This window comes from Cyprinodon tularosa, unplaced genomic scaffold (assembly GCF_016077235.1).
Source record: "Cyprinodon tularosa strain WSP-4 unplaced genomic scaffold, ASM1607723v1 ctg90, whole genome shotgun sequence".
In the NCBI taxonomy this organism is placed as follows: Eukaryota; Metazoa; Chordata; class Actinopteri; order Cyprinodontiformes; family Cyprinodontidae; genus Cyprinodon; species Cyprinodon tularosa.
In genome coordinates, this window is record NW_024039674.1 from 2,895,001 (window position 1) to 3,032,500 (window position 137,500).

General features: G+C 39.7%; 8 protein-coding genes across 11 annotated transcripts in view; 3 read left to right on the plus strand and 5 right to left on the minus strand.

Moving 5' to 3' along the window:
* grid2ipb (glutamate receptor, ionotropic, delta 2 (Grid2) interacting protein, b) overlaps positions 1–28,002 on the minus strand; it is a 42,259-nt gene extending 14,257 nt beyond the window's left edge. The window contains exons 1-7 of one of the 2 annotated variants that reach the window (XM_038274139.1): positions 27,349–28,002; positions 26,448–26,701; positions 25,980–26,309; positions 25,216–25,370; positions 14,850–15,113; positions 10,362–10,447; positions 7,917–7,986 (exon numbers count right to left, since the gene is read on the minus strand). In XM_038274139.1, the coding sequence (XP_038130067.1) occupies positions 7,917–7,986; positions 10,362–10,447; positions 14,850–15,113; positions 25,216–25,370; positions 25,980–26,309; positions 26,448–26,701; positions 27,349–27,433 (1,244 nt within the window). In that variant the 5' untranslated portion in view covers positions 27,434–28,002. Of the gene's footprint in view, positions 1–7,916; positions 7,987–10,361; positions 10,448–14,849; positions 15,565–25,215; positions 25,371–25,979; positions 26,310–26,447; positions 26,702–27,348 lie in introns of those variants that run through there. The other variant, XM_038274140.1, reaches the window with a different exon arrangement.
* Positions 28,003–36,442: 8,440 nt separating this feature from the next.
* On the plus strand, positions 36,443–39,496 carry zdhhc4 (zinc finger DHHC-type palmitoyltransferase 4). The gene is made up of 6 exons (XM_038274141.1): positions 36,443–36,599; positions 36,694–36,767; positions 36,845–37,023; positions 37,199–37,324; positions 38,662–38,906; positions 39,002–39,496. Exons 1-6 carry the CDS (start codon positions 36,474–36,476, stop codon positions 39,299–39,301), a joined length of 1,050 nt encoding a protein of 349 aa, XP_038130069.1. The 5' UTR covers positions 36,443–36,473; the 3' UTR covers positions 39,302–39,496.
* A 2,245-nt stretch (positions 39,497–41,741) lies between these two features.
* Positions 41,742–47,806, plus strand: LOC119776023 (phosphoglycolate phosphatase). The gene is made up of 2 exons (XM_038274226.1): positions 41,742–42,538; positions 47,025–47,806. Exons 1-2 carry the CDS (start codon positions 41,944–41,946, stop codon positions 47,348–47,350), a joined length of 921 nt encoding a protein of 306 aa, XP_038130154.1. The 5' UTR covers positions 41,742–41,943; the 3' UTR covers positions 47,351–47,806.
* A 339-nt stretch (positions 47,807–48,145) lies between these two features.
* bricd5 (BRICHOS domain containing 5) lies at positions 48,146–52,721 on the plus strand. The gene is made up of 6 exons (XM_038274045.1): positions 48,146–48,301; positions 48,976–49,104; positions 49,180–49,317; positions 49,393–49,500; positions 50,232–50,382; positions 52,323–52,721. The coding sequence occupies exons 1-6, from the start codon at positions 48,263–48,265 to the stop codon at positions 52,415–52,417; spliced, it is 660 nt and encodes a 219-aa protein (XP_038129973.1). The 5' UTR covers positions 48,146–48,262; the 3' UTR covers positions 52,418–52,721.
* Positions 52,722–56,882, minus strand: mlst8 (MTOR associated protein, LST8 homolog (S. cerevisiae)). 2 transcript variants are annotated; one of them, XM_038274043.1, is made up of 9 exons: positions 56,801–56,882; positions 56,487–56,650; positions 56,313–56,364; positions 54,905–55,067; positions 54,756–54,831; positions 54,457–54,609; positions 54,251–54,375; positions 54,010–54,173; positions 52,722–53,241 (listed from the first exon to the last, which is right to left on the minus strand). In XM_038274043.1, exons 2-9 carry the CDS (start codon positions 56,613–56,615, stop codon positions 53,123–53,125), a joined length of 981 nt encoding a protein of 326 aa, XP_038129971.1. In that variant the 5' UTR covers positions 56,616–56,650; positions 56,801–56,882; the 3' UTR covers positions 52,722–53,122. The 2 variants fall into 2 exon arrangements, with proteins under 2 accessions (XP_038129971.1, XP_038129972.1); XM_038274044.1 differs by having other exon boundaries at positions 56,805–56,828.
* A 281-nt stretch (positions 56,883–57,163) lies between these two features.
* Positions 57,164–85,375, minus strand: meiob (meiosis specific with OB-fold). Its single transcript, XM_038274199.1, has 14 exons — positions 85,269–85,375; positions 76,732–76,816; positions 63,229–63,286; positions 62,955–63,086; positions 62,130–62,202; positions 61,858–62,053; positions 58,754–58,854; positions 58,595–58,647; positions 58,416–58,511; positions 58,197–58,289; positions 57,917–58,061; positions 57,631–57,817; positions 57,472–57,558; positions 57,164–57,392 (listed from the first exon to the last, which is right to left on the minus strand). Exons 1-14 carry the CDS (start codon positions 85,373–85,375, stop codon positions 57,279–57,281), a joined length of 1,527 nt encoding a protein of 508 aa, XP_038130127.1. The 3' UTR covers positions 57,164–57,278.
* Positions 85,376–86,919: 1,544 nt separating this feature from the next.
* LOC119775997 (heparan sulfate glucosamine 3-O-sulfotransferase 6-like) lies at positions 86,920–109,675 on the minus strand. The gene is made up of 2 exons (XM_038274186.1): positions 108,950–109,675; positions 86,920–88,367 (listed from the first exon to the last, which is right to left on the minus strand). Exons 1-2 carry the CDS (start codon positions 109,453–109,455, stop codon positions 87,749–87,751), a joined length of 1,125 nt encoding a protein of 374 aa, XP_038130114.1. The 5' UTR covers positions 109,456–109,675; the 3' UTR covers positions 86,920–87,748.
* A 23,286-nt stretch (positions 109,676–132,961) lies between these two features.
* msrb1b (methionine sulfoxide reductase B1b) overlaps positions 132,962–137,500 on the minus strand; it is a 10,107-nt gene continuing 5,568 nt past the window's right edge. Inside the window, exons 2-4 of one of the 2 annotated variants that reach the window (XM_038274095.1) lie at positions 135,603–135,745; positions 135,406–135,523; positions 132,962–133,541 (exon numbers count right to left, since the gene is read on the minus strand). In XM_038274095.1, coding sequence (XP_038130023.1) covers positions 133,525–133,541; positions 135,406–135,523; positions 135,603–135,745 — 278 coding nt within the window. In that variant the 3' untranslated portion in view covers positions 132,962–133,524. Of the gene's footprint in view, positions 133,542–134,379; positions 134,485–135,405; positions 135,524–135,602; positions 135,746–137,500 lie in introns of those variants that run through there. The other variant, XM_038274096.1, reaches the window with a different exon arrangement.

The following is a 137,500-nucleotide window of genomic DNA, read 5'->3' on the forward strand; positions in this document are numbered from 1 at the left end:
GACTCTATATAGTCACGTGGCACCCGGCAATCAATCCCTTTTGTTCTTCTCGCGCGCAGGTGTGTTGAGTACAGGAGTGTGGTCGTGTGAAGCTGCTTGCTTCTGTGTATACCACTAGTTTCCTGGCTGCTTGTTGCTGGTAGCCCCGTGACCGGGTTTGGTCGGAGCTGCGGGTAAGTCTCGCCCTCCAGGGGCTGCACAAGCTGCTTTCACCTTACCAGATCTGCGGTGACTGGTAAGTTTTCGTTCTTTTCTCAGCAGTGGTTTACTGTTCGCTTTGATTTGCCACGTTAATTTTGTGGCTCTTTTGACTCACGGTAGCGTTTCTGCTCGCGCTGAGTTGTTTTCAGTTTGTTTGCCTAAGCCCACCGGTAGCGTTTCTGCTCGCGTTGGGTTCTTCTATAGTTTGTTTATCTACACTCACCAGTGGCGTTTCTGCTCGCGCTGAGTTGTTTTCAGTTTGTTTGCCTAAGCCCACCAGTAGCGTTTCTGCTCGCGTTGGGTTCTTCTATAGTTTGTTTATCTACACTCACCAGTGGCGTTTCTGCTCGCGCTGAGTTGTTTTCAGTTTGTTTAAGCCCACCAGTAGCGTTTCTGCTCGCGTTGGGTTCTTCTATAGTTTGTTTATCTACACTCACCAGTGGTGTTTCTGCTCGCGCTGAGTTGTTTTCAGTTTATTTGCCTGAGCCCACCAGTAGCGTTTCCGCTCGCGTTGGGTTCTTTTTTGGTTTGTTTGCCTAAACTCACCAGTGGCGTCTCTGCTCGTGCTGAGTTCATCCTTAGTCAATAATCGAGTCGCCAGTAGCGTTTCCTGCTCATGTTGACTTGTCCTTGGTAGCGGGCTGATCACGCCTTTCAGCAGTATGATGCTGGATAGTTTATGTTGCTCGACCTGTCTGGCTCCACTTCAGCCCGATGACGGGCATGACTTGTGTCCCTCCTGCCTCGGTGTGGAACATCTCCGGGAGGCGCTGTCAGATGACGCTTGCCCCAACTGTCGCGTCATGCCCCGGTCGGTCAGACTGGATCGGTTGGCTGCACTGGAGCAGCCTACCGACTGGGCGGGCGCTTCGCCGCGTGCTCGTTTGCCGATGGAGAAAGCGGTGTGCAAACGTTCTACTGGGGCTGCACCTTCGGTACCGACAAAGCGTGCTAGACGGACCGATGCAGGGAGGTTGTCCACGAAAGTGGATCATCTCACTGCTGAGCTGGCCCAAATGAAAGCCCTCCTCCAGTCCTTTCAGACTGCTGGTGATCGTGGCACGGCTCTCCCTACCGAGCAGGATGAAACGTCAGTCAATGACGACGATGCTGTTTCCGTGGCGGCCTCTGGCACCCATTTCTGTGAGGACCTTCCGGAGCTGGGCTCCGGGGCCTCTGGGTCGGACTCCATTGCCTCTCAGGAGGATACGGGGGAGTCTGTGACATCCGCTATTCGAACGGCTCTTGCCCGTTTACAAATTAGTGTTCCTCAGGCCCAGCCTGCGGCCTCCAGCGCCTTCTTTAGGCGCAGTAGGTCAGAGACTGCCTTTGTGGTTCCTCCCTCGGCGGAGTATGTGCGGGAACTGCATGCTTGCTGGTCAGATACCAAGGCGTTTTCACGTCTGACGACGGATGGCAGGGTCCTGGCAGCTATGCAGGAGGCACCCAAGGTTGGCTTGGGGCAGATGCCAGCGGTGGAACCGGGCATTGCCTCTCTTATAATCCCGCCTGATGAGGCCTTGCGGCCCAATGCCCGTTGTCCGCGTCCTCAGTGCCGTATTACCGACGACCTTCTCTGCAAGGCCTATGACTCTGGGGCCCGCATGGGCCGGATTGGGAACTCTCTCTCCCATCTTATGCTGGCCCTGTCTTCCTCCTTGGAATCTGTTCCGCTGGATCATGCCACGCAAGGCCTGGTTGATGCATCTCTGCAGGCCTTTGCTCTTATGACGAGGGAACTTGGACGCACACTCTCCACACTGGTTCATGCTCGCCGCCAGGTCTGGTTGGCGCAGTCACCACTAACTGAGCCTTGTAGGAGGACCCTCCGGGCCCTGCCTGTGGTCCCGGGGGAGCTTTTTGGTTCTGCGGCACTGGACGCCTTGGACCGTACGGCTCAGGCCTCTAGAACGAGGCAACAGCTGGCAGGGCTTCACAGACGTGATCGCCAGCCAGTAAGCACCTGGGCAGCTGCGGGTCCTTCACGGAGGTCCTTAGTGCCTTCTCCTTCTCCCACTGAGCCCCAGGGTCTGTTACCAGGTCAGAGATTGGTCCAGAGACCTGCTCTAGATCGGAGGAACAGAGCTCGAGACCAGGCTGGAACAAGGTCCTTTCATCCCTTTCGGGCCGCGCAGTCTGGCCGGCGCCCTCCCGGGCCTTCGAAGGGCCGGGGGACCCGCAGATGATGCCTTAGGGCCGGCGGTCGGTTATTTTTCCCCGGAACAGCTCAGCTTCTGGGCTGCCCACACCCCGGACTTGTGGGTGTTGTCCACCCTGTCCCGGGGGTACCGTCTTCAATTCCGCCGCCGGCCACCTATCCCTGGCCGGGTCAGGATGACTGTGATCCACGACCCAGTGAAGGCACAGGCACTGAACCAAGAAATCTGAACCTTGCTGGCCAAGGGTGCTATAGTGCCTGTGGACCCCCTGCTGGATCCAGGGGGCTTTTATTCCACGTATTTTCTGGTTCCGAAGAAGACCGGGGGCCTGCGTCCAGTCTTGGACCTCAGGGGCCTGAATGTGTACTTGAAGGCCATGCCCTTTCATATGCTGACCACCAGGGAAGTGTTGCAGGCGATTTCCCCGGGCGATTGGTTCACTTCCATAGATCTCAGGGATGCTTATTTTCACGTTCCGATCGCTCCGCCCCATTGGCGGTTTCTTCGTTTTGCTTTTCAAGGGAGACATTTCCAGTTCAGGGTCCTCCCGTTCGGACTTTCACTGTCCCCCAGGGTGTTCACCCGATGTGTTGCAGCGGCTCTCTCTCCTCTGCAGGCACAGGGATTGAGGATCCTCCCATATCTGGACGACTGGCTCATTTGTGCTGCGACGTGGGACCAGGCGGTTCGAGATACTCGGTTAGTGCTCCATCATGTGGGATGCTTGGGCTTGCAGGTGAACATGGAGAAAAACAGTCTGACTCCCTCACAGGAGACTGTCTTCCTGGGCATTGCCATGGATTCCATCTCAATGACTGCTTGCCCGTCACCCCAGCGGGTGGACGGTATATTGAGCGTGCTCCCGGAATTCAGGCGCGGCATGGCACTGCCTCTTGTGCGGTATCTTCGACTCTTGGGCATGCTTACAGCTGCGTCCGCCGTAGTGCCCTTAGGGCTGCTGTCATTGCGGCCCCTCCAGATGTGGTTGAACAGCTTGAATCTGGATCCCACACGGAACACTCATCGTCTCCGAAGACTTCGGGTGGGGCCTCAGTGTCTTCAGTCTCTGTCCCAATGGAGGGTGAGGTTGTTTATGACCACAGGGGTCCCGCTCGGTTCCCTCCCGTGTCGTCGGGAAGTTGTGTTTACAGATGCATCCTCCACGGGCTGGGGTGCAACCTGGCGGGGTCAAATGGCACAGGGGACATGGTCCCAGCGGCAGGGCAGGGAACACATCAATGTCCTGGAGTTACAGGCTGTACTTCTGGCTCTTCAGAGCTTTCTTCCGGGCTTGCGGGGGAAGCACGTGCTGGTGAGGTCAGACAACACCACAGTGGTCTTTCACATCAACCACCAGGGGGGAACGAGGTCAAGGAAACTGTTGTGCTTGACTCGACGGCTTCTGACCTGGGCAGCTCCACGCATAGCCAGCCTCAGAGCAGCCTACATCCCAGGGCCGGAGAACGTGCCAGCAGATTTTCTATCCCGTCAGAAGCTGCTTCCAGGGGAGTGGAAGCTTCACCAAGAGGTGGTGGAGTGCATCTGGAAGGTCTTTGGCAGGGCGGACGTGGACCTCTTTGCCTCAAGGGACGCATTTCATTGTCCCCTTTGGTTCTCGTTGGACAACAGCAGCCCTCTGGGCCACGATGCTCTGGCACACGACTGGCCCCGGACCCTCCTTTATGCCTTTCCGCCATTCAGCCTACTTTTTCAGACTCTCCTCAGGGTACGTCAGGAGGGGCACAGGGTCCTGCTGGTGGCCCCCTACTGGCCAGCGAGGACTTGGTTTCCTCTACTGTGCGAGCTCATTTCCGGCTCGCCAATGCGTCTCCCCTCCAGGAGAGATCTTCTTTCCCAGATGGGGGGTCAGATCTTGCACCCCGAACCGGACCGGCTTCAGCTCTGGATTTGGCCCCTGCAAGGCCGGGGTCCACCTTCTCGAGATACACTGGGTCCATAGGGCATACAATGGCTAATGCATGGGCGCCGTCCACGCGAGCTGTCTATGCTAACAAGTGGACGGTCTTTGCCACCTGGTGCCGTGATAGAGGGCAGGACCCGGTTCAGTGTTCAGTTTCTGACATACTGACCTTCCTGCAGGCATTGCTGGACCAAGGACGGTCTCCATCTACCTTAAAGGTGTATGTGGCTGCCATTTCCTGTTGGCATGTTGGGCTGAATGGTTGTTGGCCGAGACAAGGATGTTGTACTGTTTTTAAGAGGTGCTCGGCGTTTGCACCCACCCAACCGCCCTGTGGCACCGGCGTGGGACCTTTCTCTTGTGCTTGAGGCTCTTCGGTCCCTCCCATTTGAGCCCCTGGCGTCGGCGGACCTCAAATGGCTCTCACTGAAGACTGCGTTCCTTTTAGCTATGGTTTCCGCAAAACGTGTAGGGGAGTTACAGGCTCTCTCGATAGCCGAACCCTGCTGCCGGTGGAATCCTGATGGCTCAGGCGTTACACTGTGGGCTGACGTAGCGTTTATTCCTAAGGTATCACTGCCAGCAGGCAGCACCCAGCCTCTCCATCTTGCCCGGTTTGACTCCGGAAGTCCCTCTGAACCACTGTGTCCTGTTCGTGCCCTTGAGACATACATCAATGCCACGGCATCCTTCCGAAAGACAAATAGCCTTTTTGTTTGCTACGCTGGCTCACGGAAGGGTCAGGCACTTTCTAAGCAGCGACTTGCACACTGGGTTGTGGATTTGATCTCCAAGGCTTATGCCTTGCAGGACCGGCCACTGCCGGCGGGAGTGAAATGCCACTCTACAAGGGGCATGTCGACATCGTTTGCTGCTATGACTGGGGTGCCATTGGATGTTATATGCCGTGCGGCCTCCTGGAAATCACCTAGTACCTTTACTCGGTTCTACAGGGTGAATGTGGCTGCGCCCCATCCGCTTCAGGGAATCCTCGAGCAGCATGCCTCTACATCACATTAGGTGGGTGGTGTAGTCGTTGTTCCTTGAATGTTGCTGATTCCTCGTGACCTTGTTGATATGAGTCATCCAGTGCTTGAAGCACCGCCTCTGGCGGTCAGTAGGGATGAAATAGAACGAAAGTTACTACCGTAACTACGGTTCTATGAATCCCGGATGACCGCCAGAGTGCTTGGTCCCTCGGAATCTCTGCTTTCACGAGAAGATTGAGGGATTGATTGCCGGGTGCCACGTGACTATATAGAGTCACGTGGGTCCCCGGCAGGTCACAGCTGACTTTGTTGTCATTAATACTCGACCTGCGCATGCGCATGAATGATCATTCAGTGCTTGAAGCACCGCCTCTGGCGGTCATCCGGGATTCATAGAACCGTAGTTACGGTAGTAACTTTCGTTCTGGAAATAATGACAAATTGGAGGCTTTGGTTTGAAAAAAATATTTCTACAGCCCAACGGTCTGCTGTTACTGCAATGAATGGATGAAAAATCATCCTAAAGGACAACCTTCTGTGGAACTAGAAATCAGATTTCTGTTCTAAAAACAATAGAATAAATTCTGTGGATTCATATTCTGTTAGACCAGGGTTCGGTTTGTCCAGAACATCTTGGTCCCGCTGCTGTTTATGCTTCATTTCTTCTTCACTGACTCGCCTCATGTATCAGCTTTATAAGCTGTAGGACTGTTTCTTGTCTAAAGGGTATAAATGATGTCCTGATTCAAAACCACAATTAAGTTGTCAGTGTTTGAAAAGTGAGATTTGAACATGGAAAAAGTTTTTTTAGATTTAGATATGAAATCACTTAAAATATTATAAAATAGTTTAACATATTTATCTCTCCTATCAAACTAAAGCTATTTAACAGATTAATTACACATGGGTTGAAATATCTATAGCCTGTATTTCCTGCAATATTTATAAATATGGCTTAAGGAGAATAAAAATAATATTTTCCTCAGAATATTGAATAAAATAATTAAAAAATGTTTTATAGCATAAATGTCTAACGCTCACAAATCTTTGGGAAGAATTATAAATTTCCAGGGAGTTTTTTTTCACAGAGTGCTTTATGGCACATGATCATAGGAAGTTTAAAGGAAGGAAAAGATGCAACAGATGGAGCTGCAGCCTTGAGAGGATTAGCAAACAAATCCATCTAGGAAGCTTCCTAATGAGTAGAATGAGCAGTTTTTGTATTTAAAGTAATATTCTTATATACGGAAAAACTAATTTTCAGGTTTCTATTTTCTATAAACTGCAAACTTTAAATTAAAAGCAGTAAAGGCTTGAAATATTTCACTAGATGTGCAATAAAGCTTTATAAAATAAGAGGTACTCTTTCTGAAATAAGGGAGAAAAAAAAACATTAAAATTGTATATAATACGCTAAATTTGCAACGTGCTATCCCAAGCAAATAGTTAACACTGTTCATATAATTAAGGAAACATAGTTTAAGTGATTCAGAATCGGTTCTGCCTGTTTCATACAAGAGAGGTGGAATAGCAGAAGGCGGTAAATAACAATATTACATAACAGGTGTTACTGGTCCTCTGCTCCCGCCAACACTGACAGCAGAGTGGAGAACAAAGACAAATAAAAATATAAAAAGGTTCTGATCTGAAGACTTTTAAAAGTCTTAGAGATCATTAAAACCACTGGGAAGAAGGGATATGTGGGAATATAGAAAAACAAACAGCTGACCTCCTTAAATTAAGTTCACATGTACTGAGAACTGAGCTGCACTTCCAGGCAGCAGAAACAGTTTTTCCCACCAGAAGCTTTTAGTAGCAGTGAAATCTCTTTATATTTTCCTGCTAATTTGATCGTTCTATTGGCTTTTTTCACTGGATTCACCAACTAGAGCTGAACTGATATAAAAACTGGGGCCGATATTTACCGATATTTAATTCCTACCCTTTTGACACCATGAAAGGCGAAGTACAAAGCTGACTTTGCTGCAGTTAAAAACCCAAAAGCTGCATCACAATCAGTCACATGACCAAACATCCACCCCATGACCAGACCCCTCCCCTCTCCGCCTCTCAAAGAAAAACAGCAACTGCAGAAAAATTTATTTCAGCTCAGTTTTACTTATCAGACCGATTCTTATATTAATGTCGATATACGGTGCATCCCTACCATTTCTAGATCTATATTGGATTCTGCAGCTTGTATAAAATGGACAAAGATGCATAATTATAACTTATCTGTGCAACCAGCACAATGTTATGAGAAGAAGAAACCCTCACCCATGATTGCATCCTGTTGATTTTATTTGAAATAAAAAAGTATATATATTTTTTTTATTAAAGTTCTTTATCTCAGCTCCCTGTGTGTGCATGTCACCTATGTAATAGAGTTGAACTCTTTGTTAACCTCTCTATGTCAGGCATTCATTATATAAAATAATCTAAATTAAAAGCAACATGATTTTTTTTTTTTCTTTTCCTTACAATCAGTTTCCTGTAATACCAAGCATAAACTAAAATGTTTTAAGTCTCTTGGCTCTGTGGTTATGTTCCAGATCATGTGATCTGGAAAAATCTAAATATGCTTCAAAGTTTGCAAACCAAACCGAGTCTGAACACTGGATTGTTACCAGAGTTCTGAAGACAAACCTCATGTCCAGTCCGTTGAGGAACAGGATGCGGTCGCCTGGTTTCAGTCCACATTCCTCAGCAGGACTATCTGAGAGGGACATGGAGACAACAGAGAGGACAAACATCAATCCCTGGATGCAGGAAGAACCCGAACAAGGTGACTAATCTGATGCTGTCAGTCTCTGTCTCTCTGAGAGCAAACAAAGGCCATCAAACTGGAGCTCCATGTCAAACGGCGTTACATAAGGAAGCGGCTGCTGCCATCGCCTCCTCATCTGTCAGCTCTACCATCTCAGCAGACTGACATCTGTTTTCACATCAGCTTCACCGACTCTAATTTCAGCTTTAAGACTTCATAAGTTTTCATTCTTCTCTGTCTTTAATCACTGAAGGGAAGGATGTTCAGCTCACGATGATGAGACACGCCATCCACCCCCACCATCTCCATTTCAGCCTCCATAAGGCCCACTGAGTCAGCGCGCTCCGGCACATATCGGTGGGTGATGATGGTGGGCGAGCTCAGTGCCGTCATCGTCCAACACAAACACAGGAGATACAGAAGCCCCTCCCTCCATCCAGCAGATTCTCTCAATAGCAGCTTTATTTCTGCTGCTGTCATTTCAGAAATCAGTTCATTAAGAAGCTTTTAAAGTCGCAGGTTAGTTTAGGGATGGCAGCCTCTTACATAATGATATTAAATGTGACGCTTCCATGTGTTCGGCTCTCTGTGTCATATTTTCCTCTGCAGGGTTTGATTGAATTGATGAAAATTAAAAAGCTTAAACCCTGGAAACTACAGAATAATTTTTGTCATTTTAAAGTTCAGTGGAAGGGTTTAAACATCACAAACACATGGCAACAAACTAACACAAACTAGCTTGTTATCATAAGGAGGAAATTAAAACAAATATCCACGGACTGCAGCTTTTGCAGGTTTGTTTTAGTGAAACATCAGTTTTCAAGCCTTAGATGGATTTTGTTCTGGACTTTAACTAGACCATTCTGAGACGTCCAGGTCCTGGTAGGTCTGCAGGTGGTCTGTCCTCACTCCCTGTTCTGATTATTTGAAAGGAGCTCTGGACGTGGTTCAAAGCTTGAGATACTTTTGATTGCCCAAAAGTGGAACTCACAATAACCGATTATAAAACAAAACATATTTAACTTAATCTTTTAATCATTTAATTCTTAGGCATTTTATTTTTTCCATCTCAGATAAAAAAAACAAGAACACAAATTTGTTGCCTGGATGTAAGTAAGGAATTGAAATAAACACAGAATAAAATCATATTATAAACCTGTATTTATAAAACTGGAGCTCCTATAGTATGTCCCTTATAATAACATTTGAACTTGATCAACTGGGAACAAAATACAGGACAAAATTTATAGTCAGACTGACTGAATTAGTTTTACTTTGTTTTTATCAAAACATCTGAGCTGCTTTAATGAGCTCCGATAGATCAGTGTGAAAAACAGGTTGTTCTCCGCAGAACAGGAAAAACTACTCATAAAAGAAAACAGATCCCAGCCCTATTTTATTTTACAACCTAAGAATTTATGCACCCTCTGCAATGCACTTGCGGACCACTAGGTGTAAACGTACCCCTGGTTCACTGTTCTAAAGAACCTCTGAGGACAGACCTTGAACAGCTGCTGTTGGACGCACACCTGGACTAAATATTTAACTAATTTCTGAAGTTAGGTAAGAGTGGATTTATGTAAATCCCTTTATTTTCCCACAATGGGGGACAATAAACCCATCCCCTTGGGGAGCAGTGGGCTGCCATTGTGTGGCGCCTGGCGAGCAGTGTGGGGTTAAGGGTCTTGCTCAGGGACCTATAGTGGCAGTCTGCTGTAATGAGTGGGATTTTAACTTCCATTTTAACCTCCAGGACCCAAGCGACTCCCATTTATGTAAGGGAACATGGGAAATGGGCTGAATTCAAATATAGGCCACACTTTTCAGATTTTTATCTGTAAGATTATTAAAATCTGATTACTCAGATTAAATGAAACCCAGGCAGCCATTATCCTTCCACTCTTTATCGACTCACACTGTTTTGGTCGATCACATAAAATGACTAAATGAGAAAAGTTCAAAGTGTTCAAGGTGAATACATTAAGAAGGAACTGCAAATGGGAAAATGTCTCCAAAATCCCTTAATGCAATTGTGTGGCATTTACCAACAGCCAGCATTGATGGAAACAGCTGCTGCTGCACAGCCTGTTCCCAGTGTGTTCCCCTGAACATTTCACTGGCTGACTCAGACTAGTTCACCTCCTGGAACGCTCACAGGAACACCCCCCTGTTCCTCTTTGAATGCTTTCTGCCTAAAACCACAACAGAATCAGCCTCCTCCCTCTTCAGCCCACACACTGGAGCGTTTGGGTCAAAGCCGCTCGTGGAAAAGGGAACGGCTCGTGAGGTTCTTACGGCGGCGTGTTCTGAAACAGAAGCAGTACCTGGGATGACGGAGTCGATGCAGACGGGAGCGTGACCTCGCAGCGTGAAGCCGAAGCTCTTTTTCCCTCTGTAGACACGGATAACCCTATAAAAACAATCCAGACAGAGATGAAGAGAAATCCTTCCGATATGAGAATTTACTTCGTTAAAGGTTTCATTTCTATTCAGCAGTTTATAATAACCACTACAGAACAGCACTGCTGCTCACATTATTCCGGTACACATGAACCTTAATATTAAATACTGCAGACTACAGCATCTCCATCTACTCATGAATAATGCAGGTATGAAGCTAATACAATATGAGAACCTTAGGTAAAAAAATAAATAAAACAGACATCTAGAAAATAAACTGAACAACTTCATAAAAAACAGAAAATATACACTATATTGCCAAAAGTATTTGCTCACCCATCCAAATTATTGGAATCAGGTGCTCCAATCACTTCCATGGCCACAGGTGTATAAATTCAAGCACCTAGGCATGCAGACTGTTTTTACAAACATTTGTGAAAGAATGGGTCGCTCTCAGGAGCTCAGTGAATTCCAGCGTGGAACTGTGATAGGATGCCACCTGTGCAACAAATCCAGTCGTGAAATTTCCTCGCTCCTAAATATTCCACAGTCAACTGTCAGCTGTATTATAAGAAAATGGAAGTGTTTGGGAACGACAGCAACTCAGCCACGAAGTGGTAGGCCACGTAAACTGACGGAGCGGGGTCAGCGGATGCTGACGCGCATAGTGCGAAGAGGTCGCCAACTTTCTGCAGAGTCAATCACTACAGACCTCCAAACTTCATGTGGCCTTCAGATTAGCTCAAGAACAGTGCGCAGAGAGCTTCATGGAATGGGTTTCCATGGTCGAGCAGCTGCATCCAAGCCATACATCACCAAGTGCAATGCAAAGCGTCGGATGCGGTGGTGTAAAGCACGCCGCCACTGGACTCTAGAGCAGTGGAGACGCGTTCTCTGGAGTGACGAATCGCGCTTCTCCATCTGGCAATCTGATGGACGGGTCTGGGTTTGGCGGTTGCCAGGAGAACGGTACTTGTCTGACTGCATTGTGCCAAGTGTAAAGTTTGGTGGAGGGGGGATTATGGTGTGGGGTTGTTTTTCAGGAGCTGGGCTTGGCCCCTTAGTTCCAGTGAAAGGAACTCTGAATGCTTCAGCATACCAAGACATTTTGGACAATTCCATGCTCCCAACTTTGTGGGAACAGTTTGGAGCTGGCCCCTTCCTCTTCCAACATGACTGTGCACCAGTGCACAAAGCAAGGTCCATAAAGACATGGATGACAGAGTCTGGTGTGGATGAACTTGACTGGCCTGCACAGAGTCCTGACCTCAACCCGATAGAACACCTTTGGGATGAATTAGAGCGGAGACTGAGAGCCAGGCCTTCTCGTCCAACATCAGTGTGCGACCTCACAAATGCGCTTCTGGAAGAATGGTCAAAAATTCCCATAAACACACTCCTAAACCTTGTGGACAGCCTTCCCAGAAGAGTTGAAGCTGTTCTAGCTGCAAAGGGTGGACCGACGTCATATTGAACCCTATGGATTAGGAACGGGATGTCACTTAAGCTCATATGTGAGTCAAGGCAGGTGAGCAAATACTTTTGGCAATATAGTGTATATCCTCAAATACTTTAAATATAAGCTAATATTTGGCTTATTTAGACCTTAGTTTAGGCCCTAAACTTTAGGGACTCAAGCCATCATACAGAATAAAAACCAGATTATATTGACATTATTGATTAATTACATTAGCTTAAAGCTGTTCCTAACGTAACACTGATCATAAAATAAATGATATTAGAAGGTTAAGTGGTCAGGTCTGTGTCTAGCCTATAGCGGACTGCTTGACACCTGTTGTTGCCATGGTGATGTGGAGGTTAGTACTCTTAGTCTCCACTCTGTGCTTGTAGAGTAGAGATTTTTACAAACAGATTTGTCTTTTCTTTTTAACAAATAAAAAGTGCAGCAGTCTTTATTCAGCCAGCTAACTGACAGTGTGCAGGAATAGGTGGGGGAGGGGAAAACACTGCCTCATTCTGTTCTCGGTATAACAGAAGTAAAATATCTTCTCGTTCCTGCAGGTTTTCATTTAAAGGATTTGATCCCTTAACGGTACGGTGGAAACAGCTCCAAACCTGGAGAGCCAGTTTGGTTTGGTCCCCTTTAGACCTCTAAATCAGAGGTTCCTGAATGTTTTAAAATGTTTTCTTATAGAGTATGATGAACTTTGGCCAGCTTTTTGTGTTCAGGCTGGGAAGAATTGGTCAGAAGATAAATATTAATGATAATTTTTTATCCCACGTTGAATCCATTTTAGAGTTTCAAGCAGGATAAATGAATAAAGAGAATTGGGTGAGTTTATAACCAAACTTAAGCCTAAAAATCCTACATGGCTGTTTTAATATTAATTAAATATTAATTAAATCTAATCTAATATTTTTTTCTCTTACATACAGTCTCTTGTATATAATTTCTAAAGCATAAAATGACAATTAGCTGTAAATGGTAACTGAAATTAGCAGGTTACACTTCATATCAATTAGCCAAACCAAATAGTTATAGATAAATAAAACATAATAAATAATTAAGAATAGGGGTGGGTATTGCCAAAGAAGTCACAATTCAATTCGAATCACGATTCACAGGCCACGATGCGATTCTATCACGATGCATCACGATACTTGAATTATTGCGAAGCATTGCAATATTTTCTCCTCCATGTTTTGTTTTTGAATGACTCGGCACAGTATCCCGCGGCCGGAAATGCTTGTGACACAAGGCAGCGTGCGTCAACACATCCGCAGCAACATCTACTGGACTGGAAGTTGTATTACACTTGTTTTTGGCTGATGTTCGCCAACCATTCATGCAATTTTGTTTATTAATTTTTTAAAATTAATAATCGATACTTGGCATCAAGAATCGATGCAGTAGATCACAAAAATTAGAATCACGATGCATCATCATGACGATTATTTTGCGCACCCCTAATTAAGAAGTGGTTGAACAGGGGGACCAGCAGCCTCATTGCTGCTTACAGGCCTCCTATTGCATCTTCTTTGTTTTCTTTTGTCACTTCCTGTCAGTGGGAGTCAGAACAAGTGGAGGAATGACGCTGTGTTTGTTGACAGATCAGGCTCAGAGTTCAGTTTCTGGTCCAAGATAAAACTGATTCTTGATATCTCATGGTGCTGATGGTGTTGCCGAATTTCACAACACGTTGCCATGGAAACAGTTTAAGGCAACATAGCCTGAGCGTATATAAACAGAGGGAAACCTGTTCTCTGGCTACTGCAGCTCCAGGCTGTTATGTAAGACGAGCTGAGAGCAGAGAGGAGCCTGAAGACCTGCGTGTCTGAGACGCACCAGCTTTTCCTCTCTGCATTCACACCTTTTCATTAGGAAAAAAGAATCATCTGGAAAAAATCAACAGAGATATTTAGATATACTATATCATTAAATTCCAGATCAGACTTTTAACTCAAAGTTTCTCATTATTTCTGCCTTTCTTTCTCTCACACCTCTCTCTCTCTCTTTGCAACCCTGTTTCTAGATGGTTCCTAACTGCTGGGTTCTGAAGGGAGAGAGTCGTGTTAACCCAACACCATCATCTCCCTCCGATCTGCTGTGTGACATATGCAGCTACAAGAGTTCAGTCTTTCATGAATAGAGACCATTACCACGAGTGTGGGAGTTGCTGCGTTATTCATCGGACAGCCATGTAATCAGGGTGTTAGTGGGTGGAGGATGGGCAGGAGAAGATGTTCAGTGTTCCATGAGGATCAGCTTTTAGCAGCTTCCCTCCATCCTTTGATGCTTAGATCAAAAAATAGTTAAATGGGGAAGTCATTTAAAAAGTTGATTCCTTGCATGAAGAATTAACCAAATACACATAGAGCTTTGATTTTTTTATGCATAAGCATCATATAGATATAATATGTATCATATTGTAAACAGTTATTGATTTATCTGCTACTACTAAATACTAATAAACAAAATCATTTTTCTCTACTACTGTAAAAATCTAAAAAAGATCTTTGTTTTAGTTTTATCTTTTATGCATCTGGATTTTTGAGGTTTTTTTTGCACATTTAGAAGTAAACAAGCATTGTAATAGTGAGTAAAATATGCATTTCAATATGAATATATTATTAAACATATATTTAAGATTGGTTAATGTTAACATATTTTGATAATTTTTAAAAATTTCAGATTTATAAAAATGGAAAATTTAGCAAAATCCAGTTAAATGAATGAATCATTTGATTTATCTGTGTAGTTTTCCAGCTAAAGCTGGATTATAAATAGTTTATAAACAATTGTTTTAATGAGAGGGAGCTGGCAGGAGAAGCAATAAACCCAAAGAAAGATTTCTGAGTTCTCCTCACAGACTAACTTGTTGCCACTCTGGACCAAAGTCTGTATAAAAAAAGCACCATTTCATTTCTATAATGAACCAGATTCTACCTACCTCTGATTGGGACCGAGTGGGGGGTGTGTGGGTACCCCAGACCCAGATTTTCTTACGCCCCTCTCCTTCTCTGGTTCGCCTCCATCCCTGGGCACAGAGCTTGCCCGCTTGGACCCGTGTCGGCGGTCGGAGTGGTCCTCGCTCCGACTGCGCCGGATCCTGCCCTGCGGCTCGCTGATGCTCTTGCTGCGACAGAGTCGGTTGATCACGTTTTGGGAGACGGCCTCGTCGAAGCGTTGCCGGTGCTTCTTGGGGACGAAGATTCTGGCGAACATAGCAGCATAAGAGGAAGACAAATCTGAGACTGTTTAGATGTTCTATCCACTGAAGGTAGCAGAGAACTGAAGGGAAATCCAAAGAACCAGTTCAGTCCATTCTGGAAACATGCATGAGAGGTGATTAGAAGAAGAAATAAAGATCAGCTGGAACTAATTCAACTCAACAGGCTTCCCCTTCATGTCTGAGAACAGGAGCTTCTGACTGGCAGGTGGGAAGCTGTTTTCCCTGGGGAGACACGCTGAATTTGAAGCCAGAGGGAAAGATGAAGAAAAAAAAAGGATGAGAAACTCTCTGCTTGCTGGAGTCAGACTGCTGCAGCATGAAGTACCACAGCAATAATACAGCAGGAGGAAAAAGGTGTGGGAGTGAGCAAGCTTGGGATTTCTCTTCCACTCTGCCTTTCTATCTCTCTCCAGCCTCCTCGACTCCTCCGCTTCCGCCTGCATCTCACCTTCCTGTAGCCGTCTGTGGGGGCACAGAGCGGGGAGCGCTCGACGACCATTTTGGCAAATAAAAATATTGCTCCATTGTTTTTATGGCTTCATGGTCTGAATATGTGGACGTTTCCAGTTTCAAAGAAATGAACCTGTCTGTATCCTTTGCATCAATGGTGAAAGGTTAACAAGAGTCTTTATGAACTAATGAATGAAGCCAAACACCAGTAACCATGTCAACCCCGTGAGGAGGAGGCTATTCTATCAGCATCTTGGCAGAAACATGATGTTAACCTCCACCTTCCAATTATAAGCACCTGTGCTCCATTGGAGCAGGCAGCTGTTTAAATGTTCAACCATCTAGACTGTTAACTTGTAGCCTTTCCTCCATCTTCCATATGCCACATCCTGCAACACATCAGTCTCTCAGGTAGCTGAACGACCCAAACAACTTTACCCTCCTCATGTCGAGGTTGAATGAGAGCAAAGTGTGAACAGCTCTCTGAACAAACAGGCCTTCTGTTTCCCTCCTACACCAGCCTGCTTTGTTCTGACTCCTGATTAGCTGTTGATCGGATGAATCAGCCGTAAACGCTCAGAGTGTGGGGTTTGAGAAAAACAACACCAGGCGAACAATTAGCAACGAAGCCGCCGTCGGATCAGAGGGAGAAGCTGCAGACAGCACCACACAGCTTGGCCAGCAGCTCGTTAAGCGCCGTCAACAGTTCCAGCTGCTAAATAAAGTAATTAGGACATTTTTTTTTTTAAAGAGCGTTAAGCTCAGAGCTTGCTAAGAGTGTAAATTTGTTTTATTGTTGAAACAGTTAAAGTTAAATGATACTTTCTTTGGATAGAAATTTCTAATTTACAAACTTCTGCAACTTCCTTACAGATTTTCTTTTTCTTCTTTATCACATTAAAAACCTTTTAACTAATGATTCAATTAATCAAGAGTCAAGAATATCCAAACCTACCAGGCCCCGTGTAATAAAGGGATCAACACCCTAAACCTCCGATCACTGCTACTGGCTATTTGACCCCATAATCCCTGCTTTTATCCCTCATCTGTGTTCTGGTTCTCAATCATACTTTAGATCTACTGATTGCTATTTATTTTAACATTACAGCTATAATCAGTATAGTTTTAAGTATGAATCTAATTTGCGACATTGGGCATCTGTGGAACAAACTACATTTTCAAACTAAACATGATGATTATCTTACATATTGCGAATGCTCAAAGAAGACTTACAGTGAACATTGTTTTCTTTTTCACAACAATACATTTTATTATCATAGCATTTCAAATAGAGCTAATTTGTGGGCAGTTACCTCACAACACAGTCTGAGCGACTCCTAATCTTTATGCTGATGAAGATTCTCAGTCATCCAGGTCATAGTCATTCCGTAAAAAATTAAAAACAATCCACTGGACTTGGTTTCCAAGGTTTCCAAGGTTTGAAACCTTGGAAATCAAGTCCAGTGGATTGTTTTTAAACTTCTACGGAACTCCTAACCTTTCTTTCCAATACTAGAATACTATTAGAAATAAAACATTATTAAATGTTAATCATGTGTTTTATCACTATTGCATTTTTATAGTAAAAATGTTTCAAATATTGCAAAATGACTTTGTTGCACTTTCCGTGAGCTGTTATATGATTCGTGCATTAGCAAAACAAATCAGTGTTAGCTATTGAATTCATTTTCTTTTTTTTAAATTATAAATAAATCACTTTACTGGATAGCCTAATGAGTTTTTATTGTTATAAATGAGTATTGTATTAGAGTATTTTTATACTTTGTAATTATTCATAATCGTTCATTTCTTTTCAGGTTTCTAACCAATCATTGATTTAATTTTGCATATTTAAAATACATGCATACACTAAAATTATATTCAAACTACACCTATTACTAATGTACATACATTTAAAACGTTTCCATTCCTTAATTGCCTAAAATAAGAGAGAACATTCATAATTGTTTTTAAAAATAGTGTCAATTCCTACATGAAAGCTTTAGAAGACATTAATAGGCCTATTTTTATTTTTATAATGCACAACCTGACTCAAATTCAAACCGTTTTTCAGGTTTAAATGGTCTATTGATGCATTTATTACATACTTGTAATTACTAGCTGATAGCAAAGCACATCTAAGGGCTGCAGTCTACCTGGTCTACAGTTAATCCTGCACCACCTCCTTTGTACTCACAATAGTATTCAATAAAGCCAATTCTCTTATGAAAAATAAAAATATGTAAATCATTAACTTTGCCTATTAAAAGACCTGTTAAAAGATTGATCATTTGAAATAACATTTCATGTCCTATAGATATTATTATATGGCAAACATCATATGTACTCACATTTATTGCATCTACTAAATACTGAGGTAAAGCAAAATGGTCGCCCCCTGCTGGTAGATCTTAAAAGTGCAGATAGATGATATCAGGAGCTCTCCATTCAGCACCATTATGCTACGTTCAGACCGCATGCAGCAGAAGCAGCAAAAACGTGTGTGCATCTTATTTTTGATGATGATTGCACAAGTTTCTTTCTGACGCGTGGCTGAAGCATCTTTTTGCTGCTCTAGCTGCGCGGTTGAAAAGTGGGTCTGATGCGCGTTGGGCGGAGCTACACTATCCTTTCTTTGTAAGAATGGCGGCTAAATTTGCTGTTATAAAAAAGTTCTTTTAATGTGCTTTTAAGTGAGAAACTCCACCTGAAAACTTCATCTGTTCAGTCACTTCATCAAGATTACGACCCTGCCTTCAAATATTAACTCGCTGTTGGAGCCGCTCAACCACACTGGCGGGGCTCTGTCCCTGGAAATCCCATTCAACAGCAGCCTCTGGCCCGGTCGCCTCTTTGCGGTTGTCCGCTACTGTTGTTGCCACCAGAATAATAAAAGTTAACATATTTTGCTGGCAGGTTTGAACATTTTAGGTTAATTTAGGTGTTGATAACATTTTTCAGAGGAGTAATCATAGCGGTCTGCATCCGCTGTGCTGTCTGTCTCCCTGCCAGGTCTCAGATCAGCATCTCTGATTGGTTGATGTGGCGCATCGAGCAGCAAAAGGGAAATTTTTCCAACTCTAGCATCTGCTGCTTCTGAACCGTATCACACGTGTCAGATGCTGATGCCCTTCAGATACTCAGAAGCTCATGAGGTGCTGCTTCGGCTGCTCAAAACGACCTTTTGCTGTGCCTTGATACACGTCAACCATTGACTTTGCATGTAAACTAGCTGCCTCTACTGCTTGCGGTCTGAACATAGCATAAGAGAAAATAAACCCAGAAGTTGTTGTGCTTGAAGAGAAAAAAAGAGTTGTACAAAATCATAGTGAGCTGAATGGGATTCTAGGTTGTGTAAAATGCCTTATTCTGACCCATCTGTAGCGACTTGGATGTCACCATGAGCTCACAGATAAAGCAGGTTTCTGCATCCCTGCTGTGACATACAGGTGCTGGTCATAAAATTAGAATATCATGAAAAAGTAGATTGATTTCAGTAATTCCATTTAAAAAGTGAAACTTGTATATTATATTCATACATTACATACAAACTCATATATTTCAGATGTTTATTTTGTTTAATTTTGATGATTACAAATGACAACAAATGAAAATCTCAAATTCATCATATCAGAAAATTAGAATATTGTGAAAAGGTTCAAAATTGATGGCCCCTGGTGCCACACTCTAATCAGCTAATTAACTCAAACCACCTGCAAAAGCCTTTAAATGGTCTTTCAGTCTAGTTCTATAGGCTACACAATCATGGGGAAGACTGCTGACTTGACAGTTGTCCAAAAGACGACCATCGACACCTTGCACAAGGAGGGCAAGACACAAAAGGTCATCGCTAAAGAGGCTGGCTGTTCACAGAGCTCAGTGTCCAAGCACATTAATAGAGAGGCGAAGGGAAGGAAAAGATGTGGTCGAAAAAAGTGTACAAGCAAGAGAGATAACCGCACCCTGGAGAGGATTGTGAAACAAAACCCATTCATAAATGTGGGGGAGATTCACAAAGAGTGGACTGCAGCTGGAGTGAGTGCTTCAAGAACCACCACACACAGACGTATGAAAGACATGGGTTTCTGCTGTCGCATTCCTTGTGTCAAGCCACTCTTGAACCACAGACAGCGTCAGAAGCGTCTTGCCTGGGCTAAAGAGAAACAGGACTGGACTGCTGGTGAGTGGTCCAAAGTCATGTTCTCTGATGAAAGTAAATTTTGCATTTCCTTTGGAAATCAAGGTCCCAGAGTCTGGAGGAAAAGAAGAGAGGCACTTCATCCACGTTGCTTGAAGTCCAGTGTAAAGTTTCCACAGTCAGTGATGGTTTGGGGTGCCATGTCATCTGCTGGTGTTGGTCCATTGTGTTTTCTGAGGTCCAGGGTCAACGCAGCCACATACCAGGAAGTTTTAGAGCACTTCATGCTTCCTGCAGCTGACCAACTTTTTGGAGATGCAGATTTCATTTTCCAACAGGACTTGGCACCTGCACACAGTGCCAAAGCTACCAGTACCTGGTTGAAGGACCATGGTATCCCTGTTCTTAATTGGCCAGCAAACTCTCCTGACCTTAACCCCATAGAAAATCTATGGGGTATTGTGAAGAAGAAGATGCAATACACCAGACCCAACAATTCAGAAGAGCTAAAAGCCACTATTAGAGCAACCTGGGCTATCATAACACCTGAGCAGTGCCACAGACTGATCGACTCCATGCCACGCCGCATTGCTGCAGTAATACAGGCCAAAGGAGGCCCAACTAAATACTGAGTGCTGTACATGCTCATACTTTTCATGTTCATACTTTTCAGTTGGCCAACATTTCTATTAATCCTTTGTTTTTATTGGTCTTCAGTAATATTCTAATTTTCTGATATGATGAATTTGAGATTTTCATTTGTTGTCATTTGTAATCATCAAAATTAAACAAAATAAACATCTGAAATATATGAGTTTGTATGTAATGTATGAATATAATATACAAGTTTCACTTTTTAAATGGAATTACTGAAATCAATCTACTTTTTCATGATATTCTAATTTTATGACCAGCACCTGTAAAGTGGAGAAGAAAAAGGGAGATATTTCTTGGGACATACTCTGCCGGTCAGACATCCATCTATCCATTTGAAGCTTTCACCAAATCACTTGAACAGGTTCATTTCCAAGGGGAAATAATACAAAATGTTTTAAAGATTTTTAGAGGCCAACAATGTGTCCACCAGTTTCAATTTATGGGGTTTTTCTCTGATCTATTTGAAACAATCTGACTTATTTGCAGCTGCTCATACAAACAACCAAAATCTGATAGAGAAATGTTTTATGCTTAGATCAAACCAGAACTGTGTGTAAAGTTTCAAAACTATAATAATGATGTTTTGCTTCTAAATGTATTGACCTCCCCTCCCCATAAATGGGATATTTACACCTATCATAAAGTGTATTGTTTCTTAATAAAGTACATAATCCAGCTACAGTTATTTTAGCAGATTTATTGCAGATTTAGCTGCAGTGTTAACATGCATTAAAAAGAGGCGCTGTACCTTTAAGTTATTTGTGATTCTGGATCAAGTCAGCATTTTCTCACCCTTTTTATGGCCCGGCTTTAATGAAGCTGTCATATTATACATTTTGTGTCTTTTTTTGGAACAAATCTGTTCAGATTAAGATGTAGGCCACGTGTTATTAGGCTGCTGTCAGTGTGTCTACAGGCTTTGATCAGTTTGAATCTGCAGTTCGAGCGCAGCCTACTGGCTGCAGGAGGCAGACTCCTGAGATATAAATAAATGTTCTTGGTTCTATAAAACCAGCAGCCCACTCACTCCCCCTCTGCCTGCTATCTGAGCTGCTGCTGGGCTTTTGTTAGTACCTGGATGCCACTGGGTCTTAGACAGACATATGTCTCTATGTTAGGAGGATTTGTTTGTATGTGCAGTGGTTTCAAAAAACATTATTTAAGCACATCTGTTGAAACAGACTCTTCATCACAAAAAGTTCCCTGCATCAACTTGTGGAAACTTATATGTTCTGATTTGACCTGGTTTGAAAAGAACAGAGATCTATAATTGTCTGGAGGAGGATTATGGAGGAGGAAGCAAGCAGGGGACGGATTTCTCAAAAGGGAGGAATGACAAGCAAAATCTGTAAAAAGTAGACCTAATTTCCGTCAGCAGTCCAGATCAGAGGCTCTGATGCCGAGAATGGGGGTTTGGTGGACCAGGTGACACGTCCAGAAATAGATGGTTTTAGAAACCTCCTGATTTGTCTGTTCCTCTGCAGGACTGATTAAAAAAAACAACCTCAGGGGGATTTGTTTCCCTTTAAAAAGCAAATCTACTCACTGAAAGATTCATGCGCAAACCTATTAGAGTGACAGATGAAGAGGGGAGTGTGCTGGTGGAGAATCAGACGCAATGGAGGCATATAGTGAAAATGTATCATTACAGATTTGTTCCTTTGCGTACTAAAAGGTTTAAGATCAAAAACAGATTGTAGAAACTCGCGACTTTAATTAGGCCACTTTAAAATCTCGGTTTAGTTGATTTTTCTTAGCCAATCAAATGTGAACCTGCAGTCGTTTTCTGGATAATTTCCTGCAGCTCAACCTGAATGAGCTTCAGCTTCAGGTCAAAACCTGATTGGATGTTGTCTTCCTCTGGGTCAGCAGTTCTGGAGTTATTCTGTTTGGCCAGTTCTTCCTGGGAAGGTTCTCTAATTGATTCTCTAATTTTCAGTGACTTTCTTTTAGGGCTGCAAATAACGATTATCTTACAAATTGATTAATCTGTCAATCTTTTTTTTTCGATTAATGGATTAATAATCGGATAAAAAAAGATTAAAGACTTTTTACAAAATTAAACCATATGAAACTCAAACATTTCAACTTGAGGAGTTCTTGATAGAGCATATGGATGGACGGATTTTTTTTTATTTTTTTTACAATCTTTATATAATAACTGCTCAAAGTGGGTCACTCTGTCAGCTAAAGGCATGTTTTACAGTTTCTATACTCTAGTAAACAATTGATCAATCTCTAATTTAGTTGACAATTATTTCAATAATTGATTAATCATTATTATCCGATTAATTGTTTCAGCCCTACTTTTTTTATCTTCTATTTTGCTGTTTCTGCTGATGGCATTTTGTTTTTTAAGATCTGATCACCTACTTCATGTCGTCAGACAGGTTCTGTTTTGGTGATTTATTGATTCAGGAATGTGGCTGGTGCAACTAAAGCAAATCAATTTGGTTCATGAAAAATAATTCACGATTAAACATAAAAGGGCAAATATTTGAATGAATATGGGAGGACGGTTCTAATAGCTTCTTTCTACTCCATAAAAGAAGCTGTTCTGCTTCTTATGTGTATTTAGTTTATCTTTGTCTAACAAAAACAGATACATTTCACAGAAAGGCAGAAACTTAAATATTTCCAAATAAAATAATTTCTCTCATGACGTCATCTAGTTCCTGAGGAGCTCTACTCCAACACAACATGATGCAGCCACCCCCGTGCTTCAGTGTTTCTCATTTACTAATGCATAACTCTTTAATCATCAAACACCAGTTGGGATTTCGTACAGATTCATCAAAATAAGTTTGATAAATGAATGATAAAAGAATAAAAATAGTCGATTCCAGGTCATAATAGTTGGTCCGGGTATTAATTTCATCATTGCAGGACGATCCTGTCTTAAAATAATGTGGGAAATCTTAAAGACCATAATGATTCGGATTCAATCGCCAGCGTCAAGTCTGCTCTCACAGAGAGTTTTAGAGGAAAGTAAAAAGCCTTGGAATCATATCATGAAGGCAAAATAAAAACCCTTAAACTGATGATTTTAATCAAGATGGTCAAATCTCATAACCATCCGTTATATAAAGTTAACCAAATCTGATAAACCACCAGCTTTCCTAACGGTTTCCAAGCCTGCTGACATCAGCAGACCTTCGCCACAGCTTTGTAAGAAACAGGCTTCATCTTCATCTTCTACAGAGCAAACATGTTCCACCCAATGTCCAAGAACAAAAAGGGGGACTGTAACTCACCCAAAACAGCTCATTGCTTAATCTGCCACCTAACGCTTCCAAATGATCTTATCCACCATTTCCCAAACAGGAGAACCTTCACGGTGCAGCAGGAACAGCAAGTGACAGAGAAGATTAACATGCAGAAAGTCCATCAGAGCAAAACCAGAGAAGTCCGCTGAAAGACTGAGAGAGGTAAGAAAGTCCTGGGAAAGGCGGTGGAAAGAAAGAGGACAGCGGGATTGTTTCACTGCTGCTGATGAAGAAAAACAGCCACCTCACACTGGTGGAAATCCTTCATTCGGGATATTAATAGGACCAAAAACAGCTGAAGGTAGACTCAGTAGTAGTAGTAGTAGAGGAAGCCATTTGGGAGAGATTAAAAGACTTGGTAAAGGAGGCAGAGAAAGAGCAAATCATCTGGGAATAAAAATAAATAAATAAATCCTGGTTATTTTAGGAACAACGGAACTGGTGACAGTTTCAGTATTTCATGCTTAGCTGCTTGGCTTCATTCGGTCCCATGGGACGACCCAACCCAGACCTACAAACAGAACCTGCTGGAGGGATTCGTTCATCCACCTGAGGGGTGTGCAAACACAGAGCAGCCTGGTCACGATGAGCTCTGACTGATGCCTCCATCAAACTGGCTCCTCGTCACAGACGGCTTCATGCTGGGAAGGCAGCTCTCTCTGCCAGCCTTCATTTCACTGCCCAAAACATAGAAGCTCTGCTCATAGTAACACAAAAATTTAAAAAACACCCTGCCTTGCAAAAGGATAGACACTTAGCTACTCATTTATAGTCTTCAGCTCGGCACACCGTGGTTCAGGCTCCAGAACCTCTGCTGCATGCTGCTTGTATTTAAACCACTAATATCTTAAATCCAGTGCAACATGTTTAGAAAGTCTCTGCACAGAATTTATCAGCCTATTTTCACTTAAAATTAGTAGGTCAAGGAGAAGATCTGCCAAGAGAATAAAATAAAATAATCACATAACATGAATAAGATAATTGAGGTGTTTTTTTTATTTTAAACGCAAATAATCATATTTCATTAGTAAATTGTCTAACCTATCTGCTCAAATCAAGGAAAAAATTACCTTTTTCAAGAAAAATTGTCTGTTATTTACATGTTTACAGTGTATGCTTTCTAGAACTCTACTTCAGTTTAAAACAGGGTGAGGTTCTCATCTCTGCTCCTAAATTACCACTTCCCTGCATGTTTTCAATGTCTCTCTGTTGCACCTTCTGCTCAGCAGCCATCAGGTGCTGCAGAGGCCAGTTATTCATTCATTCATTCATTCTTCAGGAAGAAGAGGGTGGGACAGGGGGAGCAGGATGGGGATCCACCAAATTGCTTAAACTTTAAACATTTCCCAGTGCTCTGATCAATCCATCATTGGAACATAGAGAGAGGACAACATTGATGTTTCTCCTGATTTCAGTTATTTCAAGCCTTTCCTTTGACAGACTGATTGACTGAAAACAAGCTGACAGATACATCTCATGTCAGGCTGGTGACGGTCAGTGATGCATCACTGGAAATAAACAGGGACAAAGGGTCTATCAGCTGAACGCAGAGGCGTAGAGGTCTGACTTGTACCTGATGCTGGAGATGAGCTGTCGGTGCTCATCGGTGGCGAGGATCTCTGGCAGCACCGAAGCTAACCACTCCACTCTCTTCTCTGCTGCGTATTGCTTCAGCACAGAGAAGAGCTTCTCTTTCACCTCTGGATCGTCTCCCAAAATCTGGTCGACCTGATGGAGATATCGTTGGAGCTTCAGGGCGGTGAAGGCTTAGCGTCTAAAACAGTTCATTTAACCTGCCCAGGAACCTGATGGGTGATTGTAGCTGATTTCCAGTGAACAGAATGTGCTGCTAAACAACAAAACACCAAACCAAAAATCAGGTTTTTCACTTCAAACCTCTAAGAAAAGAAAAAAACAAAATATACTGGGATTCTTAATGTAAAAACTCAGTTTGATGTGAAGCAAGAAGATCAAAATGTCTTTAAAAAAACGTCATAAGCGTTTGAAATGATTTTCTTGGACGACTCCATAAATATAGGGAGAACAACACAGACTATAATCCCTATACAACCACATATTATCTGTAAAGCACGGTGGTGGCAGTATTATGTTTTAGGCCTGCCCTATAGGGATGTTGTATGCCAAATGGAAACAAGAACTAAGGTCTGTTATAAGGTAAAATATCTAAACCATAAATTGGTTTATAAGGCCTAAAAACATCTGTAGACACTGAAACGGATGCTAATTATTGGTTTATAAATGGCTGTTTGACAAAACAAATCAGAAATCTAAGGAACAGTGGACGTATATCTCCCGTCTGTCAGTATATTTAGGCACCTTCTTGTTGAACTCCACAGCCTTGTGTTTGCGATCCAGCCTGGCCCACTCTCCTCCCATCTGGTTGTCCTCCAGGCTGGTGCTCTGCTTGTGCTTTTGACCCAGAGTCAGCACGCCCAAACGGAGCGTCCTCCCCTGGGAGGCCTTGATGAGTGTTGCGGCCATCTCATGGTGCCTGACGGGGATGCCGTTCACCTCCATGACGTAGTCCCCGGCCCTCAGACCGGCTCGACCAGCTGGCGAACACGGGGAGCAGTCCTCCACCAGCAGGGGGCAGTCTCCCACAATGGTGAAGCCAAACCGACCATCTGGACCTGGTATGATCTCCATCTGTAGAAGATAGAAAAGACTTTACAGAAAATCCATGAGGTTCTCGGCATGTCAGAGAAAAAGGCGAGCCGATCTATTTTGATACACATCTGAAGAAAAATAACAGCACATCTGTAATGAATTTAGTAGCTGTGAGACCTGCTGTATACGGGACACCACCCCAATACTGGGAGGGATGTTCTTCTGAGTCTGAGCGATGGCGATGACGGCTTGCGGAGCCAGAGTGGACACATTGTGGCCCTCGATCTCCAGCACCTGATCCCCGGCCTGCAGCCCTGCCAGGTGGGCACTGCTGCCTTCCTCCACTGACAGGATGTAACTGGGTCCATTACCGCCGAGCTGGAAGCCGAAGTCCTCTGGCCAGCCTTGGTTGGATGTTGGCATGCTGAGGACTTAATTGAGGAAAAGAAAGGAGAGGAAGAATGGCAGCTTATCATAAAAAAATACCTCTTCAGTAGAGAAATCTTCCTGAGTCAGTTTCACACATGCTTTCTGAAATGGAAATCTATAAGAACACAATCTAAAACTTACCCAAGGCAGCCCATAAATTCAACTCTAGTTCCATTCTAATGACTTATAAATAAAAATCTGCTATGTGTTTCCTGCCTCTGTCATCTCCTTTGTCTCCGACTGTAGTAAACGCCTTAGAACCCTTTACCCTGAACTGTGACACGCTCAGCAGAACCTGACCTGGTTCTAAAAGCCATTACAGCCAATCACATAAAGGCATGAACAGAGATTGTGACCTTAATTAGCTTGGAAGACACATGTTCCTGCAGAAATGAGCACAAATCCAAGACTTTTCTATTAAGCAGTAATTATGCCGTAGAAAAAAATCCAGAAGCCCCCAGGCTAATCTGGAGGTAGAGAAGTAATACATAAAAGCTTAAATCATAAAACAAATGATTTAACAGATTTAGAATTTTTCCCATCATGACAATAATGGAGCATTTGGTTGATCAGCCGATGCAAAAAAAGAAAATACAAATTAACATCACTATGGCAGGGTTTCCAGGGTGGAACTGATATAAAAACTTACAGAAATCTTTAGATGGACACCGAGGGCCACGTTTGCTTTGTCGAAACGAATATCTGCCCTTTTTATTTTGCAAAAACTTCTTCATCTTGCTTGTTCAGATTGCTGGATAACCTGCTGGCAGGCTGGGAACCAAAGTGTCTGCTCAAGAGCAGCAAAAAATTTCAAAAACATTTAAATCCCACAACCCTGAAGTCAGGCAGAAAAGGACACAGGTTGAAAATGCTGCCCCATTTCTCCACCCTAAAAGCCCATCAGCCTCGTCATGAGCGAAGGGTGAGGGAGCACTAAAAAGCCGGTGCAGTCTCTCTGTGAGTGTGTCAAGGAGTTAGTCCTGTGTCTCATCCCTGATTCATCCTAAGGCTAGCCAGCTTGCACACTGGTAATCAGAAAACTGGGACGCATGCACCCACGCACCTCAGTTCCTTAATAATTCGCTCTCCAAAAAAAGGCTGTTGTAAGGCCTCATTTTTTCTATAAATACACCACGGTGTCTTTCTCCTCCTCCTCCTCTTTTGGCTAAGTGGCTCTCTGAGGGACCGCTCCTGGCCCAGAATCACTCTGCGTCGTTGTGAGGAAGCCTGATGAGCACTAATTGGAGCATGTGCTGCCTGGAATTCTGCAGATCCGTGTGTGGGGACGCTCAAAATGTTCGCTCCATGGAGACAGAGTAGGGGCAATTTAAACCTTTAGCCTGTAGGATTAGTGGGATTATCAGCTGAATCTTTAGGCCTCCTCCAACCCCCCCTAGCTTTAATACAGCAGAAACATGCTCCCCTCAATGCACATCTTAACTCACTCAAGTGAAATCCAGTCATACTTATGAAAGTGTATTATGAACCTGGATTAATAGCAATAAACTCAAGTATGTATAGGATTAGTAGAACCAGAAACATTCTAAATGAAAATCAAAACTTGAAGTACATAATGCTCTTATTAATGCTTTGATCCAATATGAATTATACAAAAAAACAAGTAAAAGGTGCCACTGAAGAACCAAGCCCTTAGCAAAATGTAGTATACTTGAAGTAAATTCTATTACGAATACTTAAGTATAAGTTTAGAAAGTATACCGAACATTGTTCTTTGAAGTATTACTAAAGTAATACTTCTTCAAACTAAATTGGGACATTTTTAAGTTTACCAAAGTATACTTAAAGTATACTTTAGTAAAGAATAAAGTTACCGTAATAGTAAATAGTATAGTCAAGTACAGTTAACTATACTATTGTTAAATATATGAAATATAGTTTAGAATAAGTAAAGTCTAAGTGCACTGCCTGATTTTAGGTATGAAATTAGTGCACTTTTAGTAATAAACTACATTTTGCTAAGAGAGACTCTTAGTAAAACTTTTTTTACTTACTTGGAGATAAAAACTGAAGAAACACTTTACTAACATCAATCATGCATGCAGTAACAGTGGAGAAAAAAAAATCATTTTCAAAAGATGAAACTTCCAGCAGAACAAAATGGGCTTTCAGAGGGACACCCTAAAAAGGTCACCAGGATGTACCCCTCCTCGTCTCTGATTGTGTCTACTCCTGAGCTGGGACGAAATAAAATCCAGTACGGAGAAAATTCATGAGGTGTAGTAGAGCCAGGCCAAGTTGACTTGGTGAAAAAGGGGCAACTATGCAGCTCTGTTGGGGCTTAAAACTTAAAGCATGTAAAAAGTCTAAAAACATCTTACTAATTTTTTAAAATAGACAACCAGCTAGCGGCAAATAAAAGAGTCCCACAAATAAGTAACTAGCTAACAAACATAGCAACAGATATAGCTAAGATGATGTGGTAAATTTCACTTTATTTAATTTCTTTAAATAGAATACAAGGCAACAAGGTATCAATAAATAATATTTACAAGGATACAGCCACTAAACCATTAGCATAAAAAGGACTAAAACTGAAACGTTATCATTTAGTCTTTTTTACTATGATTAGCTGCTAGATTAGCAGCTAGCTAGCAAGTTATTACGACGGTTTCCCGTCTGATATCACTAGGACTGTGATATTTGCTAATATTATTTCTAACAAATTGATAAGACTATCGTGAGCAATGCTAAGATTACATCTTTTTTTACTAATTTGCATCCCCTTACTGCTAGGTGGAAATTTTCTTTTTCACTGCTAAGCTGTTGCTCACTGTCGGAAAGCTGTATGATCGAAATTTTGTTTTGTATACAGTCTAAGTCTAGGTGGTGGCTAGCTAAACTATTCAAACCAGTTTATTTATGTAGCGCCAATTCACAACAGACGTCGTCTCAAGGCACTTTGCAGATACAATTTAACTAGATCATACAGTTAGATTGGTTCAAAGTTTTCTAAGCAAAACCAGCTGATTACATCGACTCATGGCTACGTTTACATGGACACAACTAATCGGATTGAAGGCCTGATCAGATCAAAAATGTTTCATGTAAACATGTCAGACTGAAGATTCTAATCCGATTCGGTCCGATCGGATCTAAATTTAATTCCGAATGAGAGAGGTGGTTTTTGCCGATCGCCATTCCGATTGGCGTCCATGTAAACACCCATTCGGATCTAAAGAGTAAAATAATCTTCACTGCGCATGTGTGCGACGTCAGAGTGACGTTTTCCGCCTTGTCAACAACAGGAAATCACCGGTCTCTCTCGCTCTCGCTGTGAACAACATGGCGGGGGGAGTCTAGGAACGCCGACTTATAAGTTAATTTAAAGCTGCAGGAAGCAGGAATTTATCCTCCTCCTCTTCCTCTTCTTCCTCTCCACAGCCCACTCGCTCTCCCACGCCGGTTCAATCGCTGATTCTCTACATTTTCTCTCGGACATTCCGCTGCCAAGCGCTTTTTTCCTCCTCTCTCCTTTTTTCTTTCCGCTCGCTCCGAGCGCTTCGTTTGTCAGGCCTCCCAAAAACCAGACGCAGACAGAACTGCCAAGTTTGTCAGGAAGTTCTGCGCATGCTTAAAAGATTTAATCTGATCCAACGCTTGATACATGTATACACACGTCATGATCGGATCATTTCATTTAGTGTCCATGTAAACGGAGATTTTGAATTTCCGATCAACCAAGGTTTGGATCGGATCGGGGAAATTTTGCGCATGTAAACGTAGCTAGTGACTCGAATGCAATCCCTCACACCAAGCATGCTTGTAGCGACAGTGGAGAGGAAAAACTCCCTTTTAACAGGAAGAACCTTCCAGCAAAACAGGCTCAGTGTGAGCGGCCATCTGCCGAGGCCAACTGGGGTTCAAGGAGATAGAAGCAGGCATACAGAAAGAAGCTGATATACAAAAGACAGCTGTCAACCAGCTCCACAGGCGGCCTCATCCAGGAAATACAAAGCCAGGCAGACGAGCTCGGAGCCAGCTCCCATGTCAGAGAATAAAAAAGAGCACATATGGTTAGTCACAGTCAGAGAAACAGGAGCACACTGAAAAACAGGCCTAGCTCCAACATCTGTGATCAAAGGCATTGATGACAGCAGCACATCTGACACCAGGATGGGGTCACAAACAAATAGGAATAGACCAGATCTAAATGGGTTTCTACTAAAACAATTAACTTGTGAAGTATTTAAGTCTTAGTATAGGCTACTATGAAAATGTTTATTAAAGTACTGAGAATTTTTAAAATTTAACAGGACAATGCTAAATATGATCATAAAAAAACTGTAAATAGCTTGTCCACTTTAATCTAAAGAATAATAACATCTATTAAATGGAAATGACGGGAAATTTACAACAAAGGGTGTTTTCACATGTTTAGTATGGCTCAGTTAGCACTGTTGTTTTCGCTACACTTTTTTGTCACTCGGTACCAAACTTGGAGAGTGTCATGTCTCCATGACAACCGGCTGAAATGCAGAAGCGCTGCCTTTGATTCAGTTGCATCCAACCATTTTGAGAAAAATGGAAATAAGGTTGTAATTGTACAAGCTGTGACTCAAGTAATATTTTTTAGCTTCTTAACATTTTCCTGGGATTAAGTAAAAGATAGAAAGAAAGAAAAAATCGTATTAATATTAATAATTCCCTGCCGCATTTCACATCAGCCATTTGGTATCCATTGGTCTAACTTTAGCTCTAATAACATTTACTTACAACTAACCCTGTGCTTGAGATTAGGATTAATTTAAACACCTAGTTTGAAAATAGGTGGCTAAATTAAAACATTTTATTATATCAAAAACCCTCCATACAGGAGAAAAGAAAGTCCTGGGGAAGCCTTATACACTGAAAGGAGTGTAAACAGTTAGCGACAGACAAACCTACTGTGAAGCGGCGAGTGTTACACACTAAATAATTAAACATGGTTAACTTTATCAACAAACATTTGGGGTTCACTACAAACCAAACATTTTCAAACTCATACTGAAAAAAAAAATACTTTGTTTGTTCAATATAACAGCCATCAAACTGATACAGCGAGCTTTTTTAACCTCTTAGCCTACTTTTAAAACTGTAAAAACAGCATCAAGAGGGAAAAAAATACCAATATACAAAGGTAAAAATAAAAATGTTCCCTTTAGTGTTACCTGTGCACAACTAGTACCTTTTCAGAGAGCAGCCACAGATGTGCGAACAGCTCCTGAGTGCTGTTCTCCTGCCAGACCTGAGGGAGGAAACCTGAGCTGGCAGCCAAGTCCGCAACCAGATCCAACAGGTATCCTGTGATGCTTTCAGGCATTCTGAGCGACCCTGGATAAGAAGCACAGAAAAATGCAGAACTCTCACAGTTTCAGGATATTTCAAAGTAAACTTGTATGTGTTTTAACCTGCATGTGGTGCGAAAGTACTGTTGTACCTTATTATTAAAGTAAAACAGAACCAGCAACTCTTTTGTACATGCAATTAGGCTGAGAGAAGAACTGTTTTGGAAGACTATGGGCTGTTTTTATTATTTATTGCCATTCTCTCACACTATGTGCATTTTAGGGAGACTTATGATAATAACTGAACTTAACTAAATTCACATTGGAGAAATTTACCTCTGCATTTAACCCATCCCTTTGGGGAGCAGTGGGCTGCCATCGTGGGGCGCCCAGTGAGCAATCAGGGGTTAAGGGTCTTGCTCAGAGAGCCAGAGTGGCAGTCTGTGGGAGTGGGTTTCAAACTCACAACCTCAGGATTCCAAGCTCTATGCCCTAACCACTAGGCAGCCACTCCACCAAGCATAAGTTATGCTTAATGTTATGTTATGTATTTTAAGAAACTGAGATTATAAAGTAGAAATTCTTATGATAACATTAAGCAGAAACAGCAATATATTTTTTGCCATAAGGCTCTTTAAGAAAAACAAAAAACTGTATTAAGAAGGGAAAAAACTGCATTATCTTAACCATTAGTTTTCAAACCGAGTTTTTCCACAAGTGAAAATATTTTCTTAAGTTTATCAAATGTATATGTTGTGTATCAAAGGACAAATCCTAGTGCAGTGCACAGAAATGGGCGAGGGAGGGACCGGAAGTAAAAATAACAGCTAGTCTTTGGGATCAGCATTAAATGGCTTACAGTTTTTGTCTAAAATAAAAAAAGTTTTAATCGAAAATAATCCTTTAGACTTAATTAATTATATTTATTTCAGTTTGGACATTTACTTTCATCATGAAGCACATGATATACATATATACATGATATACATGAACATACATATATATATATATATATATGCATATATATACATACATATATACATACATATATATATGCATATATATATACATACATATATATATGCATATATATACATACATATATATATACATATATACATATATATATATACATATATATATATATATATATACATATATATATATATATATATATATATATATATATATATATACATATATATATATATATATATATATATATATACATATATACATATATATATATATATATATATATATATATATATATATATATACGCATATATATATATATATACATATACACTCACCGGCAACTTTTTTAGGTACACCTGTCCAACTGCACGTTAACACTTAATTTCTAAGCAGCCAATTACATGGCGGCAACTCAGTGCATTTAGGCATGTGGACATGGTCAAGACAATCTCCTGCAGTTCAAACCGAGCATCAGTATGGGGAAGAAAGGTGATTTGAGTGACTTTGAACGTGGCATGATTGTTGGTGCCAGAAGGGCTGGTCTGAGTATTTCAGAAACTGATGATCTACTGGGATTTTCACGAACAACCATCTCTAGGGTTTACAGAGAATGGTCAGAAAAAGAAAAAATATCCAGTGAGCGGCAGTTCTGTGGGCGGAAATGCCTTGTTGATGCCAGAGGTCAGAGGAGAATGGCCAGACTGGTTGGAGCTGATAGAAGGGCAACAGTGACTCAAATAACCACCCGTTACAACCAAGGTGGGCAGAAGAGCATCTCTGAACCCACAGTACGTCGAACTTTGAGGCAGATGGGCTACAGCAGCAGAAGACCACACCGGGTGCCACTCCTTTCAGCTAAGAACAGGAAACTGAGGCTACAATTTGCACAAGCTCATCGAAATTGGACAATAGAAGATTGGAAAAACGTTGCCTGGTCTGATGAGTCTTGATTTCTGCTGCGACATTCGGATGGTAGGGTCAGAATTTGGCGTCTATAACATGAAAGCATGGATCCATCCTGCCTTGTATCAACGGTTCAGGCTGGTGGTGGTGGTGTCATGGTGTGGGGAATATTTTCTTGGCACTCTTTGGGCCCCTTGGTACCAATTGAGCATTGTTGCAAAGCCACAGCCTACCTGAGTATTGTTGCTGACCATGTCCATCCCTTTATGACCACAATGTACCCAACTTCTGATGGCTACTTTCAGCAGGATAATGCGCCATGTCATAAAGCTGGAATCATCTCAGACTGGTTTCTTGAACATGACAATGAGTTCACTGTACTCAAATGGCCTCCACAGTCACCAGATCTCAATCCAATAGAGCATCTTTGGGATGTGGTGGAACGGGAGATTCGCATCATGGATGTGCAGCCGACAAATCTGCGGCAACTGTGTGATGCCATCATATCAATATGGACCAAACTCCCTGAGGAATGCTTCCAGCACCTTGTTGAATCTATGCCATGAAGAATTGAGGCAGTTCTGAAGGCAAAAGGCGTTCCAACCCGTTAATAGCATGGGGTACCTAATAAAGTGGCCGGTGAGTGTATATATATATATATATATATATATATATATATATATATATGCAAACAAAGAACGTACAAGGACAACATAGAACATTAATAATTACACACAGATACAACATCAAAAGGACTACAGAATATAAAGCAATTATTTTATAAAGTCAAAATCAAATCTGTGCTGGAGAGTTGCAATTCTTTAGTATAGATATTGATAGAATATAATAAAATCTGGAAATTTGGTTTTTGTTGTACATTTTTGGAGGAGTGAATATGATATTTACCTTAAATAATAAAAAAAAGTTAACAACATAAAAACAATTATGTTTTGACAAGTTTATATTTCTCCATCCCAAACAAAACAACCTTAAATTATATAATATTACTTTAATATAATTATATATTAAAGTAATATTAAGGTTTCTTTGATGAAAAAAATGACATATCTCTCCAGGAAATGTTGCTATAATTAGTGTTGCACCGATACCGATACCAGTATCGGACGGGGCCCCGATACTGCCCTAAAATGGTGGTATCGGTATCGGCGAGTACCAACAAATAAGGCACCGATACCATTTTGAGAGCCATACGTTTATTCAACTATTGTCACCCACTCCTGGTAGGCAATAAAAAAAGTTCTACTGGATTCACTTTGTATTAGATTTTTCCTGCTTCACAAAGGTAGGCAGCAGCTTGACAAAGCCATGATGGCTAATATTTAACATTATTATGGTATTGGTATCGGCCGATACTGCACAGCCAGGTATCGGGCATCGGTATCGGGGCCAAAAAATGGCATCGGTGCAACACTAGCTATAATTACAATCCCAAAAAAGATTAATAAGCTTTTCTTCATTATTACAAAAAGTAGACATTTACATATTTTAATCAAAAATACTTTAACAGGATAAACATTATGAATAACTTTCTAAGAAAATTTTCTTACTTTATTGTTTATTAAGGACCAACCAATTTATATTTTCAAAATTGCTGGACCAATAAAATATAACATCTCCTAATAAAATATTTCTTAACCTTCTGTTGGTTGTTTCCTTACAATCATAATAAATATAAATGGATTTTCGATCAACACTTGGCATTGAGTGAGCCCTTTATGTTTTGAAATCAAACAGTACTAAAGGTAAATAGTAAATTATTTAAAATGGGAAAACATCCAACAGGAAATTGTGATTTTTGTTTTCAAGAAGAGACAGTAAAACATGTTTTGTTAGTCTGTTCTAAATTTTCTGTTGAGAGAAGGGAATTAGTCGATTACAAGAAAATAAATAGCAATTAAATATACAAGATATTTTGGACAAACTTTCTACTTCTAAATGTTTTTTTTATTTACTGAATTACCTTAAGAAAACGAAATTGATAGAAAGAATGTAAGATTTATTAACTTAATTATAATAATTTTATTTAAAAAATGTTTTCTTTGTTTTGTTTAGTGGGAGAATTTATCTAAAGCGTCCAGAATCAAACTCCATTCCAGTAGATGGCGATAATGCACATTAATAAATTGCTTGCCAAACGGCATAAAAAGAAGAAGAAGAAGTAGTACTGAAGTTTACGCAGAAGCACGTGACCATGTTAGCATTAGGCTAAGGAAGTAGCTTCATTAACGGATGCAGGAGACATGGGAACGCTGGTAAAACCCAGGGTCTGAGGGTAAACACTGCCGAACATGTTGAAATAAGAACTAAGAAGCAACAACAACTGTAAGGTAAGAGGAAAAAATACAGAGCTGCCTCCTAGCTAGCAACCGGCTGCTGGGTTGTTAGTTAGCATGCTAGCGTTAATGATTCAATTGTGATTTTCAGATAACCTTACTTGAATATATTCGCTTTAAGTGTTGTGAATTTTTACAGAGACGTTTATAGACTGAAACAACAGTAAGCTAGACTGTATGTTTGCTCCGTCGCCGGTTTCGGGACTCATTTAATTCACCTGTTGGTTTCCTCTTGTTATCGTTGCCAGGGGGGGATGATGGATTTCCTCACCCTGTTTGGGATTTACGTGGCGGTGGTGCTAACCTGTATATTCCTAGTGTGCAAATACTCAGGCCAACAAAACAACCCCTTTAGGGCACTGCTGAGTTATGTTACACAGGTAAGTCATGTTCACTTTGTCAGTCCCTCAAACCAACACTTGGTGGCGCTGTTGGACCACATGTGCTGCATTCAGGTACATCTGTTTTCTATAGGTAGTGGCCCCTTTCACTCCTCAGTGGCTTCAGAGGTTTTCACACTGGATTTTCCACAAACTGTTTCATCAAAGGTTTGTTTTTGAATTATGATCAGTTTTGTTTATCATCTTGTTTTCGCCCTGGTTCATTTGCATTCTGTTCATTTCAGGAGCAACATTTTCATATATCTGCATATCTTACTAGAAGGCTCTGTGTATGCAGAGTTCACCTATGAGGTGTTTGGCTTCTGCCGGGAGATGGACACCAGTTTGACAAGTTTGTTGGTGCCTTACCTTCTACTGGTCATCAAGACCTTCTTCTTCTACCTCTGCATCAAAACAGATCCAGGTTCACATCTGTCTCATTGCCAAGTTATGAAAATAAACCTTGAACATTTAAATCTGTTTTAGAAAAATAATGAATGATTTAATTTTGCTTCTGGAAGGAGAAATGTAGTTTAATGTATTTTTTTTATCGATTGATGCTGTGTTGCAGTCTTAACACTCTCCTCTCCATCCATCAGGCACGGTGACAAAGAGAAAAGTCTCCAGCTTGATTCACATCTATCCATATGACAGGAGATTGTTTCACCCTGGTGTCTCCTGTGAAACATGCCAACTTGTCAAACCAGCCCGTTCCAAACATTGCAGTGAGTCCAGCCTTCTTTATGTAGTAACTTACAAAAATATATGTAATAGTGCATTGACACTGGTGCATTAGCTGTAGCAAATCCATGGATTAAGGTAGAATCCCTATACAGAAGGAGTCTATCCCTACTAGATAGAGCTGAGGTCTTGTCAAACAGCAGCACCGCATGGAGAGAGAGGAGCGGTGATCGCTGAAGTTGAAATGAGCTGAACGGTTCTATGAAATCGCGACACGGCAGCCAATCGGACTGGATGTAGGTTAAGCTTCTTTCAGTTTAAATTGAATACAGAGAAAATAAGGTTAAAGGAGGTAGAAATAAGGAATGCTGTCAAGAGGTCTTTGGGTGGCTTTAAAAAAAGGCCGTTTTAATTTAGTCCTAGTAGCCCTGCTCATCCTCCCTTACCTCCAGCACAGAGCCCGGTCTGTCTCTGCACACTCCCCAACATCGGTGCTTTCTGATCGGGTGGATTTCTGTCAAATCCAATTGAATCAGAGCTGCGACTAGAAGAACCTAAATGGACTTTTTATTTATTTTTTATTTTTTTTATTTTTATTTTTCAGAGCTTTTGGGGCTTTACCAAAAAATGAAAATTCAAAGTTTTATTTATTATTTTTTTTATGAGGAACTTATAGCATTAGTCAGTGATGTTAAGTTTCACCTGTGCTTTTATTGTGAAATGTCAACAGACAGCATATGACATTGGGTTGCCAGGGGTAACGGTATTGGTCCAAAGCAGAGGAAATGGGAGGATGGTGATTAACTAAATATTAAACAATCATTCGAGCCACTAAATAAGGTAAACATGTCCACTGTTATGTTCTATGTGAGCACAGGGATGACATGATGTTGGGCAATAACTTTATGTCAAGAAACGAACACAGTACTAAAGTCTGCTGGGATGGCGATGTCATCGGCCGTAATAAAAAAAAGTATTCCCTCTTAAAAACTAAATCAGCACAAGCGATGGTTTTACTTACACAAATGAAGTAGCACTTTAAAAAAAAAAAGGCTAGATAATTTTGAGTCAATTCTTAGCTTAATGACCTCTGGGTGACATAAAAGATTATCTTTAATATCTGTGAAACAACAGTAGCACATGTGATCTTTATTTATTTAAACAAAGTAAATCACTTGTTTAAGTGGGGTTTGATTTACCAGCTATCTACATAGACAGAACTTTTATCTGTACATTCATTTTAAACATTAATTTCTAGGATTTTATTTTATTTTTTTTACACGTCAATAATCCCTATTTTTTGGGGGAATGAACAGAGATTTAGGAAATTGTTCTAGAACCTAACCCCTGCTTTAAACTCAACCAGAACTTCTTATTTCAGGAGTGTGCAACAGGTGTGTAATGCGCTTTGACCACCACTGCGTCTGGGTGAACAACTGCGTCGGAGCTGGGAACACCCGTTACTTCCTGCTCTATCTGCTCAGTGTGTGCGCCATGGCCCTGGACATCTCCCTTCTAACAGGAGACATGCTGCTTCATGCTGTGCTGCGTTCAGGGCTTCTAAGAGCCAGTTACATTGAAGAGTCTGGCCAGCAGCAGCCGGCTGGGCCCCTGTTTGTTGTACAGGTAAGCACATATTCTATGTTTCACACATACTGCTGCTCTCAATTTTTTACTCATTACTGACCCTTTGATTAAAAAGAATTTCTATGTCTCCCCAGCACCTGTTTTTGACTTTTCCCCGCATTGTCTTCATGCTGGGTTTCGTGATCTTCGTCTTCTTCCTCCTTGCTGGTTACACCTTGTTTCATTCCTTCCTGGCTCTTGTCAACCAAACCTCCAATGAGTGGTACAAAAGTCGGGGCCTGGTTTGTCGGCACTGCCATCCAACGCCGACGGCCGATGACCTTTGTGGCCCCGTCCCAGATCATTCTAAGAGGTACTACTACAGCCGAGGGCTGCTTGGAAACCTGGGAGAGATTTTCTTCCCTCTGCAGGCCACCCAGAAGAAGGGTAACTGAACGACCCTGCCTTTGGTTTGACATTCACAGCTATTACCAACACTACTAGAGCTGAGAGGGAAAACTCTCACTATGTTCTGTATCTTAACTGATTCCTGCAACTTTACCAAGCTGTATTTTTATTAATAACCCGGCAGCTGAAATTTTGTGCCTCTGAGAATCAAATAACCAAAATAAATGTCACTTTTTTATATATGTTGTTGTGCTTTTGCTTTGTTTTTTAAATGGTATTTTACTGATTAATGTCCATAGTTCTAATTTCCCACTACAGCTGGTCATCTTCTACACAGCCTTCATTTAGTCTGTTCCATGTTTGTCCATTTATGTGTGATTTTGTTCATCGACAGAGCAGGTCTAGTCTGGCCAGTCGGATAGATACCAGTCTGATACTAAAAAATTACAAAAATAAATAGAATAACAGATTCTTTAGTTTTAAATTTATAGTAATCCATGTGTGTTTTCTTAAAAGTAGCCATTAAGTTAATTTGTCTTAAAGAACTAATGTTTTCAAAGGGGTACCTGTATCCTGTTCTTATTGCAGAGAGAAATCGACCATCCCAAAAGAAAAGAATATGTTTCTTTTCACAATTTTACAATTCATATCACTTTCTATGTTTTAGATTAAGTCATTTTCAGATCTGATATTAATTTGGACTCGTTTATTTTTCATCACTTTAGTTTAAAATATTGTGATAACTTTGTTCAAGTTAAAAGTAAAACAATTGCCTTTTTTTCCTCTAAGTTTAACTTCATTTTTTTATGGCTCACAAGTTGCCTTGTTTTAACTTTTTTAGCCCATGTAGCAAGATAATCGAGGGGAGTGGTGGCCTAGAGTTTAGGGCATTGCGCTTGGAATCCTGAGGTTCTGAGTTAAAGGCTCACTCCCACAGACTGCTACTGGGTCGCAGTAAGACCCTTAGCCCCACATTGATCCCCAGGCACCGCACAATAGCAGCCCACTACTCCCCAAGGGGATGGTTTAAATGCAGAGGGTGAATTTCGTTGCTCTGTACTTACAGAGCAAAAAATTATAGGATTAAACTTCTTTAGAGGATCCCAAAACCTCTGTAGCAGTAACAGGAGACATGTCTAGTGAGGCCCTTTAATCAGGTGTAACCAAATATCAGCTGTTTGGTTTACATACAAAGGCTGTGTTTGGTGAATTACTAACTTTGGAACTAATTGAAGATTATTATTAGAGTCCAGGAGATGATTCGCAGAGTGATGTATGACGTCAACCTGTTAGAAAAGAGGTTTTAGCAGGAAGAAAATTATATACAGCCATAGGTACAAGGGATGGCGTTTATATAAGCAGAGTGGGGTGTTAGGGCTGGCCCAGTCAAAATCATGACTTTAGAATGGGCTGGTCATCCATTCTAAAGAAGCTTGTGAAAAGATACCCTCAAACTGCTACTTATTTTCAATAGAGGTTCTATAAAGTACTGCTTTTAAGAATAAAATGTATTCTCCACCTTTCAGATTTTTACTTGAAGAAAACTGCAAACCATCAAATTCTTTATACTTCACAAACAAAATAGTTTGCATCACTCTGAGGTGTGAAAACTTTTCCAAGCCTATGGAACAATAAACAATTCTGACCAAATCAGCTAAATACAGAACAAGACTTTTACCTATTACTATTAATAATAACATCTGAAACAATATGATTATTGGAGCTTAATTGATAAAGTAATCCTCAACTAATTTGGTAATCAAATCAAATTGTTACAGTGACGATACACTCTAAAACAATTTAGAGCTGCAATTAAGACAGTTACAAAAGTGTAAACATTTCCCATTTAATAATAAAACTGTATTATATGTAATACATGTATACATTTTTTTTAACATGTTTTTGCCATTTACAATCCATATACATTTCTTTTTCTACGTTGCAAAAGTTTGTTTATTTAGAAAACCTCATTTACTGAAAGCATTTATTTTTAGATTAAAAAAAAAATCGATCACTGAAGGAATCGATAGCTCTGAGTGACCCTAGGCTCACACCGACTCCGGTCTTACCGGTGCGGTGGGTGCGGCGCCGCAGTGATTCCAAGTCATTAAAAAGACGTAAACCTCTCTCACCGGCTGCTGAGCTGTCCGGCTGCGGTTACCGAGACACTCCGGCGCTGCAGAAAATTCCGCAAGAAAGCTATCCTTGCGGCGTGCCGGAGAACCTCCGCAACAAGCTCTCGCAAATATCCTTATTTGGGCCATGTTATCGCGTGAAGTTACGTGAACTCAAGTGAACTTCTGTTAAATCTCCGGACCTGTTGCCGGAGCCGCAGAGCCGCACCGCACCGTAGTCAAAAGGGCGGTGTGAGAGGGGGTGTGCGGGAGTTGCGGTCTCCATCGGCTCGGTAACCGCACCGGAGCCAGTGTGAGCAAGGGGTGACAGTTCTTCCGCAAGTAGGCGGGCCCTATTAAATTGGGTTACTGTCCCTTTAAGCCGGTGCGGAAGTGTATCCGCTGGAGACGACAAAAGGTCAGTCCGGTGAATTTCCACAGTAAATATAACTAAACGTGACGTGGGTCGCGTATGGTGACACACCGTCTACCTCACGTCAGTTTGGTACGTTTTAATCGGGGAATGCTATATTAACCGCCGGGGTTGTCGGTCTTAACACCTCCAGAGCTGCCTAATGTCCGGCTCTAAGTGCACGCGGCTGGCTGGGCCGCTCGTGAAGCAGCTGCTGGAGTCCGTGGACACCGTCCTCTTCGACTGTGATGGGGTTATCTGGCGGGGGGACCAAGCCATCCCCGGGGCCTCTCAGGTCATAAACCTGCTGAAGGAGCGCGGTAAAAAGGTCTTCTTCGTCACTAACAACAGCACCAAGACCAGAAAGATGTACGCGGAGAAGATGTCCGCCATGGGCTTCAACGTGACAGAGAACGAGGTGTTCGGGACCGCCTACTGCTGCGCCGCGTACCTGAAGACCATCTGTAAGCTTGAGGGGAAGGTCTACCTGGTGGGGAGCCCGGCCATGAGGCAAGAGCTGGAAGCCGTGGGCATCCAGCAGACCGGCGTGGGACCCGATCACGTGTCCGGGAAGCCGATCGACTGGGCCAACGTGCCTCTGGACCCTGAAGTGAAGGCGGTGGTGGTCGGTTTCGACGAACACTTCAGCTACACGAAGCTGAACCGAGCCCTACAGTACCTGCTCCAGAAGGACTGCCTGTTTGTAGGAACCAACAGGGACACCAGGCTGCCTCTGGAGGGGGGGAAGGCTGTCCCAGGTAGAGCTAAACTCACCTATCTTCTGTCACTGTATAAAGAAAACTGGACTTTTTTAATTAATCACTACCAATCAATAACAAATCTGTTTACGATCTGGATCCAGGTCCACATATGTGGACATTAAAGGCCATAAAATAAATTTTATTGCATACTATTACTGCTCAGGAGTAGAGACATGATAAACTAAATATCAGACATTACCCCTGTATAAATGACCAATATGAGAGGCAAATAAGTCATGGTTGTTCCTGCAGGATCAGTGAATTACATGCACCCAAATGATGCATGAGGAGATATGCTGCATATTATCTAGGAAAGAAAATATATCAGCTATCATCCAGCTGGCTTGTAGATTATTAGAAATCTGCAGAGATGGCAAAAGTACTCACTTTCCGTACTTGAGTAAAAATACAGATACTTGTGTTAAAAAATACTCTGGTAAAAGTGGAAGTACTGATTAAACTTCTTTACTCAAGTAAAAGTAACAAAGTACAGGCTTGTAAATTTACTTAAAGTATAAAAGTAAAAGTAGAAACCACTTTTTTCATGCTGTTGCCTACATTTTAAATGGATGTCTGCCAATAGGACTACATCTCCGTTGTGTTCATTTTCAATCATCTCGTCGTCCATACTACTATGCTAACGCCACCGCCACCAAGCTGCAATGATTTGCCGCGAATGAATACCGCCGAATCTGTCGATTCATCTTGTAGTGGTGCGTCAAATGCAACGTAGATTCCCATCCAATTAGATTGAATTTGGTATTGATGACGTGAAAAATAATAACGGTAACTCCATTGAAATGATTCAAAACTAAAGTAACGAGACAATTTTTTAAAATGTAAGGAGTAGAAAGTACAGATATTTGTGTAAAAATGTAAAAAGGAGTAGAAGTAAAAAGTTGCCAAAAAAATAAGTAGTAAAGTAAAGTAAAAATATCAGAAAAATCTACTTGAGTAAAGTAACGAAGTATTTGTACTTCGTTACTTCCCATCTCTGGAAATCTGTCAAACATCCATCACTGTGCTTCCCTACAGAGGAGCATCAGTGTTATAGCCAGCTGAATCCATCCAAGCAGTCATGGGAAACATTATGGACATTTTATGCAGCTGCACACCTGAGGGAAAACATAAGAACATAACACAAAAGCTAATTTATGTACAGTAAAAATCAGCCTAAATTCTTTGCTCTGAAGCCTAAAAAGTTTGTTGGAAAAGGTTAATAAATAAGTAGAACCTTGTTCAGCTATTGCAGCATGTCCAGCATCAGCTCATATATATATATATATATATATATATATATAAAACTGCTCATAACCTCTGATTTTAGTATTGAATATTAATGAATCAGTGCAATGAAATCATGGTTATGCACAGATATCCAAATAAATAAAGCAAATAAATACAGATTACAAAATGAATGTGGACTGATCAACTCTTACTACATGAATTCTTATCCTTCTGAATGAGTCAGCAGTTTTTCTGTTGTTTTGTTTTCTCCATACAGTAAAGTTACCCCAGTAGGACAAAAGTATGGGGGCAGATAACTTCCAATAAAAATGTACAGGTGCTGGTCATAAAATTAGAATATCATGAAAAAGTAGATTGATTTCAGTAATTCCATTTAAAAAGTGAAACTTGTATATTATATTCATACATTACATACAAACTCATATATTTCAGATGTTTATTTTGTTTAATTTTGATGATTACAAATGACAACAAATGAAAATCTCAAATTCATCATATCAGAAAATTAGAATATTGTGAAAAGGTTCAAAATTGATGGCCCCTGGTGCCACACTCTAATCAGCTAATTAACTCAAACCACCTGCAAAAGCCTTTAAATGGTCTTTCAGTCTAGTTCTATAGGCTACACAATCATGGGGAAGACTGCTGACTTGACAGTTGTCCAAAAGACGACCATCGACACCTTGCACAAGGAGGGCAAGACACAAAAGGTCATCGCTAAAGAGGCTGGCTGTTCACAGAGCTCAGTGTCCAAGCATATTAATAGAGAGGCGAAGGGAAGGAAAAGATGTGGTCGAAAAAAGTGTACAAGCAAGAGAGATAACCGCACCCTGGAGAGGATTGTGAAACAAAACCCATTCAAAAATGTGGGGGAGATTCACAAAGAGTGGACTGCAGCTGGAGTGAGTGCTTCAAGAACCACCACACACAGACGTATGAAAGACATGGGTTTCTGCTGTCGCATTCCTTGTGTCAAGCCACTCTTGAACCACAGACAGCGTCAGAAGCGTCTTGCCTGGGCTAAAGAGAAACAGGACTGGACTGCTGGTGAGTGGTCCAAAGTCATGTTCTCTGATGAAAGTAAATTTTGCATTTCCTTTGGAAATCAAGGTCCCAGAGTCTGGAGGAAAAGAAGAGAGGCACTTCATCCACGTTGCTTGAAGTCCAGTGTAAAGTTTCCACAGTCAGTGATGGTTTGGGGTGCCATGTCATCTGCTGGTGTTGGTCCATTGTGTTTTCTGAGGTCCAGGGTCAACGCAGCCACATACCAGGAAGTTTTAGAGCACTTCATGCTTCCTGCAGCTGACCAACTTTTTGGAGATGCAGATTTCATTTTCCAACAGGACTTGGCACCTGCACACAGTGCCAAAGCTACCAGTACCTGGTTGAAGGACCATGGTATCCCTGTTCTTAATTGGCCAGCAAACTCTCCTGACCTTAACCCCATAGAAAATCTATGGGGTATTGTGAAGAAGAAGATGCAATACACCAGACCCAACAATTCAGAAGAGCTAAAAGCCACTATTAGAGCAACCTGGGCTATCATAACACCTGAGCAGTGCCACAGACTGATCGACTCCATGCCACGCCGCATTGCTGCAGTAATACAGGCCAAAGGAGGCCCAACTAAATACTGAGTGCTGTACATGCTCATACTTTTCATGTTCATACTTTTCAGTTGGCCAACATTTCTATAAATCCTTTGTTTTTATTGGTCTTCAGTAATATTCTAATTTTCTGATATGATGAATTTGAGATTTTCATTTGTTGTCATTTGTAATCATCAAAATTAAACAAAATAAACATCTGAAATATATGAGTTTGTATGTAATGTATGAATATAATATACAAGTTTCACTTTTTAAATGGAATTACTGAAATCAATCTACTTTTTCATGATATTCTAATTTTATGACCAGCACCTGTATGTGTCTGAATTTGTAGATTAAATAGGATTTCTATTTGTTTTATTGTCGCCAACTAACAGATACATGACTTCAGATCTTCCTCTGATTCAAATGTTAATGTTAGTTTGAAAGTTGCAGCTTTGCGGCGATACAAAGAATAAATTCACAAATGCGTGAAAACGAATCACGTGAACGAGTACATGTGATTTGTACTTGTAAATGTTTACTGGTACTAGCAGGGCTCTTAAATGTAATGAGAAGCTATGCTAAAAATCAGGCAGATACGCTTTTTTTTTTTTTTTTAATGAATGTAATGTTCTTTTGACTAACATCTGGGCTTCCTTCTCAGCGCATTTCAGCCCAGATTCTGGTGAAGCTGAAACAATTAAAAATACAACGGAATCAAGCTGATAACCTGACTGTTAACATAACGGCTGCAGAAAAACTGTTTTTAAATCTGATACTCATCAATCTGTGATACGTACACGTACATTTGCATTTGGTAGTTATAGATATGTTATTCTTACTCATAGAATTCTGATAAGCTCTCACAAAATTGTGTTTTGCACTAGAGCTGAAACAATCAGATTTATTGTGATTAATCGATTTTTGAAATAATCGTCAGCTAATATGTTGATCGATTAATCGTTATCTGGAGCATAGAGACTATAAAACAGGGGTGCTCAAGTCCAGTCCTCATGAGCTACTATCCTGCAACTTTTTGATGCACACCATTTTTAACACGTTTTTATTCAAAGGAGTGGCTTGTTTCCATGCCTCTGCTTCTGCTGGGCTAAATGAAGGGGTTAAGCCTTTTGATTCAGGTGTGTTTGAGAAGAGATGCATCTAAAAGTTACAGGATGGTAGCTCTAGAGGACTGGACTTGGGCAGCCCTGCTCTAAAACATGCCTTTACTGATAGAGCGACCCACTTAGAGCAGCAATTATACCTAAAATAGTTAAAAATCTATAAATATTTTGCATTTAAGATTAAAAAAATAATAATAAAAAATTTTCGTCTGTCAATATGCTCTACCCAGAACTCCTCAGGTGGAAAAGTTTTAGTTTCATCTGGTTTGATTTTGTTAAAAAGATCATACAGTTTTAGATGTTTTGATGTCCTAACACTGGATGTGCTGAAGGTGTGTAGAGGAAGCGCCACATGAATCGATCTGAGACCAAATTGGAGAGCTGAGGCTGATCATGAGAGGCTGATCATTCCCAAAGATGTCCTCTCTGGTTCACCAGGGGACAGATTAGCTCTGATGACACGGTTATCTGCTTCTTTATACAGGAAGTGACGTCTGCCCTCCCTCTCTACCTCTTCAGGTACAGGCTGCCTGCTGCAGGCTGTGGAGACGGCCGCCCAGCGTCAGGCCCAGACGGTGGGCAAACCCAACCACTTCATGTTCGACTGCTTGGCCGCTCAGTTCGGCGTGGAGCGGGAGCGATGCCTGATGGTTGGGGACCGCCTTGATACCGACATCATGCTGGGCTCCAACTGTGGCCTGAAGACCCTGCTGACCCTGACGGGGGTCAGCACCGTGGCCGAGGCCCAGAAGCATCAGGAGAGCGGCTGTGCGGAGAGGCAGGGGATGGTGCCAGATTATTATGTGGAGAGCATTGCAGACCTCCTTCCAGCTCTGCAGGGATGAGACTGAGGGATCATCTGTCTGGGTCCAGCCTCTATAAAAGAGAATCTTGTATTTAGTCTGATTAAATCATGTCCAAAAAGATATTTTTTGTGGCAAAAGAAATCCAGATCTTATTTAATATATGTGACTAATCCGTTCTTTTTAGGAGAGCGATTGTACGGTATGCAGTATTGTTTGAGTGTTAACAGCCTGATGCATATTTAAGGAAGCACTTGTTCTGCCTCTATTGTCAGTGGTGTAATCATCTCTTAAGCAACTCCATGTTAAACTGCAGCACTTCTTGTCTTTGCTCTGAGATCTTTTTAGAACAAATCGCATGATATTTACTTGGATTTAATGTCTTATGCAAAGGTTGTAAAAATCCATGTTTTGCATCAAATGGTTTGTATTTAAATTAGATTTAAAAAGTGCTTTGATCGAAATCCTCAATAAATTCATCTATTTTCACAAAAACCAGCCGCTTCTTGTCTGTGGTTTCGACTTTAAAGGGTGAAAGTCACCTTGTGCTGTCAGCGGCGGCTGTCCGAGACGCCGGATCGCCTGTCGCCCGGTGACTGAAGCTTTCCTCGCTGCGCCTGCCTCACTTCTTTGTCCATTGTCTGCGCAGAGCAGAGCAGCCGCTTTCCGGTGTTTTAAAGTATGAGCTCTGGAAGGATGGATCGGATTAAAGAGGCACAGCATGCAGTGCCAGGCGGAGGGTGAAAAGGATAATGCCCACAACAAAAAAATGAGTTTTTTTTTTTGGGGGGGGGGGGTCAGGTGTGAGTTGGGAGGGAAGTGCTGGGACCAGAGGAAGGAGGGGGAGGTGAGCAGGTGGACTGAGCCTCAGTCAGAGCTGGTCATGACTCTGAATTCATGCTGATAGAGACGAGAAGGAAGCCGACAGAGTGAGGAGCCATCAAGGGTTACAGGATGGTGAAGTGCTGGAAGCATTCAGAAGGACGGTGCTCGGTAAGAACCTGCTCCACACCCACAAGCAGAACTATTCAAGATCCGTACATTTTTACTAGAATAGGGACCAAAACCTAAATCTCCCTTCAACTTTTTTCATATTGTTGTGATGTGTGTATTTCTATCTTTTCCAGTAGTAACGCCTCTATCTCCGGTCTTCTGGGGTTCTTCTCTAGCAGCTTTGATCATCAACAACTTGAAAACTTTTCCCATTTCTCAACATAGATTAGCTCAAGTTGAGATGGACTGGAAGGAAAAATTATTTGAACCTGTTTTCAGGTCTAAATGCAGATTCTTAGTTAGGTTTAAGTGCAGACTTTAACTAGGCCGTTCTGACCCCTGGAAGGTAAACATCCATCCCAATCTCAAATTTTCTCTTTTTCATTTCTTGGTTTAGCCTTATCCTATCTCCGACTGCTCTCCTATGTCCCACAGCATGATGCTACCACCACCGTGTTTAAAGCTTTAGTGATGAATTCCCACCTGAACTGTGTTTCTTCTCCTCCCTGTCAGACTAGATGGTCATTCATATCTTGGTTGGTCTGCAGTTGTTTTCATTCCGTTTGAATAATGTCTATCCAGCTTCACAGGGACATGTTCCTTTTTATTTAATTAAGGGTATACTTTTTGTTAAAGTGCGTTGCAGTTTCTTATGCATGAAAACATCTTGTCAGGGTGGAGGTTTGGATTCGTCTCACTTCCCACACAAAGCCTTCTGGATTAGTCTCTCAGCACTCCTGCTCCTGGTCACTGTGGCTCTCGGACTGGCCGGCCACCTTGCGCTGACGGGGCCCCACTCCAAGGTATTGTACTCGGACCTCGTCCGCTGCAAACCCGCTCAGGTGTTCCTCTAAATCTGCCCGTTTCTACCGCACCAGTCTCTGCAGAGCGTGAGAATCACCTCACCAGATCAACTCAACCAGTCGGCTGTTGTGGACCTGCAGAACCGCCTGGTGACGTTTTCCGTCACCTCATCAGGAAACCGGACGTCCACGGTGCTATTTGATGTGAAACACGTACGTGAGAAACATTCAGAATAATAAAACTTCTGATGAGGACGATGAGAGACGTTTCTGCTGCTGTTGTTGCAGGGTTTGATTTGCTACAAACCTTTGGACCAGAACACCTGCTTCCTCCAAACAATGGAGCGGTCGGACTACGACCATGTGGGCGCCTTTCTCAATCAATCACAACACAAGGTAGCAGAACATCTCTGGCGGTAAAAGGTGTTAAAGTTACAGTCTTCAACCCTAAACCTGAAAAGGTGCATGAGCAGAGGAGCAAACCGGGCCTTAAGGTGCCTTTATTCTCCCTCTGTGGCCTCCGTGACTGAATTCCTCAGCACATCTGATCCTTCCAGCCCCCTCGGCGTGCTCGGGATCTTTTTACAGGAGGCTACAGCAGCAAACTTGACCAGGGCACAATGGTCACTCTGTGTGACGCCTCTCTTTGGATTCAAAGACTCTGAATGTTTCTGCTGTTGGTCCCAGAGCTTGATCTCTGATGCCGATTTAAACTCCCACTCTGTCCTGAAATCAGTCTGTTTGTGAATATGATTCATGCTCATTTATCTGATCTTTAAACCACATTTTGAGGACCTGAGAACGGTTAATTAGAGACCAGGTTCCTTATCGTCTCGGTGCTCCATTTCCTTCCATCAAAAGCTGCGTATTGGTTATTGTTATTTAATCTGTCTGAGATAGCAGCTCTGTTTTGTGCTGCTTATTTTTCACTTTCTACCGTTGAGGAGAAGGGAGCTGTAACAGGAGCTGATGTTTTCTATTGGAGCTGATTAGAGCAGTAATGGCTGTCATTACACACAGTCTTTGTGACAAATAGATTTAGTGCAGCTGGAGTTTCTGTGGGGTTTTTATTCGCCACAGCAGTTGATGGTTGTAGATGTTTGAAACGGTGATCCTCTCCTTGGCAGAGAAACGTTCAGCTGTCTGGGAATGAGACGCAGAGGAGGACGGAGTTCCTGGGAGTGCTGTCCGCCAGTCAGGTGAACGAGTCGGCGTTAGAGGAGCCTCTTGGGACTCTGTGTCGGGACAGATCTGTCCACTGGACACGGAGGACAGACGGTGAGAGCTTTTTGTACATAATTATGAAAATAATTCGGGTAGGGGCAACTATTTGATTCTAGAATAACACTTTTTCCTTCCACACAATTTTCCATTAACACACTTGTACAGGTGTTGACTGCCGGGCTACTAAATCAGAGGTTCCCAAACATTTCAAGCTGTGACTCACAAAATAACAATGCAGCAGATTAAAGATACATTTAAATGTTTTTTTTTTATATCTTTATATATATTATCATCCTAAAAAAAATCTAAAGTGAAGCAATTATATTCATTTTTAAATAAATGTTTTGCAATGTTCAAGTTAAAATTCTATAAAATGTTTGAATTATGTATTAGTTAAATAAATATTTGCAGCCCTTATTTAATTTATCATGCATTTTATTATATATTTTTGCCCATCATATACCTCAGTGATGACATCTGGTGAGCCCCAGTTTGGAAACCACTGTACTGAAACAAGCTGGGACAAATAAACTTTAACATTAGCACCGACCAGCAGCTTTCCTCTATGAGGGTCAGTCTGTAGGGAGGCTTTTCAACAAGCTTTCAGAGGAGAAATCGGAGCTGAAACACAAGTCCAAACCACGACATACTCTGACCTTTCAGCTGGATGAGAGGACGCTTTCATCCCTGTTTGCTCAACTAGCAGAAGCCATCATGTTGGAGGTACTTTCTAACCTCATGAAGGCGAAACGTCATCTGATTTTAAGGAAAATGGAGATAAAGCACCATCATATGAGGTGTGTTCGGTTTCAGAGGCTGCATCCTCCAAGGACCCGGTCTACCTGGTGCAGAGGTCTGGTCGGGTTCCAAGCTCATTATGTGTCCTACAAATGCATCCTTCTTTTTGCCCGATTTGAAGGACGGTTCCGATGTATCCTCTCTATCCTTGGGTATCCCAGGATTCATTGCGAGACCAAGCAAGCCGGCTACTCCGTGATCAGAGGAAAGGTTACTTGGAGCCGGACAGTGGTGAATATTGGAAGTAAAGTTTATTCTAATACAAGTATGTGAATAGTTCCGTCTGAAATGAATGAAAATAGTTGTTATCTAAAGGTTTTTATCTGTTACTGTGTAAATGTAAATGGGCTTGGCTCTAATTTAAGGACAGATTCTAATATATCAGCAGTGTGGGGACTATAAATCTGATAGGATTTTTATTTTTTTATTATTTTGCCAAATTTGCTTAACTATTTGTTGTTGTTTAATATAAGAGATTTTGCAGATATATTTTTATTCATACATTGTTTAGATTTACTTATATCTTTCTACCCCTTTTATAGAATAGAATAGAAAATCTCTGTATTGTTCCACAATGGGGAAATTTACAGCAGCATAAAGATTACTGAAAAAAATTGTCACATAAATGTGTACACATTTGTGTTCACTATACAATAAAAAATAAATAATAAAATAAAAAAAAAAATAAAAAAAAGAAACTGTTTGGAAACTGAAGACCTGTTTAAATTCACAGCCAAAGCTCTTCCGGTCTCCTTATTTTCACGGACTTCGAAGGATCCAGTCCAGGTAGACAGCATCCTTTGAAGACATAGCCCATAAATTCAAACAGAGCCAATAACCATTTAAAACAACTATTTTCATAATTTCAGACAGAATCTTTCACATACTGTATTATATTAAACTGCACTTCCAATATTCACCACTGTTCGGCATCATTTACGTTCTTGCTTGGTCTCGCAATGAATCCTGGGATACCCAGGGCTAGGTAGGATAAACCGAACCTGTCCTTTAAAGGAGAAGGCTGCATTTGTCGCCCACATAACGAGGAACCTTCCAATCCGAACAGGCTTCGCTGCCGTGCTATGACCGGCCCCTGAATTCAAACTCAGCAATGGATTGAGTATGCTTTCCAAAGCCTGCGATAAAACAGTCCAGTTTATGTTTTTAACCCTGTGGTGTGTGTGTGTGTTATCCAGGTCCAGGCAAACAGAGATTGGTTTACTTCTGCATCGACATCTGCTTCCCCAGCAACATCTGTGTGTCTGTGTGCTTCTACTACCTGCCAGAGTGACCTCAGAGGTCCCTCATTCACCAGCATGGTGGGGTGGGGGGGCAGGGGTCCTCCATCATCATAAACTAGTGAAGCTGCCAACTAATGAATTCCATCCTTTCAGAGACAGAAAACATGGGAGGCAGTCCTGGTTGTCTTTAAACTCTCATCACCCCATTTCATGTCTACTACGCCCTCTGCTGGCACAATCTGAAAACTCAAGACAAAAAGCCTCTTTTCTTTTTAATCACGACTGGAACGTAAATATTTACAATCATTGTTGTAGAAATGTTTTACTTGGCTAATAAAACACGCACTGCTGGTATTTGTTTGAGATTTTTTTTAATAACAAATAAGAGTCTTATAGAGGATTAAAATAATTTTACAGCATTTATAACTGAATGAGCAGTACAGAGTTATTAGATCTTAGCTGCACATAAAGAGCAGGAAATTAATTCCAATGTTCAACATTTTATTACCTTAGAGACAGACTTTAATTTACTATCTTGGGCTTAACTGTAAAATAAAATGATAAATAGTTTCAAATTTTTTACAAAAGCATCTAAAGGTTGTGTGTATTCAGCCCCTTTTAATCTAATGCTCCTCGGTAAAATGCTTCCTGCGCAGCTGACTGACTTGGCTGAGCTTGGAACGTTTGCACCTCGTCCTGCTGCAGGCGGAAACACCGTTTCCTTCATGGAAACCTTCAAATCATCCTCTTCCTCCTCAGCCCAGCACGCTGTCGTTGAAGGCCAGACACACCACGGCTTTCTGGTGGCCGCTGTACTCCCTCTTGATCTCGCCGGTCTCCACGCACCACAGCCGGGCCAGGTTGTCTGAAGACGCTGTGGGGAAAATCATCAAACAAACCCTCATTAAGGAACTTTCTATCTTAGGTTTTTATACACTCAAGATACTTTTTACATTTGAAACCTTTACAGACCCACAAACAGTCCTAATATTTGGAGAACGCTGCAGAGGAACCAACATGCCTTTAGAAGTCGTTTACAGGCTTCTAAATGCTCATTTTATAACCAAACAGAACTTTTTAGCTGCAGTGACAGGATGCATGTTTGCAAACATCAGGATGGAGATTTTAAAGCCAAGAACATTTCAGCTGCTGTAAAGCACGGCAGTGGCAGCATGCTGTGTGGATGCCACAGTGTTTAGCCCCACGATGGGTGGAATCACGGAGGAGTATGTATAATTTAAACATCATGTGGAATACAGAAAATCAACCAAATATTCAAACTTCTACACCTGATTACTGTGGTTATCTTGCACTACCATAAAAAAGATTAATTTAAATAAAGCACTTAAAATTCAGCATGAAAACAAAAATTAGGAATGGGGGATCTGTTCAGATTGTTAAGATTTATAATTAATTTGTTTCTATCGGATCTGAGCTCAAATTGGATCGCAGGTATTAGCTTAATCACATGGCTGTGTAGTCATGCAACAAATATTAACATTTAACAGGGAATCAGTTAAGTAATGGTAGTTGATAGCAGCTGTGATGACAGCTTACTGAGGAAAGGATATGTAGGAAGGGTATTTTCCAGATGAAAACAGTAAGAGATTAAACCCAGAATGAAAGAGGCTCATCTACAGACCGGTAACTATGTACTGGGAGTCTCCTGAGAAAGCACAATCCCACATCCAGCCCCTCGACGTCTCTCCTGGATTGTTGCTCTTGATGCTCAGCTCAGTCATGAGGGAGAAATTGGACGTCCTCCAGATCTTACAGGTCTGGTCTGCGGAGCAGGTAGCCAGCAGTCTGTAAGACAGAAGCTGATAACTCAGAGAAAAGAATTAGACAGCATGTAGATGTAAACACACAGGACGCGGACTCACGTGGAGTCAGGGCTGAATTTGCAGCGCAGCGAGTAACGCTTGTGTGCTGGGATTTTAGTCTTGGGAATAAGCTGGGTCACTTCATCTCCCATGCCTCCAGCGAGGTTCCAAACGTAACAGTTACCCTGTTGAGGAGAGGCAGGAGAAACATGAGTCTACGCTCTGTGACTCCAGCACCCTCTTACGGCCTGCGTGGGCCTACTGACCGAGCTGTTGACTGCAGCCATGTAACTGGCGTCCGGGTCAATGTGAACGGAGTTAACCGAAACCTCTGGTTCTGGAATCAGCTGCTCGTTGTGATCTGTTTTCAGATCCCAGACATGAATGACGCCACTTTGGTCTCCAACAATCAACTCAGCCTAAACAAACAAAAAAACCCACGGAACTATTAAAGCAAACAGAGATTTGCAACCAAGTGAAGAAACTCTACGTGACCTTTAACAATAACAGGACTGTCCGCCTATCTGGGAGTAAACTGTTGCACATCATGGCCTGAATGGCTCACCTGGTTGGGATGCAGACACACACAGTTGATCGGAGCGTTCACCTGAAAGATCCTTTGACACTGAAGATTTCTTGACCTAAACACAAACCAGAAGTTCAGCTTTTAAAAAAAAAAAAATTCTCAAACAGCTGAAAGTAAACTATCAGTACCTCAGGTCCCAAATGCGAGCCATGCAGTCCTCCCCTCCTGTGTACATCCACCGTCCGTCCTCATGAAAACCCACAGACGTTATGTTCTTGCTGACTCCGTCATAGTTGATCACTGGGTTCGGGTTGTTAGAGTTCAGGTCGTACATGCGGATATGCTGATAGCCTTTAAAACAAGGAGGTAAAAATATGAAGAGGGATTTTTATCCACGGAGATTTTGAGTGGAGCTAAATCCAAGCGGATTAACGGGGCTTGAACGGTCTAGTCAAAGTCCAGACCAAACTTTTTCATTCATAAGAGGTGGATAAGTAACCTAACTAAATTAAGATCTCTGTTGGATAATGTCTCCCTGCCCAATGCATGAAGCTGTTGCAGAATTGGACAGACTGCTGCACCCTAAATGCACCAGGGAGCATTATCACAGATCGTTCCTCCCAGCAGCTGTAAGACTTTATAACCACCACTGTTCCCAACAACCATAATAAGTTGTTACATTCATGCTGATTTTGGAGTTTCTGTCTTAGTCAGTTAAATAACATGCTGCTGTCATTTTGCACATCTCTGATGTTGCTGCTATTTTCATGGTCAACTCTGTTTACGGTGCTTCATTAAGGTTCATCTTAAACTGTAGAGCCACAACACATCACTGTGACCTGTACTCTCAGGTGGGATGGCCTTCCCTCTCTACGTGTCATTAGTACACTTTTATTTACAAGGCTCTTCTTGGATTACTGCCCTCTTCCATTTCTACCTTACTTACAAAAAAAAGCATGGCTTCTTATGCCCTGAGATCCAACAATCAGCTGTTGCTCACTGTTCCCTTTGCCCGCACAGAACTAGGAAAGAAAGCAGCTCCTTGTGCGTGGAAATTTTTATAAAGAAACTGGAAGTTGGCTTAGTTTTTATCTATAAATGCTTTTAAGTTGAAAGTGAAAGAATTTGAAGCAGCCTCAATGATCTGTAATTGTTTTACTTGATATGGTTTTTTTTATGTACCTGTCACTTAATTTAATATATCGCTGTTTCTTATGCAAGTTTGCTGCCTCTTGGCCAAGACTCCCTTGAAAAAGAGGTTTTTAATCTCAACGGGATTTTCCCCCCCTGGTTAAATAAATAAAATAAAAAAATCCATTTCTGTAAAAATGTCCATAGCTTATTGGATATTTATTCTCCAGGTGCAGATTTTTATATTGTCAAAACACTTTACAGTGCAGTATTTTATTGTTTATCTTTTAATTCTTCACTATTATGTTATTCTTATACATTTTTTTCTAAGATCCACATTTGCATGACATTTTTTTCTATAATCTTTCTGCTGCTGTAAACACCAGAATTTCCCCATTGTGGGACAATAAAGGGATTTTTTCTTTTCTATTCTATTCTGTTCTATAAAGGTGAGGTTGAACTCACCTGCAGCAGCAATCATACTTCGGTCTGGTGTGACTTCGAGAGAATTCACCTGCTGGATCGAAATGTTAAGGAATCCACCATCATCATCACATCATGGTTCTGTTTATTTTTTAACCAGAGCCCTAAAGGCATCTCTGCTGCACTGATCCAAGCAGGGTTCATAGGACAGGATACAGAGTCCTGGTGCTGGACGGTCCTGGTGCAGATCCCGCTGTGAGCCTGCCAGAACCGGACTGTGTGGTCGTATCCAGCCGTTGCCAGAATGACCGGGTCGCTGCCCACCGTCCCCTGGTTCACATTCATGTTTCTGCAGCTGGTTTGTAGAAAGACGTGAAAAACTGTGGAGATGAAAAGCAGAAACTGTATAAGACTTTTAGCATGACCGGCTAGCTGCACCGGTTACAATCTAGACGTTCTGATCTAGATTATATCAGATAAAACACACGTAAAAAAACATTTCGAATGAATGTAGAATTTGTTGACATTACCTACAGGTCTCTTTCCGTAAGAGGTCCGCCAGAAACGTGCAGCTTCAACTTTTAGTTCCGCCTGGAACACTACTGCCCCCTGCTGGTGTATCTACACATAACTACAGCTCCACATAAAAAATAAATAAAACTAAAAAAATAAAAACTTATCTGGCTTTTACATTTTTTACAAACAATAAACAAAATAGACAGTATCTATTGACAAATGGAAGGAATTAATAAAAAAAAAGCCAGCTAGTGCTAATATTCTCTATATAGAGACCTGAAAAATATGTCTAAAACTTTTAAGACTTTGAAGGAGCCCTGGAGTAACAGACAATAACTGAATGTTTTTAAATAGATTTTATTAAAGCCATATTTTAATACCACACCAACTGAATAAATACATTAAATATATAAATTAAATAAATATATAGAATTTGCTGAATTATCTCAGAACCAAACGAGCAGCAGAACATATGACAGAAACATTTGCTGATTAAAGTTCCTGAAGCAGCTTGGTCATATGCTGCTTCACCTCTCCTGGATCCGCCAGCGTACACGCCAGGATCATCCCCCTGAGTCCACTCTTCATCCTTGGAGACGGGAGGATCTACCACACATTATTTGATTTTATAAATGCATAATTAATCTTCATAGAAACAAATAGAGGCAAGCAAAGCCTTCAGTACCTTTATGTATATTTTGCACCGCCCCAATAGAAATTTCCACTTCAGTGACGTTCGTTGATCATCGGTCAAAGTAATGAACTCATCAGTCTGCAGCATGTCAGAGTATTGTTAGTTCAAAGTGGAACATGAAGATAATGGTATCTAGGAAGAGGGACTGACCGTGCAGCCGAGGGTCTGCTCTGCCACCAGTCCTCTGAGGCTGCAGGCCTGCAGAGTGCCGGTGTGGTCTGTGAAGTCCACCAATAAGTCGAAGCCGGTGGTGGTGGAGAGAGGCTGCTCCCTCCCAGGACAGAGCTGGTTGGTGCAGCTCTTCATGTCCTCCGTCACCAAAAACTTACATTTAGAACTAAAAAAAGGGGAATCAGATCAAAGCAGTGAGCGGAGCTCAGAGTCACTGAAATCATGACGCAGCTGGAAGGTCTGTTCCAGCTCTGTGTTTATTTACCAGCGGGTCTTGATGACCTTTGAGACGGACGAGTCGAGGTCGAACTTGGAGATGAAGCTGTAGGTGATGCCATAGAGAGGCTCTGACTGCTCTTTGGCCCTCTCCTTCAGCTGGTTCACAGTGTACACATCAGTGATGGACTCCACTGCACAGGCACACAGCTGCAGTTATTTAAAGACATTCCTCTGTGCTTTATAAAAAAAAGTATTCACACCAAAAAAGGATTGATCACATTTTGTCTCATCAAATAGGAAGGAGTGTAATTCTTTACAAAACCCACCGGTCGGATCTTCTGATGCCTCCTCTTGGTCTAAAACTCCAGACTCTGATAGTTTTTTAGCATAGCTGAACAAAAAACTGGCCTCTCTTGTGTCTGAGGAAAAATTGTAATAATAAAGTTAAAAACTGTTTTTGTTTTTGATGGTGGAAAGCTGACGCTGTTCATTCTGGCCGCGCTGCCAGATACTCTGATGGTGTGGATGTTGCAGTGTTATCTTACCGGGGTTGACGGTAATAATGGTCTTGGAGTTAACCGTCGCCACCATGCTGCTGCGAAAGCTGTCGAAGCTCATCTTTGCGTCAGCGATGAAGAGCACTTTCAGATAAAACCAAAGGTGACAGAAAGGTGAGTTCTCCGGGTGGGATGATGGCAGAGGAAAGGAGCAGCTGCTAGCCTACCCGTCTCTCTGGGGAGAAGGTTCTGCATCAGCTGAATGGCCTCCATGTCCCAGCTGAAAACAGAGAAGCCGGTAATTAAATAGAGGCAACAATAGGGAAGAAAGTTCAAAGGACAAACAGCTTTTCTCATTAGGCCACTGACGAATGAGGACGACCGACCAAATGAGAGGAAAAGAGGAGACGGAGTCGTCGAACAGCTTCACTTCCAGCCTCTGTCCTCTTCGTCCATCGGATGTTGTGAAATGCTTCGCTTCTCCGATCTGAAGATGGAAGGAAAACTTGTGTGGAGTTCATATTGCAGCATCTTCTGTTCAAAAGTAATACTCATTGAATTTATGTCGGATCTCATCACATCCTAAAGGCCAGAACACACCAGGTCAGACTGGCTGCATATAGGGAGGCTGAGACTATAGGCAGGGTGGGCAGATCTGCACAGATTTCTTTTTTTTCACGTCTGTCTCTGTGCTATACAGAAATGAAAACAATTTCCCACATTTGACTTGGAGAGATTATGAAAAGTTATAAAAAAAAACACAGGAACTGTTATAAAATAAAGCCCCAATTTAAGGGCACAGATGGAGAATTTTCATATATTAAAAACACAATAACATCTGCATCTAAAGAAAAGAAAAACACAGCAATAAACCCTGTGGGCTGAGGCAGAGAGAGGTGATTCTCAGAGAGTGATTGGGGAACTTTATCAAAGTTTTTCATTCTTTTTTTCATAAAGAGGTGAGAGATACACCACTCTTACCTGCTCTGTCTGCCCCACATCTTTTTTGTGAGGCTCAAAGAGGATCACTATTTTACTAAACATATTCTTCTCCTCCTAAAGTTTTTTTTTTTTTTAGGAGATTGATAAACTGCGCTTTCTGTACCTCATCATTTTTTGTGAGGCTTGATAAGGATCACTACTTTACCATTTTTCTGTCCTGCTAAATTCCCATCATGGGTAAAGTATTATTGTTTTAATGTTTAATTGATCCTTTTTGCACAGGTCTGTCCTGCTTGCTATATACGTGATGCGCGACTCTAAACCTGACTGGCTTCTCTTGTGATTAACAGACTTTATTTTGTATTTTACCCCAAAGCGGATGCCTTTTATTTTGTAACCACATCTCTCTTCCTGTCTCATGAACTTCTCGCTTAATCGCTGCGTAGTCCGAATAAAATTGTGTCAGGTGTGATCATCCACATTGACCTTCAACGAGCACTTAACGCCACGACCTCGTCCAACACGATTTTATCTCCGAATTTTATATCAAAATCAGATTCGGTGTGTTCTGGCCTAAACTGTCCTTGTAACATTGTTCTCTCACATATTTAACCAGAAACACACTTTAATTATTACTGATGGTATCTAAGCAACACACCTGTTTTTTATCAGTGCTATCTCTCCCTGAGTTTACATCATTCTGCTACAAATAAAATAAATGCATTTTCTAATCAATAATTGTTTCCACCTTAAAACCCTTTAATGATCTATATTGATAGAGGCTGGATATTATATCTGTTTTTCAATCTCATTTTAGGCTGCCTGTTTTGTGTTTTGTTGTTGATGGTTGATGATCAGAGAAGCTGAAGCTTGAACTTCTCTCAGCAACCTTCAAGCACGTCAGGAACTAAAACAGCTGAGATGAGTTTAATGAACAGAAATGAAGAGTGTGTTAACTAATAACCTTTTAATAATGAGGGTTCCTGTGCTAGAAAACTTTTGGGATCTGCTAGTCATTCAGAACATCATTGATTCTGCAGTAGTTTAGAGTCGGGCTGGGAGATACGGCTCAAAATTGTAAGCTCTACTTTTTTTAATCTACCAAATTCCGGTTAATCCGTTATTTTCCCTTTGGGATGGGACCTTCATTTAAAGACCAATGAAATCCAAGCTGTGAAAATCTAACAAACGTAATGTTTGCAGCTGCTGGAGTTACAACATTCAGCTAGTTTATCAGTTATCTAAGAATCAAAAGTGATGAAGTCACGTCACCCTGAGCTATGGATCGATTTTATCCATTGATCATCCAGACCTAGTTTAAAGGGTAAAAACATAAATCTAAATAGCTGGTTTATCCTTTCTGATTAATCCTTATTTCCTTTCTTGATGATGATACAATCCTTAAACTTAAATCATAAAACATTCAATAAACTGATTCAAACACCACTAAACCATGTCTGGAGCTGAAGCTCAGACATTATACTCAGACGCCTTGTTGGGCGCAGGTTCACATGTCGACGTCACCGCCATATTGAATGTGGCAGAAAGTAGGTAACGTCTGTTGTAGTGAACATCGATCGGCTGTGCAAGACCAATCTTTTTCAAGGTTTTTAGCTCGTACACAGTACAGACTGTTGTTTTTAGATGTAGATGTGCATATACAGAATTTAAAGTATAAATAAATAGGTATGTGATCATATATAACTATATGTCAAGATTATAAATGTGTATCTATCTATCTATCTATCTATCTATCTATCTATCTATCTATCTATCTATCTATCTATCTATCTATCTATCTATCTATCTATCTATCTATCTATCTATCCATCCATCCATCCATCCATCCATCCATCCATCCATCCATCCATCCATCCATCCATCCATCCATCCATAGAAATAAAGTCCTAGGACTATAAAGTAAACAAAAAAAGAAAAAAGTGTCGATATAAGAAAAAAAGTCATATTATGAGAAATAAGGGGAACATTTCCAGAATAACAACAGTTTGCAGAACTATTTCAGTGCTGAGTAATGGGGCCAGGTTCGATTCTTTTAATTATTTTTATTCGTTATGAGAATAAAGTAGGGAGAATGGAGATAAGGGGATATGAAAATAAACTCGTAATATTACAAAAATAAAGATATTATGAATATAAAGTATATTCTGAGATTAAAGTCCCTCTGATACTGTTTAAGTGTCTGAGTCTATCAGCAGATTTGCCACATTCAGCATGGCGGACGCTCTGACTCATCCGCAGCATAGACAGACCCAACGAGGGGTCTACATTTATAATGTCTATGCTTAGAAATTGGATGTGTGAAATTGGACTTCTGAGAGTGTTTATTACTTATTAAATTTTTTTCATAACTTCAAACTAGTTTTCAGTAAAAAAAATAAATAAATAAACAATTTTATGTGGATGCTTTGAGCTGATTAAGCTGCATGCAAAAATGTTTAGATCCAAACAGTACAAGTTTGATCTTTATCCTTTATTTAGCTGCATCCTTAGTTGATTTTATGGGGAGGGTGTGTTTGCTCTTCCTTACCCATTTCACCGCTGCCAGTATATTTATTACTGTGCCGTCCAGCCTCTGTCCGTTGGCCATAATATCTCCCAGGGAGTAGAAATCCCCAGGGTCTTTCACAGGGAGGTGAAGGAGAGGCAGGATCCCGTCGATGGTGTCGACATCGGCACACAGACACACCTGGGAGTGATTCTCTGTGACTAACAGCCTGTAGTGGCTAGGAGAGAAAAAACTGATTACACCCTGTATAGCAACAATGTGAATAACTCTCAGTTTAGTTTACAATTATTTACCTTGGTGTTTCAGGGCAGAACTTGTCTCCTTTCTCTGGATCTTTGGTGGAAACTAGAGGGTTTTCAATGATCACTGAGGAACAAGCATTTATATTGTCAAAAAAGCTCATTGCTCACTTATAAATAAACAACCCTGATAGTTTACTACAGAAAGACATATTTTGAGTTTAAGCCTTTAATATCAGTATTGCAAAAAAGTAAGAAAATAATCCACTGGACTTTTTTTCCAAGTTTGAAGACGTTTAAATTAAAAATTTTGGAAATGGCATTGAGTTTGAGGCTTTATAGAGCGGACCAAAAACAAAGCCTTGTTTTGGCTTAGAAGACATGCAAATTGAACTTTAATATCAGTAATCCACACAAAGCAAAGGAAGAAGGGATGGAGGAAAGGAAGGAGGGAGGAATGACAGGAAAAAATGAAGAAAGCATGGAACACTGGATCAGATATGAAATGACAAAGGAAGGTAAAAAGTAGAGGTAGGAAAAAAGATGAAAAAAGGAAAAAGGGGTGGGATTATAATAGAAAGTATGCACAATAAAAACCCACTAAAAACAACTGTTTTGTCTTATGCTTTTAATTAATTTCATACCTGAAAAATAACTCAATCAAATCCCAGTTTTCCAAACTGTATAGCCACCCTATAAAATACTATATAATGTTTGTTATAAACTTCTTTTTTAATGCGAACAGTCCATATTAACAATTTAGTCTAATATCTTTTATAGTTGAAAACATTCCTAATCATTCTTTAATCCCCACCTCTCATACAAACCCTGACATTTAAAGGGATGTTTCAGGCTGTTTTAAACTAAACATGTTCCCACCACAGTCTCCAATGCTGAAGCTGCTGGCCAGCCCGTTGACGTACGCCTCATTCCCCCAGGCGGTCACATTGATAAAGAAGTCAGGGGAGTCTTTCATGGTGAAACCAAAAGTGAATCGCTCAATCTCAGCATCTGAAATCAGGGAAGACACAGGCTTTTATTGCACAGATGGTTGCTAGAGAAAAGTAAACTGCATAACTAAGATTTTGACCGACAGATGGCGCTGATGCGCCAGAAATTGAGATATCTGAAACTTAGAGAAACTTGCACTGACTTCTCCTATCAGGGAAGCTCCTTACGTCGGTTTTTCCAATAATGACCCCCAAGACTTTCTGAAACAAATCAGGATAAACCAGATTTTTTCCCCCCTCTAAAGTAAATAAATACATCTCACAAATTTTTTAACAAACACAGAAGGAAAATCGCATTTGAAATTCTATATTTTACGGAAGAGGATTAGGGCCACTGAAACAAATAAAAAAGTTAACTGATTTTCAAATATTATTTCAGTTTAATATGGGAAAAAAAAAAAAGAATTCTGACTTTTTTCTCAGAATTCTTGACTCCAATCTCAGAATTCTGACTTTAATCTCAGATTATACTGAAATAAAATTTAAAAATCAGTTAACCTTTTTGTTTTTTCAGTGTTCCTAATCCTCTTCCGTAATATTTGGAATCATGAAACCTTAAAAAAAATGTATGTGGACTCACAGGATGAGAAAAGTTGGGATGAAGCTCAGAAATCGAAATATGGCTTTGAGTAGCCATCTTTGTTTAGCAAACGTTAGCTTTTCCTGTCTTTACACGATAAAAAAGAAAAAGAATTTCACAAACACGGAAAAGAACATGATACGAAAATAACTCTATTCGATATAGTTATTCATAATAAAATATTAAAAATATGACAGAACCTAACGTTTATTTGTAGCTTAAAAAACAACATTCACCTGCTAAACGAGAAGCCAAAACTGAAATGTTATTTATTTAGTAATATTCGACTGAAATAAAATTATCAGCTTTATACTAACTCATTTAGATATAAATGAGCACTTTACCTGCCAAAGTACCTTTTTTTTAAAAATCGAAATTGTATTTTCTCTCAAAAGTGTTGCACACGACCACAAATGCTGCGTTCAAGGTTTTCGGGAAAAATAAGTTTTACAGCTAGCTTAAAATGTAGACCGATATCATCGGTATAAATATAGAAAATCATAACGAGAGCATATTTCTTGTTACAAAATCAGTTAGAAAGAGCTATCTACAATTGATAGAGGCCCTAAAGTAGTTCTTGATGCTGTTTAGTCAGTCATCCACAGCTCATGGGTCAGAAGCTAAAAACCTTTTGAAGCCATTATTTCTTAAGTATAATTGGTTACCAAAAAAGATACAAAGTTAACTTTTATAAGCCTTAAAGCATGATTCCACAAATACATTTGAAGTTAATATTATTTGTGTTGTATAAAAAATTTATTAGAGATGGATGGTAGGGTATAAAACATTTTGTTTACATGCAGACCAGTTTTAGAAATTAGAAAAAAGTATGTAATTTCTGTAAATCACTGAGTGAAACATTTTATAGATTATATACATTGCTTATGTTTTTAACCCTTGGTTTGTTAATCATTTCATATTAGTACAGATTTACATGAGAGCAACAGAAAACATTTTACATAATACAGAAATATGGGTTTAATAACTTATTGAAGATTATTATCTCCCAAACAGTTAAATTTTAATCTGACAAATAAGTCCCTTCTAAACACAGATTCTTCTTTAACTAATGACTGCAGTTCTGTGATCAAATATATGTTTTTATGTATACAGTGTTTTATGTGCATGAATTCTGTATTAATTCTGTTTCTTTTTCAATGGAAACAAATCTAAAACGATTAGAAATGTCCCTAAATCAAACCACACTGTGATGAAAAATACAACTTTTCCTTTATTAATTTTATTTTTAATATAACTTTACTGTACTTACACTTGTATAATTATATGTAAATAGAGTGGGTTTCATGGAAAGTGTTTAAACAATGCCTTAAAAAGTATTTACCCCTCCTTTTGCTGTGTGGCTTTATGGGATTTAACCTGTGTCTAACTCCTGCTGTTCTGGTTCTCACCAGGGAGGAACATTTGAGAACAACAAGCATTATGAAGACCAAGGAATGCAGCAGAAAGGTCAACGAGTAGGTTCTGGTTCAGCTTTAGTTCTAAAAAAAAAAGGAAAAAAAAGCCCAAATTGAAAACACCTTCCAAAACTCTTCAAATCATTTTCTGAACCAACTGTGAAACATGGACATCCAAGAATGTCAGGATGGACAAGGAAAGCTTTAGGCAGCCAAGAAGTGACTCTGGAGGAGCTGCAGAGATTTGCTAAGCTATGTGTAAGCATGTTTGAATGTAGCTGATAGTGCATAAATACACAGTGTGATCAGGAAGACCATTTAAAACCCATCAGTGACAGAAGCTGCCCTGGAAACACCCTTAAGCTGATGGGTGACTGGTACTTTTCTTGTTTTGTTTAAAAACGCAAAACTGAACTGGAAGAGATTTGACTTCTACAGCTTTAAAGCACAGAAAACATTGGATATATTAAAAGAAAGTCAAGTAGTTGAAGTAATTGTGGTGTAATCTGATGGGTAATTGTCCAATAATATAGTGACTGCATCTAGTTAAAATGTTCTACTTGATCCAGTTTTATTTCAATAGAAATTTAAAATTATAATTTAATTACACGTGTCTGGCTGCTCTTTAAGTCCATTAATCACAGCAGCACATCGGAGATTCAGTGGATAAATCAAGTTAAACTTTCATTAGGTTCAATAATTTATTCATAATGAATTCATAGCTGACATGTGCACAGAGGCAGTGAGGCTTGTCACCCAGTGGAAACCTCTCTTCTCCTTCCAAACATGGACCTAGATGAAGCTTCATTTAAGGCTTGTAATTTGATCTACTGAGGCTTTCTTCCTGTGCTTGACACATTCACTGACAAACCATGAAAAAAGCCCTTAAGTCGGTCAGTGTTATCGCTTCCTGCAATTTTGAGAAAAAAGTCAACCTTTGATTTAAAAAGACGGTACTCAAGAAAAAAATCTAATAAACCTGCTCATAAAAATCTAAAGATATTTGACCCAAATCAAAAGTTATTTTTGAATTAATCTCTAATTATTTCAGCCTAATCTGAGTTCTTAGGGACTCCGCAGACCACAACTTTCTGTTTCTGTAGGGTAAAAATGTGACACAGCACACAGCCTCATTTGTCCTTGTCAGCAGAGAGCAAACCATTCAAGTTGGTCTTCATAAAAGAGCTTCTTGCCTTACCCTCTAACATACAAAGTTTAATTCACATCTGCAAAAAAAAAAGATATATATATATTTCTTTTTTTATATATATAATATATAAATACAGCTAGTACGTTCTTGGTCTTCTTGGTTTTACCTCTTGACTTTCATATAGCATCTGCATACTGAATTCATGATATAAACTTATCTTAATAATTGTCATATTTTGAGATAAATAGAACCAGTTGTCTTTTTTTAATTGTGTTTTTGAGTGTTTTCCTCATTTCTAAAAAAAAACTTTGAAACTTTTTGCACATCTGGGTTTTGGGCAGGTTGGAATTGGGCCCCAATGCCATAAGATTTCCAATTCGAATGTTCTTGAGATCATTACAGACCCTCCCTCTTTACAGTTTGTAGCCACAGAAAGGATTTCATGGTTCTAATCATGTAAAGCAGTTTGTCTAATTCCAAAAACAGCTAAGCAGTTGTAAGAAATTCACAATCACTATCATAACTTTAGCTAACTGGTTCTGTAACGCTGCCATGTCTAAGAGGACCAACACCTTCCTGAAAGGTTCGCTTGTGCCTCATTAGTAAACTATGTTACCTAAAGTCTCACCAAAGGTCATCAAGATGTTTTTGGTAAATGTGAAATGGATTTTAATATTCCTTCTGCTTAGCAGTGGTTCTGGGCTTGGATTCCTCCCATGGTGCCATATATCTCCAGTATTTTTCTTTTAATCATTGAATCTGGCCTTTGACCCTAATTGAATCATGACGCCTGCAGAGCTTTAAATAAAAAGTTACCAAGATAATAAAGTCATAAGGCATTGATGATTTTTTTAAATGCTATTTTTAAGCATCCAGTTATGTTGCAAATTTACATAAGTATTAGTAAGATGCGTTCAAAAATACCATCTCTATTTTTAGCAACAAGATGATTTACAGAATAAAAGCCCTCCTATCTAACTGCTTTTTTCTACATCTTTTAAAAAAAAGCCTATTTTTTTTAACTCTTAGATTTAGATTTGTCTTTGGCTGCTGTGTGCATATCCTGTTCTTCAAACATTAAATTCATGTTTTTGCAGAACATCCTGTATAAAATCTAAGACCAGGGGATGAAGGAAAGAAGCAGATGGTGAACGCATAGAAACTCAAGCACACATTTAAGCTCAGGGCATGTAAAAAGTGCTCAAACAGAGCATGTTTGAACTTTTTATTTGCTTTCCTGAGTTTCGTTTCTTGTCTGGTTCTAACTGTAAATCCAACGGTGGATCTTATGAGCACATGTGATCAGGAAGTGAAGGAGCTGTGGTTTATCCACACGATGAAGGATGTTCCCTGTGTTTTATTTGCTGCAACGGGAACGAGCTATGTATGCGGTTTAGTTTCTCACGCACATACGTTTGAATGCATGCATTAAAAAACAATTGACCTTTTGTTGAAAAATCCACAGCTTTTCATGCAAGGTTCTTTAAAAATCTAATGAAACCAATCTGCATTATTTAATTGAATCTGACCGATAAAACATACTGTACTGTCCTGTGCATGGTGAGCAATACCCTGGCACTGGCCACGATTTCACATCCAACTATAGCTTTTGCAGTCGTTGGCAGGAGAGCGTTCAGGCTTTATTGGCTTCCCCTGACATGGAGGAGGTCCAAACTAGCGCTGTGTGTACTCTGTAATTTCCCTGCCACCTGTGTGCCTGTCTGCTCTGTAGCTGCTGCAGCACTCAGCTGGCCTCCACAGGCACAATGCTCTGTCTTTTGTTAGGCATATACGGCTGCAAAGGAAACATTAAATGAATTTAATAACATGCTGTTGAAATATAAAAGAAGTCAGTGGCATGCATGCACGGAGTCAGTTCCCATCATTGTGCCAACATACAGGAGTATTGGGAGAACAAAAGTGGCGTCGGTTGACATTTTCTTCTCCTTTTGGAGCATTGTTTCTCTGCAGTCTGTCTACAGCCTCCTTAAAAGTGTATATTTGCAACTTAGGTAAGTTGACAATTCCCAGAGTTGTGGGTCCTTGGTTTCCCACAATGGAACATTCCTATCTTGTGTCAGATCTTACATACATCTGATACAAGCGCTATTTCACTCAGCTGTTTAGATTCAGGTGTTTGCCAAATAAACTTTAAAAAAGGGTGCAGTTTCCACCAAATCTATCTCCATATATACATTACATTGCTGTCTTACAATGTTATTATCATTATTACTGTTTCTGCATATAGCCTATCTTATTGTGGCTTCTTTGTTCTGTTTTTTTATTTTTTATTTTTTGGTTGTTTGTGGTTGTTTTTCTTTTACAGGTATCGAGACCAACCTCGATGGGTGCTAACCTGGTGATATATTGATGCCTCTTTCTCTTCTCAACTTCTATCTCCTCCCTTTTCTTTAAACCTTCTCCCTATCTTTCTCTCTCTTATTCTTTTTCTCTATTGTTCCGTGTCCACGATAAATGTAACAAACAACATTTTTAATAATAAAGTTGAAAACATACACATACATATAACAAGCGGAGGTCTAAGACAGAAGCTGTAGTACTTTGCTTGTGAAAGTAAATTTGCTGGGCCTCATAATGACACTGAGACTATAGCTTTGAGTGTCACACGGAAAGAACAGGACAAAAAACTTACAATAATAAGTAAGTTGATACTGACATTTGTTACTTAAGTAGAAGTATAGATCCTGCAGTTTAAAAACACTCTGGTAAAAGTTGAAGTATCAACTTGACCTCTTTACTCAAGTAAAAGTGAAAAAGTATGTGCTCCAAAAACTACTTAAAGTATAAAAGTATAAAGTAACCTTTTAAAAAACAGCCAGATGCTACTATATGAAGTGAAAGCTCAATTGTTCGACTATTTCAAAAAATTATTTGAGGGCCAAGTTAGTCTCTTGTTGGTCTCCGTCTCCCGATACGCTCTCGCCTGTGTCCGACCTTTCAGACATTTCGACATCTTTTTCTAAATCCAACATTGTAGCATGGCATAGACAATTCACGTTTACAGTTTGAAGAACACCTGCTTGCTTCTGATGATTTCCTTTGGCTAACCAATGAGTGTTTGCGTTATATGACTCATCCAGTTACACTAGTTTTCACTATATGTGGATGGCGCCAATAATCTGTATTGGATGGCACACATGTCGTGAAATAAATATTTATAAACATAAAACCGAATCCAAGAGTAACGAGTAATGTTTGTTTTAAAAAAGTAAGGAATAGAAAGTACAGATACTTGTGTGAAAATGTAATGAGTAGAAGTCAGAAGTAGGTAGAAAAATAAGTAATGGAGTAAAGTATAGATAAGTGTACTGAATTACAGTAACAAAGTATTTGTACTTCGTTACTTTACACCTCTGCATATATATATATATATATCTATATATATATATAGATATATATATATATATAGATATATATATCTATATATATATATATATATAGATATATATACAGGAAAGGGGGTATGAGAGAGGTGGAGAGACATGCAGCAAAGGACTCGAACCTGATTCGGCAGTGTCGAGGACTAAGGCCTCCGTACATGGGTCGTGTGCGTTAACCACTGTGCCACCAAAGCACGCCCGAGTCTTATATTTTACTATGGAGTATATTCATCCTATCCATGAATGTTTCAGCTTTGTCATCAGAATTAGTGTTTAGCTAAAAACTCTTCATATGTGTGCTGTATTCTGCACTATAATGTATTGCTTGGGCTCAGGCTGTGTTATCTCCTTGAGTTGTGTGGTTTTCCATCATCCTTCGAATGTGTGTGTGTGAACATGCATAGGATTTCTGTACTGTAGTTACACAGCACCACCCAGCTCAAAGGTTTTATCCTCCAGAGTAAAATATACAACCCCTGTTTTGATGTTTGTCATCTCATCCAGAGCCTCTAGTTGCCCTGAGCATCTCTGCTCCATTTAGAGTTTACATGCTCCGACAGGGACATCTCCTTCACATTTGACCTCTTTCGTCATTTGAAAAACAGCTTCTTTGACATTTTTTTACATGAGGTCAGAAACACATTTTTTCAGTTATTTCTGATTGACATAGAAAACAGAAGCTCTCAGATCTTTGTCACACTTGAACAATCAAATTTTTATATTTTTCTCAACGTCACCCCCCTGTGGACTGTACATATGAAAGATATTTGTGGGCTGACTGGAGAGGGAGTTCAGCGCTTCTTTGATTGGGTGCTGATTTTAAAGCATCTGGGACTGATGTTCTCTATAAAGCACAATCAGCATTGGGTCAACGTACTGGACGCATACCAATAGTTTAATAATGGAAAAGTACGCTAAATCTGTGCTCCAAAACACACTTCTGATAGATACAGATTATAGATCTCACAATACAAGTTAAACCTGAGAGGGTTTTTTTTTAGCATGAAAGAATTTGAAAATATTTTGGCCAAAAAAAAAAAAAATCTAAGTTTATCTCAGTTTCAGTGGTTCTAAAAGGTGCTGATTTGATGCACATTTGCTCATAGTTTGAATTTGTCTTCTCTATGTCAGGTTCCAGTTATGTAGTCTATGTCAGCATTCACCCCTGACTGCATGGGAGGTTTTTTTTTGTTGTTGTTTTCAAAGTTCCCTGGTTTTTATGTGTTGGCTGATATTTAAAAAAATGTTCAGAACAGGGAGTTTTTACTGCGACAGTCCATCAACATGTGTCGCTCGCTGTCTTTTCTCTCAGATGCTATTTAAAGCATAATTAGATCCATAAATTATAACGGACGCTGCAGCTTCCACAATATATCTATTCTATCAGTTTCCCTTTTTTCTATACTAGAACCTGTTGAGTTTGAAATCTTTGCAACATCAACATAGATGCAGACAACTAATTTTTTAGATATGTCAGTGACATGATAACCTAAATGGAGGCACAGTGTGAAGGCGTGGCGTTTTGCTTCATCTGTGTCACCTGACTTGATCTAGATTACCGTTATTATTAAAGAACAATGCATCCTGGGGTGTATTTTCAATAAAATTAAAGCAAGCAAGTTAGATTGCTAGCTTGGAAAGAACAGGGGTTTAGATAAGTAACATCTCTGTAATAACTTTAATAAAATAAATAAAACAAAAATAATTTTCTAACCCCTGTTTGTTAAGAAAAAATTGTACAAAATATTTTGGTATTTTTAATTAAAGTTTTCAACAAATTGCAGTATTGGTTATGCAAGCAGGACCCCTTTTAGTAGTTAATTACAATTATCTGTAAAAATAGAATTAATGAAGACACAGCAGATAAATAAAAAAAAACATCTCTGGACTTTTTTTTTAAAGTTTTAAATAAATTCTGAAATTTTCGCTAGGTTACTGCAGGGGTCTTCAGCTTTTTTCAGTCTAAGGACCCCCAAACTGATGGTGAGATGAAGCGGGAACCCCTAATTATACAGGTGCTGGTCATAAAATTAGAATATCATGAAAAAGTAGATTGATTTCAGTAATTCCATTTAAAAAGTGAAACTTGTATATTATATTCATACATTACATACAAACTCATATATTTCAGATGTTTATTTTGTTTAATTTTGATGATTACAAATGACAACAAATGAAAATCTCAAATTCATCATATCAGAAAATTAGAATATTACTGAAGACCAATAAAAACAAAGGATTTATAGAAATGTTGGCCAACTGAAAAGTATGAACATGAAAAGTATGAGCATGTACAGCACTCAGTATTTAGTTGGGCCTCCTTTGGCCTGTATTACTGCAGCAATGCGGCGTGGCATGGAGTCGATCAGTCTGTGGCACTGCTCAGGTGTTATGATAGCCCAGGTTGCTCTAATAGTGGCTTTTAGCTCTTCTGAATTGTTGGGTCTGGTGTATTGCATCTTCTTCTTCACAATACCCCATAGATTTTCTATGGGGTTAAGGTCAGGAGAGTTTGCTGGCCAATTAAGAACAGGGATACCATGGTCCTTCAACCAGGTACTGGTAGCTTTGGCACTGTGTGCAAGTGCCAAGTCCTGTTGGAAAATGAAATCTGCATCTCCAAAAAGTTGGTCAGCCGCAGGAAGCATGAAGTGCTCTAAAACTTCCTGGTATGTGGCTGCGTTGACCCTGGACCTCAGAAAACACAATGGACCAACACCAGCAGATGACATGGCACCCCAAACCATCACTGACTGTGGAAACTTTACACTGGACTTCAAGCAACGTGGATGAAGTGCCTCTCTTCTCTTCCTCCAGACTCTGGGACCTTGATTTCCAAAGGAAATGCAAAATTTATTTTCATCAGAGAACATGACTTTGGACCACTCACCAGCAGTCCAGTCCTGTTTCTCTTTAGCCCAGGCAAGACGCTTCTGACGCTGTCTGTGGTTCAAGAGTGGCTTGACACAAGGAATGCGACAGCAGAAACCCATGTCTTTCATACGTCTGTGTGTGGTGGTTCTTGAAGCACTCACTCCAGCTGCAGTCCACTCTTTGTGAATCTCCCCCACATTTTTGAATGGGTTTTGTTTCACAATCCTCTCCAGGGTGCGGTTATCTCTCTTGCTTGTACACTTTTTTCGACCACATCTTTTCCTTCCCTTCGCCTCTCTATTAATGTGCTTGGACACTGAGCTCTGTGAACAGCCAGCCTCTTTAGCGATGACCTTTTGTGTCTTGCCCTCCTTGTGCAAGGTGTCGATGGTCGTCTTTTGGACAACTGTCAAGTCAGCAGTCTTCCCCATGATTGTGTAGCCTATAGAACTAGACTGAAAGACAATTTAAAGGCTTTTGCAGGTGGTTTGAGTTAATTAGCTGATTAGAGTGTGGCACCAGGGGCCATCAATTTTGAACCTTTTCACAATATTCTAATTTTCTGATATGATGAATTTGAGATTTTCATTTGTTGTCATTTGTAATCATCAAAATTAAACAAAATAAACATCTGAAATATATGAGTTTGTATGTAATGTATGAATATAATATACAAGTTTCACTTTTTAAATGGAATTACTGAAATCAATCTACTTTTTCATGATATTCTAATTTTATGACCAGCACCTGTACATTTTGTATGAAATAATTTTATATCAAACTGGTCCTATAGTCACTCTATTACAGATGGAGTCATGTAACAAAAGTAATTTCTATTACTTTCTATTATTAAAGCATTTCTGATACCTCGTTGATGGGACAGGTGTTGTGAATAAAACGGTGCCCAGATTGAAAGAGCTCCTGTGTGTCGCTGAATGTGTGCATTGATGACTGAAAGACATCTCCATTTATCTGTCTACTACCATGGGTTTAATTCATGTTAAAGTGTATTTAAAGACATTTCAATTAGTGGAAAAATTGTAGGGGGGAATATAAAAAAAAGTCTAATCAACCAAAACTTTCACGACCCCCATGCAGTACCTCTGTGCACCCCCTAGGGGTCACGGACCCCTTGTTGAAGACCTCCAGGTTTCTTTAATATGGCTAATTTATCTAACATTAAACACAGAATATTGGCGTTATTAATATTAGACATTATCTGTGTAAAAGTACTCCATCACGAGAAAAGAAGGAATATTACTTTAAGTGAACATTTCTTATTATCTTCTTGTTTAGATAAAACATGTTTCCTTCTATCTTTTTTATGTTTTTCACCAATAGTAGATAAGTAGCTGATGTTTTGCTCAGAGAAGCATATCACTGAAATGCAAAAAAAATTTTTTTTTTAAATTGAATGTTTTTCACAGCACCACTAGGATTGCCAGGGCTGACATGTATTAGACGCGTGTGAAGGCAAACCATGCTGCTCTGATCCCATATCCAACTGGATGTCATTTAGGCCCTGCTTAAGCCAAGCTCTACAATTAGAGGGAAAATACTTTGCTTCATCTGTCTCTTTTAGTCTTAGGATGTATGCTTGGGCCTTCAGATGGCAGTAACATCACATATGGAAGATATCATGCTGTTACCGAACAGCTTCTCTCACCAGGCACTAATAACAGTGTGGCTATGAGTTTAATAAAAAGGAATGGAACGAATTATGGCCCCATACTAGTCAGGGCCATCATGTACTGCAGTGGAGAGCAGCAGAGACAGGGAGGAGGGAGCTGGGTTTAGTGCTGTGGCACTGAAGGAGGGAACACACAGAGAGATCCGGAGCCTGTGGGAGGCCCAGATCAGGCTCTGTCTGATGTGTGGTAATGGGACAGTAACAGCAGTTTGACAAGGGGTTAAACTGGGTCGAAGAATGTCAAAACCAAACTGTAATGTTTTCCTAGAGGGAAGAACATATTGACAAGTTAAAGAAAATGGCTACATATTGTAGACTGAAGGCCTCAGATTTAGAGAGAGCTGCTCATTGATCAGTTCCTAACAGCACCTCTTTCCAAACCAGATCTCTCTCTGTATGTCATACTGACACCCTATCTGTGTTATCTTACACTTTAATGGATCTTTCAGGTCTTGCCTGATGATCTTTTGTAAATTTTGTAAAAAATGTATTGAATCAGAGGAAGCAGTCGTAAATCTACCAGAATGTATGGTTCAAATCAAATCAATACAACACAGATAAACATGAACTGTTTTTGATTAACTTATGTCTCAGTGTGACTGGATTTTTAATTTGTGACACTTTAATCCACAAAAATGCATGACCAATGTCTAGGAATGTCCCGTTGACTTTCCTTGTATTCTGCTAGAAAATTCTCTTTTAGTTGGAGAAAACACTAAACAGAGAACAAGTAAATAATGATATCTGTAAAGTCTATGAGTTGATGAAAATTTAATTCAGTTCAGGTAATTTATTTAGCTCCAATTAACAACACATGTCATGTCAAGGCATTTACAGAGACAAGTCAACCACATCATACAGACGGATTGGTTCAAACTTTTCTATCTAAGTAAAACCAGCTGATTGCATCGACTCATTGACCCCGAAAGCAATCCCTCGCACTAAGCATGTTTGTGTGACAGTGGAGAGAAATACTCCCTTTTATCAAGAAGAAACCTCCAGCAGAACCAGGCTCAGTCTAAGCGGCCATCTGCTGAGGCCGACTACATTCAGGGAGGTTCAAAGAAACAGAAGTGGACAAAGAAAAAGAAGCAACTGTTAAATACAGTAGCTCCACAGGCAGGCCCATCCAGGAAACACAGACAGACAAGCTCCAAGTCATCTCTCATGTCTGAGGATGAATGGAGAGCACATACAGTTAGTCACTGAAAAACAGGCCAAGCTCCAACATCTATAAACAAAGGCGTTGATGTCAGCACCACAGCTGATAATTCTCTCCAGGATGGTGTCACAGCCAAACAGTAACAGGCTAGATGAAGCTGCTATGATGAGAGAAGGCAGAGAGAGCAAAACAAGATTGAACTAACAAATACTGCAGAATGGGAAAATAGAGATGGAATGATGAAGAGGAATCCCTATGTTCTCCAGCAGTCTAAGCCTATAACAGCACAAATGCAGAAAATAGCTCAGCATAACCAAAGTATGCTGAGCACACTGTGGCCAAGGTAGAGCCAAGGAAAAAGGTATATCCAGAAAAATTGAAAATCAATCTTTTAATCTGGTTTGCTTATGTTTAGTAAACATAAGCAAACCAGATTGCAGATTATATTAATACCAGCAATAATCATATGTGTTTGGCTCTTTTTTTGTAGACTCTACTTAAGTTGGGATTGTCAATCTGATTAAGTGTTACTAAAATTCATATTTGACACAGGTCTGCATTGAATCCACTTGTTACCTGCTTTCTCTGTGATGGCTTTTCTTTTTCAATAGACACTGCAGAGCAAATGAAGTTCGAATCAGACGGCAGTGAAAGTGAGGTTTTTTCTTCTTGGGTGGGCAGACATGGTCCGAACCCCTCTCTCTGGATGTAGCGACATGTCTGTTCTTGGATCAGCTGTCCCTGCTGAATGTGACAGGTTAGTGCAGACCTACAGCATAGAGGGAATCCTAATCACTCCATCAGAACAAATGGACATTCTGCTGCAGGCTATATATCTTCCCCCTATTTGACCTTATTTGACCCCCTTCCAACTGTGTTTAAGTGAAAACTTCAGCTTGAGGCTCAAAATCAGCATAATTTTTTTTGTCTGATTGAATTATCACCTGGTAGTGATCTTTTATTCCTGGTAATAGTTGCATCAAGCTGGATGAAGAAAGTCTGTGAACATTAACTTTCAGGTCTTCACCTTTTATTTTTATTTTTTCCTGGATTTTGCTTAGACCATTCCAATCCATGAAGCTGCTTTGATCTAATCCACCTTTAACGCTGGCTGGATGTCTAGGGTGGTTTCCTGTTTGAGGGTGAACCCCCACCCTGGTGTCAGATCTTTTCTTCCAGCATTGTTCTGATTTATATCCATCCGTCCTCCCATTATGTTTGACATGCTTCCTTTTGGCCGTTTCTCTGACTAAATCTCCTCTTGTCCAGCCTGCCAGTCAAGGTAGACATTCATATTGTGTTAGGTCTTCAGGTAGTCCATCTTCTCTCCATGTTCTGATAACGGGATAACGGGATATTGTTGTAGAACCTAACCTTGTCATAAACGGGCCAAACTTCCTCCCTGACCTGTCTGTAGGGTTCCTTGGTCTCTATGAAGGTGCTGTCCTCTAAAGAACCTCTGAGGTCAGTAACGGCATTATCTGTGGGTCAATAAGGGAAAATCCATTGCTGTTGTGACAAACTGTGTAAAAGTTCAGTTTAGACCAATTAACCTCATCACTGCTAAAGATGATGCCATGCAGGTTACCTTGGGCCTTTGCTGTGGGTGATGCAGTGGATGGAACAGTTATGCAGTCTAGAAAGATTATTCCAAAAGTTGCTCCACGCTGACTGCATAATGTCTCATAACATTTTTTTAAATCAGAAATGATGTCTTAAATATTAGCAAAATGGAGGAAGCCAGACTAACAGCAGGCTCTGTTAAAGATGGAGGTTTTTGCTGCCTGTTTCTACCTCAGCTGTATTTGATAAATATGTCAATTGATAGCTGAGCTGCAGTCATAATATTAAGATCACAGTCAGTCTGTAATTGATTTTCTGTAGCCCTGCAGCCCTCATGCTGGCTGCTGCAAACATAAAGGGATGTAAACTGGTAAAATATACATTTGTGTTATGAAAAGATTGATTACAACAGGGTTGGGTTTGCATACAAGGCTGCACCTCACACACACGCACACACATCTGGACATAAAATCAAATACATCTGCTAAATATCTTGGTAATTGCAGGTCCATCAATATCATATTACCTGTTCCTTTCGCTGCTTATTGATCCCGGGGCTGTTCATGCACAGCTTTTAATGTGCTCTATTACCTGTCTGTTAGAGTCAGTGTCTCTGACAAAACGGGTTGGACGGACAATGCATCACAGCTGAGTTGAAGGGTGGGGGGATTACAGCCTGTCCATCGATCTCCAGGAAAGTGAAGTGGCTCGGTCTCAGATGGAGACACTGGGCCTGTTTTGGGATCCTGGCTGTAGGATGGAGGGCTTGGATTTTAAAACAGTATAGATTTCTAAAGGCTCATGGGAAAAGTGATGGACTCGTATTAATGAAGGCATTCAATTAGAGCATTCAGTGTCTTTTAAATTGGCTTTTACTGATGGCATAAAGAACATGCATGTCAACATGTGCAGGGAAGAGTAAAGCCTGAACTTTAGTCATTATTTGTTCTGACAAATGCAGTTTTGTGCAATGTGATGTTCATTTCTCTTTACAAGCACACGTCAATAAGCCTTGTAACTGGTCACAGGATGCACTGAACCACAGCAAGGCTTAGAGCCAAATGCTTCCATCGGCATGCTAATGTGCAATGATGATCCTAATATACTCACTTCTAGAGGCCCTCTGGAACCTGATCAATATCAAGCCTCTTTTGATATTCTACTATATCTCACGAAGCTTCAATTTCCCCCAATATTTCCATTGGCAGCAACACACAAAGCCTGGCTCAAAAGAAACTTTTACTTAATGATGTGTTTTAGTTTTGAGAAGGATCCTAATTCAAAAAAACTCCTCAATAACTAAACTAGAAGCTTAGAAAATGACATAAAACAGAGAAAACAATACATACGACAGCATAAAAACAGAAAAACTAGATGGAGAAATTGAGAGCATAGCTCTTGAAGCACAAACAGTATAATGAAGAGCTTGGGAGGAAGGAAAACAGACTGAAGAACAAGAACTAATTAGCATGAATTACATTCAAATGAGAATAAAGGAAACATCAAACAAGTCGTATATAATTACTACATAGAAAAGAAGATATTATTAACCAAGGATCTAAAACAAAGGGGAAAAAAACAACAATTTAACCATTTAAAGAACATAAACAAGAGAAAATAAAGACAATCAATACAAGGTAGACAGAAATATTATGCCTCACAATCTGAAACAAAACTGTTTAGCTAGGATTTTATGCAACAGAAAAACACCATGTGTTGCATAATGAGTGTTGAAAAGCTGAACACAACTGGCAAAAAGACTGGACTCCAGGTCCACTGTAATATCTAGAAAGAGAGGCTCTACAGATAGAACTCTACAGATAGAATGTAAGAGAATCCTTCTGCTCTGAGGTCATCAGCAAAAACGTTAACAATGTTTGTGCCTTATTTGCCCAGGTCAAAAGGTTAATAAACCCTCCTGTGAACGTAGTATCTGGACTCGACTCTACTAGGACCTGATCTTAACATTTATATAAAAAAAATGCCCAATTTAATCAAATAAACTACAATAACATAGAAGAAATAAAACAAAAACTAAGCTCTTCCTCCAGCTGTCTGATTTTTATTTTTATTTTTACCCATAATAAATCTCATAATGCCTTATTTAACTCAACTAACATGTTTTCCTCTGGGCCTTAAAACATCAACAACTGCCATTGGTAAAAAAAGAAAAGAATTTGGACAATCAAACAACTGCAGAATTACAGGCCCATTTCAAAGCTCCACTTCATCATTATGATTATTGAAAAAGCTTTCATCAGTTGAACACCTTCCTTACAATGACAAGCTACAAAACTGAAGTAGTACATTTTAAACCTCCTGTTGATGACTTAGCACTCACCATCAGTTAATACAGCTAGAAAGCACCAATCAGACTCAAAACCTGGGTGGAGTGACTCAGACCCGAACCTTCAAAAGCACTTAAAGACAATAACAAAGTCGACCCAAAGAACATCTCGAGGATTAAAGGACTTCTGTTTCAGTAGGATCTTGAACATCAAATTGGGGCTTTTATCTTTAGTTAGTAGAATTTATTACTTAAATAATACTACTTATACATCAGGGATAGTATCAAGGTGTTACTTTATTGTATCTCTTATATTTTATCTGTTGGTTGTGCTGTTCTTTTTAAATCTCTTTGCAGGTGAGGAAGCAGACTGAAGATGATTTATCTTTATCTCCCCTTTTATCTCCTCTTTCTGTCATCATTTCTCCTTTTTTCTGTTTTTCCTTTCCTGTTCTACTTACATTGCAGTGTCCATATAATTTGCAACACTTCCTGCATGATTTATAATAAAGCTATTTATATGCATCACAGAAAAAAATCCATCCTTTTTCTTTGTACTATTTTTTAAGGATGTACATATGAAAATAAAATTGTGATACTTAAAAAAAAAAGATAAATTCTTCTCTTATTGGTCTCTTATCTCTTAGTCTTTTATCTATCTCTATAGAAAAAAGGGCTGTAAATCCAAGGGGTCTTTGCATTCAGGTTTCCTCTAGACTCCGACTTTCCTCTTATTGACCATTAATCTCTGACCTCGCTGCAGCCAATGAGGAAAGCACTTGGTTATTAAATGATGAGACTCGTGGAGCTGATCGGCTTCTCTCAACCCCTGCAGGCAGGAAATCTGACATAATTCCCATTCTGCCTCCAAAGTTAGATTGAACTGCAGCTCAAGTCCAGCTCTCTCCAGAGCCTCTATCATGATAATCCCAGCGGAACATTATGTTTGATTATTCTATAATATCAATGGATAATTGCAAAGATTGTGAGAACACAGTGACCCAACATGGTATCTGCGTACCAGATAGTACTGCATGGGCCTAAATAACACAAGACATGCATTCTTTTGTTTCAGTCTCACTTTAGCAATATTAACTTGTTTTATGCTCTAATAAAAAAAAATCAAATAAATTGAATAAGGGTTCTAAATGTTATTAATTAAATTAATTAAATTCCAAAATGGTAATGAATTAAAAACAATGTATACTTTTTTTTCATTGCAAGAAAAATAGTTAAAAGTAAAACTTTTGATCTAAATGATTGATTTATCCTGTAATAATCATATTTTACACACAGTAAATAAAAATTAAGTAATAATACATTTCTTAAACACATATTTCATTCTTTGATTTCATTACATTACAACTGAATGTTTCTAAAACTACCTTGTCGAAAACCCTGCCTGCATTTGCATATTCAAACATGCATTATAAGAACCGTCGCTTAAAAGTAAAAATGCAAAATTGTTTTGACCCAGTAATGTTTTTAGTTTGAAACATTCAGGAACTGTTTTCATGCTGTATTTTTTCTTTCCATGATCTTTAGCTGAAGATGTGTTTTCTGCCTCCATTCAATCTTTCTCAGTTGAAAGGACAAAATCAGACTATTCAAGTCATCCTTCAAAAATCACCTTTAGGCAGCAATAATGGAACTTATTTTTTGTATTTCATTTGTTACAGCATACATTAAGACAGCAGCTCTTTTTTATATCAAGTTGTTTTATTTAGATGATCTGATTTTAAAGATCTCAGAAGCTGTTTAAAAAAAAATCCCGAAAAATATTTTTATATTATAAGAAATGGAACATATTGTTGTTAGATTTCTGTTTCAAACCCAGTCCTTTATAACAGGTTATGTTTTAAAGAGGCCAGACGATCCTGCTTGAATTTACTGGGCAGAACCAACACTAAACAAACCTGCCTCCTATGATTAATGGAATACTGAATATAATCCAGACATTTCAGTTTCGTTTTTCCAAGACTTAACTGAAAAAGTTCTTCACAACAAAAGGAAAAATAAAATCTTTCTATCCAAAGCAGAGTAAAAACTCCTCCATGCTGGATCTGGAGAACACAAGTTTTAATCGATCTTCTGTTATATGTTATATTCTCATCTTCATGGCAGTGGCGGCTGGTGAAGTTTTCTCCAGGGAAAGAACAAGATTCACCAAAGTATTTCTAATCCATAAACTGTTATAAATTAAATTATAAAGAACCATTTTTAAACTTCACTGCATTTGTGTGTGGATTTTTGAGAATGCCCTGACGTGCCTCGATACACAAATGTATTGTTTTAAGCAGTCAATAGTTTGCAACCAATCACAGAGGTCCCTTGTATAAGCGAATCACAGGAAATTACGCCACATGGGATGACTGTCCCTTGGATCCTACATCTTCCATCACCCCTCCATTTCGGCCCGGTAAAGCACGTCATGTGGAGTACTTGTCTGTCATGTTAATCAATGAGAACTGTTCTGTTCACCGTCTACGTATGTTTTCTCTGTCATCGTATGGACGTATGTCCATCACCGTCAAAATAGGGTGATGGACTGCTAATAAAATTTTTGAGGAGCTTCAACAGCTGCACTGTATCAGATTTATAGACCCCAACACTGCAGATATATTAGAATCTGTCCTTAAATATAAGCCAAACACATTTGTACAGGGTGAGATAAAAACCTTTCAATAAACCAAACATTACCCACCACATATGTGACTCAATAACCATTTAAAACAAATATTTTTATTAATTTCAGATGCAACTATTCACATACTTGGATTACATTAAACTGCACTTCCAATATTCACCACTTTTCAGCGCCAAGTACATTTTTCCTCTGAGCATGAAGCAGCCTGCTTGCTTGGACTTGCAATGAATCATGGGATAACCCAGGCTGGGATACACCGGACCCGACCTTTAAAACGGGCAAAAAGAAGGATACATTTGTCGGCAGCATAATTAGGAGTCTTGCAAACCAAACAGACGTCAGCTCTGCGTTATGAGGTAATCGGCCTACAAATCTGGGCTTCGGAGGACGCAGCCCGATTTAAAATTCAGCCAATGGGTAAACATTCTTGTGCCCCAGGGAGGAAATACGTCACCAATCCGACGAACAATGAAACAACACTTAATAGTCATTAAAGATTACATATTTATCTTAAACATCTAAAAAATACATATCAATATATTTTGAAATATTTTAAATTTAAATAAAATAAATTTTTTTTTTTATGTCTTAATCAGGGTCACGGAGTGGGTGGGGCGGCGCCCTAGTGCCCTCTATTGGCCAGCTGCTACTGCTTCATGGTGTAAAGATGAATTGCTTCTTTTATTAGTTAGTGCTTATTTGCAGCCAAAACCTCTTTATTTTGAAAATTGTCTGCATCTTTGGATGTATGGCTGGAATTAATACAAGTTTATATGATAAAACATAGCTGCAGGAATGAAGGATCTGAAAGAATCATTTTAATATATAAAGATCTGATTCCAAAAATGATTTATAGGATGACGCTGCTCTTTTTTTTTTTTTTTTTTTTATACTTACTGGCTTGGTTAACTTCAGTCTCTTTTTATCAATTTCCAAAAATGCCCTGCACATTTAAAATGTATTAGGGTTTCCCAGTCAACCTGAAGTAACCCTTAAGGTCTCCATCATAGTGATGCTTTGGGCGGGTTAGACAGAAAGATATTCACAGAGGGACTTCACGCTGAGAGCAATGAAGTGAAGGTGTCCGGTTCTGTTTGTCTGCCTGACAGCGGACTCCTTCATACCTTCAGGTCAAAGAGTAACAGATGACCTCTCTATCCAATGACCCCAAAAGAAACACACACAGCAGCCGTTTAATCTGATCCTTAATGTTTTATAATGTTGGAATGAAGGATTTCGTCCAATTTCACCTTTAGCTGTAATGACAGCTTTGGGTCAGTTTTTAAGAGGATATTAGCCTATTTCAAAAACTGATTAATCACTTTCCATTCACTGCTCTGAAAACAGCCCTCTGTCCACAGGGGGGTCAGAGGACCAAAGGTGACCTCTAGAAGGGAATACACTTTGAACTGTGACCCCCAAGTTGGGTAGAAATCCTCAGAGAGTTGTGGTTTGGATCAGAGCAGGGACCAGTTGCTTGACTCACTTCAGGAATGAGAGGAGATATTGTTAAGGATCATTAGAGCGGAATGTCGGGTGATTCTGTTTAACACCATGTATATTTTCCAGTAGTTCATGCTGTATTGCATGTAAAAAATGAAAGGTGAAATAAAGCAAACAACTTGGAACCTATTTAAAACATAGACCTCCATCTTTCAGTTTGCCAGATTTCATTTGCTAACAAACAAGTGGTTTATATTTATATTTATGCATGAGGCATTTTAAGAAATTACTTAAAATGGTTATTATTCAAAAGTATCAGGATGAAGAGGGGTGATGAATTTGGCTGGAAATTACAGCACTGCTGATGACTTGGGAAATTGGGTGCAGGTTTATGTATGTGTGTGTAAATATGTGTGGGTGTTAAAACAGGTATTTATCATTTATGCATACATATACAGGTAGATGCGTATGCATATATACATATGGGTGTAAGTATTATTTTCCTCTGGTTCAGGAAATATTGATATAGTTATTATTATTGTTGCAGAAGAGATTTTTAATCTCAATGGGGTATTACCTGGGTAAATAAAGGATAAATAAATAAAAAATAAATATATGTTTTTTCCTCCTTTTGGAAAGGATACTGGAAACAAGAAGACTATTCATGCTATGAATTAATGCATGGAAATGGGGTATGACAGAATTACCTCTGATGTCACATGCATTCAGGAGAACAACCATGCATACACAATTATACCTAAGTTAAGGTATCTGTAGTACACCTGAGGAGAACATCTAAAATCATAAAGAAATACCCTCAGCCAGGACTGGAACCCAGGACTTTTTTTCTTGCAAGGCAAAGCTCTGGTCTGAATCCCGTAGATACTTACCAAGTCAGTTTTACGTACATAGAGGGTACTCTACCTGAGGTTCTTTGTTCCCTTCTGTTTGAGTTAAGATGAAATGAGGACATTTCACCTACGTTTTTTGCTCCAGTGGGCTCTGCTCTGTGATTAACCTATAAGGAACCTGCCTCCTTGTCCAGGCTGCAACTTGCTTTTCCCCTCTAGACTGAAAAAGCCCAAATTGAAAATAGAATTAAGCAAGGACAGAAGATGGATGAATGAAAGAAGTATGTTTTACATCCAGCTGACCTGTGCTGTGCTTATTCTTGTTTATTATTCTTTATGTAGATTGGAAGGGAGACCTTAAGGAAGCACTTGACCTTCTCATTAAGGGTCAACAGTCTGGTCTTTTGGGATTGTAAAGCTCTGAAGCACCAATCTACCATTCTGTTGAAGGCAGAGCATGTTTGCTTCCACCGAAGCAGAACCAACATGGACCTCTGACCATTTGGGCCATTATTTGATTAAAATAGACAGTTTTAGCAAATAGAGGAAAATTTTAGGTCAAACTTTTGGCTGAACCCTCTGGTTTATATAGCAGAACCTCTGAGCTTGAATAGCCTCAGTCAGCTGATGAACATGAGATTTTCTGTTATCTGAGCTCGCAAGACTGCTGAGGGCAGAAACAGAGACATGACACTGTTTCCCTGGAAACCTGATGACATGGCTCCCTGCTTCTAATAACACTGATAAGCAAAAATATGATAGTCCCAGAAACAATAATCTAACTGCATAATTTTAAAACGAGAAAATCTGGTTCAATGGCCAGTCTGCTTCTTAGAGCTCTTGGATCGATTACATGCACAAGGAAGGTATATCAGGTATTAAATGAAATTTTACAAATATACGATGGCGACCCGCAGTTGACCTAAGCATTAAATCCAAATGACAGTGGGACACAGTACCTATAGGCTCATATCCCGACCACCTATAAACTAAACAGACAGTTATTGATTCCCACCTTCTCCCCACAGCGGAGCTTCGACCGGTTGAGATTGCAATATTAATGGATCAGGAGGGAGTTGTGCATGCCTGTGTGTGTGATCATTTGGGCCTGAGCTCGTACCTCATGACGGTGACTCCATTAACCAGCATGGCCGGAGCGGTCAGTGGTTTATTGCAGCCTGGTTCACAGGTCAAAGGATGGAACTGTGAGGTCAGGGAGGCTCCCATGAATTAAATGCTTCCTCCTGGTTAGGAAAGCTACAGTCTTACGTCAACTTTAAACCAACCTGCATTCAGCTTTGTGACCTCTTAACAGTAATCCTGTGAAAAATACATCCTGTTTAAGTAATCGAGGAGGTATGCACATTTATTAATTTTTTGTTTGATTTAGGCTATTTTAGCTCATCCATTAAAAGTGTATTAACATAGCCACGCCCCTTGATAAATGAAAAAAAAAAGTATACCACCAAAGGGGTCAGTATCAAGAGATTCTGAAGGACGGGGATAAGTGTGGAGACCAGGGGATGGATAAGGACATGGCGGCTAGCTCAGCTTAGCCATATTCAAGCTCATTCTGACTTTACAATGCCATTGTACTACAACCTGGTGTAATAACTCTGCAATAACTTATACTATTTATCTATTTAACAAACCATAAATTGCACTTTACCTGCCACCACTTTACTGTACATAAGATGCTGTGTATATATAAGTCACCTTAAATCTCTCCTTTGTTTTCCCCATCCACTGCATATATCTGGATGCACTAAATGCACCTTTTCCTCCTTTGTGCACCTCCTGTTGTTTATAAGGGATGATATCACCAAGTGGATTCCTCCATTGTGAGATCAATAAAGTTTTATTCTATTCTATTTTATTCTATTCTATTCCATTCATGGAGCAGAGGGATGCTGGTAGTTATGTCTTTTAAAATGGAAGATTTTTTTCATCCTCCATCACTGACTGAACAAATAGACATTAATCCATGAAATGTGTGCTGCTTGCTGAGCTTTAGCAAACTTCTACCCAAAGGGTACTATGAAAATATACAAAGTTTAAAAATTGAGTTATCTACTTAATAATCATCCATTATGGTATTTAGATTCATTTCCCCAGTTCATTATTTTTATAATGCTATTTTCACTATTTTCTATTTTCACTGCAGGTTATGTGACTCTTTAAAGGTAAGGGAGACATTACAGACAATAAATGCCTCAGAATGCTAGTAATGGACTTATAGTTATAGGTGAGGGTAAAGGTAACAGAGATATAAGCTTAGTACATTCACAAGTGCAATGTTCTTAAGAAATTTTCCTTATCTCTTAATTTCTTTTTAATTAATTACATTTTTTGTTGTTGCTTCAGTTTATAACAAATGCAGTCGTAAAAAAAAGGATAAGCCTGAAACCCAGGAAGACGCTCACATTTCTCTCAGAAAATTCAGCTAATGCAGGGTAAGAGATTGCATTAAGTTCCACAGGCTAATGGAAGGAAGGTCTGTGGCTGCTGCTCTCTGTCCTATAGAGGAGCTGAGCCCATTTCAGATTAACACGGTGCAGGAACTTTTCTGTCAACACCAATGTTGTCAACTCATATAAAAGTGATTAACTGCATATCCTGTGTCTGTTTCTCCTCTGGCAGAAGGACATCATCTGCACAACAGATGTACATCATGTTGTTGGCTGCAGAAATGTGGATTTGTCTGAAATCAATACAAGAAGGAAATCCTTGTTACTCAGGAAGTCGGTGGATAAATGATCCTAAAACATGTGTCAGAATAAGAACATTTTAGTCAGAATTTGACAAAAGAAAGAAAATCAGATACAAAAACGTCAGAGAAAAACATCTCTACATCAGTTGGTTTTATAATAAATTAGGTTTTACAAAAATACACAGCTGCATATATGGGAAGATAAGAGAGAGAGAGAAAAAAAGTTGGAAATATTTTCTTTCAGGTCTGTTAATATGCAAAGCATTACCCTGGAGACATAAAGAGCATTGATATGTGTTGCAGGCTACATGTTGCATGACTGGTTCTTCTTTAAACAAAAAAGTGAAAAGTTACAAATCCTAAAGAGAAATAAAAGCAAAACAGAACATCAAATGCTCTTATATTGACATGTAAAGCACAAAAATGCTCCATTAAAATGTAGACATGGTGAATTATTCACTCAGAGGTGAGCAGCCAACATGTTTGCATTTGTTATGACAGTACCATTAAAAAAAGAAAAAGTTCTTGGTTTGAATGAGCCTGTCAAAGTTATTCAGCCCTTTGACCTACAGATTAACTGTGGCATCAAAGCTTTCAATTGGAAACTATGCTGCTAAAGGATAGCTGGCACTTACACCTTTTCATACTTTGAGCTTTTAAAAGAAGCCAGCAGCTCCTCCATAAGCTTAGGGATTCCAGTCACAGTCAAAAAAGTTGTGTGCTTGTCTCAGTGGTTCTGTTTAGGACTTCAGTTTTGCTTAACGGCTCAAGAATTTTCAGAATAAAGTAAGTTTCTAAGCTTAGGACCTTAAAGACACAGGTTTCTTTGGAAAAGCCTCACAAAGCAGGAATTGCATTGGCAGGTTTTAGGACCTTTGGTGGGCAGCAGATCAGCTCCAGCCAAAATCATGGCCAGTCATCTGGTAGAACTTGAGGTTAAAGGGTCTGTAGAAGTCTCTGAGCCTGAGCAGGACCTCGTTTGATATCAGAGGATGGGCTCTGCCCTTTGACTTCCCCAGGCAGCGTGGCCTGCTGCTGCCCTCTGGCTTCTTCAGACACGGGAAACCTTTGGTTTGGTTAAAGTAGAAGTGCTTGTCTGTCACCACACGTTTCAGACCCAGAAAGTCTTGGACTCTGCCCATCTCCCCCGCCGGGTCCGTCACAAGACGTTCGCCGCTAACAAAGAGGAAACGTGACAGAGGAAAGTAACGCAGCCAGTTCTCCAGATGCTTGGCATATATGCCAATGCGTATGGCGCTCCAGGATGTGTCGATGAGCCCTGTGGTGGTGTTGCAGAAGGCCAGGCTCTGGAATGATGGGAGCCCGGGCGACTTGGACAGAGTCTGGGTGTAATCAGAAATAGCCCGGGTCACGGGGTCACGCACCACAACAATGAGTTTAGTATGGCGGCTCATGGAGTGGACACGCCGAGGAGCTTCTTTGGTTATGAAGTAGCTTGGAGTCTTTTCCATGGTGATCTGACCCTCCAGAGTACGAGGCATCAAGTTCCTGTATGAAAAACAAAACGGAAAAAAGCATCTTCAACAAATCTGCAGACAGTCAACATTTCAGCTATGACAGGAGGACTCTATTTTTTCTATTCTTAGCATATTATTTTCCTTTTTTCAAGTTTCCAGGTCCTTTTTACTCATCTTTATAGCTTGACAGAAAAATGTGTAAAATAAACTTCACAGAAACGTATTCAACCAAAGCATAATTCCATTTTGGTAATCAAATATTAGCACCGTGATCCATATCTATATAAACAGAAAAAAAGTTTCATTTCTATGTCAATCTTAATATTGACCAGTGTCTTCAGGAAATGTAGGAAAATAAAATGAGATGAAAGAAAGGGCTACTGTCTTTGCCCCAGTGCTGAGTGATTTTTAGCTGGGGTGAAGATACCTGTAGAAGGCGCTGTTTTAAACTGTTTTTGTCTTCTAAAACGATTCTTTAAGGACGAAGAACATTTTTTTGAGGACCAGAATGTTCACATTTTGGACAAAGAAGACGGTTGTTTTGAGAGGGGCGTGAAGGAAGAAATCTATGTTAGGAAAGAAAACCTTAAAAAGACTCAGATCTCAGCTTTCAAAAACCTACAATGCAGCGATAGAGTTTATTCCTTCCCGCTATCATCGCAACCCTCCTCCCATACCAGGGAACAAAACACCTGCTTGTTCAGCCAGACCAACAATTCCCCCTAACGACCCCCTTTCAGAGATATAGACAGGTATCGGGTATTGCAGGATAGCAAAGAAGCCAAACGACTGTCCATTCCTAAGGGGCTTTGTTTTTGGTCCAGTCTATAAAGCCTTGAACTCTGAACTATTTTTTGACATTTTGAATTGAAACAGCTTCCTGGATGGAAAGAGAAACATCTTCAAACTTGGAAACAATGTCCAGTGGATTGTTTTTTTAAACTTTTTTGGAATGACTATGACCAGGAAGACTGGAATCTGAAATTCACCATTTAATGGGAGCAGTGGGCTGCCATTGTGCGGCACCTGGGGAGCAGTGTGGCGTTAAGGGTTTTTGCTCAGGTACCCAGAGTGGCAGTTTGTGGGACTGGGGCTCGAACTCAGAACCTTAGAATTTCAAGTGTAAAGCCCTAATCACTACGCCGCCACTCCCCAAAGCAGACTTTAGCGTGAAGGGTCTTACCTAAGGACCCACACTGGCAGCTCATTCCCCCCAGCTGGGATACGAACCCAGGCCTCCTGTTTGCAGGACAGGTGACGGGCTAGCCAGCAGTCAAGTCATTATAATGGCCTCTGTTTATGACTCCACTACTTCCTGAAGCTCCTTTGGCAGCTTCTTTGTTTCCTGTCTTCCATTATTGGTTAAATTGATTAATCCAGGTGTGCCTGACCATTTTCGTCATGGTCACTGAGGTCAGGCGCACCTGGACAAATCATTTCATCCAGTAGAGAAAGTGAGTTAACTTAAATTCAGGAAGTAGTGTAGTTGGGCATAGAGCCCATGTTTGCATGATAAGTTAAACGTGTTTGTCGTTTTTAATTTAAACTTAACGTACAAAAAACTAGGTTCTCAATTACTATAATTAAATAATGTTGCTTTGAATTGCTAGCATGCAAACAGCTTGTTATAATAGCTATTGAGACTGAATGTGGTTTTTCAAAAGATAATGACCTCCTTATTAAACTGTCTGACGTTAGTCTGAAACTGCTTCGTCATACTCGGCGGAGGATGGTAATCCAGTTTTACTGCATTCCTATGAAAACCGAAAGATTTTAACAAGCTATTTGAACAAAGAAGGATGAAAGAAAGACAGTAAAGGGAAGCACTGACTGCTAACAGCAGTGACATGTTAATCTAGAGAGAGCTTGTAGCTAGCTGTACAGAAGAAAGAAACTTTCAGCCTAGGTGTGTCACTGTTGAATAGAGTGGCCATTTCTACTGCACCGAAACGGAGGACATTATGCAGCATAATAAATTACTAAGGTGCACATAAGGATCTGGTATACTCTCGTTTATAGTACAATTTCAAGGGGTTTAAAGAGGATGCTTGTGTAGCTGAGTAGGAAAAAAATATAAATGAAAAGTTAAAAATACAATGTGGTGGTCAAAAAGGATAAACTGAGATACATGCAGAAGGCCACTAAGCATAACCTGTGTGGACTTAAACGTTAAAAAAAAATCTTTTGCAAGTTACATTAATAATAAAAAAAGCCAAACATTTCATTTAAACAACAATAGTTTTTAAAAAACACATTCAACTGCTCAAAAAGTATAGCTTTTTTTTTTTTTTTTTTTTTTTACAGTGCTTCAGTCTTTTGGGAATTTGTCTTCAGTATCTGTGAGTGTGCAGCAAACCTGTTTTTATGGTCATCCCTTTAGCTGTGGGAGAGTCAAATAAATAAACCATTTGTGTTTGTGTCAGTGAATTCAAAATAAAAAAAATGGTGTATCAGTTTATTCTTCTTTATATTTAATGTTTTTAAACTAAATTATGGAGATAAATTTTAAATGCTGATCTCACCTCACTGACATCCTCCTGGTATATGGCATTTATAACAGTCACATAACTATGTTCCTTACAACATACAGGTTGGTTGGTTTAGATTATTAAGCAACAAATCATTACTTTATATATTGCAGAATTTTTGCGAATTTTTGAAAAGACTGCTCCACTTTAAAAAAAAATGCACATGCACGACCCTGTACCCGTTCCCGACAGGGAAGTACTATTAAACACATGCAAGAGCATGCATTAAACCATTTTTCCTCGTACACGCTTTGTTTAAATGTTGCAGTTTGCATGGCTCATACAAGTTTACTTTCCAAAAGAAGATTTGCAATTTTTCCACTACGTCAGACTCGTTCTGCAACATACAGCTTAATTTCATACCTGAAAAAGTCTATTATGAAATGACTAAATCTTGTGTAGAAACAGGAAATAAAGCTAATTCAGGGAAAGAAAACTTTTGCTAAGTTCAAAACCTAGCATAATATGAAAATGGAATATGATAATCTCCGTCTTTTTCTATTAAAACAACCAAAAATACAGCTCCTTCCACTGATTCGTGGCGCGATCCAAGCCATGGAGTAACTTGTAAGCAGTGAAGAATGCCAGAGCTGCAACTTTGAAGGATCCCTCAGCTAATTTCCATGCTTTCTCTTCTCTTCTCAGCAGGCATGTGGTGGCGGTTGGGTCAGAGACTTCGTGGTTGGTGAAGGTCTCATGAAGCTCCGCTTCTCTCTAGCTCTGGTCCAACTTTACAAACTGGCTCCAAGTCCTGCATGTCCTCTGGCATGCAACGCCAAATGCGCAGTCTTGGATGTCCATAAGAAATATTAGAGTAGCATTAGGGGGCTAGAGGGAAGCTAAACGGGGGGAACTGAGAATACCAAACAGGAAAGTTTTGGAAAACAAGAATGTTTCTATGGCTTCGTTCTCTTTAGGGATCTTTTAAAATGTCAGTTTGAGCCAGAGATTATACCTCAACCTGCTGCCCTAAAACCAGGGTTTGAGCTTGTGGATCATGGGCCAACCCTCTGGTTGTCACATGATGTAAGAGGTGATATAGTTTTAAGACATCTGGTTCCTGGAAGAAAGAAGCTTCATGTCTTATTTATGACCATGAAAGCTGCTTTGAAAATTAATTCCAGTCTTGGATCAAAACTCTTGAAGATATTAAGTGTTGAATTTTTTTTTAATCCTACTGCTCCCTCAGCTCTGGTGTTCACCTTGTCCTTATGTGTTTTCTGCATCTCTAAGGGCATTTTCCTAATATTTATTAGAGAACATGCTAAAGCAATTACATACTTCCAGTAAGGAAAACAGGAAAAGTTGCATTTTTAAACATATTCTTGGCTACAACACACTTGGAGCCCCTAATATTTGTGCCCCTGGAAGCAGCATCTTTCCTTTCAACAAGCATGGCGTGTTACTGTAAAAAATCAGCATTAGTCCTTCTGTTTATTTTAAGGAATGCAACGAAAATAAGAATAAAAATGAAGCAATATGTTAAAGATTGATTATTAAAGTTTCCTCTGAGAACTTCTGAGTTTTTCTGTGGCTGCAGGGAGTTTCTAGAGTGTGTTTCCAGCACAAAATCAGGGTTTAATTCCAAGCAGTGGGACTAATGAAAGCCATGGTGCCCTACTGGAGGCTTAGAGGGGTTTCTATTGACACAGTGTTTACATTTTGGACTGTATACTAGTCTATAATCTTGGGCCACACAGCAACAAAGACCAGCCGGGACACCGGGCTGTTCCATCAGAGAGAAGATGGGAGACACTGCAAACAGGAGTCCAGGGGGCAAGAGGTTACAAAAAAACTTAAACGGTTCTTAATATCTTTAGTTTATAAAGATAAAAAGCCATCAGTTTTTATTCTATGTTATCTAAATGTTATTCGACATGGTGCTTGTTTTCAACTCATCTTTTCATCTATAGCAGGAGTATTACTGGGATTTTACAGCACAGATGTCCCATTACCTGTGCAAATGTGTTTAAAGATCTCTGGTGTCTGAGGTTCATTAAGACCTGTTTGTGCTCATGGGCTTCTGTAAATCTGTCTGCTAAGAGGAGAGACATGAGTTGTTAAGGACAAGGCAAAAGGAGTGATGATTTGTGTTGATTAAAGCTCCACAAACTGAATTAATTTAACTAGACATTTAATGTAAATTGTATTAAGAACACAAGAATCTAATAAATGATGATTGAAATTAATTTTCTATAAAAGCATATTGCTATTAATTTATTTGGATTTTCAGAATCAAACCAGGTATTGATGAGATTAATTGTGAATGAAAGACAGCAGTTTAAATTAGATGAAATCATTCAAACCTTCTATTTCATATATATGTTTAAGACTTTAAAGTGCTGCTTATGTATGTGTGTGTATATTTATTTATATATATGTATTTATATACATATACATATATATATAAATAAATATACACACAGACACATATATATATATATATATATAATTTACGAGTTATCTGTTGTTTCTCTGAAGGTGTGTACGTTTAGTTGGACACCATATGCTAATTAAAGTGCATATGAAACTTATGTTAAAGTAAGAAAGGTAGTTCTTCAGGTGTTATCTAGAGTTTAAATATTCTGATTTAAAGATAGGTCATTTTAAAGAACATTGTAGAAAACTTTTAGCTGCTTTCTTACCCACGGGTCATCATAGCAACTCAGTACAACTTCAAACCAGGATTTAAATCTATTAACTCTGGTGCCAGACACTGGCTTACCACACTACATCGTACTGTAAAGGGACTGTGCATACAAATGACACACACTTAATGTTCATCTTTAACATGGTCATCATGTCCTTTTTTTTGGTTCTTTTTTATTATTTCAACAACCCTCCTATAGCAAATGTCATGATTTGCTGTGAAAAAAAGATCCTTTAGAAATCTTAATAGCTTGATAGATATGGATCTTAACTAGCGTTGCACCAATACCAGTATTTCGTGGCGCCCCGATCCAGCACTAAAATGGTATCGGTATCAGTGAGTACCAACAAATAGGGCACCGATACCATTTTGAGAGCCAAAAGTTTCTTCAACTATTGTCACCTATTCCAGATAGGCAATAAAAAGTTCTACTGAATTCACTTTGTATTAGTCTTTTTCCTGCTTCACAAAGGGAGGCAGCAGCTTGACAAAGTCATGATGGCAATTACTTTACATCCAAGTAGTAAGCAGTTCTGCTCTGTGATCCTTTCCTGCAGGTTGGTCTTTCTTAAACACAGATCTTGTTCTCACTAATGTTTAGTTTCTTTTATGTTTAAATCACATTCTTTAACATCGCGTTCAGAGCAAATTGGATAATAAAGATGCAGCTTTATTTCTGGTTAGACATTTGAACACGGGCACAGCACTAATGCTGCTGGCATCTCCAGAGCTGACCCAATCATATTTTGAGTAAATCCCCACAAAAACACATCAACTATGCTGACTAACTGACTTCCAAATGGCACAATTAAGCCAGCCATCATGTGCAGCTTGTTAAATGAGCTTAAATTATCCCTCCAGCATCATCTTTTTTTATTGCAGTTAGTCTAAAAAATCCTCCACAGGTAGAAAACTTATGGTTTGAAACTCTTTAAAGAACTTTAAGAGGAAATTGTAAAGGTCTTTTCCCACCAAGAACTGAATGTGTTCATGTCTCTATATGTCAAGTTCCCTTCTGGATATTGGTAGAAATGGAAAAGGTCTCCATAAATATCTTTTAGCTTCGTATTGGTTTTGGCCAAAGTAAACCAGCAGAGGTATGTTTGCAAACTCCGCTGCCACCTTCTGTCAAAGTGTCTGGCATTAACATTCAGTCAGACATCTCTGCCCTCATTCAGTCTACCTTTCCCAGATCCAATCCATGATGGTTTCCGTATGTGTAGCTTTTCTTTACTTTCTGCAACCATTTGTGCTCAGATTTATTTAGATTGTATCTTTAATTTTATTTTCCTTCGAGAAGATATATTACACTTGTCTTATATGTAGATCTGTGCGGTGCTGACCTGTTGGCAGTATATGAAATTAGCTAGGAAGTGCTCTACGTTTAAAAACAACTAACGTCACATTCTATTGCTGATACAAACAGGTTCTCAGTGGGTCTCTGAATAAAAGTTCAGATTTAGAGGAAAAACAGGACCTGTAATTGCTTTTTTGGTCTCATGAAAACTGTTCTTTTCATGTCTGTTTGTCCACAAAACCTTTTACTTTCTCTCATGACACATGTGCACAGAATTAAACTTTGCTGCTACACAATGGATTCACATCTGTGAGCAATGAAGCTCTTAGTGTTAGTGTGTGTGTGTTTCTGTGCTATGAAGTCTCTGGCCTCAAACTCTTAAAGTGGTGATCCGTACCGGTTCTGCTGGGCCTAAGGCCAGACCCCCAGACCCTCCTAATCCCCATCAGGCTGCGCTAGGCGGAAATGGACTCTTCCACCCTGAAGGTCAGCTACATGTGTTTGAGACCACCAGGGATCACAAAGATCAACTGCACCATATTATCATGTACAGATTCCTCTCCTAAACATGCTATATCCCCCATTTATATCCTTGCTTTTCCTCCCACCTTGCTCACCCTTCTGCTACTTTAAAGCCAGCTAAGTGTCTCATGCATCCTTTAGAGTGGGATTAAGCAACTGACATGGGCAGGACAATTTAAAACAGAATGAAATCCTCGAACCACCACAGAGCGACAGAAGGAGACGGATACTGTTGCCTGTGGTGCGCTTCAAGAACTGCTGCCTGTAGGGAGAAGTTTGTCATTACTGTCTGCAAATACAGGCTCCGAAGTTTCTGTGGGCTGATTATAAGTCAGCAGGGACTGGAGGCTACTCAATAAAAGGGAGCTAAGGTAGTGTTTGTCTTTGTGTCTGTTGATGTTAAACCAATACATGATGTGAGTGAGAGATGTGCTTTACTGCCATTTAAAAATACAGCAGACATTTCTACTCTCTTTGTATTTGTGTACTAAATTCAGGCTTAAATTATTCATAATACAATATGTCCCAGTTTCCTATCAGACGTGAGCTAGTTACTTAAAAGTATAATTATGAAATTTTTTTTATTGCTGCTTTGATTTTCCAACATTGACTTGGGTGAAATGAAAGAATATATTAAATATGAATATTCCTTATATCAATGTACCATTTTACAGTTCTGTTGTTTATAACAAGACATAGATTAGTCAGATCAGCCAGATTATCTTTCTGGTCAGAGTCTGTCATCTGCGGATTTGGAGTTGGTACTCCTTTAGTTTTCAGATCAGGAATACTTCCAACAAAAAAGTTATTTTGTTTTCCATTAAACAGCCATTACGATGTTTTCTAATGATAACGCCACCTGTGGCCAAAACACAGAACTGCTGTTTGTAGCTTGCACTCATACTTGACAAGGTTTATTTATTTATTTATTTTCACGTGAAGTTTTCATTTGTGTTTGAGTTGAGGCTGGAAGCTGGTCGCTTCTGCGCATCCACAAAATGCATCTTGAATACAATCGCTCAACTGTTAGCTATGTTGGCTCCATTAAAAAGGATGCACTTAACATCATATGCATATGCATCGGCGCTGAACTACTGAGGCGTCAATCTGCTCATTAAAAGAGGTTTTGGTTGTAAATAGAAGGCTATTTTAAAGATATTTTTCATAAAAAAGTACAAAATGTCTCTTTAAGTGATAGAAATGTGAAGCAGCTTTCTTTCAGCTTTCTTCATGGATCTAAAAAAAACTAATATTGCTTTAGACTGATAACAGTCTGTGCCATCAGTCTAAAGCTGGATTAATAACATCTGTGCATCTGTACATCTTATTGTACAGTTTATACAGGCTGCTTGGAAACTGTAAGGTTTATTTTGATGATGTATGATATATTTACATTAACTGGTGGCAATTTACGGACTATGCCTTTTCACGTTGGATATTTTTAGCAACAGGTCAAATAAATAAAACAAGAAGGTAAATTAACACAAAATGTAATGTCAGAATTTCAGAAGTATTAAATCTATCCTGTCCTTAATTGAAAGGTAGATCGTCACATTATTACTCTGTGTCTTGCATATTCTTGGTTTTCCAGCTCATCCCAGTGTCTCTGTGTGAGTGTGTGTGTGGCAGGCTATTAAACCCTCTGCAGACGCGCTCGGGTGGTGATGAGTATTTTTATTGAGAGTGTTTGCATCACTGGGGTAGGTCGATAGGAAAGAGCTGAAGAATGCGTCTAGCTGAGAGGAAAAATTGAGGCGTGACGGTTAATAGACACATCTGAAGGCCTGAGAGTGGTGGGTGAGTGAGAAGAGGTCAGTCAGAGTTTCCTCTAAGTAACCAGAACAGCCCAGTCACAGAGGAGGATCCATCAGCCTGACAGACGGAGAACAGCCAGCTGTAATGTATGAATCGTAAACTAATTCGATTTCCCTCATGTTGCAGATACGGCCGGAAATAAATGGACAGGTTGAAGATAAAAAATCTCAGTTACACAAAGATCATTGCATGACACACTACTGTACCATCGTATAAAAGGAAGGTTAACCCCTTTCAATTGTAAGAACTTTCAGCCAGAACCATGGCTTCAGAAAGTCAGAATAGTATGAGGATAAAGCTGTAACACTAGGAAAATAAAGCAATAACATTATTAGAATTAAGTTCTAATAATATTGAGGTTATAAAATATAAAAAAAGTAATTTTTATTAAGATGAAAGTCTGAGCCGAGTATTTTTATTCACTGTAAAAGGTTTCTGGAAAGATTTTACACTGTAGTAGGCTACTTTCTTTAATCTCACAATAAATGACATTATAATATAGTACAACTTCATGTTGATGAAGTTACAACTTAGTTGTCATAATTTACGACTTTAATTTTGCCGTATTACGATTTTATTGACGCAGATTTAACAGTAGGACGGCATCTTAATTTTATGACTTTGATGTCGTTCACCTAATATAATGACTTAGTCTCCATATATATATATATATATATATATATATATATATATATATATATATATATATATATATATATATATACATATTTCTATAAGTATATCGTCATATTTTAAAAAAAGTTAAACCTCCCTTGACTGGGGAAAGTCTTTCAGATTACCTCTGAACTGTTAAGGGCTGGATTAAAGGGTGCAGTTTAAAGGGAGGCAAAAAGGCTGAAAATAGTGCTATGGATCTCACGAAATATACCTTCAAGATGTTTTTAGGTTAGAATATAGCTGTGAAAACTCAAATATCTGGGTAAAAAAATCCTCGGTGCTTAAATCCTTGCACTACAAGGACCTACTGAGTCTCTGGCAAGGTCAAAAAGGTTTGAGAAAATGTATTTGTTTTTTTTAGACATTTTTGAAGAGGATGTAAGTATAACAACAACATCAAACAGTTTTCCATCTACCGTAATTTTATTATTCAGAAATCAAATCTATTCAGTACATCGTTTAATTTTTAAGTCCCTAAAAATATAAATTCACCACAAGGTATTCTAAACAAAGCAACCCACTGGCAAGATGTTTTGAGCCCTTGCAGGGGATCAAAAAACATCTTAAAAAAAACCCAACAATTCGTCTAAAAAAAATCTGATCAGCCAGGCCAACAATCCCCCCTAACGACCCCCTGTTTTTTACCCGATAGACCAGTATAGGGTAAAAAGAATTAAGAGTTACAGCAAGGGCCAAACTAATCCACAGTAGGCTTCCCAGGCAGGTAAAGCATCAAGGCATTTTGCTCTCCACAATATATTTTAAAAAACAAAATTTTAAGTTAGATTTATCACTAATTAACCTATATGGTTCTGGAGTTTTTTTATTTATTTATTTCAATTAAATATAAATATCAGAGAGTTAAAATATATTCAACATTAAAAAAAATACATATCTGTAGTAGTGTAAATCATACATAAGAAATCTCGATCAAAGCCTAATACCTCTTGATCTTTTGTGCTGTTTGTATCAGTATAGTTTCACTGTAAGTACAGTTTACTAAATATTTACCTAATTTCTTAACTTTAATCACAACGTTGTAAAAATTGATTGTTTAATTAAGTCTGAATTTGACTAATAAACAAAATAAATAAATCTGATAAATAAGTTTGAAATACAAAGTAAAATGATAATTGTGACAGTCAACAACAACAGTAAATGGCTAACAACAAAATAAAAAAGGCTGCTGATGTTCAGAGCCTCCTACAATTTTGAATTGGCTCTAGTTCCAATACAGAGACGAAATAAACCAATCGAATACATACATGTTTTAAACAAACCTAGTCATAAATAATAATAAGAAGAAAGGAGGAGTAAGAAACATGACAAACATACGGAATGTTTAAGTCATTCAGACACCGCAGACTAATGACACGATGGAACTAAGGCACAGAGAGTCTGGATGTTTCTGTCTGCATGAATGAGTATAAGTGTGTTGGTGTGTGGGGACATGTGTGTGTCACTGCCACTAATTGCTCCCTTCCCTCTAAGTTATCAGATGGGAAAATCAGAAGTTATGTTCCTGCCTGGCCCACAGTGGTCTCCTTGTGTAGCTTTATCTTTGAGCAGCCAGGGGCCACGGGGGCCACGGGGGCCACACCTTGCCTTCACAGGAGCTCTTGAGCACAGGATGGAGGGAGGGACTAATAGACTGCGTGAAGAGATAGGCAGATTATAGAGTGATACTTCCCGCATCCTCAGTGATGTCCTAGTGGCCTCATATGCTGAGATAACACATTTGAAGTAAAATAGACAGGTCATGCTGGAAAACCTTCTAATGTGTCTGAATTCCACAAAGCAGAGTGACCCTAAATTCCTGCCCAGTCGGGTGACCAGATTTTGGTTTCTGGAAAGGAAGGACACTTTTTTTTTTCTTTACATGTCAAACATTCCGCCTCATAGGGATCACGACCCTGGCGAAAGCACAGGATTTTTTTTCTTTAACTCCTCCGTAAACACACACTTTCGTTTAGGCATTGCCGTAAAACCGGCGGACACACATAGGCTATTGCCTGTCGCAATCAGGGGTCGACTAGCAGCAAGCAAACTCTTTTTGGTTTTCACACACTCACACACACACATTATGCAAAGTGAATGGATTTGGGGAGAAGGGCGTGACTAATTTGCCATACAGAGAAACCTTGAATGGAGTAGTGGAACGGAGTGGCTCCATCTAATCACACTGCACTGTAGGCCAAAGGTCTTCAACAGGGGGTCCGCGACCCCTAGGGGGTCCACGAAGGTACTGCTTGGGGGTCGCAAAAGTTTTAGCTGGTTAGACTTTCTTTTAATATTACCCCCTGCAAATTTTTTCCACATTAACATGAACTCAACACATTGTATTAAACAGATAAATGGAGGCAGAAGATGTCTTTCAGTCATCAATGCACACATTCAGCAACACACAGGAGCTCTTTCAAGCTGGGCACCGTTTCATTCACAACACCTGTCCCATCCACAAGGAATCAGAATCAGAAATACTTAAATAATCCCAGGGAAAAATAAATTTTGTTAAATGACTCCATTTATAATAGAATAACTATATGACCAGTTTGATATAACACAATTTCATACAATATATATAATGAGGGGGTCCCCGTTCCTTCTCGGCATCAGTTTGGGGGTCCTTGGCCTGGAAAATGTTGACCCCTGCTGTAGGCTATGTAATGTGTTTGAGGCGGTCAGTCAAAATCCCGGACGATTTTGAAATTCCCCCTGGACATTTTTCTAGGTCTGAAAAGCAGGACATGTCCGGGAAAAAGAGGACATCTGTTCACCCTACTCCACAGTAATGTTAGACTCATTTGACCAGTTATTGCCAGATGCTGTTGTTAGATCTTGAACAATTAGTAATTAGGTTTAGGAGTCATTTTCACCAAGAGTTAAAAGGCTTTGGATAGATTTATACCCTTTAGCAAACGAAGTCTTGATAAAAGAAAACATAAACTAAAAAAGAAATTAATAACTAGGTTTCTATATCTGATAGTAAAATTTGTTTGCACGGAAACATGCAAGTGTTATTGTCTGTAGGCGTTTTTCCAATTGTTAAATTTTGATAATTAGTCCATCCTCTTTAGTGTCTCTGCTTTCCTTCTGCCACAGCTGCTCCATAACATCTCCCAATGAACACACCTATATCTAATGTTTTTCTCCACTCATCCCTCAGCGTTTAATTTCACTGGTTCTTTCTTGTTTCATCTGTCCATTTGTATTTACTCCATTACTTGTTTTGTTACCATATTTGGGCCATGATCCCTGAACCTATTCCTCAGGGTTTACCCGCTATCCGCACTTACTAATAAAGTTCCGCTAGTACGCCGTCTTCTTTAAGTTCATTTTATAAAAATTAAACATGACAAAGAGAAAGAAGAATCTCTGTGGGGTAAATATTTTTATATCTCAATTGAACTTATTTGTTCATCTGGGTCATTCCATAAAAAAAAAACAAACAAAAAAAACACTTTATTTTGCTATCATCTATCTGGCTCTTTCTAGACACACATTAGAGTTTGGATGTACATGGGAGAGAGGCAGCGCGGGTTCCAGGTTTCCACCCATCACCAGGTCTTGTCCTGTCTTGTTTTGCTTGACTACAAATTGAGCTGCTGCTCTCTGTGCCAGAACTGGAGGCGTAATTAAACAGATTTCCTCTTGAAACCAGTACAGACATCATTACCAATAAACCAGTTATTCTAAGTTAGTAAATGTCCACTGGATGGAAGTTTCCTTTAAGACTTTTATAAAACTGTTCCTCTGTTTACGGGTTCTAATGACATCGTCTCACCTCTATCTCATCAGGCAGTCAGACTTTAAACCAGTCGCTGAAATTCTTCTGTTTCCTTTAGGTTTTCCGTTTTATGTAACATATTTTTAAAGGTTAATTTAGCTTAATTTGCTGCCACACTCTTATCAAATCCATATGACTGCTGGGAAATGAGCAAAGCATGAGAAAACAAAAGTGTTGAGGAAGGAAAGAAGGATGAGGATAATAACTTTGTTCTCCATCAGACACGGCAACTAATCAATCATGCTGATCTAGGAAAAATCCCCTTCAGCCTTTCTATCTTCTCTGTCTATTAAAAGTGAAAGAGACTTCATGGATTTTGTGATCATGTCTGATCTGTCTTAGTCACATGACGAAACTTGGAAGATCAGAAAAAATAAATCAATTTAAGTGATCCTAAACACGAACCTCTTCCTTTGCAATCTCTGGAGAACATGTGCGGTTCTCCCCTCCCCTCTCATCTCTTCAAATCTCATCAGTCATCTCATCCTCTTAAATGTTCCACAGCAACACAGGAAGTTAAAGATCGACCGATAAGAAGCTGTCATAAACACATGACTGAAAACGTCAGGCCTGATTATCCATACCTCTTCTCCAACAATCCATCAATCCCTTTCTGATCGTTTTGTTACTTTTCCAGCTCCATTTACAGAAGTTCAATATCTAATGAAATAGCACTACCTGTAATTTAAGCACGGTAATGTTCATTCAACACTATGTCAAATATCATAGTGAAGTGGAAGGAACACGGTGCACTGTTTGAAAAAACAATTGGTATGTGGTGTGCATAAATGTGTTTGCCCTCCATAAATTGTTGAATAAATTGACATTTCTACTTGTTTTACTAAACATAGCTGAAGGTGAATCTATAAATCAGTAGTCAAGTAGATGCAAGTCTTGAATTTGGTTATATTAACACAGGCATTCTTTGACCTAAACCAATGCAACCTTGTGTGTGTAAAGGTACCCTCATGGTGGATGATCTTCTGGTCTAGTCTCAAGCCTCTGCAGTTTCCAAAGGCCTGAACACACCAGACACTCTTTTAGTGCCCGATTTGACAGGAAATCAGGTCGTAAATGCATGGGGAAGATCAGACCGCACACAAATCTCTGCACCTGTACTTGCATATACTTTTTGGTCAGACCTACACAGCAATTGTAACGGTCAGACAGGAAGAGAGACAGGGTACACTGGAAAAACGATCTAGAAATAAGTAAAAATTTCCTAAACTAAGTGTATTTACTCTTAATTTGAGTAGGTAAATTAGATAGTTTGCCAAAGGAATTAGTATTTTTTGTCTTTTTAAAATAAGACAATGCAATTGTGTTTTCTTAATTTAAGTGTAAATTTTCTTTTTTCATTGGAAAAATGTCTCTTTTACCTCCTCAATCCAAGAACAAATGCACTTATTTTAAGAAAAAAATTACTTATCTAGATTTTTATTTTTTTTTTCCAGTGTAGCAAAGTAAAACAGATCAGTTTCTCGGAAAATCCAAGTAAAATCTCTGAATTGGAAGGTAAAACGACCGGGTTTACTCTATGCGGAAACAAATGACAAAAAGCAGGCCTCATCCAATATCAAACCACTCCACAATCTTTGTTGTAGCTGTGTTTTGCTTTCCTTAAATGTAGTTTTGTTTATATTTCTATCAAAATTCTTCACTTATATTTTGAGTGCAAGGTTGCAGGTTGAAAGGTGACACTGCTTTGTATTCTCGTTGACAACTGATGCCACTGTGATGGGGACCACACCTCTAAACAATTTTTTTTGTAAAGGCATATTGAAGGAAATTACCTTTTATACTTATTTAACGGGACAGTTAGATGTTACAAAATCAGATACAACCTATGAAATACTGTCTGATTGCAAAAACCAGATCATAGGGTGTGAATTCTTTTGCAATAGTCTGCATGGTGGGAGATGATGTTGTTTATAGATAATAAGCTTTGATCCAGATCTATACATTTCCTTTTTTTTCCCAGAATTCCTTATTTAGTGATCCTGATCGGTCCAAAAAGACCCCACAGCGACCTTCACCACCAGAGAGGGTAAGGAGAGAGGAATTCAGCAAGAGAATCCTCTGTGGTTCGAATACGAGTCTGACAGGAAATGAAAAACTGGACATTCCTGTCTGGCAGCAGTTGTCTGAATTTTACAACCTGTGTCTATAAGACATGGAACTGGATCAATAAGCAAATAAGAAGACAGACTCTACGGGGACATAAAGGAAAAGAAAATACATCAACTGGTTGTATTAGGCAGTTTGAGACCTGAGTGTAGATATTAATCCTCTTTAGTGACTCGTATATTTTCAACTATAAATGTCAGCATCAGTGAAACAGCTTCCTATAAATAAATCTACCTAATAGTCAACGGTCTCCTGCAGTGGTGGCAGAATCAAGACAAAGGAAATATGCTTCATGCAGTTTCACACACGTCACATATATAGGCTCCACCAAGGGGATAGGTAGTAAAATTCAACCCATATGATTTGGGACACCTCTTAAACATTTATTTGAACAGATTTAGCCAAAAATCTGGAGAAACCATGACATCTGCAGTTGCGGTGATCACTCTTACGTGGGCTTTTGGCATCATTTTACGTTATCTGCTGCTAAACTGAGGAATGTAAGAAGAATGGGACGTTTTCAACACCTGAGAATGCTGATGGATCAGTTTATGCTATGCAGGACGTACTGTACTGGCGTACTGAACTTTTGTGCACAATAATAATCATTGTGTTATTTTCAGTGTGGGAACAAGCCTTATTTTTCTCCACAACCTTTTTTTCTGTTCTCATGCCCTTAAAGAAAGCATGATATAGGAAGTTATCTAAACAAATTTTATAGTTAAGCCAAGCTACATAGATTACAAAAGTTACTGATTGTCTACATTGGTGGATCATGTCCAAAAACTTTATATTTAACTAATACTTGCATAAAAATTTGCTGTACACCTCTGTTTGAAGTGTTCTCTTAAAAAACACAGGTTCAGGAGAAGGGACCACAGGCAAAGGTCAACAGCCAAACACCAGGGAACAGGGGCCAACGCCCAGGTGAGAAGTAAGAGTGACCAGAGGCTGTGAAGCGGGGCCTAAGGGGCAAAGGAAGAGGACCAGAGATTAGGGGCAATAGACCATAGACAAAGGGCAGGGGACCTGGGGCAAGCATAAGAAGACCATAGGGAGAGGATCAGGAGCAGAATCCCAAATACCCTCCTAATCTTTGAAATTAAGAACTCCATCTGCCAAAAAAAAAATATTTAGGGATTTCCGTACAGTTCCCTGAATTGGTTTCAGATCATTTATCTCAAGTTAAGACTCAATAGACATTGGATTGGCCCTAAGGTTAAATAATTACTTGCCTAAATATTTGGAATATAAAATATATTTCGCACCCAAGGCAGCTTATATGGATACAAATAATTTAATCCGACAATCGGTTTAAAAAGATCTACCATATTTGAAAAATCACTTACTCGTACTGAATTTCTGAAGAACCCAAACCTGCTGCAGAGACTAAAAAAGTAAAAGTAATAATTGTGCAAGTCGGGTTTAAACTCTTTGGTCAAACTTTATAAGGTTCAGACTTCTGATGAATTATAAAACAAGGAGAGAAAAAAATGATCAGACTTTAAATGGTTTATCTAAATTGCCTTATTTATTAACTTCAATACTATTTAATCCAACTATTATGTTTCACCATTCATTACTTTAAGTAAAACATCAAACACACCAAATATTTATGATTCTACTTTATAGTTCTGCTCTTTTTTAGCTTTATTTAATTGAACCCAAATTTCTCTTTACTATTGTTGATGAAAATTGTTTTTTTTTACTTTTGTGTTTAATTTAGTTTACATTTTTGCTGTTTTTTTTTTAACGTTTTGCTGAAACAATATTTTAAATAATATGACCTCATAATTTTTTCTTGACACATAATTAATTTATCTGCTGAACATTAAATAAAAGAAACATTACCTGTATTTGTTACAAAATAAAAAATACATTTCTACCAAACTGTGACTGCATCCAGCTCGATAGATTATTAATTATTACAGTTTGTCTACTGATACCTAACTAGAGCCGGGAGGATCTGTTATCTAGATCTCACTACATGTACAAGTATAAGCCCATTATTAAAGCATTTATAATGAATTCCAAGCTTTACAAAATGTTATATAAAAGCTTTCATAAATAAATTGTCGACATCGCCCTTCTATATAGCTACACACTAGAAATGAACAACATATATGCATAGAAAAATCCAATTGTTATAAAAATAAAATAAAAGATTTCTGGATAAATCATGATAACTCCTCCTATTTATACTAGGGGTAGGAACCCAACATGAAGTTTTTATATAAACTTAAACTTGTGAGCTGATCTGCTCCATGGGTTCCTAAGCTGTCTGTTTAAGGTCTGCAATGCTGAATAACAAATCCAATTCACACAGAGATGACATGAGCCATCAGCAGATTAGTAAAAACACATATTTCATTATATACCTCCAACTAGACTCTGGTTGCATTTAAAAGAACATGTCAAAGTTAATTAACTCAAGGAGAATAAAGACTAATGGGAAGGCCACCCTTAAACCCTTTAAGGATTGATCAATCTCCTTACTAAACATGCTCCTAGAAGAGACTTTCAACAGCATGAAACATTTAAAAAGTAGTTACTAGAAGAAATATTTCAGTTTGGTAACTGGCTACTCGAGTGCATAAATTGCTCTCCTTATCTTCATTGTGGCCTGAATGTAACAGATAAGAGATTTCTTTAATTGGAAGCTGGGTAAAAATACAATAATCTGCCAGCACTTCATAAATTCTGCATGCAATTATGTTCCTATTCCATACATCAAAAATATAACCTGTGTCTTTTAATGTGATGATCCCCATTCTCCTTTTGGATGCTCTTTTTTTCCCAGTTTATTTTAGCAAAACGCTTTAATTTCTACTTTAATGTAAAATACTGTTTATTTTTTTAATTTCCTGTGACCAATATCTAGATCAGCCTCACATTACATCATCATCTCTCCCCCTTTCATCAAAATAGACACTTAGGAAGCAAAGTGTCAGCTCAATAAGCAGGTTATTGGCATGGGACAGAAGTCACAGCCATTCCTAGATGCTCTCAGCAAGCAGCTGATTGGTTCCAAGTGACATTAATGAGGAAGAGAAGGTGTTGATTAGAAGTGGAAGAGCAGGATGGAGGAGTTTATGATTGAATCTGTTGCTCTCTCGTGCACACAGATCACAATAAAATACAAATGTTAAAGACGAGAATCAGGAAATAAAAGGGTTCAGTTTCAGTTTTATGGAAAAAAAAAAGAGAGTTCAAGTTTAAACCTTTAGGAATGAAATTGATAAAAAAATTTTTACATATGTATGGAGGATATATTATTAAACTGAGCTAATTATAAGCTAATTATATGTTTGAGCATTTATGAAAATTAAATCTGAACCTATATTTTCACAGTCGCTTAAAAAAATGTTTTTGTACCACTTTTTATGTTTTACCACTTTTTATGTTACGTTTTTATGTTTTCCAAGTTGCTTTAATCTTAATATAGGTCCATTTGCATAGGTCAAGTAGTACATACATGTAAAGTGGAAAGGAAAATTATACACAGAAAATATAAAAGCTGACAAAGAAGGTGTGTATTTTCTGTTTCGCCTGTTTGAATCAGTAAAAGAGCCTTCAGTCAGTTTCACGCTGCAGATCGTTGAGGTTTACCTCAAGCAGCTTTGAACATATCTCTCCATCTTCTGTGCAGAATAACTTAAGATCAACCAAATGAGGAAGAGAAAATGTGGCTCATTCTGTAAAAGAAACTGAATTGCAGTTGTACATATAATAAGGGAAACCTTTGCTGCCTAAAAGTGAGATTAACAGACCTAAAATGAATCAAATATTATTTACAGTAGTCATTTGTTGTTTTTTATTATCTGACTCTAAAACTGTAATTGATTTGAAAACAATGTCTTGTTTCTTTGTTTTAATAAACTCATCTGTATCAGCAAAACCTCAAGGTTCACTGAAAAGAAAGAAAAAGTAGCAGAACTCAAAATTTTAAGGAAATGAAAATATGTAAAATGTTGACTACAGTCATTTTGCACTGTTAAAGTAACAATTTAACAGTGCTTTTGGTCCGACTCGGAATTAGTGTTATATTAGAACTCTGCATAGTGTATATCTTACTCCAGTTCTTACTGTAATAGTTTGCAAAACTTTGACCTCTATGTTATTGTAACTTTTTTTCCGACCTGAAAACGTGAAAGCAGCGGTGACTTATGTAATAAATAAACTACAAATCCTAAACTGCTTACTTAAAGCTTATTGGCCCTTAAAGAGAGAATTTGTCATCCCATTTTTTTAAACTCTTTTTTTCTTCCAGGGACAGTAGCAGTTTCAAACATCAGACCTTTGCGTTTTCTCCAAGAAGCAATTGCTCTCTAACCACAGGCAGTTCCAATCCCTGTCTACATGGTTACTTAACTATAAGTTGTGGTCATTATACACTTACCAAAAAAATAAAAAAGGAAGTTTTGTTGTTATTGTACAGAAACTATAATATGACTTTGCTTGGCAACATCTTCAACAGCAATTGGCACTGTTATAAAGGAACAATCTGCCTCTAACTCAAAAGCCACCTCCAAAGGTTGGTTTTACCAGACTTTAAAACAGCAATAAAAGAAAGTTTGCAAAACTTTCAACTGTTTAAATAATCTACAACTTAAAGTTTACAATTATTTTGGTTTTCTGAATTGAGTTTAATAGTTGTCTAATATTTAACACTGTTTTTTCAATTCTATACAATAGAATTCTATACAATAGAAATGTCTTTTTATATTATATTATATTAATAATAACAATGTTCCTGTGCAGCTTCATGCACTGCAAAAAAACTTAAATCTAATTAAGTATTTTTTTCTTAAAATAAGTAATTTTTTTCTTGAATTGATGAGGTAAGTGAGGCATTTTGCCTGTGGAACAAGACATATTACACTTAAAATAAGTAAAAAAAATAATAGCTGTTTCTTATTTCAAGAGCATATTATCTACTTATCATATTTTAAGAGTAAACAATCTTATTACATTGGCAGATGATTTTATTTAGCTACTCAAATTCAGTACAAATTCACTTAATATAAGACAATTTGCACTTATATCTAGACTGTTTTTGCAGTGTGCTCATTAAGGTTTCCTCCATATGGTCAGCATTTCAGATGAAGACTATTATAAACCGATGGGAAAGTTTAAAGGGAGTGAAAACCTTTTAAAGCAGTAATTATAAAGCAGTTTAAGATCAAATATGAATAATCATCAGTTTTACCTGTACCATTCCAGTCCCTTGTCGTAGAAGCGGTCGAAGAAGTGCGGCTCTGCGCCCACGGCTCTGACGTCCGGATGGACGCGCAGAAACTCCAGCAGAGCGCGAGTGCCACCCTTCTTCACCCCGATAATGATGGCCTGGGGAAGCGTCTTGCTGCCGAAATTATTGGCTATAGAGATGTTGTAGAAAGGCTGGATGCCGTTCGGGGAGTCCGACAGCTGCTTCCGGAGGAGCGACGCGGAAGACGCGCTGTGCGCATCGAGAGGCTGCGCTCCTTCTGGACCATCTCTGCTGGACACCGGTCCGTTTTCGTAAACGGGTCTTGGATGTGAGTCGCAGCATTCGTTGAGGCAGTAGAGGAGGTAAGTAAAGAGAACAATCATGGTGAAGAAGAGGGACCGTTTGGACTGCGCCTTCAGGTGTCCAAAGTTGAACGCAGCTCTCCATTTACTACATCCCATGGGTCGCGTTCCTGAGCAGGAGGACACAGCGGAAACATGGCACATCGAGGGACATCATACCACTGTGTTCTCCAGCTCCTCACATGATAACATAGATATTCCAGAGGCGCAAACTGAGCCAAACTTTCCCACTGCGCATCGAGGCAGAGCTCCAGATATCCATCGGTTTTCTTCAGCTCCCAGGAATGAAAGACAGCATCTTTAGAAAGTCCTCCACAGAGCCTGGAGCTCCACTGGCTGCGGCTCAGCGGGAAACCCACATCCACGCCCTGGTCATGAAACGCACGCCCCCTTTTTTTATTATCTCCAACCCATGCGACGCAAAAATAATAAGAGAATAATTATCACTGAAGGGATAATACGATCCCCTAAAGTGAACAGGCAGGGAAATTTCTCATATCAAATTATCATTAGAGCAATTTTAGAGGAATACGGTAGTTAGTGTAATTGTATTTAATGCGCTTTTAATGCGCTGGAAGGAGGAGAAGGTTTGGAGAATGATGGAGGAGGGATATTAGATGTTGGATCAGAGATGTTCCTGTTAAGCTTTAGGGATATTTCTGATTTATTTTATTCCTTCTCGCTTTCTGACCATCCAGAGTGCTGACATCTAACCAGCCAGACCACACAGCCTGCTGGTGCTGAAGATGACACCAATCAACCCCCCATCTGTCCTGACAACAGGGGCAACAGGTGTCACCTGGTTCCTCTCTTTTCCTACTTCCTTTTTTAGGGTGTTGTCGGCTGTTTCTGTTTATATAAAGGTTTTTATATAGGTCTCTTTAAAGCATCTTAAAGGAAAAAATTGATAATGTCAAAGTTGTAGAAGAAATGAACAGACTGTGATAAAAACACTTAAAATGTGTCTGATGATGCCTTGGTATAGCTTCTATGGAGCAAGATGGATCCTCCTCACTTTTTACTCCACAAGAGGTCAGCAGAAGGCCTTCACCCTGATTTGTATTTCTGATATCATTGCTCTAAGTTGCTGTGACCCCAAAGCCTCTTCTAATGAGAAGCATGTTTGCATCTGTCAACATTTCAAAGTACTTTTTAAAGTCGATGATCTAATCCTGCAGGCTTAGAACTCAGTTAAGCTAATTTATGATCAGTTGCAACCTTTAAAAGACCAGTCAGCTGCATCTTCTTCTCTTTCGTAATGTAAACAATACTGCTTGCAAGAAGAGGTCAAATCTTTTATTTTCTAATGCGATGTGGCTGCAAGATTTCCTAACATGCCTTGTGCCTGATGACATCACACAAGGGAACCTCTAGCAATTGAAAGGGAGACATGAATATCCGTTTTCCAAAAGCCTCACTGATCCGGCACTCTCTCTGCTCTACTTGGTGTGTTTCCATTGAATCACTGATGGCATCTCCAGTCTCCTGGGTCCTCATTCCGAGATCCTAGGAGACTGATCAGCTGATGTAGGTTGTTAAAAATAAGCCAGCCCCTGTGTATTCTGTGTGTAAATCAGAAAGAAGACATATTGCGTCAGAATTCTGCCAAAAGTCCACACGTGTAAAAATGCTCATATGAACAGTTTTTATTTAAAACACATGCATGTAAACTACTATCCATACACATTTTGAATGTTCTATGAGTGCAGATTTAATACTATGGGGCACCAAATATATCACAATCATGAGTGCATGTTCCTTTTCTGCATTTGTGGTTTGCTTTTTATGCGCCTATAGATTATATCCTACTCACATGTGGATCTGTTTCTCTCCACTCATCTAAACTTTGAAGGCTTTACCCTCTGGATAAAATAACTTGTATGTGATTGGCTTCTTTTCAGGAAATCCCGCCTCTCTAGGCTGTATCACTACCCTATCCGTACTGGTAGCACGATCCGTACAATCAGCACATTTGCACATTCGCAACCCGATATACATCAAGGGTCGCTCTCGATTTTACTTTATTACAGAGACCAAAACAAATTTTCTCTCCTCATAATTATGAGCGTACTAAGTAGACTGCGTAAAAGGTTAATAATTTATTTTCGGAGAAATTAAATGCATAATGTATCCTTGCCGTTTTATTACTCGTCTGTACCAGATCCATCCCGGAAATGGGATCCGTGACCTAGCTTTTTAGGCTTTGTATTTATACATACATCTAGTCTTTTTGAGTTTTACATTTTCTATTTGTTTTAACCTTATGATATATAATTCGTAACCTGAAGAAAGTTAACAACTAAATGCAGACACACACGGTGTAACCATATTTTGCCAGACTGCTCTGAGCATGTCAAATGATTATGCCAGGCAAGCAGTTTAAGGGAGAGAATGTAAAAAGATGACAGAAATTGCAAATCGCTTCAGTGCTCTGAAGGGGCATGTCTGCTGCTCTTCACAACCACTATTGAGCATTTTTCCTTTGGATAAACTTTACATGCACAAGTGCACTCTCACAAACAACTACAGGTGCTTGGCTCCAGGTACTTAGAGATTCACTTCCATACAGAAAGCCCATATTCTGATCTTCAGCCACCACAGTATACGTGTCTGATTAAATAATACTACTTATACTTCAGCAATAGTATCATGGTGTTACTTTATTGTATCTCTTATACTATAGCCATTGGTTGTGCTGTTCTTTTTATATCTCTTTGCAGGTGATGAAGCAGACTGAAGATGTTTTATCGTAATCTCCCTTTTATCTTCTCTTTCTCTCATCTTTTATCCTTTTTTTTCTGTTTTTCCTTTCCTGCTCTACTTGCATTGTAGTGTCCATATAATGGGTAAGACTCCCTGCATGATTTATAATAAAGCTGTTTATATGCATAAATCCAGCGGAAAACTATGGCGATAGGCGTACAGCTCCACTTGTAAAAGCAAAATCGTTTGGGCTCTCTTTTTGGCATCTAGGACAATTCTTCTTCTTGCCACATTCCCTGACAGGACACTGTTAAAAGATTGACTGTAGGGTTAAAAATGGTTATAGGCCATCTACAAAAAAAGAGGTCAAATACCCCGATAGTTTCTGATAGCCCGAACGTTAACTGGAAACAGGGAGACAGTTTATGCTGGTTACCTTGGCGGCACATCTCAAATCAAGAGGCAGGATTTCCTGGAAAGGAGCCAATTACAGGCGGGTTGTTTGTACGTTGAATAACACCTTTAAAGTGATAAAAGTTGACAGAAACAGAAGACATGCGAGAAGGGGGTAAACTTCACGCCTGGAAATCAAACCACATGCTTGGAAAAGCAACAAGCACTCATGTGAATGATATATTGGGGCCCTGTGGTACTCTATTTACACATGTAGCATGTTAAACATGTGCATGAGGGGTAGTTTCTGTGTGTCTGGATGAAGTAAAGCTGCTCGTAGGAGAATTTATTGCTTATGTGTACTTTTGGGAGAATCTTGACGCAATACAGACTTCTTCTTTCTCCATGCAGAGTTTATGAGTTCTACATAGAAAAATTATATATTTTTATCTTTTATTTGTTAACTGTCTTCTAAAGTAAACAATATCTTTCAGTTTGTCTGACTCTAGCCATTGTAATCATTATTTCCGCCATCGTTCTTGAGTGTGTTAAGCTTTTCCTGCACTGCGGTTTGTCGTAAACCCGTGACTCATCACTTTTTTATTCACTACCAACTCCTTTATTTTCTGGCTGATCACACCATAGGCATTAAATGTAGCACTCTTTGGCTATGTTCACACTGCAGCCTGAAGTGACCCAAATCCGATTTTGTGGCCCATATGCGACCTGGATCTGATCTTTTCATGGCTATCTGAACAACACAGATCCGATTTTTCCCAATGTGACCCAGACCGCTTGGCTATATGGTCCTGAATCCGATAACAATCTGATCTTTTCAAATGCGACCTATGTCTGAACGGCCAGGTTGGTTTCATCCGACCTGAAAATCATTAATACCAGACAAAGGTCACTGTTCTGCGTCTTGCTATGCAGAAGCGGCAAGAGAAACAACAACAATGGTGGATGATGATGCTTAGAGCAGTATTTATGTATAACCATATTGTAAAGATTGAGTTTTTATGGTTGGAAAAGACCTCTAGATGAGCACCGGCACTACCGTCCATGTTTTTTTACGTAAACATGGAGCACGCTGGCCTGTGACGTCATTGCGTCCTCTACTGCGCATGCGGGACACTTAAATTGTATGACTGCAGTTCTCACAGGAGATCACATACAAGTAACATATATTTGGAAATATGAATGACAACGCAAAAAAATCGGATTACACAAAAAAATCGGAATTGAACATCAAGGCCTGCAGTGTGAACGTAGCCTTTAATAAGGGTCTGGTATAGGAATGCTTGTTCCCGTCTGACTCAGTGTTGGACTCCCTCTAGTGGCTTGGAGCCATTCCCTTATTAAGCTTTAATTTGCAGCTTTTCTTAAAGCTACAGTGTGTAATTTTCAGCGACATCTAACGTCCAGACTGCAGACTGCAGCAACATGAACATCTCCCCCCCACCGCTTCTCCCCCCCAACAGTACGGCGAGCGTTACGGGACAAAATGTCTTCCACGACGTCGGAATCGCCTACCTTCTCAAGTGATGAGGTTTGTTTACATAGATAATTTTACAGATAGTATTTCATTAGTCTGTGTAGGGTATAGATTTCATGTAGACTTTAGATAATAAATATACCCGTTATTTTTTCTACATCGTTGTGACGTTTTGGTGAGCTGCTTTGCATGGTGATATAAACAAACGAAGTAATTGTAGTCATTAGTTTAACAGCGAGATTGTGTTCGCTGGAAGAATATATATTCCCCGTTTACAGAGTCCAAGTCTTGTTTGTGGCACGGGGGTTACAAGGCGAGGAAGAGGGAGAGGAAGAGGGCGAGGGCAGAGAGGCCGTGGTGGGCATGCAGCTAAGGCCAGGCGAGAGAGGGGTGCCAGCGGGGTGACTAGAGCAGAGGAGAAAAGGCTTGAAGATCTCCAAAGGAGCCGGAGAGAAGTAACCGAGGTATATATCCAGAAAATTATTTTACAGAAAATTACTGAATCATTACCTGTGAAACGTCAGGGACGTTGCTGAATAAGTATACTGGAGAGTAACAGCATCATCACGCAGCATGTTATTGTTTTAGACAGGTCTGAGCATCCTGTACTCCAAAAACTGCAGTGATATTAGACAATTGTGTGTGTAGGATTAATTACCTGTCCAAGAGAAAACTGGCAACTTGAGCGTCACTTTGAAAACCTTTTTCCTCCATCAGTGACTTCCATCGTGTAAATGCCGTGCCAATGTTGATCCGTGTTTTTTGTCGTTTCTTGTCACGCTTGTGTTTATTCTCGTTGTGTTTCCGCTTCTTAGATGACGGGGGTTCGGTGTCCGCCGCTTTTCGTTGTGATACAGAGTAGGCATGATCCTCCATTCGTCTGATGTTTGGCCACACAGTGCCAAACAGTTTGCCAAGTCACTCACGCCTGCCGCCTTGTTCACCTTTCTTGTTACTGAGGCGCAGTATACCTGCTTCTTCTTCTTCTTTGGTTTCAGGCAGACTAAACGCTTCTCAGGCATAATACTGCCATCTACTGTTCAGTACCGTCTCAGTTAATCTCTCTCAACTTGCCATAGTTATTTTCGAGCGTAATGGGAGATCTCGCAATCGCTAGTTTGTTGCCTCTGCGCTTGCCGTAGCGCAAAGATGTCTGCCTCCATGGCTGCGAGACCCGCTCCTATGTAATTATAAATAACGAATTCTAAGGCAACGCAAATATTATGGTTAAAAGGCTGAGCTCATAGGTGATGATAAATAACATAGTTATGTATAATATATAAAATTTCTGACTTTATATCCCTGTAATTATTACACACTGTAGCAGTTTTCTATTTGTAGCTTTTTTTCATGTCCATGTGATAAGTATACTTGTCTGATAATGTCATATTTGTGCTTGCATTTATTTTTTGTATTTCCAGCTATTTTAATGTATTTGCAGTGTGTTTGCATTTCTTGGCCACTACGCAAAATACTGCTTAGAAAAAGGATAGTGGCATTGAAAGAACAATGGAGAATACCAGCATCCACAAGTTGGAAAATTGAACACTATCGCCTCAGAGAAAAAGGTCATTCTTTGTGTCATGGTTGGGTTAAGGTTTTGAGCACCCAAATGCAGAGATTAGTAGACAGAGATGAGTTTAGCTAATTTAATGAAGTACTCGCTTGCTACTGAGGCAGAAATCCAAAATAACAAGAATAGAGAAAATAAACTGAATCTAGGAGATATCATTGAAAACATACTTGAAGAGCTAGGAAAAGACAAGAAACCAGCAGAGGGAGAGTATATACTGTATATAGGAGACAGAACAAAGTCTGGACTAATGAGCTGACAAGGAACAGGTGTGGATGGAAGCATCTAGAAGGAAGCCAAGGGGGAAAGGAAACAAACAAAAGGTGGCAGAGAGTAACTCAAGAACAAAACACTGCTAGAAAACAACTACAAATACAATTAAACTAAAAATAAGCTTAAATAGAGGCTAGAACCCTGACATTTCCTAGTTCCTAAATTGAACACAACATTAAAAAGCCAACATTGAGTCTGAAGAACCACCAACAGAAATGCAATAACTACAGACAAGAAAAAAATTTGTATTGGCACAAATGAATGAATGACTGAACACATTACTTGAGGAAGTAATTTTTGAACATTTATAATGACCGGGGTGGTGCGGTTTCCATGCTAGAGGTAAAGATACCTACAGAGGCTGAAGTTGAGTGTGTGATCCTGGCTATTTTTGGTCCTTTTTCTTTTTTGCACGGTAAGATAGAGATGTTAATAGACAAGTTGCAGCCAAAGGAGCTGCAATAATTTAAAGGTGAGCTTGTCAATGACCTCTCAGATTGAGGAGACTAAGGACTGGGATCAAGGACTAGAATGGGGACTGAAAACTGCTTTTCCTGAAAGGAGGTCAGGGTGTTAGCTTGGTACAGTAAAACCAACAGACTAGGATTCCTGAATTTCACATAAGAGCAATATGGCATCTACCCCAGGGAATTTGTACTTGCACACATTGCTACAAAGATACTGTTATCCCAGAATCAAAACAAACAAAGAAGACCTGGTATTATGGATACTGTCTTAAGCAACTGATGCTGTTTGAGAAATTTTCCAACCTCGGAGTTAAATAGCTTTAAATGTGGAGCACCCACCATGCTGCGCAGGATAGTTGCCTCAAAGAACCACCTCCTAGCCTCTGATAGGAGCAGATCTTTTTTTTTTGTTCCATCTCAGAAAGAGAGAGTAGGAATCATGGTAGAACCACAACCATTACAAAGCCAGCACCAGAACTAGTTTACAACCAGAACCAATGGAAAATGTGGAATGTTACTTTTAGTAACCAGTATTTAGAGGGCTTAGTCTGGGCTTATTAATGCAGTCCTGTCTACGGTGAATACTGTCCTCCCAGACAAGGATCGGTGGTTCTAAGTCCAATACAATAAGTTCTGGAGGATAAATCCTGCAATATTGGCACCTTGACCTCCTGTTAAAATACAAATGAAGCTCGACATGGCAGCAAGTTCATGAGGATGATGAATCTGAGAGATAGAACTATATCTATTGACCCCGGCCTCTTCAAGCATGGCAGTATGTCAATTGAGAGAGGCTGCAAACTGAGAAGACATCATCTTTCCTCTTCCACCACTCCCCAGCATTGATCTGTTGTGATGCTGAAAAACAATCAGAGACGTGCTGCTTTGCTGTCACCGTGGTCAATAGCTTTGCTTGGTGCTGTTTCTCTGTGCCATCCAGAGCAGAGATCTCCTTACAGCAGTTAGAAGACATCCTCCTACAACCAGTTTGCGTGTGGTAGGATGTCTGTCTAATCTTAATCTGATCCCTTTACTGGGTTTCAAACCTAAAATGACCAGATTTATGAAATCCAATCTGGGGATATTTCCAGTTCATAAATAAAAAGAAATACATGGCATCAAAATTATAATAGGAAACGGGGACAGTGATGCTTTCATCCATTTTTACATATTCATAAAAATTTATATACAAAAATCAAGTGTAAAATCCAGAAACATGCCGATAGTATTTCCTAAGATTAATAAAATGAATCAATCATAGTTTTTCTTGGTGCCATCTGGTCATTCAGTCTTTTCTGTCTTCTTCCCTCTCCGTCTTCTTTTCTTTCATGCATGCCTTCTCTCTGTTTTACTCTTCTAAGTGGATTTTTCTTCCTTCTCTTTTTCTTCCTTCTTCTTACAACTAACTATGTGAAGATATAAACTAAATGTCACCAATCAGTTCAAAAAAATTTTTTTTTAGAAGAACCCTTAATTTTATCTGAGTGTATTCACTCATGCCAGCTGCAGCCAATGGTCTGTCTTACTTTTTGTTGATTAGCTTGGTTTAAGATACATTTTCAGTTCATCATCTTTACTAACACAAAACACATCAAAGTCCTTTTTCTGTTAACCTGGGCACAAACCAAACATTTATCACAATGATCAGCCCAATTCAAATCAAATGAACTGATTAACTAATTCACCATAACACAGGGCAGCTGAGATCGGCTGTGATAAAGAACTTCCTCATCTGCTTAAAAAAAGAGGTGCGCTCTGCTCCTTGTCTATACGTTAACAGCTGCCAATCAGATCGCTAACAGCATGCTCACGCGCTCTTTCTACCATAACAGTCTACACACAATATATTCCCCCTCATTCATAAAATGGGTTAGGGGACATATCCGGAGACAGCCTTGGCCGGGGACTGGTGGTCCAATGCGGGGACTGTCACCGGGAAAACGGGGACGTCTGGTCACCATATTTAAACCTGCTTTAAAAGCTCCGCTAACCTTGGTGCTGATGTTCTGTCAGATGAGCATGCCTGGTCTGTCAGACCAGCATACCCATAGCCAATACCCGTTTATCACTTTAGTTTATCCCCATTTATCCCTTTAGTTTATCCTTTTAGTTTTGTATGAAAAAATACACTATAAACTATCTAAACAGGTGTGTTTTTTCATGCACAACAAACCTATTTAATTACTTACTTTTTGGTGGGGGGTTTTTTGTGTATGGCGATCTGACTTTAAATTGTTTTTTGTACATGACTAAAGACATCAAGGTAGTTTAAAGTCTATTTTATGTACAAAACTAAAGGATAAACCCAAATCTGTTGTCTTGCGCATGCATATTGACTATAAGTATGCTTGTCTGACAGAACACCGGGGTTAATAAATGGAAGTTCAATGAAAACCGAATGACATCAATTTACAGATTTGTAGATTTCTTTGTGATGATTTGACAAACCTGTTCCAGTTTTTCTCTGATTCAAGCTCCACATTAGGAACTTTCAGTTGCATCATGAAACTTATTTATTCTTCACTGAACTTTTACATGTACTAATATAAAAAAAAGAAAGTTTTTTTTATTTTAAGCTGTCTCAACATAAGTGATTAGCATGCTTAGTACAACTACTGTAGCTTACGTTGCGCTGAACAGCACAGTCCCTTGTTCCCCAAAAGAAGCACCCTTCCATATCTCCGGGGTTATAGAATTAGCATGCTCCAAGACAGATGAAGGTTCTAAGTTATAAAGGACAAATAAGACAAATACTGTTTTACCATTCCTGGTAAAATCTGCCCTATGTCACAACAAGGTTCCAAGTGGGATACGAATGAGGCATCATGGCAGATGGTGCCATTTGCTGCAGAAAAACTAGGGGAAAGCAACAAAGAAAATACGTCAGCAATTGCTAACATTTGCGGATAGAAACAGTTCTTCCCTCTGCAACTCCAAAGCCTGCTCTACAGGCCTAACTCATCTCCCCTGATGATTTATCAGCAGTTCACACTGATGGACATGTGACCAAAAAAACTCACACGGCATTGTTAAAGAATGTTTGAGTCAAGAAACTCTGACCAAATCACTGAGCTTATAGAAGCTATAGCTGGTTAATGATCTCAACAGCCAATTAAGTGACCTGAATTGCCAAATTAGTGATCTTAACTACACAGGAGGTGACCTTAGCCCCCAATTAGTAGTATTAACCAGCCAGATAGTAAAATGAACCCTTATATAATGGCCCAAATAATGTCCTTTTTGGCCTAATTTGTAACCTCCCAATTAATGAATTTATTGGCTCAATTAATGACCTTGACATCCAACTTGGTTACAGTAATGGCCCCTTTAGTGACCCTAAAAGCCCAGTTAATAACCTTAAAATGTAAAATTGGAATCTGATATTCAACCAATATATTAATCAATCTTTTCTTGCTTTGCTTCTGTGTAATTATATCAGATAATTTAAAATCACAGTTTTTTATATATATCAAAAGCAAGAAGCACTGAACACAAGCTAGAGACATTGGGTAGGAATTGAAATGGAGAAAGAAAGAATAGTCTGTAATGACAGTTTTAAAGGGTAAATTAAAGGCTTCCCACACCTGGATCTGGGCTGAATTTCCACCCACTCCTGACAGGCTGTGGGTGTAGAAAGGAAGAGAGAAGCTGAGTCTGCCTCAAACACTTACACTTCTATAGACTCCAACGTTAGAAGTTCAGCTAATTGTATTTTATTAGAACATTATTAAGATTAACTCTGGTTCCAATTCAGCTTGGCTTTGAGACTCGTATTATCTTCACATGAACCTTATATTTATCTTGACAGATTTCTGGCAGCAGATTTCCTAAAACTTACTTAAAGTTTCTAAGCAGAATTGTGTTGTTACTTCCTGCTCAGTGAATTGCTGTATTTGTCTCTTTCAGCAAAGTTAATACCTTTAATGCTTCAGACTTCTAGACCTGTGTAGAAGGGCGTTGTCCCTGTTGTCCCTTTAGATAATACAGCATAATACTGGTGTTGCAACAGCTTAACGAGAGTATAATACATATGAGAAACTGGTGAAAAGCTCTTCCTCAAGAAGCATTTTGAATTACCTGATGAAATGTGTCCTCTATGGTGCCTAGGATAAAAATGCAGACCAAATTGTAAAACCTAGGAGCTGCATAGTGGGACACTGGTTTGTATTGTAAGTTTGTGGCAGATGGGTTTAATGCTTGGGGCCTAGTCTAAGGTCTTTCCGCTTTAAATTACATGTTCTAACAGGGGATTTCTGGTTTCTGTCATGCTTCTTAACTTATTTGCAGAGTCTGACCATATGGTAATTAGATAAAGAAAAACTCTTAAATATACACACCTGTCACATTTAGAGACGTGCAGGAAGACGCTGCGTCTGGGTTACCAAGTCTTTATAATCACCTTCTTTATAGCCCATTTACACTACCCTCTGAAAACCAATCCATACCGAGTTCGGACCGAACTTGGATCAGTTAGCCATGCTAAGCTCGGTTCCTTACGACTGTAATAACAATCAAGAAATTATGTTTTGTTATCATTGTGATATTTCATTGACTGCGGAGAGCCAGGTGAAGAAGGCGGCCTTTGGTGAATTTACTTGACAGAGTCGGCTTTTGGGAAGTGGATACGACAAATAATAGTCTGATCAAGGCTTACAGACACAGGAAACAACAACAGACGTTGAGGTTCATCACACTGCTAAGTAGGATTTGTTACTGGAAATTGTGTGTCACGGTAGGGAAGCTTGTATTGTCAGGAATTACGGATGCGGTCTGCTCATGCGCTCTTTGTTATCTGAGTACTGACCCAGAACTAAACCGTGCCCCGCCCTACTGATGAACTAGTACCATGTTAGTGCGGTTCGGTTGTGTCTGGCGCGGTCCGGTTTAGTTGTGCCTGCCATTTACACTCAACATTTATCTAGGGTTACCGTCCACGGACTGATCCAGGTTTAGTACCCCTAAAAGCCACTGGCAACACCAACATGAAATTAAATAGTCTCCCTCTCACTTTGGGAATCTGATAGCAGACCACTTTGGACCAACAGACTGAGTTACCTGTAAAGACAAGGAAACATTTCCCCCTTTTGATTAAATCCTACATCAGAGAACCGAACATGTGTCTGATCAGGTTTTACATCTGTTTTGCTGCCTAACAACAGCTTTCAGCTTATCTAGCTCTCTTATTTAAGAGTAGCTCAGACTGCCGTAAAGCTTTGGGTCACATGACTCACTCAGTGACAGATACAACCCTCTCAAGGCCATGAAGCGAGTTTTTGAGAAGTGCAGCCGACACTGAAGATCTATATGTACCTATTGATGTATACTGATATGATAAATAATTCAAGGCATCTCAAAGCAAGGTGGGTCAAAAAAAAACATGTGTGTTGCTCTAATAAGCATATTTTTTATGCTTTTTAAATAATGTATTGCTGTTTTTACATTCTATATAAATAAAAGTGATGAAAAATGAAATAAACCTAGTAGTTTATTAGTGGGTTGGGCTAATTTCAGAACAGGCACCATGTTGGTGATCCCTGATCTGTAATATGTGTTTATAAATAATTAGAATGCTTACTTTTAATAACTAGGTTGGTTTAGATTTATTTTTTATGGGGTCTACTGTCCATCCATTTTCAGGTTTTCCTTTGTAGATGGTAATCTGTAAAATGGCTAAAAGGTATTTTTGGGTACAATATACAGCTTGTATTGGACCATCCCAGCCTTTCCAGGCAGCAAAAAAAAACTGCTTTATGTTAAAAAATCATCCTGAAATGAGTCAAACTCCTTCAGTTTCAGCCACTTTCATCCACCTCAGAAAACACTGAAGGAATTTGTCCAATTCACGGAAGATGTCAGCAGGAAAGCCCTTCACACCAGAATATTCCATCCTTCTGTGGAGTCTCCACATCCATGCATGACGGGTTGTTGTGAGAAAGCCAGGCACAGAGCCACATTCTCAGCCTAACTGCAGGGCAGAGTTCTGCGGTGAGCTGGGTAAGTATAGGCCACAGTGCAATGTACATTATCACATGGGTGTGGCTTTGAGCTCCTACTCACACAATGATTTCAGGGGAAGGCACGTTAAGTGGCAGGCATGCCTACACACGACTGCAGCCTTCCTGTGCGACACGGGTACATCTAAGGCCTTTTACAGATGGAATAGAGCCCATCTCACATTCATAATTTCACTCCAAAAACTGAGCAGTAACCATCTCCTACAGTTTAAAACAATATATTCCTGTTTCTTAAAGTAGTTGCAATTGTCAGTAAAAAATGGGAGGTGAAAAACAGATCAACAAATTAACTTCAGCCAAGGTTGCAGGTCATAATGTTCTGCTGAGATTTGCTGACACTATGTTGATTAGTAAAGAAAGATGTTGAGTATCAAAACATTCTGACGTAATCCGGCAGGTGCATAATAGAGATTAAAAACAAACAACAGAGATAATATCCTTCCTGTGACATCTGACACCGTTGCTTTGTGACCCAAGGGAGACCGAAGGACATCATGTTGTCCTGAAAAATGCAAACAATGAAGACATTCTTATGGAGATGTCTATAAAATAATCAACCACTGCTTTCTAAATCACAGGAAAGGAGATCTTTGAACAAAACCAAGGGTTTAGCATCCCGGATAGCTTATCTGATGCTTCTCCCCTAAATATTAAGACCTACCAGCAGGATGTGCTGACAACCAGAGGCTAGCAGCTCCGCCCCATCCCTGTGTTGTTATGATTCTTTGCTTATTGACTTCTGTTTTAGTTTTTTTTTTAAGTTTTCACTTCCACTTGAATTTATGCTATTCAGTGTTTTGTTGTTAATTGGTTTCTTTTCCATTTTGTGTTATTTTTATGCAGTTTTGTATTACTTAAGTCATTCCCTGATGCCCCCTTGTGCCTGTTTCCTTTCCCCTTGGCTTCCTTCTACATAGTTCTATTCACACCTGCTCCATATCGGCTCATTAGCCCATCCTATGTTCTGTTCACCATATATACACCACATCTGCAGTTCCTCAATGCTTGTTTCTTGTTGTTTTGTTGTTATGTGGCTCCCTATGTGTGTTTCTCCCTGGCATCTTCTTGTTTTTGTTGTCAGTATTTTTTATTTTTTATTTCTTGATTTGGGTCCTCACACAACCTCCACCAAACTTTGACATGGGTCATTTGAGTCCTTCACATTTGCTTAAAATTACTCCCAGACGTTTAGCTTGAGATCTTGGATGCTTGGAGAGCAATTTACTGCATGGTGTGGAGAAGATTTCTAAAAGCATTGGATCTCACAGCAGTGATAGAAGCTGGTCTATGAATATTCTGATCACTTTTCCACCTCGCTGTGAAGTTCCCTGAGACAATGGGATGTTTGATGCCTGGCATGATGATAAATTAACAGAAATACCATGGTGGTGTCCAGAGCTGGAACTACTGAATGTTTATTGTCTAATATGTTTTTACAGAGCCAAAAAAAATTATTCACAACCAGTTTAACTTTATTGGCATTTTAACTCCAGCCACAGACTGTACTGGGATTTGAGGGATTCTAAGCAAAAGACATTTTTTATGTTTTTTTTTTAATAAATAAAAACCTTAAACCTCCAGCATGCTTCTATATTTCACAACTCTTTAGAACCACATGGGGCTGAAGCTCCAGTTGCTGGTCTTTGTGGTTCATCTCTGTTAGCAGTGAATATCAATTTTGGGCATGTTTCATTCAAAGCAGCTTCACATTGGATGGAGAACATTTAAGAACATCAGTTTTCAAGTATTACCACAGATTAGATTCCAGATTAGACTTAGGCCTTTAACTAGAGCATTCTAACTCATGATTAAGGTTCTCCTTGTCCAGCCTGTTAGTCTCTTTGGATGTGTTCAGATGATGGGTTTCACAGATCTATGTGAGATTTTTTCAAAGCTTTGGATGTTGGTCGGGCTGCACAGTGTAGCAGTGGGGAGCACTGCTGCACTGCTGAAAATTCCGGGTTTGATCCTCGTCTTTCTGCCTTGAGTTTGCATGTTCTCCCTGTGCATTCATTGGTTCTCTCCGGGTACTCCGGCTTCCTCCCACAGTCAAAAAACATGACTGTTAAGCTAATTGGCCTCTCTAAATTCTCCTTAGTTGTGAGTGTGTGTATAAATGGTTGTTTTTCCTGTTTGTCTCTGCGTTGCCCTGTAATATGGTGACCTGTCCAGGGTGTACCCTGCCTCTCACCCATTGATAGCTGGAGATAGGTACCAGCACTTCTCTCGACCCCACCAGGGATAAGCGTGATGGAAAATGGATGGATGTTTGTCTAGAATCTAAACCTGCTTTAAACCAAACCAGAACGTCCTCCCTAACCAGTCTGCCGGGCTCCCTGGTCGTCATGATACAGGATCTTCTCTGATTTTATCTAAAGAACTTCTGAGAATAAAACCAGAACAGCTGAACTTGGACTTTGGTTACTGTTTAGTTTTCTTGTTTAGAAAGTTGTCCTCACTGGATTTTAATTAGAGCTCTTAGAGTTAATGAGGCTAGATAAATGCCCAACACACACTTTTAAGATGTTTCTATTTAGAAACATTTTGAAATCATGAATAAATATCTGTAACTTCAGTTATGACCCTCTCTGAGTATGGATGGCCCATAAAATTCCTCATAATTCACCCAGAGGTTTGTGGTTGAAACATATTTGCTGTTAAAAAGTTCAGGGGTATGAATACTTGTGCACGGGAGCTGCACATATCTGTGGAGTTAAAAAGGATTGAGGCCTCTTAAGGTTGGGCTTCACTCAAACAGCACCTCTAAAGCTCAAACCACCACGCAGACACAAAATACATCACAGGTCTGCATCTGATGCAGGGAGAAATCACTGGATTAAACAGCTTGGGGCACCAGCCTCTGCGGTTCACAGAGATCCACTGCTTTGAAGTCAGTGAATTTGTCTGCTTCTCTCGTATCTGCAGTCGGACCAAAGATAAACTGTCAGCACACTCAGAATCCATGTTTACAGCCAGAGAGACTTTATAAGGAGAAGGGTTGCTGTGAAGATTGTTTGGCAGATGGAGCCTGAAAGCTGCAGATAACATACTGAGTGACCTGTAGAGGCTCAGCAATGTTAGGAGGTAATAGATTCATTTATGAATTTATAAATATTTGTTTATGTTGCTCTTCTTAAATTGATCAAAATCAAAACAGTCCATCAAATCATCCAGGATGGACCTTTTTTTTCTTTCTCTCATCGACCACACCCTGGCATTCTCAGCCTAGATGGAGAAGCAACAAAATAAATAGTTTAAATTTTTATTTGTCATGCTGTATCTGTTTTCATCATAACCCCTAATTTCTAGTTAATAAGAATTCAGTTCTTTAAAGTTTCTCTTAAAATCCGCCCTGTGCCACCATCTTGTCTGAGTTTTACATACATACCTTTTTATTCTTTTAATATTATATTAAAGCACAACCAACAACCCACCCCCAGCTGTCGTTTTCTAGACTCAGTTTTATTTTTGATTGAAGACAACAGGCGCCAGTTCCCATCTCAGCATTAATTAGTTCAGGGCCTGAACTATCACAATCATTCTGGGTCTCTGGTGATAAAAGTAATGAGTTGGTGGAGCTCATTGTTCCAAACCGAACTACCTAAAGCTGACAGCAGCACATGTCAGTCTATTGCCGCCGATCTGCTCACTCACTCAACAGCGCTTAAATATCTATGTTCTCTTGATACGATGTATGGGAACCAGATGTGTTTTCTGTAAAGATCTATACAGCTGAGACCAGAACAGACCTGGTAGGTTGGGCACTTAGATCGTCAAGCGCTACGGTGCGTGTCAGGGCATCAAGATGCAGATCTACTTTGTGTCCACGTGATGGGTCCTAATTCAGTCCAGATGCTGGGTGATTCTGGTTCCTTGATGGTTTTGCCGCCCCTGTCTGATTTAATTTCTCTCTGCATTGTATTGACCCTGCAGGAGAGGGCAGTGAAACACTCCGAGTTTTTAGATAGAAAAATCTGGTGTTCCAGGTTCTGTTGTTCTCAGCCTTCGAACTGGAACACTGTCATCCCATTTGACAGACTTAGAAAAAAAAATATATTTTCTTCCATCTGGTCAATGTGAAACTGATTGAGAGGCAAGAAGTGAAAAGATGTCTGCTAAAGACATTTATTGAAGTTTTAAAGTTGCTTTAGAGGTGTTTGATGTTGATCCAACGGGCAAATCCTTAATAATCGGTTCTTGTTTTGGCTAAATCTATTCGGGACATTTGAGCTACGACATGTGCTGCAGGTCCAAATAAAGACTGTCCAACCTTGCATTGCCTTAAATTACATTTTCTTTATATCTGGTGTAAATGGGCTAATAAAAGAGTTGGCATGGAAAAATAATCAAAACATAAAGATAGAATACCAGGAGTCTCATATACTAAATATCTGATGCCAGAACTGCATGATAAATTAAATGTGCTAATGCCAAAAATATGTGGATTAGTAGATATCTCCGTAAAGTTTGTGTTTATGGGATTATATCTCATGATGTCTGTTCTGAAATGAGATCTTTATAAATCTTGACATCTGTCACTATAACACACAGGGTGACTAAACACAGTGGCACTAATAATCATGACAAAAGGGGCACAGACACAATTATTGAATTCAGTTCTGGATCAATTGCACCTCTCATTGGTCCAGTAAGGGGATTGATCAGTAGTTTGTATGACTGAGGTCCAGCTGCAGTAGAACAGGGCTTCATTAGCACCTCTACTTCTTCTATTTAGATGCAACTGAAGAGGCAAAGAGTTCACTCAGAGTCAGTTAAATTCAGTTTATTTCTATAGCGCCAATTCACAACACATGTCATCTCAAGGCACTTTACAGTTCAGCCAGATCATGCAGTAAGATTGGTTTAAAGTTTTCTATCTAAGGAAAAAAATTTGAATCTATCAACTCACTGACTCCAAGGCAATCCCTCACACCAAGCATGCTTGTAGCGACATTGGAGAGGAAAAACTCCCTTTGAATAGGAAGAAACCTCCAGCAGAACCAGAATCAGTGTGAGCGGCCATCTGCCGAGGCCGACTGGGGTTCAAGGAGACAGAAGCAGACATACAGAAAGAGACAGAGATACAAAAGGCAACTGTAAACCAACTCTACAGGTGGCCCCGTCCAGGAAACACACAACCAGGTAGGCTAGTTCTGAGCCAGGTCCCAGATTAACCAAGGCTTTCATTTATCAGTTGTCATTTAAAGCCAGATGAGGTTCAACCAGGTGAGACTCTTAAGTCAAATGCTGGACGCTGTCCTTGTAGGAACAAGCTCTGTTTGACTTCCTAGACGATAGAAGTTTCTCTCATTAGCAGATGGCTAAAAACCTAACTTCCCAGTTCCACTGTGCTATTTCAAGCATGTCTCTGTGCTTGTTTTGGCCCCGAAATCTTCTGTAATATGCTGTAATAGCTGTATGTCACCCACCTGTGTTTTGGCTCGGAAACTCGAAGAAAGATGGAAAAGTTTTAAATAATCATGTTTAATCTGATCTGGAGCTCAGGAGCTAAAATCCATGGAAAGTACAAACGATTAAATGAGGAGTTTTCTTTTCCAAAATATTCTGGCAAATAGTTTGCATTGGAAAAAAAGGGGAACAAAGGTTTTCCAACAGGTTGTATTTTTCTTTTTTTTTTTTTTCTGAAATATCCATCCATCAGGATGTTGGTTGCAGGCTTAAACAAGCGAACAGGAAATTTGCTGGTAGGGTTTAATATAGTCTTCCTGTGGTTTGGACTGAATGTAAGATTCACCTGTAAAACCCGAGGAGGAAATGGAACACTGCGTAATGATGTGGCTGCCCTCTAAATACCTTTCCTTCAGAACAATGTTTGCAGGTCATTTAACTGTATAATAGAGCCCGCTGGTAACCATGCTCGCATTTTACTGGCATTGAATCGGTCCCTAAAATGTCTCAGGGCAGTTGGGTTAATGGAGTGTTTTCAAAAGCCTGGGATGTTCCGTCTGCAGCGTACCAGGAGATTGACCTTTGACCTTGGATTCAATGAGGAGAAAAGATGTCCCCTGATGGCGCCGTTTCTTTACAGAACACTTCTTTTCAGTTCCCTCTTTCATTTTCTGAGCCAAAAGCACCAATGTGAAAACAGAAATGTGACCAAACGGATATGAGTCACATCGAGCATAATAACGGTGACCAGGAGAAGCATTTCAGACGGTTCTCTGATAATTGAGCATAAACTGCCAAGAGCTTTTAAAAAACCACAAACCATGTTCAGAGCAGTCGCTAAACCTGTTTGTGGTTCCAGCTGATGCTGTTTTGTGTTTTCTAGGAAGTCGCTTTAGAAAGCATTGACGGGAAGCGTCAGGTTGTGTTTTTCTCCAGCAATATTTCTTCTCTACTACAATCAGAGGTCAGAGCTAATCATAGGCCTGAACCAGATGCATATTACATTTAGTTTTTATTAATGACAAACCCAAAAAAACAGAATTTAATTTTCAACAATTTTGGCAACTAAGCCATTGCTCTTTTTTTTTGTTTTTTTTGTTTTTTGTTTTTAGCAAATATAGGATAAGTGAACTGAAAGTAAACTTACTTAATGCCCTGCGCTCGGTGACGGTGGTCTGAAGCATACCAGGCGTAACACCTGAACACCCCAACAAATGAATGCTTGGCTTTAAGATGATATTTAAGGTCCTTTAGTGAAATGAAGAGTCCTTCTTGCAATGTGAGCAAACCGCAACAGGTTTGTTTACTGTTCCATCTTTGTTTTTTTATACTTGAACTGTCCATCCAGCAGGCCAATGGGTTCTTCTGACTCTTACATCTCGCTCATGTCAAACAAGTGAATTGTGGGTAAAACAGGTCGGGAAAACTTAAAAAAAAAAATCCTGTTAATTCCAGAAATTAATCATCTCACGTTAATGGGTTAATTTTGACAGCCCTAGAAACAATATATATATATATATATATATATATATATATATATATATATATATATATATATATATATATATATATATATATATATATATATATATATATATATACACATATAAAGGAGAAATGGGTTTGTGCATGCTCTTGCATGTGTGTTATATGCATTCCCTCTCTGGAGTTGGTATAGGGTTGTGCATGTGCACTTTTTTTTTCAAGGTGGAGAGGAAGGTGGGGAGGGCGGGTATTTAAAAAAAATTGCAAAAATCCTCCACTATACCTTTAATTAAATGCTAAATAATAAGTCAATAAACTATTTGAAAATATAAAAGGAACAGCTTTAAAGAGAATTTGGAATATGGCATTAATGGAGCTCTGTACAATGGCACCCACTTGTAGCAACAGAAGGAGAGGAGGGGCTCCCCACTCAGACAATTTGATAATAAACATAACAGTAGCTAGCTTTAACAGCCAACAGGAACACCGAAAAATGAGAAAGTGAAAAGGAGAGAGAGCAGTTTGCATGATCTATAACCAACTGGCAGCCTGTACTTTACAGAAATCCAACAGTATCATTTGTTATCAAATCACAAAATACAACACCCAGCAGAAAGGTCAAGAGAACTTCTTCTGAAGCAAATAAGAGAATTAAAGCCTATATGTTATTAAGCCCCTGCCCAGGTACTAATAAACTAACAATTGATAAAAAAAAAAAAAACACACAATACAAAGGGTTTACTGTTCCACTGCTTCTTTCTGGAAAGCACTTAGGAAGTGGGGTAAAGAAAAGAAGGCAAGAATATATGTATGGCTACAGTTAAAGCTATGGTGATGCAAACAGGTGGTTATGTTTGATCACTTGGCCAAAGTATTTAGTTAAACCACAACTTAAGTGGGCTTTCAGAACGGAATGGAGGAATAGTCTCCGGCTATCCCGAGAATTCCCTCTTAAACCAAGAACAGAGGTGGTTTGGTCTTGCTGGAATGGTTTTAACCAGAAGACAAATCAGGAACCTCTGCAGATGACCTGTTCTTGCAGGCTCTGAGTTTAATCAAGCCTCTTTTTGAAAGGTATGAAAGGGGGAGTCTAGAGGAGCTTTGACCAGCATCAGCCATCTGTTTACACTTGGATCTGAAAGCAACACTTACGGGGGAAAGAGACCAGATGGTGGCTTGCTGCTGGTTCTATCACCTCTAGTGACTCATAGCTGCAATGCAAGCCTGGAGCTGTAGTTATAGTTTGTTTACCATAAAGTCCTGGCATAACGTTCATAGCTTGTAATATAATAATCCATAACTGTTAGCAATGCAGGGACACATTTGAAAGCATAAGGGCTTAAGTTTGTCACCTGTGTTTTAGATGTTTATCATAAGCAGCTACATAAAATCTGTTTTACGACTAAGATCAGATCCAGTCAAGAGGAATGCTCTTGTTTGGCAGACATTATTTGGGTCTGTAACCTCATCTCTGGTATCTGATGCTTTTATTTTGTGCTAATCTTCCACAGTAACTCTTTGCAAAATTGCCTCAGCCAAGGTTCTGGTGTGAGTTTCCACTAAAGTAAATGCTGTACAGTGAGGCTGAAACCTGAACCAAGTATTTGAGCTGCAGAGACAAGACCAAAAGAAAGTCTACCCGACCTTAAGGACCACAAAGCCAGGTTGGGCCTCTTAGCAGCTCTGACAGCAGACATTCGTTTGCAAACGTCCGGTAGCTTGCATGGCAGAAAGTGATGCCTAAACGTTTATAAACAGAAAACTGTAAATAACAGTAGCCTGGCACTGAAAGTCAGCAACAAATGACAACACTGCTAAATGGAATACAGGCTATATTAATAGAGGAATATGGGGTACAACTTGCAATAGCTTTGATTTTGGTGTCTTCATGCATGCAGATGTTTGTTTGAAGTTATAGCTCTGAACATACCGCCTTTCTGCATATTAACATTCCAGTCAATGGGTTCCTAGAGCACAAGGGGCCTCAAAACCTACAGAATATGTCCTGCATGCTGCAGAAGAAACCAACATCTGTAATTATTGTTGGTGACACTTTCATGTCAAATACATAGTTCCTCCCCCTGGTTTAAGCAGACGTACAGAAGGAGGAACATGTCTTTTCCAGGGAGATGGCGCCATCTGAAGGTCAATTTGAGACATACGATAATTTTCGACCCTTCAAGGCATTCTGATTAACCTCTAGAAATGGGATTCCAATGATTCAATTTGAGAAAGTGTTATATAATTAAAGTTTCACCAAATGTGACGTTTTTTCTTGAGAGTTGATAAGAAGGTGGGAAAGGAGAAGGTCTCTTATCTGTAAAAACATCACCTGGACCTTGGCATGAACTTTGTGCTTAAGTCCGATGAGACAAAAATTGAGCTTGACACATATGATGAGTACACCCAATGAAAGGTACTGTGAAGCAACCTTGCTAAAGTACATAACATTTAGGACTCTTTTGATATCAGCAATCTTGTAACTAAATATGTATTTAAGATATTTAAGATTGAATTGATCCAAAACATACTGCTGAGGGGAAGTTGTTCAGCAGATAAAGATCAATCTTGCTTCATCATCGACCTCAGTGCCACATCCTGCTGAAACTGTCGTGGCGGAGCTGAAGAACCCAGGGCTGGGGTTGATCTAGAGATGTTCTGTCAAAACTTCGCACTATGTGATTCCAAAAAAAAAAGTTAAAAAAACAATACGCTGGACTTTGTTTTCCAAGTTGAAGATGTTTCGCTTTGCATCCAGGAAGCTTTTTCAATTCAAAATGTCTGGATTCGCGTTGAATTCCAGGCTTTATATATTCGCCCAAACAAAAGCGTTGTTATGGCTTAGAAAACATGCAAGTTGAACCGAAAGAACAGCTTCACTCCTTAGTAAAGGGGAGTTGTTGAGGTTGTTTTTGGCCTGGAATACCCGATACTGGCCCATGCCTCTGAACTATGGACAATTAAAAAAGCTTCCTGGATGGAAAGTGAAACATCTTCAACTTGGTAAACAAAGTCCAGTGTTTTTTTGTTTTTTTTTTACTTTTTTATAATGCTCTGGATGACTGAAATCTCCACCAGCATTTTGCACCATGTGGGCCAAATCAGCTATTTATTATTTTGAAATGGAGTTGTGGTGAGTTATTCCCTACATTTGCAGAGCAGTGGCGTTTTCTCCTTGAATACTAGGGAGGCTAAACCTCCCCTGTAAATTCTGTAAAACTATTGGTAAAATATGCATTTTTGAACTTTATAATTGTAGCCATTAAATTGCATTAAATATGAGCTAAAATGTGGCTGATTTCAAAAATATGTTGGACATTAATCAGCAGTTTATTCTGCTCTGGACGCGATCTCTCCTCTGTTCTGCTGCCTGTCCATCTCTATGAAAAGTCCCTGTTGAGGTTTGAGACTCGGTCTATTGAGGTAAGTGGAGCCCTGATTGGATAAGACACCAAAATACATCACTTCCAGTGAGGCTCAGCCTGTCCGGGGGTCTAGGCAGCAGGGGTGGGTCATGAAGCTGGCTGCTGATGCTGACTGGCAAACAAAGTTAAGGATTTTTGACTGACAGTGTGCAGACAGTGAGGAGGTTTTCCCCATGAGTCGAGAGACAAAAGAGATCACTCAGTCAGAACAGTTATCTTGGGATGAACTCTTGCCATTGTTTCTGAGGTTTATTATTTCAGATTGCTTCACTATTTTAACCATTGTGATGTGTTTCATGTGTTTCGAAATTTGCTAATGCCATACGTGATGCTTGGATTTAATTAACACCACTGAGCCTCTCCTGTTTCGGAGGGCAGCAGCCGCCACTGGTGCAGAGTTATCTCTTCGACTATTATTTGAGCTTGATTTACACTTTCATTTATTGTTCTATCAAACAACCAGCTAGGCGTGCATTCACAGAACAATATTTGACATACTGAAGTCTGGTCATTAAACATATCAAAACGGCACATACTCAACTAAAAACCTAAAAGTCAGAGTTTACCACACATTCAAATTATGACAGACAACTAAAAACCTTGTTCTTTAATTCATCTTATTTACTGTTAAACAAAAGGAAGCATCATGTGCCATCAGTAAGTTACATACCAGCTTGAGGGAACCACAGATGATCACATAGTAATGTTGATTTCAGTGCATAGATCATATTTTTACCTTCAACAGGCAGAATTCAAAGGTTGCTGCTTTCTGCTCTGTTTTTCTATGGTTACCAAACATCTGAAATGCCTGCTGAGATTGTATTTTTGACAAGAATCTTTGTAGATGTGCCCTCCAGGTCGATCAATGATCCTTCAGCAGGCAGGGAGTCCTTCCAGGCCTTTCCCCTGTCCACGTCACACTCTGACCAGACCTTTTAACTGGACCAACACAGAGATAGCTGCTTATTCTCGCTCCTTACTGCTTGTCCTTATCTGTAACATAAAAGCCATGTAGCAGGGTTATCATACAAAATTGTCATTTATCGGGGGCATTAAAAGCTTAACTCTAGATTGCAGTCATGTTTTCTCGGTTTGGGTGTCCAATAAACATTTACTGTGTAATAAAGCTTAGCTCTGTCATTTTAAACACTTTCTATGGTAGGAGCAGCTGGACTCAAACACAAGAGTCCAATCAGAGTGTATATAGCACTGACTGATAGGAGGAATGCTTGCTTTAAAGCAGGGTGGTGGCACCTTCATGCTCTGGTTTTGCTTTGCTGAAACAAAAACAGGTCATGAAGCTTTTGCAAACATATAATCACAAAATTCTATTGGATTTCAAACGACATAATGACCCAAAAATCTGAGCTGAAGAAGAATGGCTCCTAAACTTCCACTAAGCTGAAAAAAGGCCTCAACTTGATGTTCATAATCTTAGATTATCTATAACAACAAAGGTCTGTCCTACCAGCAGACTCGGTCAGTCCGTTATAAAACAGGAGATCCAAGCAGAGTCTTGAACATGAGCTGTTATTGTGTTGCATTTCTGACAGAACAATAAAGATGCGTTCACACCTAAAGTGAAACCTACTTTAAGACACAGCAATCAAACCTGTGGCAAGCTGGGCGATGGGAAAGAAGGTGACGACGATGAGAAAAAGAAAGCAGAGAAAGTGTGGACTGCTGGAAGAACTGTGGTGAACTGATGACAGAAAAGTGATATGGTGTGCTCAAAGATGACCCTGCACATTTTGAGTTTGTTTGACTCAACCTGCTGCTGTGAAGCAGGATTCTCCATCATGAACATAATAAAAAATAATAGCAATCCAGACTCACGAATGAGCACCTTGATATGTGCTTTAGAATGGCTTTGTCTCCATTCAAACCCAGGTTTGAACCCTTGCAGGGCAGCGTAACGCCCACTGCTTTCATTAAGCTATAAAAAAGAAAAATAACAATTTAAGTTCAGGTGTTTTGTAAAGTATGTGAATCCAGAAATTGTCTATATACCAAACTCAACTACTGTTGTTCTCTACTTTAAAAAAATTATTTTTATTATTTTTTTATTTAAAAATTCAATGCATAACATGGATTCATAAAAACCTGCTTTTTATTTCAGTCTTTTATAATTAAAGACGTCTCCGTACCTACCCTGGTTGATTATTTTCTTTATTCGGACCCGCTGATTTTTAATTGGTTACCCCTGATCTAGGGCTAAATTAAAACAGCTTTTTAAAAGCCACCTTAAGAGCGTTCCTACTTCCTCCTTTGTCAACATTATTTTCTCTAACTTCCATTTTAAATAAAAAAAAACTATAACTGTAACTTATGGCTGCATTAAGTCCCCAACTTGTTTTTCCAACCCAAATTCTAAACAAAAGTTCAGATTTTTCAATTTCATTCGCAGGTGAGATGGTGATCAAATGTTGGCAACTTTGATACTGTCACCGCTCTCAGCTTTGCTTCACTCAAGATCCCCCCTCTACATAGAGGTAACATGGAAACAAGCAACAAAATTTGTGTTCAGTGTGACAGTACCTTAAGAAGACCCCAGAATCAGGGTTTTATCATTGTCTCCCTTTTATCTCCTCTTTTTCATCTTTTTTTTCCTTTCTTCTTCTACATTTCCATTGAAGTGTCGACATAATCTGTAATACTCCTTGCATGAATTATATTAAAGGTATTTATATGCATAAATCAAGCGGAAAACCATGGCAAAATCTGTACTGCTCCACTTGTGAAAGTAAAATCTGTTGGACTCTTTTGGCATCAATACAATTATTCTTATTGCCACATTGCCTGACAGGACACCGAAAAAAAAAAGACCTCAGAATGAAACCAAGAGTGTCTTTAGTACCTCTCCTTGGGACAAACTTCAGCGAGTGGCTGAAGATTCAAAAACGGGACCTTCCCTCTTCTGGACCATCGTTTACAAACTCGTGGCCTAGTCCATTGCCACACTTTCCACACAGAACCTGGAAACATGCAGCATTAGATCATTAACCTTCATGGCAGCGGTTCTGGCTAAAATACATCAGAAGGCAGATCCCTGACCTTGTAGGCGGTGAGGGTCTCCATCATCTTGGTGACACTGTCTTCTCTGATGGTGTCAGTGAATGCCGGCCATGGAGATGAGTGAGGGAACTTGGACCGACTGGAGAACAGGGGATGGTTACACTTGGAGCACACATAGATTCCTGCATGGCAGAGGTCAGAGGTCATGCTGGAAGTATGCAGTCACACCACTTCTCTTTTTCTATCTAGAATGATGCACACTACTTCACATCCAAAACAGACGGAATCTAAAACTATAATCCACTTAACATATTTCAATGCAGCTATGATGTTAACATTGGAGGTTAGTATTGATTGTGGTGCCTATTGCTAGCCTGGGTGCCATTCCGAACTTAGTCCCGCCCACAAAGTTTGAGGTCGGGGAAGTTCGGTCTGGCTCTGCTCCATAGTAGCGCGAGTATTATCGCCCACTGTCAGGCGATCCAATCAAATTGTCAGGGCGGGCTTTATACGATGATGGACAGATGACAAACAGTAACGTAATCAACCACGTGACCAATGCGCGCTTGGGTGACAACAATAATGGCTGCCGCTGGAGAGTTTAGGTGAGTAGATTCTGCTATTAGGTCTGTTCTAGAAGATATCTACAGCAAATTAATTTTAAAAGAGGAACAGAGAAACGCGATCAAGTCTCATCTTCTTATTCTAGGCGTGCAACTGCACGCTTTGATTTTTGTGGACAACAACTATGCGTCGCTTAACATACGTCACGCACTCCGTTGCTCTTATTGGTTGTACGTCTGTCCAATTGAGTGCAGAGGCATTTTTTTTCCTGGTTCGTTCGAAACACGCCCCATAATCACAGCTCTATGGAGCAGTATCAGACTCATATTCTGCCTAGAATTGAGTCGGACTACGTCAGGCTAGCCTATTGCAGCCTTATATATAAAGTTCTCACATTTCTCACCAAATCTCTGTGATTTAAAACAAAAAACCTTTAAAATATGCCTTCACCTATAATTTGACCTTCAACCTGTTGGGAAACCATCTGGAATATTTATTGGAAGGTAAAAAGTATTGAACCACTCTCTCTGGCTAGGGGTCCACCAGCACCACAGGTCTTAAATAGTCAATATATCCAGCAATTTTTTCAGCTATATTGGATTTAAAGCCATGAAAAAAAGCTTATCTTTGGCTTCATATCTGAAGCCTGAAGGTTCTGACACTAACTAGCGGTGGTAATCAGTCACAAAACAAAATCAACCCTAAATCATGATGCTGCCACTCCCATGCTTCCCTGTAGGAATGTCTTTCTTTTTTTTTGTGATGTGGAGTATTGGTTTACTCTTTAAAACTCTCCTCAAAACACAATACATTTGTATACATGCGTCTGGTAGCACCAACCTTTTTTTTTTTTTTTTTTTTTTTTTTACAGTGTCCTGTCTGGCAAGGTGGCAATAAGAATAATTGTCTTGATGCCAAAAGGAGCCCAACAGATTTTACTTTCACAAGTGTAGCGGTATCGCAATTGCCATACCGCTCCACTTGTTTCATGTATATAAATTGCTTTATTATAATTATGCAGGGAGTTTTACAGTTCATATGGACACTGCAATGTAAGTAGAGCAGAAAAACAGAAGAAGAAGAAGGAAAAAGAAAAAGAAAAAAACAGGACAAAAGATGAAAGAAAGAGGAGATAGGAAGGAGACAATGACAAAACATTTTCAGTCTGCTTCAACACCTGTAATGAGATGGAGAAAAAAAAAAAAAAAAAAAGAAAAAAGAACAGCACAACCAAAAAACATGGTACGAGATATACAATAAAGCAAACACCTTGAAACTATCACTAAAGTAATATTATTAAGTCTGACATGTACTCTGTGTTACCTGAAGATATGAATGTGGGGTTTCTGTTTGGAAGTGAATCTCTAAGTACC

Excerpts from the sequence above, each read along its gene's own strand:
- LOC119775997 (XM_038274186.1), bottom strand. The coding sequence starts at position 109,455 with ATGTGCCATGTTTCCGCTGTGTCCTCCTGCTCAGGAACGCGACCCATG. Across the intron at positions 88,368-108,949 it reads AAGGGACTGGAATGGTACAG|GAACTTGATGCCTCGTACTC; the intron begins GTAAAACTGATG and ends TTTTTCATACAG.
- meiob (XM_038274199.1), bottom strand. The coding sequence starts at position 85,375 with ATGGGAGCCTCCCTGACCTCACAGTTCCATCCTTTGACCTGTGAACCA. Across the intron at positions 62,054-62,129 it reads TTCTGCCCTGAAACACCAAG|CCACTACAGGCTGTTAGTCA; the intron begins GTAAATAATTGT and ends TTTCTCTCCTAG. Across the intron at positions 57,393-57,471 it reads GGTGCAAAATATACATAAAG|ATCCTCCCGTCTCCAAGGAT; the intron begins GTACTGAAGGCT and ends AATGTGTGGTAG.
- LOC119776023 (XM_038274226.1), top strand. The coding sequence starts at position 41,944 with ATGTCCGGCTCTAAGTGCACGCGGCTGGCTGGGCCGCTCGTGAAGCAG. Across the intron at positions 42,539-47,024 it reads GGGGGGGAAGGCTGTCCCAG|GTACAGGCTGCCTGCTGCAG; the intron begins GTAGAGCTAAAC and ends CTACCTCTTCAG.
- mlst8 (XM_038274043.1), bottom strand. The coding sequence starts at position 56,615 with ATGAATGTGAACCAGGGGACGGTGGGCAGCGACCCGGTCATTCTGGCA. Across the intron at positions 54,610-54,755 it reads TGTGTCTGCATCCCAACCAG|GCTGAGTTGATTGTTGGAGA; the intron begins GTGAGCCATTCA and ends TTGTTTGTTTAG. Across the intron at positions 54,376-54,456 it reads TGGCTGCAGTCAACAGCTCG|GGTAACTGTTACGTTTGGAA; the intron begins GTCAGTAGGCCC and ends TCTCCTCAACAG.
- zdhhc4 (XM_038274141.1), top strand. The coding sequence starts at position 36,474 with ATGATGGATTTCCTCACCCTGTTTGGGATTTACGTGGCGGTGGTGCTA. Across the intron at positions 36,600-36,693 it reads TGCTGAGTTATGTTACACAG|GTAGTGGCCCCTTTCACTCC; the intron begins GTAAGTCATGTT and ends TGTTTTCTATAG. Across the intron at positions 37,024-37,198 it reads CTGCATCAAAACAGATCCAG|GCACGGTGACAAAGAGAAAA; the intron begins GTTCACATCTGT and ends TCCATCCATCAG.
- bricd5 (XM_038274045.1), top strand. The coding sequence starts at position 48,263 with ATGGTGAAGTGCTGGAAGCATTCAGAAGGACGGTGCTCG. Across the intron at positions 49,318-49,392 it reads TGCTATTTGATGTGAAACAC|GGTTTGATTTGCTACAAACC; the intron begins GTACGTGAGAAA and ends CTGTTGTTGCAG. Across the intron at positions 49,501-50,231 it reads TCAATCAATCACAACACAAG|AGAAACGTTCAGCTGTCTGG; the intron begins GTAGCAGAACAT and ends TCTCCTTGGCAG.